Here is a 125,071-nt window from a genome sequence, read left to right on the forward strand (position 1 = left end):
TTCTTTAAAAAAATAATGGTCATGGAATTTTAACATTTAATATTGTTAAGATATCAGATCTAATTAATCTATAGATTCAATGCAATTGCAATCAAAATCCTATCAGACATCTTTGATAAAATTCAAAAACCTGAAATAAGTGATACACTTTTGCAAAGGAACAAATTTGGAGGTTTAGTGCATTTGATTCTAAGGGTTAATATAAAGGTGTAGTAACTGAGGCATTATTGTACTATTGCAGGAGTAAGCATATGGATTTCTGAAATGGAATATAGAATCCAGAAACTGACCCACATGGATGGGTGAATTAATTTTCTACAAAGATATTAAAGTATCTCCATGTAGGAAAGGAGTCTTTTCAACAGTGCAACAACAACTAGATATTCATACGTATGAAATAAGTGAATTTCAACTCTTTTCTCACATACAAATATTAATTTGAAATGGGGATAGATTAAGACTATAAGTTAATATTTAAAAAGAATATGTTAAACTTATACAACTTTTAGAAACAATTATAGGATGAAATTTCTGTGGTTTTTATGTAGTAGGAAAAGATTTTAGAATATAAAAAGCATGAAAAATGATAAATTAGGCTGCAGTAAAAATTTTAAACTTCTGCTTCTTGAAAGACAACATTAGGAAAATGAAGAAGCAAGACACAGAAAATATTCATAATCCATATGTTTTAGTTTTCTTACGCCTGCAACTGAAAGACCTGACCAGCACAATTGTAGAGGAGGAAAGTTTATTTGAGGGCTCATGGTTTCAGAGGTCTCCAACCATAGAAGCCCAGCACCATTCCTCAGGTATCCAGTGAGGCTCAACATTACGGGAAAGAGTATGGTGGAAAGCAGCAGCTCACAGGATGATTAGGAAGCAGAGAGAGAGATCTCCACTTGCCAGATACAAAAATATACTCCAAAGCCATGCCCCCAATTTCCAGTCATACCCTACCAGTCTTCAGTTACCACTCAGTTAATCCCTATCAGGGGATTAATTCACTGATTGGGTTAAGTTTCTCACAACCCAATCATTTTTCCTCTGAACTTTCTTGCATTGTCTCACATGTGAGCTTTTGGGAACACCTCACATCCAAACCATAACAACATACATCTAAGAAAGAACTTCTTTGGATAATTTGAATAAATGATATAAAAAACTTTAAAACACTATAATTTATAGACCCAATTTTTAAAAAGTAAATAAAACATGAAGAGATACTTTACAAAAGAAAATACACAAATGTCTAACAAACACATGAAAAGATGCTCAATATCATTAGTCATTAGAGAAATACAAATTAAAACATCACAATGAAACATCACTACACACATCCCATAATAGCTAAAATTAAGAAGATTGACAATATTGTGTTCAATGATGAAGAGCAAATGGAACACTCATTTGTTGTTACTGGGAAAATAAAATGATATAACCATGGAAAATAACCTAGCAGCTCCTTATAAAATCAAACATGCCCAATAATCAGACAGACTTCTAGGCATTTCTTGAAATAAAAACACATGTCCACACAGAGAGTTACACACAAATGTACAAAGCAATTTTATTCATAGTAGCCAAAAAGTGGAAATACATCAAATTTTTACCAGTGAATGAATAAAAAAATGTGGTTTATCAGTATAATAGAATATTACTTTGTAACTAAAAGAATAAACTACTAATACATGAAAAAGTATGGATTAATTAAAAAAAATGCTGAACAAAAGGAAGTCAATTACAAAGAATACATGAGGCATGAAATTCTAGAATAGCAAAACTAATTTACAGTGGAAGAAAGCATATCACTATTTGCATGCTGCCAGGTGGGTGGTGACAGACAGAAAGAAACTTTTACAGGTGATGGATAGTGTATAAGAGGTGCATATATTTGTTAAAACCCATATTTTTTTGACTTTAAATGGGTGCATTTTATGATATGCACAGTATAACTAAAAAAGTTGATTTTTAAAATGTCAAGTCAAGAAAAAGAAAGACTAAAGAACTGTTTTAGACTGAAAGACACTAAATGACATCACAGCTAAACACACTGCATGATCCTAAATATGGAGGAAAAATACCTATAAATGACATTACTGGGACAACTGATAAAATATGAAATGGATTATAGGTTATATCATAGTACTATATCAATACTAAATTTCCTGATTTTGATCATTGTACTATTATTATATAAGACAAGTTCTGTGTTTAAAAAATATTTAAACAAAAGAACAAGATGGCATCAATTTATTATCAAATGCATCAGCAAGGAGAGAGAGAAAGAGGAAAGGAGAAGAGGGGACAGGAAAAGAGGAAAGAAGAGGAAGGGAGATGAGGGGAGGGGAGAAGAGAAGAGGGAGAATATGAAAAATAAAGTAGGTAGAGCAAAATATAAATAACCACAACTGGTAATTTGGGTGAATGTTATATATGAGAATTCCTCGAACTATCCTTGCAACTATTCAGCATGTTTAAAATTATATTTTATGATAAAATAAAAAAATATTTTAAAGATGAGGTAAGCTTCTAGATGTGAACAAAACACAATTACATTATAGTTCTTAAATGTGTCATAAAAGCAAGAAGACATTGAAATGATTTATCCTATTTATCAGGGTTCTTTAATTGGTTCTAAGGAGAGACAGAGAGAATAATTCCTCAGAGCCATTAAAGAAAAGGGCAACTGCCCTCCAAAGGCAAGCTCTTCTTCATCTCTTTCTACAAAGAAACATGGCATCAGATTTCCCTGTCATGTAATGAACATTTTCTTCCTCTTGCAGCTCATCTCTCTCTGCTTCCATACAGTCAAAAACATTTATTTGTAAGTAATCACAAATTATGACAGTAAACAAACAAAAATGACAACATTTCATGTTTACCTTTTCTTCTCATCACACATTAAAGCAGATGAAATACTATCAAATCTCTTTTCACAGATACAACTGTAGGCATTAGTGCATTCAATATCGTCTTCTCTTATTGCAGTTAAAAACACACAATGTCCTCTTGCAGGCAACGTCATCATAGGAAGACTACTACAAAACAGAAAACAGGGCAACTTTCTAATTCTGAAGTTTATTATGATGTAAATAATGATCTAAAAACTATATTACCTAAATATTCAGAATATGGAAATATTAGTCATAACTTCATCATTAAGAGATTTTCTTTTGCTCTTAGCCCATTAAATAGAATCATGTCTCTCGATTACACTCATAATCCCCCATGTTATTCACACTGATAATTTTTTTGGTTATCAGACAAAATTTAATTTACAATATTGCCATGGGATTACAATATACCAAACATGCTTCCTTATGTCAATCTTTTCAATAAAAGTGAAAGATTAAAAAGAATTTCTGTAACAGATAACCAGATCTTATATGTTTACATTTTAAGAAGAAAAAGGAAAATTAGAATATAGTTAGAGATAAGGTTTCTTTATTCATATTTTTGTTTTGTTTCTTTTTCTCCTCCACTCCATATCTAGCAGTTTTTACTAAAACATGACAATTCATTAACTGTCTTGTCTAAGGCAGGACATTAATTTCAGCAAAATGGTGTACTAAGTACCAGAACTTCCTTCCTGTTGAAAATAATTTAAAATGCTAAATAAAAAAATTTAAAACTTTTTGCATAAATTCATGAAATGGCAAAAAGCAAATTTCTATCCAGGCTGAGGCTTAAGTAAAGATGGAATTGAAAAGGATAACTGAAGCACTGAAACAAGATTTTCCCTTAATGGATACAGTAGGCTGAATAATAAATTTTAAATGATGGGGATTCTAAATAATGAATTCTGCACAAGCTACCTAGTGCTGAGAACTCAAAGGGATATATCCTCAGTAAAAGTCCCTGGAACTATTTTGGACCTTAGATTTAAGCAGAACTAAAAAAAAGAACAACCTCACCTAAGAAGTCAAAATCACAAAGCATCCTTCATGTAATGCATTTTGATAAGATGTGAGGAATGGATAGGTAAATTAGCAATGTATGAGACATGTTAGGTATAGATACAGTAAGTAAATCATATGTGATGAACATGGACAAAAAAGGAAGAAAAGACCAAGTAGACACTAACTATACACAAAATATACATGAAGCACATCCTCAACATTCACATGGTCATTCCATCTCCCAATGGTGATACCCATTCCGGCCCCTACCCAATTAACAACTCATAACTGCTTATAAGTTTAATTGGGGAGGTGAAGTTGTAGCCAATTATATGCCTCTGTGACTCCCCAGTAGAGAAAATATGTGTGCTGGCCTCAGTAATTTTCTCTTTTCAGTCCTCATAACTCAAACTTCAAGTCTGGTCCTATAAACCACACCATCATCAGGAAAGAATTCTGCCACAGAGAGGCATCAGGGCAAATGAAGATTGTTTAACCCAGGATTAAGATGGCCCTCTCCCCATCTTGTACCTTACTCTATCTGTGACAGTCTACCTATAACTTTCCCTTTGCATTATGCTATGGGTTCTAGGTGAATTTGATTTACTGTCTGATCTGAGCATCTTAATTTGGCCTGTGAGTCTTTCTCTTCTGTGACTCTGGAGTAGCTTGACTAAGAATGTACTTGGAAGATATAATTATGTCAAGGTGATTTCCTTCAGGACATCTTTAGCAGGTTTGTAGCCCAGAGCTCCAATACTTGCCCAGCCCAAATGAATAGTGGCCCAGATTCAGTGGTGCAAAGCATCCAACTAAAGCAATGTTTTTCTTGAGGAAGCCACCACCTTCATCTTGGGTCTCAAATAGTTTCCACTGCAGCTTAACAAGGGGAAAAAAATCACTAAACACCACAAAGAAAACTGTGTCATGGTTGGACAAGGTGGCCCATGCCTATAATCCCAGTGACTCGGGAGGCTAAGGAGGAGGATCACAAGTTCAAGGCCAACTTCAGAACTTAGCAAGTCCCTAAGCAACTTCTTTGTCTCAAAATAAAAAATAAAAAGGGCTGGGGTTCTGACTCAGTAGTAGATGCCTGTGGGTTCAATCCCTAGTACCAAAAAAAAAAAAAAAAAAAAATTACAACATGAACAAAAGACAGCAGAAATAACAGAAAAATACAAGACTTATGAGATTCCAAATATGAAATAAGTATGTTTTGCTCTTTTAAGAAACAAAAGACAGCTTGAAAATGAGTGTCTAGAAAGGTTATTTGAAACACAAAAGAGAATTCCTAGAAATAAAAATATAATAGTTAATATTTCTAAATAATGAGCAGTTTTATGGCAGATCAGAACTAAATGTAAATCTAATTGTTTACATAATGCTGCAATTCAAATGAAAGGTATGTATATGCATATGAATGTATGCATGTGTATATATATATATATATGCACATTCTTATATTTATGTCAATAAATAATATAGACTAACATATGTGTAAACTAATTATATAAAGAAGTTTTGAATGAATGTTTGGGATATTTAGTATATTCATTATAGCTAAGCCAGAATGGTCCAATCACTTCATACCACCTTAAAATTTATGATTTATGATCTGAGCCAGGTGTAGTGACTCAAGCACACTGTAATCCTAGCTACTGACCAAAGGATCACAAGTTCAAGGTCAACCTGGGCAATTTAGTAAGATTCTGTCTCAAAATAAACTTTTTTAATAGAGGTCAGGGGGTGAGTATGTAGTTTTTGGTATAGTTCTGGCATTAAAAAAGTTATAATTGTTTCATTTTGTGCACCTCATAACACAATGCTTCTGAGCATCGTACTACTATTATTAATAACTCTGTATGACACCCCTCTTCCTTTACTAACTATACTTTCTCAAACACTTTAAAACTCATCCTTCCTGTTCTCACCAATGACTTCCATTTGAAAATGGGTTAAGCTGTGTGAAATGAGAGAATATTCATTCTAGACATAATCCTTTCAACTCCCACACTAATGGTAGAGTTTGAATGCGTTCCAGAAACTCACATTCCACTAGATGTATCACTGTCAATCCATTTCCATTTCCTTTCCCGTTTATCATATGATAATCCAATCCAGTAAATATTTTTACCGGCCTGTTGTTTAAGGAAGACCTGTAAAGGAAATGAAATACATCATATGACAAGATTCTCATCTATAAGATGAACAAAGAGAATGACAGGTCAAGAGTCTAGGTGTTCCGGTGGCCAGTACTCTGTTATTCTTCTCAATCTCTCTCTCTTCAATTCTTGCATTTTCATTTTCCAAAGTAACTTTCCACTTGCAGATTATTTATTTTAAAAGTATAGATAACTTTAAAATGTAAAATCTAAGTATTTAGCTAGATTTGTTAAATCATTTTTAATACTTTTAAAACTATTCAAATTCCTACTCCAAAAGAATAATTCAGAATGTAGAAAAATGATCTCCACACAATCTTAAATAAAAGGAATCTTCCTCAAAACAAATTTGCTAAAATAAAAGATATATGTTAAAAGGATGCACAGTAAAGCTTCAGTCTCCTGAGAGAAAGCCTTTTTGTAGTTGAGTACATGGAAGTAGTGAAACCGGAAAATATTTGGAAGAATCTACTATCTAAAATGTAATATATCAGAGTGACATAGCACTTAATGTCTGATTAAATGACTAAGTAGATTTTAAATTATAAGTTTAAATTTAACTATATTTTACCATATCAAACAAAATTAAAATTATTTCATGACTTGCTATGAGGAATTCTTTTATGCTGAGATTTAAAATGATATGCAACTTTATATATTCTTACACAGAAATATTAATCAAGCCAATATTACCTACATATGCAATGAAAATCATCATGAGACTAACTGGTAAAACTGTTATCACTTTTATGGTCCTCAAAAATCATCACCATTTTGTAGGTAAGCCCAGAGAGGTTAAGTAATTTACCTAAGGTCACTCAGCTAAGTAAGTGGTAGAGATAAAATTTGACCCCAGGCACTCTGGCATCTGGGTTTCTAATAGTAACTCCCAAACTATGCTGCCTTCTGGTTCTAAGTTGCCATTTTATAGGGATAAATAACTGTTGGTTCAGGTTGCAATTTATCAAAAGGTTGAATGTCATTCAGGGAAGAGAATATTTTTCTGTGATTTCTGCAGACTCCTTTGAAAGAGAAATGACTGCAAAGAACCATCCTTAATAATGTTTATCATAATAGATTATACAAATAAAATGAATACTTAGTAAGTAGCAGGGCCATATGCTTCTTAGCAGGTCGGAATCTCCCAGGAGACCTCAATTATAAGATTTTTGCCCACATAACAGACACAACACAAAGAATAGGTGAAGGTTCCTCCTTCTGAACTCCTGCCTATCCTCAGTATCTTAGACCCAAGGGTGAGGGACAGAGTCCAAGAGAATAAACGTGGATTTGAGCCCATGATACCCGTTCATCTTCATCATTTATCTTCAAAAGGGATAATCCATTGTCTTGGCAAGTTTTCTTACATTCCTCCCAATTTTTTTTGCTCTTGGTAAAATGATAACATTTTACTCCACAACAGATCCAATGGCCTTCACAGAGCATGCCTACAACATGTAAGATGAACCATTAAACTTATTATCTGTTAGTCTGTTAAAGAAATACATTTATCAGCCCTCCATAACTAAATAAAATTTCATTGCTCTCAGTTATGACAATATGAGTATCATCAAAATTCTGAAATGCCAAGAGGTTTCCACACTCATGTTCAATGCAGCACTATTCACAATAGTCAGGATGAAAACAACCTAAGAAAATGTGGTTACATATGAAGAGATACTTTTCAATCTCTAAAAAGAAGTAAATTCTACCTATGAGACAGATGATCCTTAAGGATGTTATGCTGAGTGAAATCAGCCAATCACAGAAGAAAAAATATATTTCATGATTCTACTTATATGAGGTATCTAACAGATAAGAACGATGGTTTTCTGGTGCTGGATTCTGGAATGACTTTAAATATGAGAAACATTTTTTTGGAACTTTTCCTTTTTCTCTTACTTATGTCTTAATGAACAGAGTTTGTAAATAGTATTCATCCTTTAATAATGGAGACTGTAAATCTCACAAGACCAAAGTGAGATCACACATGCAAAAGGTCTTTATAAACTCTAAATCCTAAACAAATATTTAGTACTTGTTGATTAACCACATCAATTTTAGATAACTAGGTCATTATGCAAGGTAATAGTTTACTGTATGAAATTTAACATTTTCATCTCTTGGGTGTTTTGAGGATATTATCACAGAATTACAGAAACATCATCATATGGAAATTCTTGCAGATGTACTTTAGGTAGTATAGTATTTACACTGGGCACAAATAAACCAAATATCTGAAGCCATAGCAAAATGAAAATACATACATATACAAAAATTATTTTTATAATAGCATCCAAATTAAAGCCCTTGAGCCAAATTTTGCTAAATATACTTTTATTGACAGCCTCCATATTCAATGTTAGCAACAAAGTAGAAGTCTTTTTTTTTTTCCTGTAGGAACGAAGCGATTTGAATTTTCAGGGTAACTGATATACTTCCACCTTCTGGAAGCAGTAGAAAGTAAGAATAGCAATTGAATTGGAGAAGCTGTATAGGATCCTACAAATCCAAATATGGCTTCTAGGGTCCCAACTCTATACTTGAAATAAGCAAACCCAAAAAACCACATCATATCTAAGAGGTACAAATCAAAATTGTCCAGTAGATCCAGAGATCACTAGTATCATAATGTTTATTAGACTTCAAAGCTTCTGAAGAAGAAATAATGCTATCTGATAGTTAAGATTTCCTTCATACCTTTACTTTGCAATAATTTTGAAAAGATCTCAATTTTCTTATGACATTTGTTCTCATGATTTGATTCCAGCTGAAGGATTTTATTTTTGAGACTCTCACATTCTAAAGAGGTGTTTGTCAAAAGTTGTTCCTTTAAGTAGTTGTCCTTTTGCATAATGTGGTAATTTTTGCTGAAGTTTCCTAGAATTTCCTGCTGATGATGTTTTTCTTGAATATTCTGAAAAACTAAAATTAACAGCATAGAAATAATACAAAAAGTATTCATAATGAATAAATATTGAAATTTAAGCCAAAAGAAAAAGCTTCACTTTGAAAACCAACTCATATTAGTAATTTGACATTTAGAAAGTAACACCTCAGTGAACTGATCATAGAAATGGAATCATCAAATTTCTCACTATTAGCAACATAAGTGTAAAATAAAAAAATAAGCTAGCGGAATAAAATTTTGATGGTAACACCTTACCTTTCAATTTAGTTCATTTTTAACAAATAAGTACTGAAGTAAAAATCAATCAGTCAACATTTAATACATCCTCTGAGTATAACAATCTGAACTAAGAAACATGAGGAGATGTTATAACTATTACGAAAGCAGATGGAATGTCCACAGGAGAAAAGAAAATAATATTGGGATATGTCATTTTATCTAAGCGTATCAATGATTTTCTCTAAAGATAAGAAAATTTCAAAAATGATAAAGCTTAAATTCAAGATCATTTAACATCTATGTACAGATTTTTTTCACTAAGTTATTTTCTAATTATATTATTAGAAACAAATCAAGAAAAAGCTATAATTTCTTTTGAACAGTTATTTCTCAAAAATGTCTATCTCAGATTCATAATAACCTGAACACAGATGGCAGAATATCACTCAATCCCCTACTAGAAGGAATATGACTATGTATCAGAATAAGTGATATAGCTCACCACAGACTCAGAGTCCATGGAATAGGTAAGTAAAATGAAAATGGCTTTGCAATATGTCCAGGAAAAAAGCCTCACTCAAAGACCTGAGCTACTAGGTCATTCCCTGACTACAGAAAGGAACTAATGGATGAAGCATGTTAACGTCTGCACAATTAGTGTCTAATGCTCAGTACTCAGACAAGAAAGCTGTATTTCAGTTACTCACTCTTGATCACCAACACTATGACTGTTGTCAACAAAAGTAAACAGAAGATTCCAAGAGTCACTGCAATGAATTTCCAGGACACTGAAAACTCTTTAAATTAAAAAAAGAAAGAAAATAAGCATCACAGAAAGAGCCCAGGCCCACTACTAACCGTAACCTTGGGATACCATATGAAAAAAGGAACTAGAAATTTTTCAAAAATATATTATACAAGTTGATTCAAATTCATAATCTAGGAATCACAGTTTTAAAGTTTTAGGTTTCTAGTTGACATATGCCAATTGTAGAAATCCTACATATAGGAACAGTTCTATAGGATTTCAAAAGCACATCCCTTACAAAAAACACTAAAGGCAATAGACAAAATTCATACAAGAGACCCCAAATTGATGTGTATTCCTGGTCTATGTGATCATAAACAATCATGTAGAGGAGAGAAAGATCAGTCAATAGTTTTGATAAATTAGAAGCTAATAGTGAATGCTTGTAAGCTCAAATGTGATAGAGGGTCATACTTAAAAGAGTTTCTAGAAATCAACTTTCTCTTTTCTTTCATTAATTTTAGTTTTTTCTAGACAATACTATATTTATTCTTGTGCTTTTGAAGTCCTTGATATCTGAAGGCTGAATTTCTAATGATCACTAAATCAAGTAAGCTTTCAATTTAGAGTTTAATTTTGACAGTATTTGATGGGAGAATAGAAATATAGAACAGAAAAATTAGAACTCCCCTTTGATTTGAACATTTTTTACCATTAAATTTTGGTAAGTATTTAAGAAACCTAAAATATCTTATGTCTGAACAAAACATTTATTTTTAATATATGCATTTCATTTTTCTAAGACTTTTATTTCTCTAGCAAATTCAGTGTTTCTTCAGACTTCAGTTTGTCCTTTACTTTTAAAGGTCTCACAAATTCTTTTTGGTCAGATTTGAATGAAAACATCCTATTAGTTTATCAAATTCAAAAATATTTACTCATTTCTCCATTGTCACAAATTTTTTTAAAAAACTTCCATTCTATAATTCTACTCCATTTATGGTTCATATTACCAGCTGATAACCAGAAGTGCAAACGGGATCTTTATTCAAATTTCAAAATTTTGGCAATTCATAAGAAACAGGTTAATTTAGATGCTTAAAATATATACCTTTATCAGCGGCTTTTCTAGGACTCCGAGTAACATCACATCTTAATCTATTCTGTGACTCTGAAGGAGACTGAAGAAATCTAAGGGTTGAATAAGTCACCTCCTGATCACTCATCTTTGGAGTAAGAAGAGAAATATGTTTTACATTAAAACCTTGCCATGTGATAACTTCTTTATAAAGAAAAATGAAAATGGCGGCCTATATAAACATATCAGGTTTTGATGTTGAGAGGTATGTGTACATGTATCTGTGGGTGGGTGTTTATTAACTCCTTTAAGTACATAAAATTTATAGACTGAACCTGATTTATGAAAGAAATGAAAAACCTTTCAACATTTCTGTTTAAGTCATTTATACTCCTAGTGAATCACTGTCATGATTACTAGAAAATATGGAGAGAAAAATCTACCACTAGATTATGTTGCTATTGGTCCAGCCAATTTTGCTCAAAATGTTCAACATACATATACAAATGTTAGGCCAAATTGTTTCCAACTCAAACCACTAAAACAGTTTTAAACTGTCAATTCAAATAAAAAATTCAAAGTATTCTGAAAAATTAAAATATCTTTGCTTTTTAAAAATGTATACATGTTCTGGCATACATATTAAAAAATCCTTGAATTCTTTGTAATTACACATTACTATACCAGTGTTTCCCCAAGTATATCACAGACACCCTTCTGCAAAAGAATTGAGGGCTAATATTGCAAACCACTTAACAGTTTCAGAGTCCAGTGCCTGTACAAAACGTGATATATAAAAATCTCTTCAGGCCAGGTGAGGTGGCGCACACCTGTAATCCCAGCAGCTCGGGAGGCTGAGGTAGGAGGATCAGAAGTTCAAAGTCAGCCTCAGCAAAAGCGAGGCGCTAAGCAACTCAGTGAGACCCTGTCTCTAAATAAAATACAAAAAAAAAAAAAAAAATATATATATATATATATATATTATATATATATATATATGATGTGGCTCAGTGGTCAAGTGCTCCTGAGTTCAATCCCTGGTACCCTCCTCCCACCGAAAATAAAAAATAAAAAAAATTCTTCAGTTGGAGCCTGAACACATGCATTTTCAATCTGAAATGATTTAATGTACATGAAGATTTTATAGATAATTTTCTAGTGTTGATGTTGACAGAAAAGCCTATGTGAAAACAAAATTTGTCAATAGGCATTCATTAGTTAACATAAATAAAAGATTCAATCTAGTACTGGGGATCAATACAGAAAGAAATTATTAAGTAGTAAATATTTAAAATTTACCTTTCTTCTTAATCAGTTTGATAAGACTATATCCAAGAAATAGAAAATACAGAAAAAATTATACAGGTACACATGTAATTATTCTTTTCTGTTTTTTTTAATACATAAAATTTTCTAAACTGAATTATTCATGGTTCCTCTAGTTTTCTAAGAAAAATATTTTTTCTATTTTAAATTCTTCAAGATACACAATATGTAAATCATTAGACCCAAGTAAAAAATAATTAACTTCTCAAATCCCTCTCCCTTTATTTTGATAGTAGGAAGGAAAACTCATAGCATATTGAGAAAGAGAAAATGGTGAACTACAATTTTCACATCTTTCAGAGTTAAAGCAATTCTAATGCAATCAATAAACAATGCTTTCCTACCAATCTCAAGCTCAAGAATGTGATAAAGTTGTACAAAGCTCTGAGGAAATAAAAACAGATGTTACCTGTATCTGTGCCATGCAGTGATGCAGACGGAAGAAACTGAACCAAAAATGAATTGACCTTTCCTGTCCTGGATCCCTTAGAGACTGTAAGATGAAAGGCAGAAATAAATTACCTCTGAATGATACTCCGGCTCAAAAATTTCTACCCCTCCTCTTGAACAAAGTGATAAGAGGAAATCATATGTTGAAAGCTGATGTTAACGGAAAAGAAAGGTAGTCATGAGATATATAATCCTCCACTTGAGCTAACCAACCACTTGGTACTCTGCAAAATATTCAAAACATTAAAAATCAATATTTGGGGACCAAAAAGACAAAGGAACACATCTTTGGAAAAAACAAGAAAATATCTTTAACGAAAATCTAACACACTTAAACTAGTAGTTAAAAGAGATGACTAAAAGATCTACGTATGCATATATACGTATATGTGAGAAATATGTCTAAATTCTTTAGCTCTTGATTTAAATAATAGTCTTTCTGTTAAAAACTTTCTCATTATTATTTCTCTTACTAGCTGGGAAAAATATTTTTTCTTTTTTGATTTTATATTTATTGCAGATAAACATATTTTAGAAATTACTTAAAAAAATCCATATTCCCATCATAAAAAGTTTGGTATTCTTGAAACTTTTATCCATGTTATATTCACTATCAAATTTGATATCTTTCCATACACCACATTTTTTTATTATTTACTAATAGACAATAAGCATTTCTTCATTTAAAAATGTTTATCTAAAACATGATTTTTAAAACCATATATAAATATTATTCACATGAATATAAAAATTATTTCAGTAATACATTACTATTGGACATTTAGGTTATCTCAAGTTTTCATTTGTTCATTTTTGGTTTTGTTTTGTTTTTGCTGGTATTAAAAACTATTTAGTTAGTGATTTTGAGGTCAAAGGGTATATACATTTAAAGAACTCCGATTATGTATATATATATATATTAATATATATATATAAATATATATATATATAAAACACAATGCCTTCTAGCCCATTTATACTCAACCAATTGTGTGTGAATGTACACATACTTGATTTTTTTAAGATAAAAAGAATTATTTCCCTACTTGAGTTTTGCCCATGAACTTCACTTGAAAAAATTTACCTCTACAAATTTTCAGCAAGGCCTCCCATTTTCACATACGCAGACTTAAAAACAGTTTGTTAAGGCTGGTAATGTAGCTGTCATAGAGTACTTGCCTAACAACTATAGAGCCCTGAGTTCAATCCCTAGCACCTTGAGAAGAGAACCAAAACAGGAGAGAGGAAAGAAATTCATTTCTATAACTGTTATTATGAGTCAGATCTCTCACTGAAGTTCACTTTCATTTGATTTGGGCTTTTAAAATCTTCTGGCTTCAGTTCTATGAAACCAATTTAAATTATTTTTCAAATCAAATGATCATTGCTAATGGAGTGTGAGGACAGGGAGTGAGGGGGAGAATGGAAGGCAAAATGGATTATGCAGAGACAACCCCCATTCATACTTTGTCTAGTTCTAACCAAATCCTTGGCTTATTCTTTCTTTCACCAACCTCTAGCCTGCACTGAACCATTATTCCTCAGAGGGTCTCCATATTCTTCACTTTGGTCATGGCTTCCACCTTTCCTCCAAACTACTTCACAGATAGTCTACAACATGTTCTAAGCCACCCCTTGGACCTAGTTAGTTGTGCTACCTGTCTTTTGTTTGTTTGTTTCCACCTGCTCTATTTGTGTCCTGAGACAATTCTTGGTCTCTGAATCCACTGAAGTCTTCCACTTGTCATCATGCCCCAGAAGTCAGATACAATACCTGTCAGACTCGTTTAACTCAATAATGTAAGCAAAGTTTCAAGGGTAAAGGATGGATGCCACCAGAATATTGCTGCTTGACATTTTCTTCTTTCTCACTAATCCTGGATTGGTTTTTTTCATCCAGAGAAAGAATGTCCCTAGCCTTCTATCAAAAAAAGTAAAGAAAGAAAACTCTGTTGAGAGAAGATAGGGAGTGAGGGTGGAGGAGGTTATATGGTAACTGAGAAAGTGGCAGAGACACTGTACAAAGCCATATTGAAACCTCCCAACACTGGCAGTTGTATATTATTATCACCATTTACAAATGAAGAAACTATTATTAAAAGGTTACTTGACTTGTCTAAGAACACCTTATTGCTAATTCTTGAACTATGTTTAAATTAAGTCTTGACAATATAAAGCATGGATAGACAATGGATTCAGAATAGACTGCCCACAAAGCATGAATTCAGGAACCTGAAAAAAAGTGGTTTGAATACCAGTTCTAGCTCTCTTGTATGACTTCATTCAAGTCTCTTAGTTCTCTAGGCCTCAGATTCAACACAGTAAAACGGTAGCAATATGTGCTTTCCACGTTTGTTGTCAGAATTAAGGAAAGCATGTAAGTAAAGTGTTTGACCATAACCTAGTATATATAGAAGAGGCTCTCATTGAATGCTAAATATCATTATTTGAATTTCAAGATTCAAATTCTTCCTAGCCATAAAAATTTGAACAAATCACTGAATCTGCAAAACTCAGTTTCTTCACGTTTCATATGAGTATTGCCATTTCATGGGTTTGGGAGAATAAAATGAAATTAGTACTGCAGGTAGGATTTCTTAGACTTCAAAAAAAGTTGGGTTGTTTGTTTGATTTTCCTTCTTTTCTATAAAGTGGAAGTACCAGAACTGCAACTGCAACCCAGAAATGCTAGCATACCACTGTGGCTTGATCGTAGTTTGTCCCCATGAAAACTCACGTTGAAACTTGAACTAGAGTGTTGGGATGTGGGAACCAGCGGGAGGTGTTTGGGTTATGGGGTGGAGCTCTCATGAATGATTCAGGCCTCTCTCATATGCAAGGTGTTGCTCTCACAAGATTAGTTACTGTTATAGCAGGTTGTTTTAAAACAAGTTTACTCCTTGTGTTCTGTTTTTCATGCACTCCAATTGTCCTTCCACTTTCTGCCATGAGTTGAAACATCATGAGGCCCTTACCAGATGAGACCACCTGATCTTAATTTCCCAGCCTCCAGGACTGTGAACCAAAATAAAATTATTTTCTTTATAAATTATCCACTCCCAGGTGTTTTGCTATAGCAACAGAAAATGAACGAAGACACACTGAACTACACTCTTTATCCTACCATATCAAACTTGGAAGGCAGGTATTTGGAAGAAAAAGGTAAGGATGGCACATGGACATAATTTAGGAGCTATAAAACATAGGGCAGCATATCACTACTGCTTCAGAAAAACCATTCTGTGGCCTCGGATCAGGGCATTTATATTGTATTGTCCCATGAAGATATTGGTGACATTGAGGGTTTTTTTTTTTTTTTTTCCTGTTTTAATTTACATCCACATAGCCAGTGAGGGGGTGGATAGTCCTAAGGATGGAGGCTAAATAAGTCAAAGCACTTTTTCTTAAACTTCTTACATATTACCTCTTCTAACATAATGTAAAGTCCATAAAGGTTAGTAACTTTGTCTTACTCAATATTATAGTAACAGAACATATAAGAGGCATGATGCCTACCAGTATGCTTGATGAGCAAAAAGATGTTGAGTAAATGACCATAAAAATCTAGATTTTTCAGTTTTAGAACAGAATGATACAAATGATTGAAAAGCCACATTGTGTAACAGATCCTCTAAAATCTTTTTCTTACTAGGCTCTGAATTTCTGAAAAAGGCAAACTTGTTTAAATAAGACAACTAGTTTTAGAAGTAACTTCAGATAGAATTAATTGAAACTCCTAATGTGGCTCTTTGATCAAAGCAGCACAAAACTGGAAGTACTAAACTTTATTATAACAAAATTAATAAAACAGAAAAATGAGAAATTGGAAGAATGTTCTGAATGCTCTAGAACTTTCTTTCAAATTCACTTTTGTACAAAACACACATACATATAAACATGAATATATAAAGTATTCATTTATTTTCTGACCGCTTTGCTGCAAGTCTTTTTTTTAATTTGGTAAACCACGTATTTTACCCATTCCTTTCTGGTGATACAGTTAGCTAGAAGCTCTGCACACAGCTTCTAATCACACCTTCAGACCTTCCGGTCACACCCTCAAACCTCAATGTTTTTATCATTTCACAGCTCTATGCTATTCTTCCTTTCTCAAGCTGAAGTGACAGATGTCTGGAATAACCACCAGCTCACAGGGAATGATGGTCTGAATCACCTCACGGAGAGGAGTAACCACTCCTGACCAAGGTTCCATTTTGTATACTCATCCTCATGATTAACCTTCATACCACCAAAAAACACTAAGTTCCTGGACTCTTAGAGTAAAAAACAAAGACCTCTATTTTGAGATTTCCTGTTCCTCTAACCACCTGTTTTTCCTTCTTCTATTTATAAAAAAAGATATTTCAATGCTCTAGATTTAAAATACTCTATATTATCCTAATGGGGCCTCAATCAGTAAAAGTAACCAAATAAGGACACCTCAGGAACTAAAGAAAAATAATAAAAGAATGGCAATAAGGATTTCATGTGTCCACTTGGACTCTGTGCCACTAAGGAATAGTTGATGCACAGGTTGACAGAGGAAATAGTTAATAGTTAATCTTAATCCATAATTAAGATTTTGGATTCTTAAATCAGTGTTCAGTGCACTCTTTATCATACAGTTCAGAGAAATGGGACAAGGCAGATAGTAGAGACACTGAGCAGTTCTTCAACTTTACTGTTCATCACTTGAGGAATTTGCCAAGGCAAAATTCGAGCTCACTTCAAATCCCTTTACTTGTGGCATTTTACTATTTTGGGGGGTTCTTTTATTCTAGCTCATTATACATTAAAGCTAGGAATCCAATAATTAAAATAATCATTGGGGATCAGTGGTTGAATTTACAACACACAAGACATATTCAAAAGTCTCACCTATTTTAGGCCAAGATAAAGTAATCTAACAATAGAATATCTAAAATGAGCTCAGCTAACATTTATATTCATATTAAAATGTCCACCTGAATAAACTCATCTCAATCTGTTAGCCAGTTTTTCATAAAAGTGACCAAAATACCTGACAAGAACAACTTAAGAAGACTTAAGATAATTTTGGCTCACCATTTCAGAGGTCTCAGTCCATAGTTAGTCAACTCTATTGCTCTGGGCCCTAGGTGAGGCAGATCATGGTGGAAAAGAAAAGTTGCTGAGCTGTGACAGTCAGGAAGTAGAGAAATCAAGAGGAAGAGGCCAGCTAGAGAGAAGATAAACCCTTCCAAGGCATGTCCCCAGTGACCTATTTCCTCCAAATAGGTCTTACCACCCAGTAGTTCATGAATTAATCCACTGATGAGGTCACAGCCCTCATGATCCAATCACTTTCCTAAAAGCATACCTCTGAACTTTGCTGCACTGAGGACTATGCAGATTGTGACATGAGACTTTGGGGGACATTCCAGAATCAAACTCTATCATTACTCATAAAATGCTTGCCTGTATTCTTATTTTAGAAGCCGAGGCATAGAACATGGAAAGGCAAAATAAAAATCTATATATATAAAACAGAGTATAATAAAACCTGGCAGATCATAAATATTCTCATATCCTCCTTGTGCTGTATATGCTGCTTTCCTTGAGCAAAGTTAGAGCTGTACTCAAGACCATGAGAAATTAGAATCACAGTTATACCACATCCAAAAGACACATCCTTATCTATGTGTTCAAATTTGTAACTCTGTGGTGTTGAGTATGTACATATGCAAAGATTTGTGGTAATCAAAAGGTTTCCACAGCAATAAAAATGAATATCATCTGTCTCAGAGGAAATTACAAAGGCAAATATTCTAAAGGCAGTAAGACTACCAGATGCTGGATACACTAAGGTCTTGGATGCAAAACCAGCAATTGAAAAAGTTTAATTATTGTGAAAAGTATCTTCATTAATGGAGGAGGTAAGGGGAAATATGTGTTGGCTGACATAAGTGCAGAATGTGAATCTAATTTCAAATAAAACTAGCGATGTACAAAACTTTTAAATTTTTTTTTTAGTTTTGATGGATATTTTATTTATATGTGGTACTGAGAACTGAACCCAGGGCCTCACACATGCTAAGCAAGCACTCTACTACTGAGCTACAACTCCAATCCCAAAACTTAACTTTTAAATGAGCATTGTCTATCAGCAGTTTACAATCAAGTAAAAGCCAGTTTGAACACATGAGATATAAGAAAATCATAGATAAAAATACAAACTATTAATCCTAGCGACCTATTCTCTGATCTTGATCTGAGTATGAGAAATCTTCAGAGATAGTGGGGATAGAGCAAAAAAATACTAAAGTTAGAGAATGGTTCAGAGTTCGTTTGTTAAAGACTTTTTAATCTAAAGAATATTTCTCCCTGACCATGCTCAACCTTGAGTAGATCAATTTATTCAACAAGAGGTTTAGACTGCTATTTTGAGAAACAACTAATAACTGTGGGCACACTAGAAGTTCAGAGCATTTGTTCCTCTTTCTCTTTGGATTAACATGTAAGTGAAAGAGAATTATGACATATTTTACACTGTACATTCATCAAAGTCTACAATTTGAATAGGAACATTTATTTCATACAGGAAAACTGAAGATGAGTCTTACCTTGCACAAGTGTTTCAAAACTGACTTTCCCTAAGAAATCTGAAAAGAGCCATGCATTTTTAAAATTTTAATGGTTCTTTTTAGTTATACATGACAGTATTTTGACATACTATACATACCTGGAGTATAACTTCCCATTTTTGTGGTTGTACATAATATGAAGTTACACTGGTTGTATATTCATATATGGACATGGGAAAGTTATGTCCAATTCATTCAAGCCCTGCATTTTTGAGCAGTGAAACCAGCTGGTGTTCCACTGCCAAAAGTGTAGCCACTAAACATTTATTTACTATTTCATCAAAATTAAACAGCATGCACATACACACAGCACATACACACACACACAAACCCAGTCTTTTGACACTAAGTGAAAAAAAATGAGGATTGTAAGATTTACTACAATCGATTGAATGGTCAGTGTTCACTTTAAAGTACATTTGTATGTTTGAAATTTATCATAATAAAATGTAAAAACAAATTAATTACACTATAAATTTAGTTACACCAAGCACATCTCAAAAATCGGTAACTACACATGGCCAGTGGCTACCCTATTGTATTGCACACATACAGAAAATTCCCATTACCGCAGTTTCTTAGAATTGTTCTGCTCCTAGCAGGTTAGGAGCCCTGGCAAGTCTTCAGAAGCTCTGCCACCATAAAGTCCATATTACTGGTTCCTGGAGCAAGTGAATAATAACTACCTTGACAGAACAAATTTTAGATTGGAGTTCAGAGGGAGGAAGGACAGAATACCAGCAACCCGGTTACTAACAGAAATAAGGAAAGATGAAGTCTAATGCAAAGAGGTTGAAGGAAACTGGGAAACATGATTGGAACTTCTGTTCATTAGGAGCTAAAAGATATATATGAATACACACAGATTAAAATATTACACAATTTGTAAAGCTAAAAACTCAGAGTTCTTACATACATATGAATAATAAAAAAGGGTATAATCATATGCGAATGCTAGCACACAGTAGGGAAGAGAGGGAAGAATAGAAGTTCACTGGATTATACAAAAGTGAATGAAGTGAAGGGAGGGCAATGGGAATAGGAAAGAGTAGAATGAATCAGACATAACTTTCCTATGTTCATATATGAACATAATGAACACTGTAATGACACATGATGTTCAACCATCAGAATGGGATCCTAATTAAAATAAGCTATACTCCATGTATATGTCAAAATACATTCTAATGTCATGTGTATCTAAAAAGAACAAATCTAAAAAATGAGCAAAAAAATAAGGGCATAATCAAAGATGTGCCTGGCTACACTTTTTTTTTTAACACTTTAGAAAATCATTGCTTACACCAAAAAGGTTTAAATGTGAATTATCTTGAGGGGTTTGTGATGGATGTAAAAAAATGAAAAAGTTCTATAAGCACCAAAAAATTAAATCCCATCAGGTATGGAAGAGACATGAGAAGATCTGTAATTGCCTTTGGTAGATGGAAATTTAGCTACATATTTCTACCCCTAAGAATTTCTGCCATAAGATATAACCACTAGAACAATTTCTTACTATCTTTAAAGTGAATCAGAGATATAGCCTCCTGAAAATAAAAGCCAAAACAAACAAAAATAAAACCACTAACCAGGCTTTGATGTTTTATTAGAACAAAATTTCAACAAAAAGTGGCTTTTACTTACAGAATTTAATGTCTGTGGGGACATCTAACCCACTTGGTCCCAAGTGAGAAAAACCATTACGCCTATTCATTTATTTTCAATATTCAGTTTACATACAAAAAAAAACAACTTTGTTTCACATTCATAAAAATCCCAATATTAGAAATGGCAAATAAACCCTCCCTTACCTATCCCTTAATTAAATATACAAACATTTTCAAAAACACAATTTAAATTGGTTTAATCTTGAAGTGTAATCCAATGAGACTGAAAACTAAACATTTCAAGTCCTGTACCAAATAGTAAAATACTCGAAGGCCTTCAGGATCCCTAAAATATAAAAAGGTAAAAGTTACTTTTTAGTCCTAATGAAACATAATTTTATAAATTCCTTAAACAAAATAAAAAATTTGTAACAATTCAGTTAATGGAATGGAGAAAGGAAGAATTCTGCTGACAACTAAAATGAGAAACTGAATGACAACTAAAAGGAACAAACATGTCTATCTTTTCTGTAAGAAAAAAATGTAAAGTTTTTTCATTAGTATAATTTTTACCTTTAAAGTATTTATCTCCTTATGGAAAGTAATAGCTATGCATCACAAAAACATGTAAAGCAGAAAAAATAATACTTATAACACTATAATGCTACTACCCTCATGCAATAATGATACTTTGATATTTCTATGTATTTTTTCCATAACTAAAGTCATTCTCTGTGCCCTTTTTTGCATTGTTTCCACAGCATTAAAAAGTTATACATTTCATTTATAATTTTCATTAATTTAACCATTCTCTCTTTGATAAACATTTGGATTATTTACAATTATAAACAATGTTTTGATGAGTATCTTCATGCATAATAAAGCTTTTCCAATATTTGAGAATAGGTCCCAAAACAGACACTCAGAAATGAAATTACTAGAGCAAAGATGAATGAAAAATATTAAGAGTTTCTGAGGCATATTACCAAAATGCCAATGCCATATCCTTACCAACTGCAAGAAAATATATTTTAAAAGAATGTGGTTGTTTTTTGGGAGCACAGCCTTTTGTGTCCAATGGTTATTATACATTCATTCCTTTTTCCTTTCCTCAAATAAATTTTTACATAAAGCACATATTATGTGTCAGGCACTGTAATAACTGAAGATACAAGAATCTCTTGGAGCTTACACTCAAATCAGTAAAGCAGACAAATAAGTTATAGAATGACAGGAAAAAAGTAAAAGCACTTTGAGGATATTTTGAGGGAAACAGGCAGGAAAAAATGGCTTGGATCAGCTGATGCTACAAAAGTCCACAGGAGACACGGAACATAGGAAGGATAGGTAACTAAAAGCATTCTTAAGCTACACTGGAAAATATATTTTCAAGTATTAAACCCATGAAACAGAATAATAGTATATGGGCTAATGATGCTGATATAATGCAATAAGGATTTGTGACATTATATGCAGATTTTTATATAAATAGCTAATAAAATCTTGCCTTTACTGTATAATGTTGGATTCAGATAATATTTTAACAGTGCAATACCCTAACTTCTTTGATAAACAAGATAACAAGTCTTCAATAACATAAAAATCAGAATTACATCTGCATAATAAATTGATAGGCTTCTACTAAAATAATCTTGGCTCGCAAACTGACTGTAGTTGTAAAATAAGCCTCTAATAATTTATTAGATAAATCTAATAATTTGTTAATTTAGCCATAATGTTTTAACATACTCACTTTGACTGATTTACATCAATAAGAGAACCTATTTTTGATGTGGTAAAAGAAATGTGTTCATCTCCAATTACAATTTCAAGTTCCTAAAAAAAAAAAAAGCAGAGAACTATAATTAATATAAAAGATATCTGAATTCTTGCTACAAAGAGATCCCATTTTTAGCTGCAAGTTTTCTAGCATTCAACAGAACAAGAAGGAAAAAAGGAAAATGTTAGGTATCACTCTGTCCTTAAAAATAAAAGCCTCACTGACAAGTCACCCACTGACTAGTCACAAGCACTATCTTCAATTTTAGAACCAAGAATTGGTTATAGAAGATACTATAAAATGAACTGACAGAAATATTTATTATGCTAGTAAAACTAGAGATATAATTGAGCACATTTAGTAAAAAAAATTAGTCATAAACTCATTTTTATATTTCTCACTTTTTTCTCATTTTTTTATTAGTGCATTAGAGTTGTACATAATGGTGGGATCTACTATTACATATTCATAGGTGCACACAACATAACAATATAATTTTGGCCAACTGTCATTCCCCAGGAGGATCCCTTTCCCTTCCTTCTTCAGTCCTCCTGGTCTCTTTTTTCTACTGGTCTCTCTTCTATTTTCAGGAAACACCCCCCACCCACCAGACACAAACATACCTTTCTTGTCTTTTTTCCTCTCTAGCTTCCACAAATGAAAGAGAACATGCAAACTTTGACCTTCTGAGTTTGTCTTATTTTGCTTAACGTAATGGTCTCAAGTCCTATCCATTTTCCTGCAAATATCATATTTTCATTTTTCTTTAACACTGAATAAAACTTTATTGTGTATACATACCACATTTTCTTTATCAATTCATCCACTGATGAACATCTAGGCTGGTTCCATAGTTTGGCTATTGTGCTATAAACATACGCATAAACATACACATCCCTGTAGTATGATGACTAATATTTAAGGAAACTGAGGAGTAATATAGCTGGGTCATATGGTGGTTTCATTCCTAGTCTTTTGAGGAACCTCCATACTGATTTCCATAGCAGTTGTACTAATTTAGAGTCCCATCAACAGGGTAAAAGAATTTCTTTTTGTCTACATCCTCTCTAGAATTTATTATTGCACAAATCTATTTTTAATGTAATAAATACAAATGTATTTTCCCTTTCTACAAGGTTCTACAAATAAAATGCATGACATTAATAATAGGTACCACTTTAGGGTTGGGGCTGTAGCTCGGTGGCAGAGCACTTGCCTAGCACATGTGAGGCACTGGATTCGATCCTTAGCACCACATAAAAATAAACAAAATAAAGGCAGTCTGCCCATCTACAACTACAAAAAAATTTTTTAAAAAATAATAATAGCTACCACTTTAGTACCTATTATGTTTCAGGCCCTGCTGCTTGGACTTTACATTTTCTGTAATCCCTAAAATAATTTTATAAGCAGGTTTTATCAGTCTTATTTTACAAATATGTAATTCAAAATTTATAAAACATAGGAAAGATTTATAGCCACTAATAAATGATACAACTGACTATAAAACTTAAAGACTAATACCCTTTTGAATTCATCAATTAAAATTTAGAACTTGTAAAGCAAATACAATATAGTTATTCCCAGTAGCCATATAATGTATAAATTTTTCTCTAGATTGTTTATCAGCAAATCTCACACTCAAAATTAAGGGGCTTTTCTGTAATTAGTTTTTAAGTTAAATTAACAAACAGATGCTACTAAAGATATTCTACTTATATATGTAATCAGAAAATCTAATTATGCAGAATTTATAGCACATACCAAATGGAGAATTAAAAAATAAAAAAAAAAAATAAAAAAAAATCACAAAATTTTTGACTTAAGGATCCAACAGGTAGTTTCTGCAGCATGTCTGCTCCTCCCCACTAACCAAAACAATGAACACATGGTCAAGTGGGTAGATGAAACACTAGGCTCTTTCCCTGAATTTAAAAGATAAAAAATGTTACTTGCTGCTGTTACTGTTTTGTAGTACACATGTATAAATGTAAAAAACAAACTGAAGTCTAAATTTACCTTTTAAAAGTGATAAAATGGATAAAATAAACTGTTGACTATTATCTTTGCTTTCCTACACATTTCTTTAAATAGAAGAGTTAATTTACTATTACTGAGTATCATCATGTTAAGATTTCTCCACATTGCTCCTCTAGTCAAAGGTGGTGATATAAATTACAATCTTTAGGAATACACAAAAGTGAAACAGAATGTTTCTTCCTTTCAGGGGTAGTATCTTATTTCTCCAAAAGTTGCAAAGATTCAATTGAGAAACCAAACTGTCCTTTTACAGAGTGAAAGTAGCCCTTTAAGAGTTCTTCAGACACCCTTTAGAAACATCAATTATTCTGAAGGGGATATGAGACGCAAATACAATGATTTGTTTGAACAAAGAAACCAATCAAATCATTTTCTGGAGAACAAAGGTGCAAGGAAGAATTCTTAAAGTTATAAATCGGAATAAAGTGAATTATATATAGTTATGAGAACCCCAAGTCTCAAATTTCACAAATAACACTTGTACTTGCTCCTAATAAGTAACATATAATAGAAATCATCATAAAAGTATGAAAGCAGCATAACTGTGGTTTGAGTGGCTATGGAAAATACTATTCAGAAAAATATCTAAATTTAGAGCTGTGTGCTGACTCCTTTACCACTAGGAAATAACAGAGAAAATGAAGCTAAGTGAAATAAAAGTAGAGTATTTACCACATGCCTACTTAAGTAGAAAACAAAAGAATCAACAAGTAAATAAATAAGAAACAATCATTAACAAAATTTAACATTTATGTATATGAAGAATCACTAAATACAAACCTGTCGCCCAACCCTGTCAGGGGGAGGCCACAGGGCATCATCTTCTTTTGTAATTTCACTGTCATCAATAATTCTCTTCAGTTCTTCCATTACACTCTTATGTACATATGCCTGAAAATAAATTATAATAAAATTTCATAATGTCCAACTATATCCTTCCACAACTCAGCAGGAAATGAAAAAAGTTACAAATTCTGAATATTCAAATGGAACACAACGGAAGGATTCAATTCTGATTCCAAAAGAAAAGGATGACCATCATCTACTCTTCTCAAGAATATTATTTTTCTTTACTCTCTTGTCTTTTCCTTTAATATTTTTTTTCTTCTTGCTATTATAAGCCCCTTTAAAATTTTATATTACTCCTTTGTAACATGAGGACTCAAGTATTTGAGTGGTTAAGGGTGACAACACAATATCTATGAGGTGAAGACACAAATCCAAGTACACATCACTGTTAGTACTCTGAATTCTTTTTATCCTAATTTGAGACTTTCATTTAAAAATTATACTATGTCTATATCATGATTGTTAGTTTTAGTGAACAGTGTAAAAAGACAAAGTTAACTATAAAATGAATTAAATGATAAATTTGAATATCTCATTCAGATTACTTTGTTATTGATATTACGATCTTATCTAATTGAAATGGAAACATTTCAAACTATAAATTGGCTTCTTCCTTAAAACATGGCGTTAGATGAACTTCTGTGAATTCGACAGAGGAAAATGAATCAAAAGTTAAAAAATTAAGACATCTGAAAATCTTACCTCTTTCCTGATCATAACATCATTTTTGTAATTGCTGTTGTTGGCATATCTAAGCTTTCCTGTGGGGAGTGGGAAAAAATTCAATGTATAATATCAAACACTTCTAAAAAATAAAAAATAGAAAATAAATGACACTGTAAGCAATTTTGAAGGTAAAGACCATTTTACACTACCAATTTTATTAATATCGCCTTCCACATGGGGTAAGATCAATGCTAGTCATAGTAATACTCACTGGTAGTTGAGCTAGCCAAATTTTAAAATATTCTATGCCTTCAATATATAATGGGTCACTTTTAAGGCTTATTTAAAGTCATGTCATGTTCTATTTTAATTATTTTCCTTCCAATTAAAGTGTACATATTTATATTACTTCTTTTGGAATTGTGAGTACAGGCTGGTGTCATGGCTCACACCTATAATCCCAGCAGCTCTGGAGGCTGAGACAGGAAAATCACAAGTTCAAAGTCAACCTCAGCAACTTAAATGAGTCCCTAGAGAGACCTTGTCTTAAAATAAAAAATAATAAGTGCTGTGGCTCAATGGTTAAGCACCCCCAGGGTTCAATTCCCATAACAAAAATAAAAACAGAACTGAGTAGGAAGAACACAAACTATGTGCTGTTCCTCAAAACTGATCAGTTTATCAGCAGGTTTATATTTAACTCTAATCCATCACAACTTTCTTACTCCCTGGTACACACATTCCCAAATGGCAACCCAGTTGCCCAGACACAGCTATGGTGTGATCCTGATCCTCTACAATGATAGATTAACCTAATGAGGTATACCACTTAGAAACTGCAATTTTCATGACTCATTATCACTAATGTTAAGTAAGTGAAATGTTGGGGTGGAAGATTAAATGAATGAGAACCACTGTTCTAGCATGAAATTACTTGATAATATTGGGTGATTAACTTATGTGCTTAGCTAAAAGTGATGTGGACAAGCTGTATGGTGTCCACAGGCAAAGGCCTGAAAACAGTAACATGAAAGAGGGGGTGGGTGGTGAATTAAAGTAACTTTCACTCCTGAACTGAATTTAGAAGAGACATGGGAAAAACAAAGGCAAGTAAGGGAATTAAGATTCCTAAATAATTGCAGGACTGTAGTTATTTTGAGTTTTGCCTGAAATGCTTGACATTGTCCCATTTCCTGATATATGATCCTCTCCTAATTTTTCTTTCATGCTCTCATAGAATCTTGTCCAAAATATACATACATCACTTAATATCCATATTGCTTTATAGTTACATGGCTATGTCTCCCACCAAGACTTAATTCCTGGAGGAAAATTAAAGTCTTAGTCATTACTATATCTTCAATTTCTGTACTTACATGTTGCAATGCACAAAACATACATTCAAATAATAAAAATCCATGCAGCTGTACTGTCCTATTGCAGGCAGACAGTTCAATATATAGTAACAAAAGAGCAGGCACTGTCAAAGACAGTACTCCTTAAACTACATAGGCAATGGTTTTAATTAACCTTCTGCTTATGCTATTCTCCAAGATTTTTTTTCCTTCCCTCAGAAACCAAGGAAAACTGTTTTATTTCAAAACTCATCTCAAGTGTCTATCATCTAGGAAGCTTTTCCTGACTCCCTCCTGTAGAACTAACCTCTCCCCATCCCACCCCCCCCATCCCCCTTTTTTGGTACTCTTAATGCATGTACATGTTGAAAAACTGTATTTAAGTACCTAAAACAAACTATACTCATTTGTTCACATGTCTGGCTCCTCTACAAATGTCTTAACACACATGAATAAATGTGTGAACGAATAAAATGAATGAATGAGTAGTCCGAAAGTTACTGACTAAAGATTTTATGCATCCTTGGAACAACACTTGATGCCGTGCTAATAATGTTCAAACATTTAGCTGATAACGACGTAGCTTTTAAAGTCCCTTCTAGTGCGCCGACTCTAGGATTCTGACTACTGTAGGTTCAACTTTTCAATGCGTGGCGGGGTCAGCTTTTCCGAGTAAGTTACTGCAATTAATTTTCTTTTATTCACGAAACAACTTAGGCCCTCCTATAGTCTTAAGCTTTTTTTTTTTTTTTTTTTTTTTTTCCTCGCCAGGAGAGGTGGCCACTGTGTCCCACTCAAGCCGCGGCTCGCTCATCCTACCCCGCCTCGCCTCCTCCGCGGCCTCTCCTCCTGATTCCCCTTTCCCACCACTGTCCAAAGTTTCGGCGACGGCGACCCCCTCCACTGCTCACCGTCTGGCCGAAACTCGAACTCTAGAAACTCGTGTCCAAACTTCCCCTTGTGCCCTACGTAGTAGCGCAGGTAGAAATCACTAGCCATAGCCATTTTTGTCTCCCGGATGCCCGCCGACAGCTTGGCCAACGTGCCGCCTGGCGCCAGTTAGTGACGTCAGTCGCTCAGAATAAGTGCGTCACTGCAGCCGCCTCTCTTCCGCCTCCAGAGCTCCAGGAAAAAAGCTTGAAAGAAACCCGTAGTGTGCCAGGCTGAGGAATGCTGGAGGGAGCTTAGCGGCGACTTCGGTTCACTGAGATCGGAAATGCATTATTTTCAAAATGAAGTAGAATTCATTATTTTAACAAAGAAATGTTAAAATGTAATAGCATTTTTTATGGACTTAGAAGCAAGGTTTGTAGAGTCTATTTTACTTTTTGGCCCTCTTAATTCTCAAGGCTTCCTGTGTTATGGGTATGGCTTTTAGGATTTTAAAATAAGCGTTCGCAAGGGCGGTTTACTTTTTCAGTCTCTCATATCTTGTGGCATCCTGCGAAGTGGGTGTGACTTTATTTTTCTATAATTGGTGAGATGAGTGGAAATACATTCCACAAAGTGACAGAACCAGAATGCGACCCGTTTCTTTTGCCCGATTGATTCCTAACAAGGGACTTTGGAAAACGATAACTAGTTATCTGGAAGCCAAACAATAAGAAACAGAAAGAATCCTTCAGATGACAGGTTTGAAATTTAGAAATGCACGTGAAATTGAAAAGCCCTGACATTTGATGTAAATGAGCCTTTTGGGGTTGGGGGTGCACTGGGAATGGAACTCGGAAGCGCTTAACCACTGAGCCACATCCCAGCCTTTTAAAATTTATTTAATTTATTTTGAGACAGGATCTAACTAAGTTGCTTAGGGCCTCGATTACTTGCTAAGACTGGTGTCTAACTGATCTTCCTGCCTCAACCTCACAAGTCGCTGGAATTACAGGTAATTGCGCCTGGCTGTAAATGAACCTTTAACAGAACTGAGATACTTAATTCTTTTTTGGGGGGTATGTTGACTTAGCGTTATTGAAATCTGTTACAGAAGACAATTCAAATAAAAATCACAGTCTTGATTTTAAGGCCTGTAGAATCTTGAGCTTTTTCACCACACAACAATGCAAAATATATTAGTTCAAACTACAGTGTAAAAACATTCTAAAAATGAATAATGTGCCCTGATTAAATGTTTGCAAATGGTTTCTGCCTAAGCACTTAACAACTGTTATAGCTCTTTAAAAAAAATTCAAACGGTTTGGAATTTAACGAGAAAATTCACATTTATTGTAACTTGAAAGCTGTTCATGTTCAGCCCCAACTTTCACAAACTACTGGAAGATACTTTGGAAAGTAATTCACATTTTTTTCATAGCAGGGAAAATTTTACTCACATATGATATTTGAAATCACCTCTTGCAATACAAATGCAAAATAAATTCTCTAGACTCTCCTGGCTTCAACCATAGTAAGCACAATTTGGGAAAAATAAAACAGAGTTCAGTGTGAGAAGTAGCTGAAATAGACACTTTTTTTAGGAAGGCTTCCTCTGTTTTTGTGAAGCATTCTCTCAGTAATCAGGCTCTTTTAAAAAGAACCTATTCTATTCCCAAGACTACAATTAAAAGTGGAAAGAATAAATCTGATGGCCCTTAAAACAAACTTCATCATGTCAAGGCAATCCCTTAACTCATGTCTCCTGATATTTCATTCAATTTCCTACTAATAGCATCATTTCCCCTCCCACTGGAATATGTGAGGTTCTCTGTATTAGAAACACTTGCCTTTTGTTGTTGTTCTTGTTGTTAGCTTTAGGTAAAATGTCTTTTGAAAAATGTGTATAATTCTACATCTAGTTTCCTGGTATGTAAGGAATGGAAGTGGGATATGTCCCTGGGATCATTGTAGATATACTTTACTTCTCTGCCAACTATTTAGGAAGGTCCCTTGACCCTTTAGAGATTAGAATTCAACATAGAAAAAAAATTCAGTTGTCAAACACCTGTTGCCAGTTTAGAACAAAGCTATACCACATAGAAAATTTCCATTTATTAAACCTTATCTCATGCAAACTTAAATTTTAAAAAGTAATCATTTCAGGCACCAGTGTAGATCATGAACCTACTTAAGACACAAACATGGTAAAACAAATGTTTATATTTTCCATCTTCTTTTAAAAAGTATGGCATTTTTGGCTGACAGAATAATCATTATAGATCAAACCTGTTGCTAAGGAACACTGTGTTTGTGGGGAGGGTGCAATTCTGGGGATCAAAACAGGGCCTTGCACATGTGAAGCACACACTGTACTACTGAGCCACATCCCAGCCCCAGAGAACACAGTTTTAGACCTGGTAACAGAAAATCATCTGGTAGCTAGACACTTGGCCAATATTCTAAGACTAGAATTAAAGGCATTCTTTTGTATTCTGTCCTTTAATAATTTTCAGAGGAAACCAAGGCTTCCAGCTCAGTAGAGACTTTAATCAGACTGTGGGTAATGTTCTTCAACAAATTCAATAGATCAGGGGAGGGAGTTCTGCACTGATGGGGCTCTCACCACTCACTGCTTTTGTATCAGTTTTCCATAGCTGCCTCTCCCAGCATCATAGTCTTCTATGATTGTGCAGAGATACTTCTGCCCTCCTTAAAGCCTGCATCCCAGTCTGTGGGAATGATCTGGTCATCCAGATGTGTTCCATTTATGTACCACATGGCATTTTCTGCATCAGCTCTTGAATACTGTTCCACAAAACAGAATCCACATGCTGGTTTTTTTAAAATTTATCCAGACGCAGAATGATCTTTGTGTCACCACTTTTGCTAAAGAGTTCAAAAATCTGATTTTCAGTTGTGTAAAAGAAAAGATTTCCAATGTACAATGTAGCAACTTTTCTTCAGTAATTTTTCTTGTTCTTCATTGTCACCCTGAAGTGCTGGTCCTGGTAGGTACTGGCTCATCTCCACATTGGAGTCACTGCACAGCCCCTTCAGGAGGCCACCAGATATAGTATAGTGCAGAGACGTTAACGGGGATGCAGCAACTCAGGGAACAACCTGAGATACTTAATTCTTTTTTTTTATTCGTTTTTATTGTAAACAAATGGGATACATCTTGTTTCTCTGTTTGTACATGAAGTAGAGGCATACCATTTGTGTAATCATACATTTATTTACCCAGAGGAATAGTTTTTGATACATTGTTATTTTTTTCCTCCCGCCACCCCTCCCACTCCTCTTATTCCTCTATAGAGTACCTCCATCCTCCATTCTTGCCCCCTTCACACCCTCTATATGTGTCATCATCCACTTATCAGTGAGATCATTCGTCCTTTGGTTTTTTGAGATTGGCTTATCTCACTTACCATGATATTCTCCAACTGCATCCATTTGCCTGCAAATGCCATAATTTTATTATCCTTTATGGCTGAGTAATATTCCATGGTATATATATACCACAGTTTCTTTATCCATTCATCAATTGAGGGGCATCTAGGTTGGTTCCAAAATCGGCTATTGTGAAGTGAGCAACGATGAACATTGTTGTGGCTGTATCTCTGTGGCTGTAGTATGCTAATTTTAAGTCCTTTGGGCATAGGCCGAGGAGTGGGATAGCTGGGTCAAATGGTGGTTCCATTCCAAGTTTTCTAAGGAATCTTTGCACTGTTTTCCAGAGTGGCTGCACTAATTTGCAGCCCTACCAGCAATGTATGAGTGTACCTTTTCCCCCACATCCTCGCCAACACCTGTTGTTGCTTGTATTCTTGATAATCCCCATTCTAATTGGGGTGAGATGAAATCTTAGGGTAGTTTTTATTTGCATTTCTCTTATTATTAGAGATGTTGAACATTTTTTCATATGTTTATTGATTGCTTGTAGATCTTCTATCAAGTGTCTGTTCATATCCTTAGCCCATTTGTTGATTGGGTTATTTGTATTCTTTGTGTAGACTTTTTTTTTTTTTTTTTTTTTTTTTGGAATGCTGGGGATCGAACCCAGGGCCTTGTGCTTACAAGGCAAGCATTCTACCGACTGAGCTATCTCCCCAGCCCCCTCGTGTAAAGTTTTTTGAGTTCTTTATATATATTCTGGAAATTAGTGCTATATCTGAAGTATGAGTGGAAAAGATTTTCTCCCACTCTGTAGGCTCTCTTCACATTGCTGATAGTTTCCTTTGCTGAGAGAAAGCTATTTAGTTTGAATCTGTCCCAGTTATTGATTCTTGCTTTTATTTCTTGAGCTATTGGACTCCTGTTAAGGAAGTCCGATCCTAAGCCAACAAGGTGAAGATTTGGACCTACTTTTTCTTCTATAAGATGCAGGGTCTCTGGTCTAATTTCAAGGTCCTTAATCCATTGTGAGTTGATTTTTGTGCAGGGTGAGAGATAGGGGCTTAGTTTCATTCTGTTGCATATGGATTTCCAGTTTTCCCAGCACCATTTGTTGAAGAGGCTATCTTTTCTCCATTGCATATTTTTGGCCCCTTTGTCTAGTATGAGAAAATTGTATTTATTTGGGTTTGTGTCCGTGTCCTCTATTCTGTACCATTGATCTACCTGTCTATTTTGGTGCCAATACCATGCCGTTTTTGTTACTATTGCTTTGTAGTAGAGTTGAAGTTCTGGTATTGCAATACTCCCTGCTTCACTCTTCCTACTAAGGATTGCTTTAGCTATTCTGGTTTTCTTATTCTTCCAGATTAATTTCATGATTGCTTGCTCTATTTCTGTGTGGTACCTGATTGAGATTTCAATTGGAATTGCATTGAATCTGTATAGCACTTTAGGTAGTATAATCATTTTGACAATATTAATTCTGCCTATCCAAGAACATGGGAGATCTTTCCATCTTCTAAGGTTTTCTTTAATTTCTTTCTTTAGTGTTCTGTAGTTCTCATTGTAGAGGTCTTTCACCTGTTTTGTGAGATTGATTCCCAAGTATTTTATTTTTTCAAAGCTATTGTGAATGGGGTAGTTTTCCTAACTTCTCTTTCTGAAGATTCATCACTTATGTATAAAAATGCATTGGATTTATGAGCATTGATCTTGTAACCTGCTACTATACTGAATTCACTTATGAATTCTAAAAGTTTTCTGGTGAAATTTCCTGGTACCTCTGAATATATATCATGTCATCAGCAAATAGGGATAGTTTGAGTTCTTCTTTTCCTATTCATATCCCTTTAATTTCCTTGGTCTGTCTAATTGCTCTGACTAGAGTTTCAAGGACAGTGTTGAATAGAATTGGTGAAATAGGGCATCCCTGCCTTGTTCCAGTTTTTAGGGGGAATGCTTTCAGTTTTTCACCATTTAGAATGATATTGTCCATGGGCTTAGCAAGATGACCTTTACAATGTTAAGGAATGTTCCCACTATCCCTATTTTTTCTAGTGTTTTGAGCATGAAGGGATGCTGTATTTTATCAAATGCTTTTTCTGCATCTGTTGAAATAATCATGTGATTCTTGACTGTAAGTCTATTGATATGGTGAATTACATTTATTGATTTCTGGTTGTTGAACCAACCTTGCATCCCTGGGATAAAACCCACTTGATCGTGGTGTACAATCTTTTTAATATATTTTTGAATGTGATTTTCTAAAATTTTGTTGAGAATTTTTGTGTTGATGTTCATTAAGAATATTGGTCTGAAATTTTCTTTCCTTGATGTGTCTCTGTCTGGTTTAGGTATCAGGGTGATATTGGCATTATAGAAAGAGTTTGGGAGGGTTCCCTCCTCTTCTATTTCATGAAATACTTTGAGAAGTATTGGAATGAGCTCTTCTTTAAAGGTTTTGTAGAACTTGGCTGAGAACCCATCCGGTCCCGGACTTTTCTTTGTTGGTAGGCTTTTGATGACTTCTTCTATTTCATTACTTGAAAATTGATCTGTTTAAATTGTGTATGCCCTCCTCTTTCTGTTTAGGTAATTCATATGTCTCTAGAAATCTGTTGATGTCTTTGAGATTTTCTATTTTATTGGAGTATAGATTTTCAAAATAGCTTGTAATTATGTTTTGTATTTCATTCGTGATATTTCCTTGTTCATTCCGAATTTTAGTAATTTGGGTTTTCTCTCTTCCTCTCTTTGTTAGTGTGGCTAAGGGTTTATCAATTTTGTTTATTTTTTCAAGGAACCAACTATTTATTTTGTCAATTTTTTCTATTGTTTCTTTTGTTTCAATTTCATTGATTTCAGCTCTGATTTTAACTATTTCCTGTCTTCTACTACTTTTGGTGTTGCTCTGTTCTTCTTTTTCTAGGACTTTGAGCCATAGTGCCAGGTCGTTTATTTGTTGATTTTTTTCTTCTTTTATTGAATGCACTCCATGAAATAAATTTTCCTCTAAGAACTGCTTTCATAGTGTCCCAGAGATTTTGATATGTTGTTTCTTTGTTCTCATTTACCTCTAAGAATTTTTAAATTTCCTTCCTGATATCTTCTGTTATCCATTCATCATACAATTGCATATTATTTAAACTCCAGGTGTTGGAGTAGTTGCTGTTTTTTTCTCTGTCATTTATTTCTAATTTCAGTCCATTATGATCTGATAGAATACAAGGTATTATCTCTGTCTTCTCGTATTTGCTAACAGTAGCTTTGTGGCATAATATATGGTCTATTTTAGAGAAGGATCCATGTGCTGCTGAAAAGAAAGTGTATTCACTCTTTGTTGGATGGTATATTCTATAAATGTCCATTAAGTCTAAATTGCTGATTGTGTTTTTGAGATCTATGGTTTCTTTGTTCAATTTTTGTTTGGAGGATCTGTCCAGTGGTGAGAGAGGTGTTTTAAAATCACCTAGTATTATTGTGTTGTGGTCTATTTGATTTCTGGCATTGAGAAGGATTTGTTCGACGTATATGGATGAGCCACTGTTTGGGGCATAGATATTTATGATTGTTATGTCTTGCTGACTTATGCTTCCCTTAAGCAGTATGAAATGTCCTTCTTTAACCCTTCTGACTAACTTTGGCTTGAAGTTCACATTATCTGATATGAGGAGGAATACTCCAACTTTTTTGCTGAGTCCATGTGCATGGTATGTTTTTTCCCATCCTTTCACCTTTAGTCTATGGGTATCTCTTTCTATGAGATGAGTCTCTTGCAGGCAGCAAATTGTTGGATTTTTCTTTTTAATCCAATCTGCCAGTCTATGTCTTTTTATTGGTGAGTTCAGACCATTAACATTCAGGGTTATTATTGAGATATGATTTGTATTCCCAGTCATTTGACTCATTTTTTTTTTGACACGAATTGGTTTCTCCTTTATTTGGCTGTTCCTTTAGGGTAGTTCCTCCCTTTGCTGATTTACATCATTGTTTTTCATCTCTTCCTCATGGAATATTTTGCTGAGAATGTTCTGTAAATCCGGCTTTCTTTTTGTAAATCCTTTTAACTTTTGTTTATCATGAAAGGATCTTATTTCGTCATCAAATCTGAAAGTAAGTTTTGCTGGGTATAAGATTCTTGGTTGGCATCCATTTTCTTTCAGAGCTTGGAAAATGTTGTTCCAGGCCGTTCTAGCTTTTAGTGTCTGGATTGAAAAATCTGCTGATATCCTTATTGGTTTCCCCCTGAATGTAATTTGGTTCTTTTCTCTCACAGCCTTTAAAATTCTGTCTTTATTTTGTATGTTAGGTATTTTCATAATAATGTGCCTTGGTGTGGGTCTATTTTAATTTTGTGTATTTGGAGTCCTATAAACCTCTTGTACTTGATTTTCCATTTCATTCTTCAGATTTGGGAAATTTTCTGATATTATTTCATTGAATAGATTGTTCATTCCTTTGGTTTGTTTCTCTGTGCCTTCCTCAATCCCAATAATTCTTAAATTTGGCCTTTTCATGATATCCCATAGTTCTTGTAGATTCTGCTCATGTTTTATTACCGTCTTCTCTTTTTGGTCAACTTGGTTTTCAAGATTAAATATTTTGTCTTCGATATCTGAGGTTCTGTCTTCTAGATGTTCTATCCTATTGGTTATGCTTTCTATGGAGTTTTTAACTTGGTTTATTGTTTTCTTCATTTCAAGGATTTCTGTTTGTTTTTTTTTTTTCAATATCTCTCTTTATTGAAATGATCTTTTGCTTCTGTATTTTCTCTTTTAACTGTCGATTGGTGCGATCATTCAATGCCTGCATTTGCCCTTTCATCTCATCCTTCAATGCCTGTATTTGCTCTTTCATCTCCTCATTTGCTTCCCTGATCGTTTTGATTATGTACATTCTGAACTCCCTTTCTGATATTTCTTCTACCATGCAGTCATTGGATATTATTGCTATACCATCTAGGTTTGTTTGGGACATATTCTTCCCTTGTTTTCTCATATTGCTCAGGTATCTACTCCTCTAGTAGTGAAACTCTGGGATATTGCAGATTTCCATCATTGACTAATATTATCTGTGTAGATTTCCAATAACTCACCTCTTAGCCTTCAATAGCCTGAAGTCTTGGAGGAACTTCATAATGCGGTGCTCCACTAGGAAGATGGTCTTCTTGGGGTGGTGGTCTTCAGGTGGGGTAATTTCCCCAGTGGCTCTGAGTTGATCCTGAGTTTCTCAATACCTCCTCTTCTTGGCTTCTAGGTCTTGTCAAAGGTCCTCTAGCCTCCTGTAGGTGTCTCAGGAAGGGAGTTGCCCTTCCAATGATGATGGTCACATCCTCAGGAGTAATTCAAAATGCCTGAACTAGCCTATAAAGAAGCCTCTGGCTACGTCTGGTGGCAACAAACCTTGGTGTGGTGGTTGGGCAGGGTTGTTCAGTGGTGTCGTCTGTTTTTGGCCTGGTGGTTGGGCAGGTTGGCTACCCACCGCCCAGCTCCGGAAGGCAGGCGGGTTGGTGCCTACCTGCTACCTCTGCTATGCAAGCGGCCTAACTCGCCCGTCAGCTTGCTCCGAGATTACGACCAACCAGTGATGGCACTGACCTAGGTGCAGGGGTCAGGCGGGGTCTCTCAGTTATGATGTCTGTCCTTGGCCTGCTGGCTGGGCGGGTTATCTGCCCGCTGCTTACCTCTGCGATGTAGGTGGCCAGACTCAGCCGCCAGCTAGCTCCGCGACTGGGACCAACCAGTGATGGCACCGACCTAGGTGCAGGGCTTAGATACTTAATTCTTTCAGTAAGATTTAACTTGTAGTGGCCTGTGAAATTTTGGCAGACCAAAATAATGGTTTTGCCCACACTTCTTGTCAGATGTAGTTAAATTGGGGGAAATGAAAGAATACTCCATTAGGGAATGGTTTTGAGGAATAGGAAAAGACAGTGAATTTTTACACCTAATCTGCTCTTCAGATATTATTGATCACCCTTCTCTTACCAACATGGAGAGTAATCCTGCCTGGTGTCTGACAGTCTTCAGTAGAATTTAGTAGAAAGTGGTAGTCAGAGGATGTAGAATTCAGTCCCAAACTACCACTACCGACCTTGGACAAATCACTATCTCTAAGCTTATTTGATTATTAACTAAATAAATAGACAGCAATCAGCTTTGCTAAGCTCACAGAACTGTTGAGGAGATCAAAGGAGATACTGGACAAAGTAAACTTTGAACTTTGTATAGTTTTAGCAAGTATTCTTTATGTGCCAGAAGCGGATGCTAGTAATAAAAAAGGTAGAGGCTTTTGCACCTACCTGCAAGAAAGCAAACATGTAAGGCAAACAGCACAAAGGAGAAATTGCTGTTATGAAGAATATGTATAAAGCATGCTGGTATTTTACAACAGGAGGAAAGTTACGTTATTATATGGATGGAGTTTGGAGTTTATAAAATAGGAAGTTATCAAAAAAGGCTTCTGTAGGGAGGTATTATTTGAATCAGGCCTTGATAAATCATATGTATGTTCAGTCATCTGGAAAAGTATTTCAGGTCTGGCCTAAGCAAAGGCACAGTACTATATAAGTACATGTTTAGAGAAAGCTAAGAAATGAAATATAGTTAAGGAACTAATTCGAAAGATAGGTTGGGGAAGATTATGTAAGTGTATTAATATAAGAAAGTTTTCAGTCCCTAATATAGGCCATCATTTTGGAATATACATAAGAAAAATAAAGCATATGCCTTACCACCAGGTTGACTAGCCATTCCAGTTTTCCCAGGACTGAGGATTGCCCTGAGATGTGGGATTTTTGGTTTTCAAAACATGGGATAAGTTGAACTATATTTACTACAAAAATAATTCACAGAAAATTAAGCATAATATTCTATAGTATCTTTGAAAATATCAGTTATAATTCATTTGGTTGAATTCTATAAGAAGCCTCATTCAATATCTTTAGATTTTCTAATGTATTTCCTTCAGGTTTTGGCATGTGTGCCCAGGTTAATTTTCATGTCTACCTAAATAGGTCTATAAACACCAGAATTTGAGGCTATGAAATAGAGGTTAGAAGTTAAATAAAGTTTTTTTTTATTGTAAACAAATAGGATACATGTTGTTTCTCTGTACATGGAGTCAAGGCATACCATTTGTGTAATCATAAATTTACATAGGGTAATGTTGTTTGATTAATTCTGTTATTTTTTCCTTCCCCCCACCCCTCCCACCCCTCTTTTCCCTCTATACAGTCCTTCAGTTCTCCATTCTTACCACCCTCCTTAACCCTAATTCTAAACCTAACCCTAACCCTAATGCTAACCCCTCCCACCCCCCATTATATATCCTCATCCGCTTATCAGCAAGATCATTCGTCCTTTAGTTTTTTGAGCTTGGCTTATCTCACTTAGCATGATATTCTCCAATTTCATCCATTTGCCTACAAATGCCATAATTTTATCATTCTTGATGGCAGAGTAATATTCCATTGTATATATATGCCACAGTTTCTTTATCCACTCATCAATTGACGGACATCTAGGTATTCCACAATCTGGCTATGGTAAATTGAGCAGCAATGAACATTGATGTGGCTGTATCTCTGTAGTATGCTGATTTTAAGTCCTTTGGGTATAGGCCAAGGAGTGGGATAGCTGGGTCAAATGGTGGTTCATTTCCAAGCTTTCTGAGGAATCTCCATACTGCTTTCCAGAGTGGCTGCACTAATTTGCAACCCCACCAATGTTTGAGTGTACCTTTTTCCCCACATCCTTGCCAACACCTATTGTTGCTTGTATTCTTGATAATTGCCATTCTAATTGGGGTGAGATGGAATCTTAGGGTAGTTTTGATTTGCATTTCTCTTATTACTAGAGATGTTGAACATTTTTTCATATGTTTGTTGCATTTCTCTTATTACTAGAGATGTTGAACATTTTTTCATATGTTTGTTGATCGCTTGTAGCTCTTCTGTCAAGTGTCTGTTCATATCCTTAGCCCATTTATTGATTGGGTTATTTGTATTCTTTGTGTAGAGGTTTTTTTTTTTGTTGTTGTTGTTGTTTTTTTTTTTGGATGCTGGGGATTGAACCCAGGGCCTTGTGCTTACAAGGCAAGCATTCTACCGACTGAGCTATCTGCCCAGCTCCCTCGTGTAGAGTTTTTTGAGTTCTTTATATATATTCTGGAAATTAGTGCTCTATCTGAAGTGATTGCTTGTACATCTTCTTCTGTGAAGTGTGTGTTCATTTCCTTAGCCCATTTGTTGATTGGATTATTTGTATTCTTGGTGTAGAGCTTTTTGAGTTCTTTATATATTCTGGAAATTAGCGCTCTATCTGAAGTATGAGTGGCAAAGATATTCTCCCACTCTGTAGGCTCTCTCTTCACATTACTGATAGTTTCCTTTGCTGAGAGAAAGCTTTTTAGTTTGAATCTATCCCAGTTGTTGATTCTTGCTTTTATTTCTTGTGCTATGGGAGTCCTGTTAAGGAAGTCTGATCCAAAGCCAACAAGTTGAAGATTTGGACCTACTTTTTCTTCTATAAGATGCAGGGTCTCTGGTCTGATTCTGAGGTCCTTGATCCATTTTGAGTTGAGTTTTGTGTAGGGTGAGAGATAGGGGTTTAGTTTCATTCTGTTGCATATGGATTTCCAGTTTTCCCAACACCATTTGTTGAAGAGGCTATCTTTTCTCCATTGCATATTTTTGGCCCCTTTGTCTAGTATGAGAAAATTGTATTTATTTGGGTTTGTGTCCATGTCCTCTATTCTGTACCATTGATCTACCTGTCTATTTTGGTACCAATACCATGCCGTTTTTGTTACTATTGCTTTGTAATAGAGTTGAAGATCTGGTATTGCAATACCCCCTGCTTCGCTCTTGCTACTGAGGATTGCTTTAGCTATTCTGGATTTTTTATTCTTCCAGATGAATTTCATAATTGCTTGCTCTATTTCTACAAGGTACATCATTGGGATTTTAATTGGAATTGCATTGAATCTGTATAGCACTGTAGGTAGTATGGCCATTTTGACAATATTAATTCTTCCTATCCAAGAACATGGGAGATCTTTCCATCTTCTAAGGTTTTCTTTAATTTCTTTCTTTAGTGTTCTGTAGTTCTCATTGTAGAGGTCTTTCACCTCTTTTGTGAGATTGATTCCCAAGTATTTTATTTTTTTCGATGCTATTGTGAATGGGGTAGTTTTCCTAATTTCTCTGAAGATTCATCACTTATGTATAAAAAAGCATTGGATTTATGAACATTGATCTTGTAACCAACTACGTTACTGAATTCACTTATGAGTTCTAAAAGTTTTCTGGTGAAATTTCCAGGTTCCTCTAAATATATAATCATGTCATCAGCAAACAGGGATCGTTTGAGTTCTTCTTTTCCAATTCGTATCCCTTTAATTTCTTTGGTTTGTCTAATTACTCTGGCTAGAATTTCAAGGACAATGTTTAATAGAAGTGGTGAAAGAGGGCATCCCTGCCTTGTTCCAGTTTTTAGGGGGAATGCTTTCAGTTTTTCACCACTTAGAATGATATTGGCCATGGGCTTAGCTTACATGGCCTTTACAATGTTAAGGAATGTTCCCACTATCCCGATTTTTTCTAGTGTTTTGAGCATGAAGGGATGCTGTATTTTATCAAATGCTTCTTCTGCACCTATTGAAATAATCATGTGATTCTTTAAGTCTGTTGATATGGTGAATGACATTTATTGATTTCTGGATGTTGAACCAACCTTGCATCCCTGGGACAAAACGCACTTGATCGTGGTGTACAATCTTTTTAATATATTTTTGTATGCGATTTGCTAAAATTTTGTTGAGAATTTTTGCGTCAATGTTCATTAAGGATATTGGTCTGAAATTTTCTTTCCTCGATGTGTCTCTGTCTGGTTTAGGTATCAGGGTGATATTGGCATTATAGAATGAGTTTGGGAGGGTTCTCTCCTCTTCTATTTCATGAAATACTTTGAGGAGTGTTGGAATGAGCTCTTGTTTAAAGGTTTTGTAGAACTCGACTGAGAACCCATCTGGTCCTGGACTTTTCTTTGTTGGTAGGCTTTTGATGACCTCTTCTATTTCATTGCTTGAAATTGATTTATTTAAGTTGTGTATATCCTCCTCTTTCTATTTAGGTAATTCATATGTCTCTAGAAACTTGTTGATGTCTTCGAGGTTTTCTGTTTTGTTGGGGTATAGATTTTCAAAATAGCTTCTAATTATGTTTTGTATTTCATTCGTGTCTGCTGTGATATTTCCTTGTTCATTCCGAATTTTAGTAATTTGAGTTTTCTCCCTCTTTCTCTTTGTTAGTGTGGCTAAGGGTTTATCAATTTTGTTTATTTTTTCAAAGAACCAATTATTTATTTTGTTAATTTTTCCGATTGTTTCTTTTGTTTCAATTTCATTGATTTTGGCTCTGATTTTAACTATTTCCTGTCTTCTACTACTTTTGGTGTTGGTCTGCTCTTCTTTTTCTAGGGCTTTGAGCTGTAGTGTTAAGTCGTTTATTTGTTGATTTCTCCTTCTTTTGTTGAATGCACCCCCTGAAATAAATCTTCCTCTAGGCACTGCTTTCATAGTGTCCCAGAGATTTTGATATGATGTGTCCTTATTCTTGTTTACTTATAAGAAGTTTTTTATTTCCCTCCTGATGTCTTCTGTTATCCATTCATCATATAGTAGTGTATTATTTAATCTCCAGGTATTGGAGAAGTTTCTGTTTTTTATTTTGTCATTTATTTCTAATTTCAGTCCATTATGAGTACAAGGTAGTATCTCTGTCTTCTCGTATTTGCTAACAGTAGCTTTGTGGCATAAAATATGGTCTATTTCAGAGAAGGATCCATGTGCTGCTGAGAAGAAAGTGTATTCGTTCTTTGTTGGATGGTATATTCTATATATGTCCATTAAATCTAAATTGTTGATTGTGTTATTGAGATCTATGGTTTATTTGTTTAATTTTTGTTTGGATGATCTATCCAATGGTGAGAGAGGTGTGTTAAAATCGCCTAGTATTATTGTGTTGTGGTCTATTTGATTTCTGGAATTAAGAAGGATTTGTTTGACGTACGTGGATGAGCCAATGTTCAGGGCGTAGATATTTATGATTCTTATGTCTTGCTGATTTATGCTTCCCTGAAGCAGAATGTAATGTCTAGTTTTGGCTTGAAGTTCACATTATCTGAAATGAGGATGTATACTCCAGCTTTTTTGCTGTGTCCATGCACATGGTATGTTTTTTCCCATCCTTTCACCTTTAGTCTGTGAGTATCTCTTTCTATAAGATGAGTCTCTTGCAGGCAGCAAATTGTTGGATTTTTCTTTTTAATCCAATCTGCCAGTCTGTGTCTTTTGATTGATGAGTTCAGGCCATTAACATTCAGGGTTATTATTGTGATATGATTTGTATTCCCAGTCATTTGACTCATTTTTGTTTTTTGACATGATTTGGTTTCTCCTTTATTTGGCTATTCCTTTAGGCTAGTTCCTCCCGTTGCTGATTTGCATCGTTGTTTTTCATCTCTTCCTCATGGAATATTTTGCTGAGATTGTTCTGTAAATCCGGCTTTCTTTTTGTAAATTCCTTTAGCTTTTGTTTATCATGGAAGGATCTTATTTCGTCATCAAATCTGAAAGTAAGTTTTGCTGGGTATAAGATTCTTGGTTGGCATCCGTTTTCTTTCAGGACTTGGAAAATGTTATTCCAGGCCGTTCTAACTTTTAGGGTCTGGATTGAAAAATCTGCTGATATTCTTATTGGTTTCCCCCTGAATGTAATTTCGTTCTTTTCTCTCACAGCCTTTAAAATTCTGTCTTTATTTTGTATGTTAGGTATTTTCATAATAATGTGCCTTGGTGTGGGTTTGTTGTAATTTTGTATATTTGGAGTCCTGTAAGCCTCTTGTACTTGGTTTTCCATTTCATTCTTCAGATTTGGGAAATTTTCTGATATTATTTCATTGAATAGATTGTTCATTCCTTTGGTTTGTTTCTCTAAGCCTTCCTCAATCCCAATAATCTTAAATTTGGCCTTTTCATGATATCCCATAATTCTTGGAGATTCTGTTCATGATTTTTTACCATCTTCTCTGTTTGGTCAACTTTGTTTTCAAGATTAAATATTTTTTCTTCAATGTCTGAGGTTCTGTCTTCCAGGTGTTCTATCCTATTGGTTATACTTTCTATGGAGTTTTTAACTTGGTTTATTGTTTCCTTCGTTTCAAGGATTTCTGTTTTTTTTTTTTTTTTTCAGTATCTCTAACTCTTTATTGAAATGATCTCTTGCTTCCCGTATTTGGTCTTTTAACTGTTGATTGGTGCGATCATTTAATGCCTGCATTTGCTCTTTCATCTCCTCCTTCAATGCCTGCATTTGCTCTTTCATCTCCTCGTTTGCTTCCCTGAATGTTTTAATTATGTACATTCTGAACTCCCTTTCTGACATTTCTTCTGCTGTGCTATCATTGGGTTTTATTGATGTAGTATCTAGGTTTGTTTGGGACATTTTCTTCCCTTGTTTTCTCATATTGGTCAGATGTCAGTGGGACTCTGAGATATTGCAGATTTCCTCTATTGGTTTATACTGTCCCTGTAGATTTCCAGTATATTACCTCCCAGCCTTCAGTAGCCTGAAGTCTTGGAGGAACTTGATAATGCAGTGCTTCCAAAGAAAGCTGCCCCTAGCCTGCTACTGGTTCCAGGGCTTGGAGCTGGCTCTGTGCGGAAAGGCTCTCACTGGGCAGTCTGCTCCAAGAAGCTAGCCTTGAAAGGCGCCTGCTGTCAGAGGGAGCAGGGCTGCTTGGGGAAGTCCCTGGCTGCCCTGTCCTGGTCCCTTAAGCTGCCTGTGGGCCGGAACTCACCACTGGCTCCGGGACTCAGAGCTGGTTCTGTGCTGAAAGTCTCTCACTGGGGAGCCTGCTCTGAGAAGCTGGCCGTGTAGGAGGAGCCCACCGCCGGAGGGAGCAGGGCTACCTGGGGAAGACTCTAGCTGCCCTGCCCTGCTCTGAGAAGCCGCCCTGCTGCCCAGGCCGAGCTTCACCCAGTGGGGGAGACTCACTCCGTGGCTCTATTTTAGTCTGAGTCTCTCATTGCCTCCCCTTCTTGAATCCTGGGTTCTGGAGCGACAGGAGATGCAGTCACCCTCTAGTCCGCCATCTTGGATCATCCCATGGAAAGAGCCAGCCAAATAAGGTTTTAAGATCTTTTTAAGTGGCCCAGTTGTTGTCTTGATCCCCTAAAAGTTTAGTTCTTTTATAACCCTACCTGTTTTTAAGATGAAGTAAAACTACGTTAACTCTTCATATGATAAGCCTAAAATATGCTAAAATAGGTACCTCTTGTGATTAAGTATTACAAAGCAATAAAGCATTTGGGGGGAGGATCTTCTCAGATGGCATACAACAGTGATGTAGAAGTATTCTGTATAGCACCTGAGCACTTAAAATGTAGTTAGTGTGACTAAGGAACTGAATTTTTAACTTTGATAATTTACATTAACATTTTTGAATAACTACAGATGGCTAGTGACTACTATGTTGGTTAGTGCAATTACATAAAGAGTTCTTTACATGCCTTTAGTTGGCCTCGAAATAGTTAAACAATTTCATGAGCCTTTTTCAATCAAAGTTACTAATGACTCCAAATTAGAGTACAGGTATTCATATCACCAAAGTTTATAAAAATAAATGTTGAAGCTGCTTATTTGAAACCAAAATCCTATTTCTGCCTTTGGTAACACAAACAGTGGCCAATTCCAAAGCACTTTGTGAAATAGTTTTGAAGTAGATAAGATATATTCCCAATTCCAGCTGAAATTGAGGCTCAATGTTTTATTCAAATATTCAGTACCTCTTGATAAGATAATGATTTCCCACCAGAGTTTTTATTCCTTCCAACTTTGTGGTAATGAATCAAGTGAAGGGGTTATGGTCAGAGATATTTGTTTCTTACAGTTGTTAATTTAATCTTTAAAATGTTCTGTTAATTTTTTCCTACATCTAAAATTCTCTCTTCTTTGATCTCCCTTATGTCCCCTCTGACCTGCTTCTTTTTTCCTGGTTTGCCTCTCTATTTAAAATGATCAAACCAGTCCAAATTCCAATTTTCAAAACATGTTCTAACTGTATTGAGATAAACACTAGAGATTAGAGTCTCATGTTTTTTGTGTGGGTTTTTTTTTTTTTCAGTAACTTTTGATTCTTTAAGTATTTACAGAACAAGAGTTGTCAGGGTTATCTCATTCAGTTAAATAGATCAGAGTACTAAATCAAGAACAAGAGGGCTGGGATTACAGCTGAGTGGTAGAGCACTCTCCTAACTTGCTTGAGGTCCTGAGTTCCATCCACAGTACCACAATAGAAAAACACTAAAAGTAGAATGTGGCCTTAAAGAATCTATGAGAGTGTTTTATAAAGAAAGGCTGTAGTGAGGTATTCTGTATTGGTCCTTAATTCTATCCATTCACCTTTCTCTTCTCTTTTCTGTAATAGACTTCCATATGGATTTTAGCCATATCTGTCTTTTTACCATTTAAGTATATTACTTTTTAAATAAGAGAATCACCATCATGCAGAAATGCAGAACTTTTCATACCATTGTTTATCAAACATGTTCATGTTAAGCACTAGGTGCTATTTCTAAATTATCATGATATATTGATGTATATTTAATTCCATAATTGAATCTAGGAATTTTTGGTAGACTATGACAATATTATATGCTCAAACAAGCATGCCAATTCATGCCCAAAACAAATAAAAACAGTCCATTAAGTTAAGAATAATGGACTATCCTCTGGGCCTTCCATTGTATTTGCTACTTGCTTTTACTTAAATGAGCATGGTAAAGCAAAAAGAAAAAAAGAAACCTTTTTAAAATTATTACAACAAGATTAAAAAATTTGGTTAACTTACTTTTTCTCTTAAGTTGGATAAAAATACCACTATTAGTCAATTTGAATAGGATACCTAAATGTAGCATGAAAACCACTACTGTTCTGCATGAGCGTGATATGAGAACTCCTGGTTCAGAGTATTCTACGTTAAATACTATTGTTAAGTTTCCATTAGACAGTTTATCTAGGTATATGTTTGCTCAGTTCCTAACTGTTGGAATTTTTTCTAATCATAAAGCATAGGTTCGAAAAAGGAGACTGTAGGAGGGGCAATCAAGATGATAAAAATCTATATGTGGATTCAACTTAATTATATGGTAAATATTTAATTCCATGATTAGTTTGGCTGACAGTTCAAAGATACCAAAAATATATTTCTCAGAAGTATAATAGTTGTTTTGAAAAAAAAAAAAAAAACCCAAACAAGTGAGAGAAATAGCCAGTTTTCTTGGAGCCCAAATCACTCTAGCCTGTTTTCCAGACCTGTATCCAGAAAAACAAATTAATTTGGAGGTCAACATTTAAAATGCCAATTGTCTGCTTCTTTTCCTTCAACCAAAACAAATACCAAAACCATAAGAAATAAGCAATGCCATAAGAAAGAGCAATCCTTTTTATTACATGCCACTTCCCTTTAACACACATGCTACAACCCCTTGTATATCCTTGCAGTTCCTCAAACTACATTTTTTTTTTTTTGCCTCAGAATTTTCACATGTATAATTCCACTCCTGAAAAGTTCTCTTTTTCTGGCTTTCCTACCCAAACCTAAGGTCTTAATTTAAATGCCATTTCTTCAAAGGAGATCTTTACTTTTTACTTCCTTCTACTGTCCCATACTTTTCTTCATAGCACCTAATTTATAATTATCAGATACCCACTTAAATAAATATATCATGTCTCTTACTGTGTAAACTATAACCAAAAGTTGTTTCTTTCTTCTAACACCTAGCTCACTCACTGTCTAGTACAGCAAGGTTTAGCAAATTTTAATATTAGAATAAATAATTTTGTCAATTTGATTTAAATGAACAGCTAAAAATCAACAACAGAATTCCACATGATGTTACCACTGGGTGTGAAGCCCTCCACCTCCTTTCTCCCTACTGCCATTTACAACCTACTTAAATCCTTGCTACTCCTTGTGGTATTCCAACAGGGTCAACAGTCATTCTTCATTTAGATGACTCATTACAGCTCCATCAGGAATCCATTTTCTACAATATTTTCAAATGCCAATTATCTTTCCTATATCAGTCTTAAGATTTCCTTTCTAGGGTACTCATATTTTAAAATCACAGATCACCCTGTTCAACAGAATTGCCTTCATTGTGATATTTTCAGTACACTGAATTAGTAGAGGATTACTATCATCGCCCAAAAGCTCACATAAAAGTGATGACTTCTTAATTAGAAGTTCATTGGACTAGACAAAGGGGAAATAAGGGAAGGGAAGGGGGATGGAAATAGAAAGACAGAATGAATCAGACATATCTTTCCTATCTGCATATATGAATACACAACCAATTTTAACTCCACATCATGTACAACCACAATAATGAGATTATAATTGGAACAAGTTAGATTTATTCTATGTATGTATACTATTTCAAAATATACTGTCATGCAAAAAAACAAAAATAAAATAAAATTTATGACTTCTTGGTTTTAGTCATGTGGTGTACATAATACAAGTGTATCGTGGCATCATCTTTAGGCATTCTATAGGCATGTCCTGCTCCACAGTGTTACAGATTGAGGTTCTCTTCTTGGCCACAGTAGGTTTTGAATAAAAAATTATGAAAAGTCCTAGGTTAGGAAAGGCAAAAGAAAGGAAGCTAACCTTTATTGAGCACATAGTATGTATCATATACTGTACAAATACTCATTAGTCTTCTCCACAAACCAGTGAGATACCAATCTTTCCATTTTACACATAAAGAATTCTTTTTCTGTCTTTGTAGGTTGTCACTTGAATTTTTCTACTAACATGAATTTCTGGTTATTTGCTTCTACCTTCTCTATTTTAGAGAATTTGGTAGCTGTATACTAGAAAAACCTATTTCCACTCAATAAATACTAATTTAATGAAATAAGATTCACAGTAAATCAATGGATGCTTGAAAATTATAAGTTAATCATCCTGTGTCAGATTACATTCTTGTCGAGACCTTGTTAATGGCCATCTGAGCTACTAAGACTTCTTGCTTGGTTTCCACATTTGTTATTACACACACACACACACACACACACACACACACACACACATACCATTTTCATCATTCATCTTACTTTGATTTTCTAGGCTTGCTGTCCTTAGTCTTGTAGGGATGGAAAATAAACCTGATGAACAATACTTGTTGAATATTCTTAATCCTCCAGCTTCTTATCAAATGTAGTACCCAAACAGGGTTGACTTGACTCAAAATTAGATAAAAGGGGACTATCTTTCTTATATCTATACCCAAGGAGAAATTCTGAAGCTTTCCTTCAAAGTTCTTCAACCTTGCATGTAAGGACCAGGACTGGAAAATTTTATGCCCCCCCTCAAGCTCCTCTTTGAAGGAGATTTTGGTCCACATCTATACTCTTGAGCAAATAAAATCTTAACTCTTCTCTTCAACTCCTTTATTAGATTTCTATTTCTTCATTCCATTCCAGTTTCTTTAAACTTTGTAATAGTCTAGATAAAAATATTGTTAAGGAGTAAACTAGCCTGAGAAGGACTAGTCTATTTGTGCTATACCTCAACAAACACTGCAGATTTTTTTAAAACTGCAAACTTTCAAAACCTCCTTTGCATTGACACATCTACCACTTCTACCCAGGGTTTTTAGGATTGGGACAGAAAAATTAGACTGACAGTATTTCTCAGGTCCAGGGTATGTGGCATGGAGAGCAGCAACCAGCATCACTTCACATTTCTAGGGAAATACATAGGGAAAGATCCAGGATCTATGTCCTTTTTATCCTTTTGTGTCCCACTAGAAAGTCCATTCTGTGTTCTTGGAGGAATTGGTTCCAAGAGACTAGGATTGCATATAAATGTATCTCAGCTGGGAGTCTTCAAAGGATGCTGTAGCTGTAGGAAAGGCTTTCTACACTGATGCCAGCCACAGAAGCATATAGTTCAGGCACCACCAACTCTGGTACTTGCAGCACAGCCTTGTCATCAGCAGTTCTAGCAGCACCTTCTAAGCGAAAGCGCAGGTCTCTGGGTAAGGGACGACTGTCCTCATTCCAACGCCAACAGGACTTCATAATATTGTACCTGAGGGGGGACGAGAGAAACAGGCAAATGTATAAGAAACATATCTCCTCTCTCAAGAATTATTTACACACACACACACACACACACACACACACACATAAACAAACTCTGCTATTCTTTAATCTTTGTCCTGTCTCATTCCCAGAGACTAATAATTCTTCTCATCCTCTTTATATCAAGTCTGTTAATATCCTCTTCTTATTGGGACTTCTTTTTTTTTCTTTCCATGTTTTTCAATTGGTACATGGGACTTCTTTTATAATAGAAAAGACTGAAGATTTTTCAAACTACAGAGTATGATAGGGTAGTTTTTTTTCATTATGCATTGTTCATTGTATGTTGTAAACAATGCACACTAAGGGCAGGGCTAGAACTAAACTTTTTTTTTTTTACTCTGACATGGGCTGGAAGTTTTAAGTATTCTACTGTATTGCTGCACACTTTATGTTGATCTTTTTGTTATTTCAGATATTCATCAAAATCTTATGTTTAAAGTAAGGTATTTTGTCAGTTATGTGGCTCCACCGGTATCAGGGACAAACTTTTATGCACTGAAACCTACAGGAATTTTGGCAGCAGTTTCATTATAGATAACCAGTTAGCCTTATTTACTGTTCATATGTGCATATACATGCATAAAGTTAAGATATTTACACTTTATAATCTGCTTGATATAGTAATTATTTATTATAGAGAAAAACAAGTACTAGAAATTTACCTTTCAGGGCTTAAAAATTTTACAAATAGTAATCTACTAGAAATGTTCACTAACATGTTATCTCTGCTGTCTTTTTAACATAGTTTAACTTTTTCTTATGTTCCACAATAGTACCTTTTTGAACTTTATTAATCAAAATATTCTGCATGTAATTTTCAATTTTCTTATTCTACTCCTTCAGATTGGTTTGCCAGTGGTTCCTTTCTGTTGAGAATATTGAATCCTCCTCCTGCCTTTGTAATTTCTCCTATTGCCCCCCAACCCACCGTGTCTTTTTCAGGTTACTTCTTTCATGCTGAGAGCTGAGAAAACAGCAGTAGTTTTAAAAGTTAAATAATGAAAAAGAGCCAGTATACTCTGAATGAAAAAGTCTAGTACAAGTGATTTTATGAGCGCTGTCTTTGAACTGAGGCTGGCAGAGGACTGGCATTTAGACAAAGCAATACTGTACTTCCATTGCATTTGATCCATTTCCTGCCTACTTTAGAAGATCCCTATAGAATTAAACTAACTTTATCAAATTAGATTCCTAATATAGTTCTCATTTTGTGTATGATAATGTGAGTGTATACACACACATATATGATATATGTGCATAAATTATATATAAGCAAATGTGTTTTACTTCATGGATTTGGTCTAAGTCCATGCATTAGCACATAAGGACAACTAAGGATCATCTGAGTCACTTTGAAAAGGGAGTGATTGATAGGGAGCAAAACGTATTTGTAATCAGAGAAAAGTAAACCTTCAAAATCCACTTACATGGTGTGTGTGCAGCTACTGGGTCTCTTCATGACTTTTCTTCTCTGAAGATACTGTAGAATGCTGGTAGGAGGGACTTCAGGATATGGTGGTGCCCCTGTCAATATGGAAAGAATTAGAGTAGCAAAAGAAATTTAGGGTCTTGTAAAATATGAACTTCAAATAACATTACTCTCCATCCACTTGAGCTAATTGTTAGCAAAAGAATAGAGAAACTACTAGATAAAAGAGAATTGTCCCCTGCTGTTTAAGTAAGGATGTAGCATAGTGAATTTAGGGAAAGGAGAATCTTGAGTCTTTAGGAAAGTAATAAAATAATGCAAAGTAAGAAACATGACCTTTCCTACACTCTTCACAACATGGGAAGGTGCTATAATTTCTTAGTTCATTCAATTAATAAGCCTGAAGAAAACATGTTTACACAAGATCAATCTAGGAATTATTCTTTAGATGAGAAAAAAATTCCTTGGAATTATATTGCTGGGTGGAAACAAAGAAAGGAAGAGAATAAAAGAAAGTTAAGAGAAGGGAAGGGAAGGGAAGGGAGGGAAGGAACAGAGTAAAGAGGGATCATAACTTTACAAGACTTCTCAGGAATCAGGCTTGGAAGTCATGTCAACCCACTTCATCTTTGGGCCTGTTCTGAAACACTTTCTCAATAAAGAAATCAACCCCCAAATAAACATACTTTATATTTGCAGCCAGACACACACTACTGGGGATCATCCTTACCTAGAGTTACCATCTCATAGAGCAGGATCCCAAAGGACCAGCTGTAAAAGAAACAAAACCATCTACTTAACTTCAATTTTTTCTTTCCTAGAGAACCCGCTTAAATATAGAAGCCTTCAGTAACAGTACCATAAAGAAGGTAATAAAGGAGAATAAAGGGGTATCTGATAAAATAAGCAAAGTAATAATGCATTTCTGGCCAGGTGCAGTGGCTCATACCTGTAATCCCAGAGGTAGAATGATTGCATGTTCAAGGCCAGCCTGGGCAATTTAGCAAGACCTTGTCTCAAAATAAAAAACAGAAAGGCTGGGGATGTAGCTCAGTCATAGAGTGCCCTGGGTGCCACGGAAAAAGGAAGAAAGAGAAAGCCTTTCTCTACAATTCCCTTAGATTCTAATTTCTTTGAGGACTGAATCTATATCTCTTCTATATTTAACAAGAAAAGACGTTTACTATTATTTGTATGTATGTGTGCATGCAATCACATAAATCTATTCACCCATAATTACTTCTGCATCTTTTTCATTCTTTCCACCCCTCTCTGATAAAATTTTAGTTTTTGTTCTTAGCACAAGCCCAAACAAGGTTATTACTTATCCACCATTTTCTCAGTAAATCTAATTGCCCAAAACTAGAAAAAATATTAACAAACCAAGCTTTATATATTTTTGGAATAGGTATTTGCCTAAGCAATATGATTCGAAAGTGTGTATAACACTATAATAAAAATCATTAAATGAGTAATATTTTATGACTAAGCTTATTACCAACAGGTAACTGTTGAAAAGTAGATATCAGTAAAACATCGATGGAAGTTTTTAACTAATATCATTTTTTTTTCTTTTTTGGCGGCACTGGGGATTGAACCCAGGGCCTTGTACTTGCAAGGCAAGCACTCTACCAACTGAGCTATCTCCCCAGCCCTTAACTAACATCATATTAACTAATGTTCTAAATTTCCTCTGCCACTTATGACACTCATGGTTAATAGGATACTCTACATTGCATCTCTGTGTTTCTTCAAGCACTTGAGTTATATGGTTAGCAAATATAGTCAGTTGTGATTCTTTACAATTCTGTTTACACCATTTGTACATATAACTGTAATTGTATATTATTATGTAAGCAAATAAATATTATAAAGGATTATTAAATATAAATGTTGTCTCCCTGAAAAGTAAGTTGAATGCCTTGCTAAAAAAAATTAAAAATAAAATAAAATAAAGTGTGGTGTTGAGAATAGGTTTGTGCAAAGTTGTGGTCAATGAGAAGCAATAACCCCCCATTGTTGGATCCTGTCCCTGCCCTAACTTTGCAAGAGGGAGTCCAGCTCAGGTACATGTGACCTTCCGGCATTTCCTGGAATTTGTCTTATCCAAATCCCTAATGAAATGACTTGTACAACAATCTGTCTGTGCCTTATGAAAGTATCTATGTAAGCCAGGTGCAGTGGTGCACTTCTATAATCCCAGCAATTTGGGAGGCTGAGGCAGGAGGATTTCGAGTTCAAAGCCAGCCTCAGCAACTTAGTAAGGCTCTAAGCAACTTAGCAAGATCCTGTCTCTAAATAACATATAAAAAAGGAGGATGTGGATCAGTGGTTAAGCACCCCTGGGTTCAACCCATGGTACCACACACATACAAAAAAAAGTGTCTGTGTACTTTTTATTCTTTTTTAAAGTAACTTTTAAAAGTGGACAGGAGACTAGCAGACATGGTAGGATTCTAGAAACCTGTGACTGATCACTGAGACCCTTTTGCATTGTTCTTGATATTGAAATGATAGAGCATACATCCCACCCCCACTCACTCCCCATATCTGTGTACATACCTTTTGAAAAGTGTTTCTTATCTTACTGATTCAATATTGTGACTTCTCAATACAGTGTAATCTTTGGGAAACTGTAGTAAAGGCTTTAAAACTTGGGGAGCAGGTTGGGAAGGGTTTGCCCTGATTTTTGTACGTTGATTGTTCTATTTTTGTGTTTTTATGTTTTACATTAACATAATTTTCTTGTTTGAAAAACAAATACAGCCTGGTGTGGTAGGCATGCCTTTAATCCCAGCACCTCAGGAGGCTGAGGCAGGAGTTCTTGAGTTCAAAGTCAGTTTCAGCAAAAGCAAGGTGTTAAGCAACTCAGTAAGGCCCTGTCTCTAAATAAAATACAAAATAGGGCCAGGGATGTGGCTCAGTGGTTGAGTGCCCCTGAGTTCAATCCCTGGTACCCTTTTGGGTAATCCTTTTGAAAAACAAAACAACTTTAGCTTGTTTAGGTTTCATAAAATTGTGTGGGTGAGAACAGTAGAAAATTTAAAAAAAAATTATAACCAGTGTGCAAATTGTGCAAATGTTTTCAAGTTTCTCACTGCACTTAGAACCATCCCAAATGGTTATAGCGGTGCTATTTAGACAGGAAACACAACATATGACTTCATTTAGAAGCCCCATCCTCCCAAAATGCAGCTGTTCCCCATCTTCAAATGATTGATAAATAAATACACATCTGTATATTTTAAGTTAAAGTTAAGTATTTATGGTATGAATATTTTTACTTTGGGGATTCTTTATTTAACTGGCCTTCTGGTTAAGTTGGTTTACACTCTCTAGGTAAAAGCAAAACTACTAGATTAAGTCCTCAGAACTGGTGTAAATAATCTTTTCAATTTTTTTCTTTCCTAATGTAAACTTCTAATCTAATTCAGAAGGAATGCTTGAAAAAGCACTAAAAGGAGATTGCAAGCAGAGGCCAAACATGTACTCTGTACCATAACATTTTTTTCTTGAGTGTATGTCTAACTTCTAAGTATAGATCTCATTTGTAGACATAACTGACAATACACTCAATAATAATCAAGGAGAATACCCAGGTTGTGAAGAGAAGAAATCCAAAGGGCAGGAACAAACCATACATGTCTCCTCTGATGCCAGCAGGTCTCAGGAGAAGCCGTTCAGGGGCAAGCCACTTGAGAGGGATGGTCCGAGCAGAGGAGATGGCCCCGAGGGCATGAACTTCATAAGCCAGGCCCAATCCACAGAGTTTAGCAGTCAGATCACTTTGGATCAGGATATTCCTGGCTGCCACATCCCCATGGAACAGATGCTTATCCTGCAGAAATTCCTGACAGCAAAGGATCAAAGATAATCAGCTGTCTGAAGGTCACTGCTCAGCTCACAGATAAGAGAGACAGTTCTAGGAAGACTCAAAAAGACAAGGGCACTTTCTACTCTAAACAAGTCTCCTTATAATGACATCACTTCCAAAGCATGCTAATGGATCAGACATTTTTACCTTATGTTTAAGATGACCAAACTGAGCTAATAATCCAAATGACATTAATGCTAGATTTATTTACTTATTTATTTTTGTAGTGCTAAGAATCAGACCCAGAGGCTCATGCATGCATGGTTAGTGGTGCTCTACCACTAAGCTACACCCCTATCCTTAATACAGGATTTCAAAAGTACTATCATAAAATTTGATACTTCTCTTTTTACAAATTCCAAACTCCATCTGCAATAAAATGACTCCTTTTCTATTATAATATTCCAACATGTTTTATATGTATTCTTTATTATAGCAATTGCTCCTTTGTGCTGATATTTGACTTACATGTTTGCTTTCTTTTTTAGAGTATGGGTGCAAATGCCTTTATCTTTTTATTACTACTGTTCAACTGTTTCTGGCACATAAGAAATGTACGTTAAAACCCATGTCATATCAAATTCAAAACTTACTTTATATACTGTGGGAAGCTGTCCTTATTCAGCAGAATCAGACTAGGTTGAGCCATGTGACGCAGAGGCCTGGCTTCTAGGAACTGCAGGAAAGTGTGTGGTGCATGGAGTCGTTCCCTGTCTCCTTCTGGAATTTTCCCCCTAAGAGAATGGCTCCCTTAACTCCACCCTATCCTGTTCATCAGAAGAAGCTCCTCCCAGTCCTTGCCCCATTTTATCTGCATATTATAAATAAAGGAGAGTTGGGTGACTTGGTTGTTGTAAAGAGGCCAGAGCTGGTATGACTGGACGCATCACACCCCGCTCTCTCATAAGTAGAGTATTGGCTCTCGCGTGTTTAGTGAGTAGTTAAGTTTTTTTGGGTAATAGATAGAAAAATCACCAACATCCTCCTCCGGCAGTTAACCCTTTCTTCCTCCACACAAGATGTGGCAGAGAGGACCCTGACAATATACATTATCTCGATTGATCGTCCCAACAGTTTTATAAGCTTAGCAAACCTGATTGCTCTTTATCTATTTGGTTGATGAACATACAGGCTGAGAGATAGTGATGTGTCCAAGGTTAGGTAGTGATAGTGCTGGGATTGAGTTCAACATCGTCTGACTACCACTTTCTAGTAAATTCCACTGAAGATTAGTTATCATCCACCAGTTAGATATTGGAAGAGGTAGTAGATTTCATGGAAAATTTGTATATTATCTTATTTTCTCCCTAACATAACTGGATGAAATGAGGTAATAATATTTTGGATCTTAGGGAGTGTCTTTTGGATAAATTTCAATGATTACACAAGGCCAAAAAGTTACTAAGTGGTAGTGACCAGATCAAGGTATTCTAATTCATAGAAAATACAACAAAAACTCTACTAATAATTCTATTTTTTATTTAATAATCCATTTTATTTTGTATTCTACTAATAGTTCTTGAGTCAAGCTCCAAATTTAAATTGCCTAAAAACTTTTTTAAAACATAGGATCTTCACCCTGAATTCACTAAACCATAATCTAGGAAGAGACACTTGGTAATCTATATTATACAGAAGTATCAAAATGATTCTAGTGCAGACCTCAAAGCATTTGAGACCCACAGTGACTAATGGCTTATAGGCTATTTCTCTTCCGGCACAAATATATTCAAGGTTGATGGAGAAACTGAGAAGCTGTGTGTGACTAAAGAGATAAAGATTGCAAGTTATGATTGCTAACCAAGGACAGTATAAAAATTTAAAAGATTGAACTGTAATTTCCAGTTGTTGATGAAGAAGGAAACAGTTGACTACTAGTTTTCTCTCATGAGGTTTTAGAACAAAGAAATTATATGGTAATGAGAAGAATTAAGGAAAGTATTGACTTTGAGGTTGTTAAAAATAACAAATTGTGTGGTATTGCCTGTTGTAGGTAACACAGGGCCCTGATGAATGCATCAGTTTCATCAATTTAGCTCTATTAGGCACCTCAGCAATTAAGGTTCAGAAGCAAGGTAGGCTGCAATCTGACATCCTAACTTTACCAAGGGATCATACCAGCTAAGCACTCCAAATGCTGTAGGTAATATTCATCCATACGATGTGTGCCCCCACCCCCTTATCCCATGGGAGCTTCAGATACAACAATTGCTCTTTTCTCACTTCACTACTTTTTTTTCTTTTTTTTTTTTTTTTTTACTTTTTCCTGATTCTGCTTAGATCACTGGTATACTTCACACATTAGGGTGTCCAAATATATCAAAGACTTAAAAAGAGTAGCTTCACAGAGCCTTGATTTTTTTCTAACAAATGCTAATTTTAAACACAATTATCTGAGTGATTTCATAGAGTCATCTAACTCTCCTGAGTGATTGATTCTAGTAAAGGTAAATATTTTCTTTTAAACTCAGAGTTCTATAACCTCTTCATTTAGGTTGTTTTAAAATAAAAGAGTGATTCTACTGTCTCCCTTCACATTCTTCCTCTTTCACTTGTTTCTTATTCTTTTTTAAGTATGCACACTCCCTATCACATTCATTATCAAATCATGTCTCCAGCCAAAAATGTTCCAAACCAGTTTGTCTTGTTTTCCAGATACAAATTTGTATTCTAGTTCTGTGGCCTTTCATCCATTCAGTTTCTCTTCCCATATCTTCTCCCAACTTGCTTCCCAAATTTCCCCTTTCCCATCAGTTCTTAAAAGAATACATGGATAAATAAGAGTATAAAGTAAATGGGCATATAGCTCTCGGCACTGGCTTTTGAAATTTTAAGATTTAGTAAACTTAAAATTCTTCCTGTTCCTTCCAGAAATCCTAAATTGATCACCTTTTTCCTGGAAATACTAATCCTGTAGTAGATTATCTAAATAATTTCATAGAGAAGGGACTAAAAGTAATTATGAGTGTATGACTATCTGACCCCTAATCTCTTTCTAATTTAAAATATATGCCCCATCTGGGAATCTGAACATGGGAACAATGGCACCAAATATTAGGCTAATAAGAAAATATCCACCCTCTGTTTTTATTTTTCCTGGTCTTACCAGAGCCAAAAGGACCTGCTTTCCAATGTGATAGACTTGTTTTTCTGTGAGATCATAAAGAAGACCATCCATGGTCATCACATCCTGAAGAGATAGAGAAAAAACATTATTTCAAAGTGGCATTAATGTATTTGATTTTTTTAGTACAATAAATATACTCTGAAATGCAGATATATGAAAGCTACAGAAAACACAAAAACAAAGGGATGAAGAGTCTGATATGAGAGATTTTCTGATAGGCAGAAAAGCATAGTGATTCATTGGACTGGAAGCATAACGAAGAATAGAGATGAACAGTGGGTAAGAATGACAAGCATGTGTAAGATTATCCACTGAATAAAGCAATAATTTTTCTGGAGTACTGTATCTATGTCCATGTGATTAACAACACACCTCAATGCATTTTGGTTTTTATAGAAGACCTGTAAAACCCCAGTTTCCTTGGAATACAGAGTGAGCAAAATAAACATAGTTGCTACTTTTCTGCCACTTATTTTGTATAGCTGTGTGAATTAGAAGCAAATAATCATAAGTAAATGGTTATAGATGTTTAAGTGCCATGAAGGAACTGCACAGAGTGTTAAGAGAGGATCTGAGCATGGGATGAAGAGAACTGATTCAGTTGGAGAGGAGGAAACAGGTTCTGATGAGATGTGAAGAATAAATGGATATTAAATGCAAAGAAGAGAAGTTTAGTGTAAAAAGAAAAATATATGAGAAGGACATTAGAAACCCTTTTTCATATACATTTGGTTGTACAGTATGATCAGCACATTGTAAAGGTTTGATAATATTGAACTTACATGTTAGCAAGTGAGGAACTAGGGAAGCAGTGGCGCTTCAGAAAAAGGACTATGTAGAGAAGTAGGAAATTGTAAGGAAGAGGAATGCCATGTAAGTCTGGAAAATTATGAATATTTTATGTTTTTTATTTATGAGTTTGAAGTACAAAAGCTTACAAGTTGAATTCTTCCCCTCTCAGTCCTGAAACACCAACATGATGTTACAGAAAATACACTTAAATAATAACAACAGATTTGTAATCATAGCAACAATAATTGTTATATAATTATCATTATAACAGTTAGCATTTGAGTGCTTATTAAGTGCCAATTACTGCTATGTTTTTACATGCCTGTCTTTGGCTTTTTGTAATAATTTATTATTATTATTATTTTACAGATTTAGAAACTCAGATTCAGAGACATAACTTCCCAAAAGTTATGAGCTAGTAAGTGGGACCAAGAGTCCCTACTGTAAACTCACACTGCTCAATATATTATCCATTAACCAGATGTGTCTGTTTAAACTTATACTAGTCAAAATTAAATAAAATTTAAAACTCAGTTTCTCAGTCATACCCACTATATTTCAGGTGTTCAATAGCCACATGTGACTCGGGGCTACCAGTGGACAGAGCAAATATGGAATACTTCAATTACTGCAAAGAGTTCTCTTGGACACTGACATTCAGTTACGGTTATGTTATTATATTGTCCCATATTTTGTCATTTGTTACATTAATTGATATGTGAACAGCTAATCAACCAGGTCAAGCTTGGCCTCCTAACACCTTTACTCTCTATTGCTCACCCGGCGACAGGTCCAGAGAAAGCTGAGCAGGTCCCCTTGGGCCACATCCTCTAACACCATATAGAGTGGCAATCTTTCTGTGCAGCAACCTTCCAGTTGTACCAAGTTCTTGTGTTTCCCCAGGTACTGAAAGAATTGGATTCGTCCTACAAAATCCTGCACCTCATGGAGCCCAGCAGGTTCTGCAGAGGATAGAAGAGCCAGGGCAGTGAGCAGTAAGAGCAAAATAGATGAAATAGGAGACAAGGAGCAAGAAACAACTTCAGATGGTAATTCTCAAGACCCCTCAGGGGAGTAAGTGCAGACAAAAAGTAAATAGATGACCAATTAGAAGAGAATAATGCTCAGTGTCACTGACACTTTATCAAAGATATCATAGAATCACATATCTTAGAAATGGATAGGCTTTCATCTTCCTAAATAGGCAAATTTCTGCTCTTATTGAAACACTTGAACTCTCTGGGCCTTTTGATTAATATTCTTGTTTATCCTTTCCATTTTCTATTATTATATACTCACTATTACTGGTCCATATCATGAGTATTAGCAAAAGAGAGAAGAGAGAAGGAGAAATACAGTATCAGGAAAGGATACAAACAGGAAAGAAAATTTTAAAAAACAACCTCAGAATCCTATCCAAGAAACATCTAATATGGAAAAGTCTGTTCTAACAACTCCAGTAGGTAAAGATGAGCTAGGGATACAAAGACCCCCAAGAATATCATTTCTGTCTCAAGCTTCCTTCTTTACATAGTTGTGATCACAATATTTGTTGATAAATATCTTAGTGTTTGCTAAGCTGCTGATACTTACTGTTAGGGGTTCACAATGGAAAAGTAAAAAGTGAAGGGAAGTCTTAACATTTCTCCTTTTACCTTTTAAAGTCTTGAGGACAATATTTTTGGGCTTAGCAGCATCCCCAGTACACATCTTGGCTCGATAGATGATCCCATAACTGCCATTATGGATCTGCTCCAAAACTTCTGAGAGTTGTTCCCGGGGCACCTGTAGCTTAGCCAGGGCAGGTGTGGTAGCTCGCAGAAAACTTTCCACTGATGTCTCCTTAAGTGGCACAAGCACTTTTCCTCCATGTCCTGTTGCCTCCCAGCTTGGATTCCTAGATGGAGGCACAGCAGCACTGCCTAGAATAAAGAGATGATATCAACCTCCAGTTCCTTGTTCTGAGAACTCCAGAAAAGCCCAGCCTAGAATGAACTAGTCAAGAAGTTCTTTTAGCAGTTTTCTCTCTGGTCAATGTAGGGATATCTTCCAATACCTCTGTATTAATGAGTAACAACACCAAGTTTGTTGAACCTTTATAATAATCCCCTTTACTTCTAGGAAAACTTAAGATGTACCCTTGGAAAGTAGTCATGACATTTTCTTCCTGTCTTTCTCAGGACTATAATTCAGTTCAGGAGACAAGGGAGTCAAAATCACAGATGCTTAAAGGCAGTGGTAACTGGCAATGGAGACTATCATTTAAGTCAGTCAGGTGGTTTCCAAATTTGGAATAAATGTATAGATAACTACTTTACCATAGCTGTGGCTTTTGCTTCCTTCCTCAAGTTATCTTAAAAGTCAAATTATTCCATATTTCCTTGAGTATTGGTTTAAAAAGTCTTCTGATACTTTCTCCCTTAGATGGCATGAACTTTCTTCCATTTGGAAAAGTAAGGTTCATTGTTTTCATTAAATTTCTCATCACTCATTAACTCATCCATTTATTCAACAAATATCACCAGTCATATATAAGATATTTTTCTAGATGTTGGGAATAAGTGAAATTCTGATTCAACTGAAGATTACTTTCTAGTGATCAGGTAGATAATAATGAGTCAGTAAATATTATAGAGAAAATGACGAAAGAAGAAACATCAGTGGATGCTATTTAATCTACAAAGATCAAGAAAGGTCTTTCTGGTACAATGACATTTCAGAAAGATATGGAAGCGATTAGGGAGCAAACCACACTGATGTCAGAAAAAATACTGTAGCAAAGGGAACAAGATGTGCAAAGACACAGAGAAAAGATCATACTTAATGTATTGGAGGAATAGCAAGGAACCTGGTGCAGCACAGCCAAGTAGGATCATTGGAGAGTTGTAGGACATAAGGCAAGAGAGACTCAGACTATTTAAGACCATAGAAAGAGTTTTGACTTTTTTCTTTCTGAGCAAGATAGAAAGATATTGGGTATCTCAAGGAGAGAATTGACAGACTGATGAATGCCTTAAAAGAATCATTCTGGTTTCTCTGAGGAGACAGGGGCAGGGCCAAAAGTAGGTAAAGCAGTTAGGAGTATCTTACTACAGTCTATGAGAGATGAGATTGGCTTGGGTTAACTTTAATGATAGAGTTGAGAGAGTATTTGCGTATGGGTTGGATATGTGATAGAAAGAGGGAGTCATGGATACCTACAAGGTTTTAGATGAAAATATGGACAGCTGGACTTGCCATTTACTAAGCTAGGGAGGATGGTTGGAAGGGAACACATGTAAGGTAACTTCAGACCTTGGTTTTGGACATATTTCATACAAGATGTGCATTATATTGAAACTTCAAAGTAGTTGATTTAATGTAAGAATATGGAGTTCCAGGAATCAGAATAGAAAAAATATTTGAATATATAAGAATGAAAATGATATCATTTGGAAATTTACTTTAATTTTTTTTTCCTGAAAAAGTGTTTTAAGAAAGAGGAAGTACAGGTCCAAGATGGCGGCCTAGAGGGTGACTGCACCCCCAGTCGCTCCAGAACCCAGGAGTTAAGAAGGGGAGGCATTGAGAGACTTGGATGGAAATAGAGCCACGGGTGAGTCTGCCCACTGGATAAAGCTCGGCCTGGGTGGCAGGCCCAGATAGAGGTGGCTTATCGGAGCAGGGCAGGGCAGCTAGAGTCTTCCACAGGCAGCCCTGCGCACTCTGGTGGTGGGCCCCGCCCACGCAGCCAGCTTCTCCAGGTTTTCGGAGCAGTTCCCCTAGTGAGAGCCTTTCTGACCAGAACAAGCTCCAAGTCCCAGAGCCAGCGCAGCGTACTCCCAGCATACTCCGGCACGCAAGCAGCTTCAGGGACCAGGATAGGGCAGCCAGAGACTTCCCCAAGCAGCCTGGACCCCTGTGGTGGGAGTTGCCTTTCAAGGCTAGCTTCTCGGAGTAGACCGCCCAGTGAGAGGCTTTCTACATAGAACCAGCCACAAGTCCCCGAACCAACGGAGAGCTTCGATCTGCAAGCAGCCTCTGGGATCAGGGCAGGGTAGCCAGAGACCTCTTCAGGCGGCTCTGCCCACTCCGGCCGCAGGTTCTTTCCACGGGGCGGTCCAAGATGGCGGCCTAGAGGGTGACTGCACCCCCAGTCGCTCCAGAACCCAGGAGTTAAGAAGGGGAGGCATTGAGAGACTCGGACTGAAATAGAGCCACGGGTGAGTCTGCCCACTGGGTAAAGCTCGGCCCGGGTGGCAGGCCCAGATAGAGGTGGCTTATCGGAGCAGGGCAGGGCAGCTAGAGTCTTCCACAGGCAGCCCTGCGCACTCTGGTGGTGGGCCCCGCCCACGCAGCCAGCTTCTCCAGGTTTTCGGAGCAGTTCCCCTAGTGAGAGCCTTTCTGACCAGAACAAGCTCCAAGTCCCAGAGCCAGCGCAGCGTACTCCCAGCGTACTCCGGCACGCAAGCAGCTTCAGGGACCAGGATAGGGCAGCCAGAGACTTCCCCAAGCAGCCTGGACCCCTGCGGTGGGAGGTGCCTTTCAAGGCTAGCTTCTCGGAGCAGACCGCCCTGTGAGAGGCTTTCTACATAGAATCAGCCACAAGTCCCCGAACCAACGGAGAGCTTCGATCTGCAAGCAGCCTCTGGGATCAGGGCAGGGCAGCCAGAGACCTCTTCAGGCGGCTCTGCCCACTCCGGCCGCAGGTTCTTTCCACAGGGCGATCCAAGATGGCGGCCTAGAGGGTGACTGCATCCCCAGTCGCTCCAGAACCCAGGAGTTAAGAAGGGGAGGCATTGAGAGACTCGAACTGAAATAGAGCCACGGGTGAGTCTGCCCACTGGGTAAAAGGCCCGGGTGGCAGGCACAGACAGAGGTGGCTTATCAGAGCAGGGCAGGGCAGCTAGAGTCTTCCCCAGGTAGCCTTCCACACTCCGGCAGTGGGCTCCTCCCACACGGCCAGCTGCACGGTGCAGGCCCCCAATGAAAGCCTTTCTGCACAGAGCCAGCTCCAAACCCTGGAACCAGTAGGGGGCTAGGGGCAGCTTTCTTCGGATGCACTGCATTATCAAATTCCTCCAAGACATCAGGCTACTGAAGGCTGGGAGGTGATACACTGGAAATCTACCGGGACACTATAAGCCAATAGCGGAAATCTGCAATATCTCAGGGTCCCACTGACAGCTGACCAATATGAGAAAACAAGGGAAGAAAATGTCCCAAACAAACCTAGATACTACATCAATAAAACCCAATGACAGCACAGCAGAAGAAATGTCAGAAAGGGAGTTCAGAATGTACATAATTAAAACATTCAGGGAAGCAAATGAGGAGATGAAAAAGCAAATGCAGGCATTGAGGGAGGAGATGAAAGAGCAAATGCAGGCATTAAATGATCGCACCAATCAACAGTTAAAAGACCAAATACGGGAAGCAAGAGATCATTTCAATAAAGAGTTAGAGATACTGAAAAAAAAAACAAACTGAAATACTTGAAATGAAGGAAACAATAAACCAAGTTAAAAACTCCATAGAAAGCATAACCAATAGGATAGAACACCTGGAAGACAGAACCTCAGACATTGAAGACAAATTATTTAATCTTGAAAACAAAGTTGGCCAAACAGAGAAGATGGTAAGAAATCATGAACAGAATCTACAAGAATTATGCAATATTATGAAAAGGCCAAATTTAAGAATTATTGGGATTGAGGAAGGCACAGAGAAACAAACCAAAGGAATGAACAATCTATTCAATGAAATAATATCAGAAAATTTCCCAAATCTGAAGAATGAAATGGAAAACCAAGTACAAGAGGCTTATAGAACTCCAAATGTACAAAATTACAACAGACCCACACCAAGGCACATTATTATGAAAATACCTAACATACAAAATAAAGACAGAATTTTAAAGGCCACAAGAGAAAAGAATCAAATTACATTCAGAGGGAAACCAATAAGAATATCAGCAGATTTTTCAATCCAGACCCTAAAAGCTAGAAGGGCCTGGAACAACATATACCAAGCCCTGAAAGAAAATGGATGCCAACCAAGAATCTTATACCCAGCAAAACTTACCTTCAAATTTGACGATGAAATAAGATCCTTCCATGATAAACAAAAGCTAAAGGAATTTACAAAAAGAAAGCCAGCATTACAGAACATTCTCAGCAAAATATTCCATGAGGAAGAAATGAAAAACAACGATGCAAATCAGCAACAGGAGGAGCTAGCCTAAAGGAATAGCCAAATAAAGGAGAAACCAAATCATGTCAAAAACAAATATGAGTCAATTGTCTGGGAATACAAATCATATCACAATAATAACCCTGAATGTTAATGGCCTGAACTCATCAATCAAAAGACATAGACTGGCAGATTGGATTAAAAAGAAAAATCCAACAATATGCTGCCTGCAAGAGACTCATCTCATAGAAAGAGACACCCATAGGGGATGGGGAAAAACATACCATGCACACAGACACAGCAAAAAAGCTGGAGTATCCATGCTCATTTCAGATAATGTGGACTTCAAACCAAAACTAGTCAGAAGGGATAAAGAAGGACATTACATGCTGCTTAAGGGAAGCATAAATCAGCAAGACATAAGAATCATAAATATCTATGCCCTGAACATTGGCTCATCCACGTACGTCAAACAAATCCTTCTCAATTCCAGAAATCAAATAGACCACAACACAATAATACTAGGCGATTTTAACACACCTCTCTCACACACTGGACAGATCGTCCAAACAAAAATTGAATAAAGAAACTATAGATCTCAACAACACAATCAGCAATTTAGACTTAACGGACATATATAGAATATACCATCCAACAAAGAACGAATACACTTTCTTCTCAGCAGCACATGGATCCTTCTCTAAAATAGACCATATTTTATGCCACAAAGCTACTGTTAGCAAATACAAGAAGATAGAGATACTACCTTGTACTCTATCAGATCATAATGGATTGAAATTAGAAATAAATGACAGAATAAAAAACAGAAACTTCTCCAATACCTGGAGATTAAATAATACACTATTATATGATGAATGGATAACAGAAGACATCAGGAGGGAAATAAAAAAATTCTTAGAAGTAAACGAGAACAAAGACACATCATATCAAAATCTCTGGGGCACTATGAAAGCAGTACTTAGAGGAAGATTTATTTCATGGGGCGCATTCAAAAAAAGAAGTAGAAATCAACAAATAAACGACTTAACACTACAGCTCAAAGCGCTAGAAAAAGAAGAGCAGACCAATACCAAAAGTAGTAGAAGACAGGAAATAGTTAAAATCAGAGCCGAAATCAACAAAATTGAAACAAAAGAAACAATTGGAAAAATTAACAAAATAAATAGTTGGTTCTTTGAAAAAATAAATAAAATTGATAAACCCTTAGCCACACTAACAAAGAGAAAGAGGGAGAAAACTCAAATTACTAAAATTCGGAATGAACAAGGAAACATCACAATAGACACGAGTGAAATACAAAACATAATTAGAAGCTATTTCGAAAATCTATACTCCAACAAAACAGAAAACCTCGAAGACATCAACAAATTTCTAGAGACATATGAATTACCTAACCTGAACGAGGAGGACATACACAACGTAAATAAACCAATCTCAAGGAATGAAATAGAAGAGGTCATCAAAAGCCTACCAACAAAGAAAAGTCCGGGACCAGATGGGTTCTCAGCCGAGTTCTACAAAACCTTTAAAGAAGAGCTCATTCCAATACTCCTCAAACTATTCCATGAAATAGAAGAGGAGGGAACCCTCCCAAACTCGTTCTATGAAGCCAATATCACCCTGATACCTAAACCAGACAGAGACACGAGGAAAGAAAATTTCAGACCAATATCCTTAATGAACATCGACGCAAAAATTCTCAACAAAATTTTAGCAAATCACATACAAATATATATTAAAAAGATAGTGCACCACGATCAAGTGGGTTTTATCCCAGGGATGCAAGATTGGTTCAACATTCGGAAATCAATAAATGTCATTCACAGACATCAATAAATGTCATATCAACAGACTTAAAGTTAAGAATCACATGATTATTTCAATAGATGCAGAAAAAGCATTCGATAAAATACAGCATCCTTTCATGCTCAAAACACTAGAAAAAATTGGGATAGTGGGAACATTCCTTAACATTATAAAGGCCATCTATGCTAAGCCCATGGCCAATATCATTCTAAATGGTGAAAAACTGAAAGCGTTCCCCCTAAAAACTGGAACAAGGCAGGGATGCCCTCTTTCATCACTTCTATTCAACATTGTCCTTGAGACTCTAGCCAGAGCAATTAGACAAACCAAAGAAATTAAAGGGATACAAATAGGAAAAGAAGAACTCAAACTATCCCTGTTCGCTGATGACATGATTATATATTTAGAGGAACCTGGAAATTCCACCAGAAAACTTTTAGAACTCATAAGTGATTTCAGTAAAGTAGCAGGTTACAAGATCAATGCTCATAAATCCAATGCATTTTTATACATAAGCTATGAATCTTCAGAAAGAGAAATTAGGAAAACTACCCCATTCACAATAGCATCGAAAAAAATAAAATACTTGGGAATCAATCTCACAAAAGAGGTGAAAGACCTCTACAATGAGAACTACAGAACACTAAAGAAAGAAATTAAAGAAAACCTTAGAAGATGGAAAGATCTCCCATGTTCCTGGATAGGCAGAATTAATATTGTCAAAATGGCTATACTACCTACAGTGCTATACAGATTCAATGCAATTCCAATTAAAATCCCAATGATGTACCTTGCAGAAATAGAGCAAGCAATTATGAAATTCATCTGGAAGAATAAAAAACCTAGAATAGCTAAAGCAATCCTCAGTAGCAAGAGCGAAGCAGGGGGTATTGCAATACCAGATCTTCAACTCTATTACAAAGCAATAGTAACAAAAACGGCATGGTATTGGTACCAAAATAGACAGTAGATCAATGGTACAGAATAGAGGACATGGACACAAACCCAAATAAATACAATTTTCTCATTCTAGACAAAGGGGCCAAAAATATGCAATGGAGAAAAGATAGCCTCTTCAACAAATGGTGCTGGGAAAACTGGAAAACCATATGCAACAGAATGAAATTAAACCCCTATCTCTCACCCTACACAAAACTCAACTCAAAATGGATCAAGGACCTCAGAATCAGACCAGAGACCCTGCATCTTATAGAAGAAAAAGTAGGTCCAAATCTTCAACTTGTTGGCTTTGGATCAGACTTCCTTAACAGTACAAGAAATAAAAGCAAGAATCAACAACTGGATAGATTCAAACTTAAAAGCTTTCTCTCAGCAAAGGAAACTATCAGTAATGTGAAGAGAGAGCCTACAGAGTGGGAGAATATCTTTGCCACTCATACTTCAGATAGAGCGCTAATTTCCAGAATCTATAAAGAACTCAAAAAACTCTACACCAAGAATACAAATAATCCAATCAACAAATGGGCTAAGGAAATGAACACACACTTCACAGAAGAAGATGTACAAGTAATCAACAGATATATGAAAAAATGTTCAACATCCCTAGTAATAAGGGAAATGCAAATCAAAACTACCCTAAGATTTCATCTCACCCCAATTAGAATGGCGATTATCAAGAACACAAGCAACAACAGGTGTTGGCGAGGATGTGGTGAAAAAGGAACACTCATACATTGCTGGTGGGGTTGCAAATTAGTGCAGCCACTCTGGAAAGCAGTGTGGAGATTCCTCAGAAAGCTTGGAATGGAAACACCATTTGACCCAGCTATCCCACTCCTTGGCCTATACCCAAAGGACTTAAAATCAGCATACTACAGAGATACAGCCACATCAATGTTCATTGTTGCTCAATTCACCATAGCCAGATTGTGGAACCAACCTAGATGCCCTTCAGTTGATGAATGGATAAAGAAACTGTGGCATATATATACAATGGAATATTACTCCTCAATGAAGAATGATAAAATTATGGCATTTGCAGGCAAATGGATGAAATTGGAGAATATCATGCTAAGTGAGATAAGCCAATCTCAAAAAACTAAAGGACGAATGATCTCGCTGATAAGCGGATGAGGACATATAATGGGGGGTGGGAGGGGTTAGCATTAGGTTTAGGGTTAGGTTTAGGGTTAGGGATAAGGAGAGCGGTAAGAATGAAGGAAAGAAGGACTGTATAGAGGGAAAAGAGGGGTGGGAGGGGTGGGGGGGAAGGGAAAAAAATAATCAAACATCATTGCCCTATGTAAACGTATGATTGCACAAATGGTATGCCTTGACTCTGTACAAATAGAGAAACAACATGTATTCCATTTGTATACAATAATAAAAAAAAAAAAGAAAGAGGAAGTACAAATGTGTTTCAGATGCTTTTGTTTGTTTGTTTGTGGTGCCAGGGATTTGAACCCAGGGCCTTGTGCTTACGAGGCAAGCACTGTACCAACTGAGCTATATCCCCAGCCCTCAAATGCTTTTGACAGGTCAAGCAAGATGAACTCGTCAAATTAGCTATCATTAATGAGCTTGGAAAGAGTTGTTTTGGATAATGATAGATATAACAAAAAGCCTTGTTTTGTGGGTTACAAAGAGGATGTGAAGAATGTAATCCCATAGACTTGGGAGGCTAAGGCAAGAGGATTGTGAATTCAAAGCCAGCTTCAGATGGGAAGGATAGTAGACTGAGACAGACATTATTACCCTATATACATATATGAAAAAAATTTTAAATTAAAAAGCCAGCCAGCCTCAAAGGAGGGACTGTATAGAGGGAAAAGAGGGGTGGGAGAGGTGGGGGGAAAGGAAAAAATAACAGAATGAATCAAACATCATTACCCTATGTAAATGTATGATTACGCAAATGGTATGCTATTACTCCATGTACAAACAGAAACAACATGTATCCCATTTGTTTACAATAAAAATAAATTAAAAGAAAAACAAAACAAAACAAAAAGCCAGCCTCAGCAAAAGTGAGGAACTAAGCAATTCAGTGAGATCCTGTCTCTAAATAAAATACAAAATAGGGCTGAGGATGTGGCTCAGTGGTCGAGTGCCCCTGAGTTCAATCTCTGGTACCCCCACCCAAAAAAAGAGAATGTGACAAGTAGAAGTGGTGAGTTTATACAACTCCTTTGAAATGTTTTCAATAAAAATGAACTTATAAAACAATTGACATAAAATTTGGAGGAAGACTAAGGATCAGCCACTGTATTTTATATCACTGTCAGGAAATTTTCTCCTCTTTACTCTTAGCTTCCTGTATGAGCTGATTCTTTCCTTGTATGCTCAATGGTAGTCCGGAACAATCTGGAAGCCTTTCCCACCCAGCACTTCAAAGACTAGAAGGAAGGCCGTCCTTTTTCATTATATATTTTGGAGGCAAAGAGTAGGGATAAAATGGATCATAAGAGTAGAATATTATCCTTCAAGGATGTTAATAAAGCCCTGAGTTTTATCTTTTGGATTTTCTTCCTTAATTTTTAGACATTCACATAGTCAAAGGTTGGATAGTGCAATAGGACAAAGAGAACAGAAACAGGTCTCATGAAGCCTCTCTTGCCACTTCACTTTCAGTCAACAGGCACCTGTGGAGTTCCAACTCCTGACTTCCTAGAGAAGAGGTTGCCCCTCTCCACTCCAAATAGGCAGCCCTTGTCTCTGCCATTGAAGGTACCTAGATTCCTGGACTTGAATCTGTTGAAATGAGGCTCACATTTTTCCTAATATCCATCTTCCCTGAGCCCCTGTTAGCCCCAAAGATTGAGTTTTACCTTGAAGTCCAGGACGCTGCTGTTGGGATCTTTGTTCTCTCATAAAAAGCCACAAGATGACTGCAAGAAGGATGAGAAAGAGGCCAACCAGGAGAGTCGGGACAACGATCACTTCATACTGCTGCTCCTGGACAACTGGGCAGGCAATTAACAGGAAGGTAAAAAGATTAAGAAGTCTGACCTGATGCCACACAACTTTCCTTACCCCCTCAGCCCATCATTGGTGAAATTGTCGGCTTTTCTGCCTTTCCCTGCAGTGACATTTAATGTATATAATAATGGGAGCAATTCTAATCAAAAACCCCAGTGTTCCTGTTTCTTAACCCATAAGTGTGTACTATGCTTTTTCTCAGCATTTTTTCCTGCCGAGATAGAGGATGCCACATCTGAATCTCTGACCAGCACTGTCCCTGCCCTACCCTGGAAAGACAATGACATCTCTCCCCATTCTTTAATACCACTATATTCATTTCTACTAGAAATCAAATCATCTTCCTTCTAGAATCTATTTGGACCTTAGTCTCCATAATCCTAAAATCAAAGGACAGGCATTTGTGGCATCTGAACTTACCACACAATTTGTCACTGAGACTGCATTCCAGTAGCACCCGTGCCATGCCCCTCTTCTCGCCCATTGCTACAGGGCTGCTACTTCTCTGCTAGACCCACAGAAAATGCCCAGAGCACAACCACATCTGTGAGTAATTTCCAAAGACTGAATGATTCTGAGGAGAAAAAAATGAAGCACACATAGGAATTCTAAATGTTTCTATGGATCACTAATTAAGTACATAGCTACCTCTCTGAGCCATCCACTTATATCAGTTCATCTGCCTGATATTCAGACTGGGAAGAATCCTTTATTTCCCCCTCTGGCATTTTCTCTATTATACAGCTTTACAGCCCTGATCTAATCTTATTCTTCCATCCCATTGTTACTGAAATTATTGTAAAGGCTCCCTTCCCACCAAACACTTCTGCTACTATGCTCAAGTACAGATTCATAGCACCTGTTTGAACAACTGTTTCTCATGGGTTATGTAGGCAAAATCAACATCCCCTATAGTCTTTAAGCATGTCATGTTTTCTTTAGCTTTTCATCACATTTTGCTTTCAGTGTAAGAGTAGAATTTATTCAACTGCAAATAGAAATAACTCCCACAAGGCCAGAGGGGACCCAATAGGGGTTGCCCTGTGCATCACATTTTTAAACAAAAAATTTCATTTTTATACAAAATTAATTCAGGTAATGAATAAACAGGGTCAGATGTCAAGAGAGATGAGTTACGTGTTTGCTTTCTTTCTCTGAAACATCTGCACCCTCACAATCAATAAACAAATCACATACATTAATAAGCCTCAAAGGTAAGAAGAAAGGTTATTGAGAGAGTTTCCACAGTTAATGGGACCTTAATAGAAGGAAAGGAACCAGAAAAAGCACAAGCAGTGCCTGGAGAGGGAAGAGCAAAGGAGAGAAAGTCTTAAAATTAAACATTAGCTCAGTAGGGTGAATTCAGAAGCTAATTGAAAATTTCTCACTGCCATTGTCATTTTTATTTTCTTGTCCTCTTACTTCCTTTTCAGGATATTATCAGATGTAATTATTTCCATTCAGGGAGCAGCCAGTTTAGCAAGTTTGGCTCTCAGGGGAGTAAGTACTATGAGCATAACCTCAATACCATGGTATAAATGGAAAAAAAGGGTCAGTCAGAAGCCAACTCAGACCTGTGAGCTCTGCCCAGAAACCAAACTACACACCCACTAATATACACTGAAGGAAGTAATGTGAAGCCCTGTGAGCACAGTACCCCCACTCTGGACTGCTCATGATTGTACCCCACAGAACTATAGGTGCCTAGCCAAACACACCTTCCTCCAGTGACTCAAACCCATGCTTATCCCCTCATGCCTGGATATCACAATTAATACAGAGCACCCACCTTTAGGTGCAGTATGGCCTTCTACTGTACTTCCTAGACCCGTTTCTCAACATCACCTTTATTGCCTATAGGGAGTTTAAAGAAGCCAGGCTTGTTAACACCTAGCAGCCCAATGAAAATGGGTGCTTGAGCAAGGAGATAAATGTTCAGGGTGATGAGGTACACTCCATGACGTTGCTTTCCAGATATTTGTACAATAAGTTCTTCCTAATGCTTGCAGTTTGGGTAAAGGAATGTAGAATATACCAAAGAAATCCAGAATTTTTAAAATAAGCACACCAGACATACACACAGACCACAAAAGCCTATATGGGAAACTCACCACACAGAGCCCACCAAGCTCATAGATCACAAGATGCTCACATTCACCACCACCTTTCTCTCTGTAATTCCTATTCAGTTACCACATGGCATTGTCTGCCTGCTCAGTGTCAAGCTGAGGAAAGGTATGCCTTTATGCCAAAATTTATGCAACATTTCCCATGGACCAGAATCTAGCCCATCTGGGGCGAAAGATGCAATTCAGTAGTAGAGTACTTTCTTAGCATGTGTAATTCTCTAGGTTCAACCCCTGACCACTGGGAAGAAAAGGAAGGAAGGAAGCAGGGAAGGAGAGTAAGAAAGAGGGAAGGAAGGAGAAAGGGAAAAGAAGAAAGACAATAGAAGACTAATACATCTAATTATTAAAAGAAAAGAATGTAATGCTTCTAGCCAACACTTCTGTACCATCTGATACTCTATCCCCCTTAATTATATCTAGTCAGTTTCCCAATGTGCTAAAAAGAATAGTATGTATGTTGGCTACTACTTCTCTTAGCTGAACTATAAAATACTTAAGTATATGAAGCATTATCCCACAGTTAGTGTAATGTATAATAAAATTCAGGGTATTGGAATCAAGGGTCTAGGTAAGTTGTGAAATTGTTTATTCTGATAATCATTTGAACATTGCAAAATATGTATATAGCTTGTGGATAGTTTACCTTCACCTCTATCTACAGTGCCAAATCTAACTAAAACAATATTATTGCCCTGCTTGTGCCCCATTTATTCCTTAGCTTTTTTTCTTCCTAATTGCTTCAGGTTTCTCTTAACATTTTCTCTTAGGTTTATCTCCCCTCTTGAACTAAGAATTCAATAAGGACAGAGATACATATAGGAAGAGAATGAGAGTGAAATGGGGAATGAAAGTCACCTGAAATAAAAAAGGCTATAGTCTGGAGTCCATAGATGTTAACGATTTCAACTAGAATGGAACTAAATATTAATATTAACTCTCCAGACTTTTACAAGTGTTCACAATACAAGCATAATGCCACACTGCATTTCTGTTCTGTTTTAATGCACACAAAGAGTTCTATCTGTGACAGTAACAGGACCCTTACTAGACACATTTCTGTTCAGTTAGCACAATATCATTTCCCAGACACCAATTTTCCTGTGAGTTTCCAGATGAAACTTATGTTCCCCAAATATATCTACATATCTCACTTTAAAAATCAAATTAATTCTCCTGAACTCTGCTGTGAAAAATTCCCTGACTGACCTCAGAATGACATCTGGCCCTGTTCTCATAAAAGGAGATTCAAACTGTTCTGCCAGCCTCACCCCAGTCTCACCACCTGCTTGTCAACTCAAGTAGATCTGCCAACCATGATTTCTCTAGACAGACAAGCAACCCACACTCCCAGGTGGATGCCACACTGGGTTCAGGGAGCTATTAATGGTTATGGGATCTGGGGCAGAGGACTGCAGACTCAGAGTGAGGAGGGTAAAACATGGTAGCCCCCTGTCAGCCTTCTTGCAAAACCATTCAACCTCTTCTTCTCTCCATTTCATCCTTATCCTTGAGCCACCTAGTATTGTTGACTGGAGATAGAGAACTCAGATCTAGAGTACTCTAGGATTATTTATCTATAACATCCTACAAAAGCAAGATTGAGAAGAACTCAGATCTAGAGCATTTCAGAATTACTTATCTCCAACATCCTATAAAACAAGTTGTACTTCCACTGTTTTCGGATCTCACATGCATATATTGAGCATCTGCACTGTGACTGGTATTATGTTGGAAAATATCATGCATAGGATACAAGGTAGAAACCGAGGGATTTGATTATGTGTGATTAAGTTATGGATTAGCCAATGAGAAAAATTAATAAAGGCAAATGAGTGGCAGAGCAAGCATACTCAGGTCCAGGTCTTTTATTTACAAACTCAATGTTCCTTAAACTACTCTCTTATACATATGTATTGTCATTCAAATGAACAAAACCAACAATGTCAAGAAAGAATTACATCAGAATCCATAAGAATCATGAAAACCAAATTTTATCAACAAATACACCATAATTTAGAAAGAACACATGAATAAAATCTTCCTGTATGTGTGTTCTTTAAAGTTCTTAAAAGACACAGATGAAAACTGCATTATCTGTCTTAAAGGCATATTTCTTTTAAAAAAAAGGATAATCAGAATTTTTTCAGTACTCATAAAAATATGGAATCTTGGATTGTTTTCTTCATTCATTTTCCTGGGTCTGACCCTCATTCCTATTTCTATCTTCTGCTTTTTTAGTGAAAAAAAAAAAAATTCCCAGCAGGACTGGCACTCTTTCACTATAAGCAAAAAAAAAAAAATCAGGAATGGCCCTAAAATCCCAAGGGACACGGGATTCTTGGCTCCATCCCTTAGTGCCCTGTGCTTCACCTTTCTACTGAAACAAACCTGTGAGGGGAGAAAGAGTGAATGGAATGGTCACTGAAGTGGTGATCCTTCTAAATCTAGACAAGCAGATTTGTATAGATAACCTGCATTATGCCTGAGGTGTCTTCCAGTGTGAAAGAGATGGAGAGGAGAGAAGGTTACCTTATTCTCCAGCTCTGCTCAGGCATTGAGAGATGGTGATTGTTCCTGATCTTCACCCTCTCTCACCTTCCTAGAGATCCAGGCCTTGAAATGAATTTTGAAATTCTAAGAGAAGGGGTTCAGCAGTGGTGCCAAGGATTCCTAAATCTGTTGAAATTGAGGTCTTTTGACAATAAGACTGAATGTTATCAACATTTCTTGCTCCTTCTTTTCTTCTCTCTACAGGAATTTCTGAACCCCATGTGATATGCAGACGAGATAAGGAAACCTAATTTGTGTCCTGGCACCTCGCAAAAGTTCACTTGGTAGAGAAGCAAAGTAATAATAAAGCAGACAGGTTACATAACATCTAGATAGAATGAGACCAGTGCTCACAGATACCACAAACAGTGTCAGAATTTAAATATAAAGACATAGATGAATGCATTTCATTCTCTCAGAGGTGTTACAAAAGGTTATTTTTATTCAAAAATTTATTTTTATTATAATCATCATTCCATTTTTTGTTTCCTACCACTTTTAAACCTTAAAAGCTCATAAATGCTAAATCTTAAATTAGGTATTCTCATGCCAATTATTTTCTTTTCCTGTGATGACTAATCAACAACAATTTCCCCAGGTTCCCAATTTTCTCAGCCCAAAATAAGAGCCTCCAATAAGGGAAAAACCTAGAACACACAATCATTGCCTGCCCTAAACACAATCCCTCCCTCCATCTCTCACCTTTTTCCTACCTGATAAACACACTGCACATGCTGCCTAGGGCTTCTTTTAAACACCTTTTCCTTGCTGCTGTGAGTTGAATCATATTTCCAAGGATTGGCTCCCCACTTTGGGATTCATTCTGGTAGTTTCCTTCTAAGGGGGCATTTCTGGTTCTTTAAAAATTTCTTGGTGGTTTTCCCCATAAGTGAGGAGATCTATCTTGTTTTCTGGCCACTCTTCCAGTCTGTTCTAGCACACTTCCTTCCTGCCGAGAAGAAGTCGCAAGCTGAGGGCAGGAGGACAGTCTACAAAAGATTGTAAAAGCACACATGCATGCACACACACACACACACACACACACACACACTTTCTTCTTCTCTCGTAAATAAGTCCCAGACCAAAAAGGCAGAGACAGAAGGACAGGAGATTTCACAATCAGAAAATCAACTCAGCTGCCCTTTACGTCAGTGTTGTTTCATATAAGGTGTGTCCCAGTAAAGGTTCTATATATAGAATATAATCCCAGGTAAACAATAACAAATGCCTGGCCAGATGATAAGGACACCTCTGTGAACACATACCACCTCATGCAACACAGTCAGGAGCCAAAGTTCCCCCTCTTTGGAGAACTATTTGAGACAGGTGATTCTGGGTGAACAGTCCAGAAGCTAGGGGAGGTGGGACCAGCACTAACTTGGTGCTGTGATAACAAAGTGTTTGAAGTTCTAGGTCTGGTTTGGTAGGTGATTTGTTGAGCATCTAGAGGCATAATACCTGACCTTGACACTCCTTTTCCTCCTACTTTAAGGTACAGGAAACCTGAATCTCTCTGAGGGCAATAAAGAAGTACAAAGAGCAGCAGGAAATGGATCATGCCACAAAAGGATCAGACCAATCAATCAGCTCCCTCAGCCAGTCGTTCCACCTCACCTTTTCCCTCCAAGGGCTTTTGAACTTGGGAGGCTTCCTTTTCCAGCATTTTCCGACCCATGTCATGGCAGTCCCAGAATCTCAGCAGTATCTATTTCTACCCTTACCCTGCCTACAATTTCCTTTGGTGTTGTAAGAAGAGGGATTTAGAGTTTGACTTCTAATCAAAACTCACTTCTACCATTCATTCTGATTTTGTATAAGGTGGTTTAACTTTTTGGGCCTCTGTTTTCCCATCTGTAAAATGGCAATGATGCTAGCTACCTTCCAGCCCTTCCAGGGCTATTGAGAGTTATATGGCATAATTAATGTAAAATACCTAGTGCCTTGCCAGGACCACTGCTGACGATCTATGTTATTCTTTCTTTTCCTCTTCCTTCTCCATCTGCTTTGCAGGTTGGGAGGTAGTTACATAACTGCAGCAATCAAATAAATATATATAACAAAAAAAATAACAAAAAAACCCAAAAAACTCATCTAAATATTTATAATATTTGTGGATCTAAGTATATGCATTTCTGCATGTGGAGAGGGAGGTCAGGTATTAATACAATTAACAAGGGTTTTAAAACTTCTCATACTTCACCTTGTGTCGTTTGACAATTTAAGTTTTATAGTTGCTACTTAGTCTCTAAACTGGACAATCATGTTGAGTAAGAGATTTACACAGATAGTTCAAATAGCATAACACTGTAAAGAAAGGTATAAGAATGGAAAGAATCCTGTAAAGTGGCATATTAACCAGGGAACAACTAACAACACCTGCCCCATTTCTTCTGTGCTTAAATCTCTCAGCTCCTTGTAGCTAGTTCCACTGATAACATATATATGTTGGATAATCTCCACATAGTTCCTAATCTAATCCTGAGGGTGAAAATAAGAACCAAGTGTCTCATTCCCTTTCTTCCCATTTTTCTTACCATACTCCCCAGTTTGGAAAGGTATAACCTAGATCCACTTTCACAAAATCTGCCAATTATTCTTGCTTCCCCTCAAATTTGGAGTTCTGTCCTGAATGCTATACAGGTAGGCCTTATCTTCTCTTTGCCTAAATCTATCCTCCTAAATAAGACTGGAATTGTGTTGTATACTTCCATTACTAAACTCCTGCTATTAATGGAAAGATCTCCAGATAAATACAGCTCTGCTGGCCTCATGTCTGATGAATGACCATCATCCTGCTCTGACTTCACCTTGCTCCCACCAGCACACTCTACATCATTGACCCTGTGTTCTGCCAACCACACCCAAAACACTAGTTGCTAATTTCTCCCTAAATTTTACTCTATAACTGCACTGTTCTCCTCTGCTTAGAGTCTACATGTACAGTCTAGTTTATCTTACACCATTCACTCTCAGGAGTCAAGTCTCATTCTAAGTTACTCATCTAGAGGTTAAAAAAAATCACAAGAATTCTTAAAAAATATTTTGCTATGAATGAGAAATGTTTTGCTATAAAAGGTGAAAAGAGAAGAATGTCAAGAGAAGTTTTCCTAAGTAAGTGGTAAACTGGGGCAAAAGACAAGTAGGAACTAACTAGATAAGGATGGCAAGGCACAAAGGAAGAGGAGAGATGACACCCAGGTCTTGAATCAGCGCAGAACTTATATGTTCTCAGGTGGAAAGTCAGTGTACCTGGACAGCAACAAGAAAGGGAAAACAAGAAGAGAGGACATTGTCCACATAGGCTAGGTGCAGATAAGGAGACTTTTAGGCCATGCTAAGATTTGCTTATTTTATTCTAAGTGCCACTAAAGAATCTTAAGTAGAGAGTGACAAAATCTTTTTTAATAGTTTAAAAAGACATTACTTGGGATTATACTTAGCAAGAAGAAGGATCAAATTACATACACCTATTGGAAGGAACTTGAGGGCATGTTGCTGAGTAAGAAAAGCCAATCTCAAAGGCTCCAGATTGTATTTCACATATTCAACATTTTCAAAAATAACAAAAGTAGGGAGACAGAATAGATCAGTGGTTGCCAGAGGAAGTGAGAAGATGTGACTATAGAAGGATCACATGAGAGACTTTCTTTATGGTGACAGATGATTCTGTTTCTTGATTGTGGTGGTGGGTATATTGAATCTATATGTGCAATAAAATGTCACAGAACTATACCTAGAAAGGTCCAAAATACTGAACACATGCAACAACCGAAATCTGAGAAAGGTGTGTAGCCCAGTCAATGATGCTGTGCCACTGTAAGTTTCCTGGTTTTGATAAGACACTGATGTCATAGAGATGTTACCACCAGGGGAAGCTGAGTGATGGGCCCAATCACCTCTGTATACTCAATTTGGCAACTCTCATGAGTCTATAGTTATTTCAAAATTAAAAGTAAAAAAAAATGACTTCAGCAACCATTGAGTAATAAATTGAAGGTGATAAAAATGAATATAATAATACCAATTATGAAACTCATCATTTCATAGATTATAATATTGACAGCAAAAACAAATAAGAAAGTGATTAGAGCTCTGAAGGAGATTGAACCTACAGAACATGGTGTTTATAGGAGGTGGAAGGGAAAAAGAGAACTCAAAAAGGAAGATTCATAAGGATCATGTGTTGTTCTTAACATTTCAATTTGAGATATCAGTGTGGCTTTCTAGTATTAGAAATAATAATTTGGGGAACTAGGGATGTAAGTCAGTGATAGAGTTTGTCTAACATATGTGAGGCTGTGGGTTTAATCCCCAGCATAGGAGGAAGGAAAGAAGCCAGAAAGTTGATGGTATAGTTTTTAAGATTCATTGGAAAAGTGTACTGGAGATAAATACTTAGGAGTCATTAGATGATACTTAAAAGTCATAGCAGTGAAAAAGCTGACTGAAACAAATTGTGAAACCCATCAAACATGACTTCACATATCACCATTCAATAACATAAAAGCTTCCTAGGAGACACAAACATACAACTGGTGTTGAAAACTTCTAAAATAAATTATTCATTATATTCATTAAATGGAGTTTAGGCAATGGATTATTTATTTGCTCAAAAATAATTTAGATTCTAGCTTCATCACCATGCAAAATAAGTTTTAGGTGGAAAAACTAGATGTTTTTAGAAAACTAAAATTTTAATTTTATAAATAATATGGAAATGCTAGTGACTTCTTAAGCTTATAAGAAGGATAGAAAAATCACTATGATTGCAATTGATAGACAAATAAAAAGTGATTTTAAATGGAAGATATACCTGAATGCATAAAAAAATCATTACATTTATTTTCTTTTTTTTTTTTTCTTTGTTAACGTACAGATTTCCTTCAAAATGATCCAAGAACTAAGGGGAGGAGAAGTAGGTGGAGATATTAACGAAACAAGATTGAGTGCAGGTGTGTGTGGGTGTGTATTTGCCTAAGTTGAAGTTTGTTATTGTATTACAGCTGGCTTGCTACCTTAATACATCACTCTGGAGCACAGCACCAGGACCAACCTCTGTCACCTGCCTTTGTCCTGTACCTCCCGGGTCTGAACTTGTATGCGTGCAAAAGGTACTGTTTTCCAACACTTCTTTCCTTATGGTCTTTTATATCTATCATGACAAACACATTTATCATTCATATTCCTAGTCTTCAGCCCCCTTTCAACTTTGTTACAGGTTTCAGAAACATAGCATAGCCCATTTCTGGAAGGCAATATACTCATTTCTAATACTAATTAACTGTGTACTCTATTTTTTTTTTTTTTTTTTTTTTTTGCGGTGCTGGGGGTTGAACCCAGGGACTTGTGCTTGCGAGGCGAGCACTCTACCAACTGAACTATCTCCGCAGCCCTTAGCTGTATGCTCTTAGGCAGATTTCTTAATCTCTCCTAATCCTTAGTTTTCCCATTTGTTAAACATGATTTGCAATATTATCTAATTCAAAGAGTCATTTAAAGAATTAAATAATTTCACACATGTAAAGAATTTGGAATAATACCTGGCATGTAGTAAATACAAGTTGTTACTAATTATTCCTATAATAATTATAAAAATAAAAAATAGATGTCAATCCAAGATGGTGGACTAGAGGGAGGCTGCATTTCTTGTCGCTCCGTAACTCAAGTTTCAAGCAGAGGATATCTGTTTCTCAGTGAGGCAGATTTTGCTGCTTACCAATTCCCTACTGTTTACCCTATTTGTCTACTGTGATCACCTTCAGTCTGCCAGCATATCGACTACTTTTTGAGTGCAGATTGCTTACTGTCTGGCACCTGCCATTCACCATTTGCCTGCCTTTTGCCTGTTCATTGCCTGCCTTTCACCTACCCATCACCCAATGCACGAGGTTCACCTCCTGATCATCCGGCAGCAGTCAACCGACTGACCACAGACCGCCAGTGGAGTACCAGCTGCCTGTTGTTGCCTGGAAGCTCACTGTCACAGTACCTGCAGGTTTGGTTACATGTGGCTGCAGCCATTTTTAGACAACAGCCAGGGCTTGTAGGACCTCTGGCTGGACTGACTGAGCCCCATCTCCAGGATCCCTCAGCCCAACTCATCACTCCCTGCCTCCGGAGCCCTCACATTGACTGCTCCCCGCCACAAGGACCCCCACACCGACAGACTGCGCCCTACCACCAGGACCTCCAGACCAACTAATTGCACCCCGCCTCCAGGATCCCCCAACCAGACTGACAACACCCCACCTCCAGGACCTCCACTCAACCAGCCCACACCCTGTGCTGCAGCTCCCCATTTGCCAACACATTTGGAAACCAGAGCGGCCATCTTGGATAATCCTGGAAGTTGTAACTCCCATCTTTAGGTGGGGCAAATCCCATCCTGAGATGCCTGCTGGAGACTTGAAGCTCATTGTCAGGTACCTCTCATACATCAGGCTACTGAAGACTGGGAGGTTTGAATATTATATGACTGTTATAGTGTAGATTTTCTTTTTTCTCATTATTGAAAATTTTTAAGTTTTTATTTCTTTACTTTTTTTGCTTTCTTTTCCTTTTGTTTACCTGTTCCCTCAGAGTTTCTTTCTCCCTTTTTGCATGCTAATGACCAATTACTCTCACCCTTTCTATTATCTAGAACTTCTGTATATTCTTTTCTTATCCCATTAACAGCTATGGGCTGGGGATATAGCTCAGTTGGTAGAGTGCTTACCTTGCAAACACAAGGCCCTGGGTTCAATCCCCAGCACCACACACACAAAAAAAAAAAAACAAAAAACAAAAAACCATTAACAGTTACATCCTAAACCCCTCTGCATCCTCTTTGTCCTCCATTAGAAACTGTAGACCTTATTGCAAATCTGTTTGTTACACTGAAGATAATAATTGAACTCATCCTGTTTACTATGACAATATTGTTAATGTCCTCATAGGAGTTATTTGGTCTAGGATTGCATAGTGTCTGAACTGGGCACTGCTAATATTGATATCCCCCTTAAAGAGAAGGTTTAGGAAACCTATAAAGCCACTATAAGCCTATGGGGGGAATATGCAATACCCCAAATCTACACTGCTAGAGGGGAAGATACATGAACAACATGAAAAAACAAGGGAAGAAAATGATCCAAACAAATCTAGATTCTATATTAATAGAGTCCAGTGACAGTACGGTAGAAGAAATGTCATAAAAGGACTTCAGATTATACATGATTAAGATGATTGATGAAGCAAAGGATGAGATAAGAGAGCAAATGCAGGCAATGAATGATCACTCCAATAAGCAGTTGAAAGAGCAACTGCAGGAAGCAAAAGATCGTTTCAACAAAGAGATAGAAATTCTCAATAAAAACCAAACAGAAATCCTTGAAATGAAGGAAAAAATAAACCAAATAAAAAACTCAATGGAAAGCATCAACAACAGACTAGATTACTTGGAAGACAGAACCTCAGACAATGAAGACAAAATACTTAATCTTGAAAATAAAGTTGCCCAAATAGAGAAGATGGTAAGAAGTCATGAACAGAATCTCTAAGAACTATGGGACATCATGAAAAGACCAAATTTAAGAGTTTTTGGGATTGCGGAAGGCACAGAAATACAAACCAAAGGAATGAACAACCTATTCAATGAAATAATATCAGAAAATTTCCCAAGCCTGAAGAATGAAATGGAAAATCAAATACAAGAGGCTTACAGAACACCAAATGCACAAAATCACAACAGATCCACATGAAAGCACATTATAATGAAAATGCCTATCATACAAAATAAAGATAGGATTTTGAAGACTGTGGGAAAAAAGCATCAGATTACATATGGGGGAAACCAATATGGATATCAGCAGATTTCTTAGTCCAGACCCTAAAAGCTAGAAGGGCCTGGAACAACATATTTCAAGCTCTGAAAGAACATGGTTGCCAACCAAGAATCCTATACCCAGCAAAACTAACCTTCAGATTTGAAGACAAAATAAAATCCTTCCATGATAAATAAAAGTTAAAAGAATTTACAAACAGAAAGCTTGTGCTATAGAATATTCTCAGCAAAATTTTCCATGAGGTGGAAATGAAAAACAACAATGTAGGTCAGCAAAGGAAGGAACTACCTTAAAGGAAAAACCAACCGAAGGAAAAACCAAGTCAAGTTAAAAACCAAAAATAAGCCCAAATGACTAGGAATACAAATCACATCTCAATAATAACCCTGAACATTAATGGCCTAAACTCATCAATCAAAAGACATAGACTGGCAGATTGGATTAAAAAGAAAGACCTAACAATATGCTGCCTTCAAGAGACTCATCTCATAGATAAGGACATTCACAGACTAAAGGTGAAAGGATGGGAAAGAACCTACCATGCACATGGACTCAGTAAAAAAGCAGGGCTTTCCTTCCTTATTTCAGATAAAGTGGACTTCAAGCCAAAGTTTGTCAAAAGAGATAGAGAAGAACATTTCATACTGCTTAAGGGAACCATAAATCAGGAAGATGATCATAAGTATTTATGCCCCAAACAATGGTGCATTCATGTACATCAAACAAATCCTTCTCAATTCCAGGAATTGAATAGACCACAACACAATAATTCTGGGTGACTTTAACACACTGCTGTCACCACTGGATAGATCTTTCAACCAAAAACTAAACAAAGAAACTGTTGAACTCAATAACACAATCAATAACTTAGACTTAACAGACATACATAGAATATTCCATCCATCAACAAGAGAATACACTTTCTTCTCAGCAACACATGGAACCTTCTCTAAAATAGACCATATGTTATGCCACAAAGCAACCCTTAGTAAATGCAAAAAAATAGAGATACTACCTAGTGTTCTATCAGATCATAATGGAATGAAATTAGAAATCAATGACAAAATAAAAAACAGAAATTATGCCAACACCTGGAAACTAAATAATATGCCATTGAATGAAGCATGGATAACAGGAGACATCAGGGAGGAGATAAAAAAAATTCTTAGAGGTAAATGAGAATGTCAATACAACATATCAAAATCTCTGGGATACTATGAAAGCAGTACTAAGAGGCAAATTCATTGCATGGAGTACATTCAAGAAAAGAATAAAAAGTCAACAACTAAATGACCTAACATTACAACTCAAAGCCCTAGAAAAAGAACATATCAACACCAAAAGTAGTATAAGACAGGAAATAGTTAAAATCAGAGTGAAAGCCAATGAAATTGAAACAAAAGAAACAATTGAAAAAATTGACAAAATAAAAAGTTGGTTCTTTGAAAAAGTAAACAAAACAGACAAACCCTTAGCCACACTAACAAAGAAAGGAGAGTGAAAACTCAAATTACTAAAATTCGTGATGAAAAAGGAAATATCACGACCAACTCCACTGAAATACATAACAAAAAGCTACTTTGAAAATCTAAACTCCAACAAAATAGAAAATATCACAGACATCAACAAATTTCTAGAGACATATGATCCTCCCAAACTGAACCAGGAGGACATACACAATTTAAACAGATCAATTTCAAGCAATGAAATAGAAGAAGCCATCAAAAGTCTACCAACCAAGCAAAACCCAGGACCAGATGAATTCTAAGGTGAGTTCTACAAAGACCTTCAAAGAAGAAATCATTTCAATACTTTTCAAAGTATTCCAGGAAATAGAAAAGGAGGGAACCCTTCCAAACTCATTCTATGAAGTTAGTATCACCCTCATACCCAAACCAGACAAAGACACATCGAGGAAAGAAATTTTAGACCGATATCTCTGATGAATATAGATGCAAAAATCCTTAACAAAATTCTGTCAAATCGCATACAAAAGCATATTAAGAAGACAGTGCATCATGATCAAGTGGGGTTCATCCTGGGAATGCAAGGTTGATTTAACATCCAGAAATCAATAAATGTAATTCATCACATCAATAACTTAAGGTTAAGAGTCATATGATTATTTCAATTGATGCAGAGAACGCAATCGACAAAATACAATACCGCTTCAAGCTTGAAACACTAGAAAAAATAGGGATAGTAGGAACATACCTGAACATTGTAAAGGCTATTTATGCTAACCCCACGGCCAACATCATTCTTAATGGAGAAAAACTGAAAGCATTCCCTTTGAAAACTGCAACAAGATAGGGATGCCCTCTTTCACCACTTCTATTCAACATCATCCTTGAAATACTAGCCAGAGCAATTAGACAGACTAAAGAAATTAAAGAGATACAAATAGGAAAAGAGGAACTCAAACTGTCACTATTTACTGATGACATGATTCCCTATTTCGGGAATCAAAAAAACTCCACTGGAAAATTTCTAGACCTCATAAATGAATTCAGCAAAATAGCAAGATATAAAATCAACATGCATAAATCTAAAGCACCTTTATTCGTAAGTGAGGAAGCATCTGAAAGAGAAATTAGGAAAACAACTCTGTTCACAATAGCCTCAAAAAAATAAAATAAAATAAAATACTTGGGAATCAATCTAATCAAAGAGGTGAAAGATCTCTACAATGAAAACTACAGAACATTAAAGAAAGAAATTGAAGAAGACCTTAGAAAATGGAAAGATCGCCTGTGTTCTTGGATAGGCAGAATTAATCTTATCAAAATGGCCATACTTCCAAAGGTGCTATACAGATTTAACGCATTCCAATTAAAATCCCAATGACATTTCTCATAGAAATAGAAAAAGCAATCATGAAATTCATCTGGAAGAACAAAAGACCCAGAATAGCCAAAGCAATCCTGATGCAGGAAGTATCACAATACCAGAACTTAAACTCTACTATAGAGCAATAGTAACAAAAATGGCATGGTATTAGCACCAAAATAGACAGGTAGACCAATGGTCTGGGATAGAAGACATGGAGACATACCCACATAATTACAGTTATCTCATACTAGACAAAGGTGCCAAAAACTTACAATGGAGAAAAGATAGTCTCTTCAACAAATGGTGCTGGCAAAACTGGAAATTCATATTCAGTAAAATGAAATTAAACCCATATCTCTCACTCTGTACAAAACTCAACTCAAAATGGATCAAGGACCTAGGAATTAGGTCTGAGACCCTTCACCAAATAGAAGAAAAAGTAGGCCCAAATCTCCATCACATTGACTTAGGACCAGACTTCCTTAACAAGATTCCCATAGCACAAAAAATAAAAGCAAGAATCAATAAATGGGATAGATTGAAACTAAAAAGCTTTTTCTTAGCAAAGGAAAAAATCAATAATGTGAAAAGAGAGTCTACAGAGTGGGAGAAAATCTTTTCCACACACTCTTCAGACAGAGCACTAATCTCCAAAGTTTATAAAGAACTTAAAAAACTTTACACCAAAAATACAAAGAACCCAATCAATAAATGGGCGAAGGAACTGGGCAGACATTTCACAGAAGAAGATATACAGGTGATCAACAAATATATGAAAAAGTGCGCATCATCCCTAGTAATTAGAGAAATGTGCAAATTAAAACCACCCTAAGATTTCAGCTAACTCCAATTAGAATGACTATTATCAAAAAAACAGGCAATAGTAAGTGTTGGTGTGGATGTGAGGGAAAAGGCACACTCATACCTTGCTGGTGTAGCTGCATATTGGTGCAGCCACTCTGGAAATTGGCATGGAAATTCCTCAGAAAACTTAGAATGGACCTACCATTTGACCCAGCTACCCCACTTCTCAGATTATACCCAAAGGACTTAAAATCGGCATACTACAGTGATGCAACCACATCAATGTTTATAGCAGCTCAATTCACAATAGCTAAGCTATGGAACCAACCTAGCTTCCCTTTAACAGATGAATGGATAAAGAAACTGTAGTATATATATACACAATGGAATATTACTCGGCCATAAAGAAAATAAAATTATCTCATTTGCTGGTAAATGGATGAAGCTAGAAAATATCATGCTAAGTGAAATAGTCAAACCCAAAAAACCAAAGGCCGAATGTTTTCTCTGATAAGTGGATGATGACATATAGCCAGGAGGAGTGGCCAGGGAAGAGAAGAATGAAGGAACTTTGGATGGTGTAGAGGAAATAGGGGTAGGAAGGGGTGAGGAACAGAAAGACAGTAGAATGAAACAGACAGTATTACTCTATGTATATTTATGATTACATGAATGGTGTGAATCTACATTGTGTACAACCATAGAAATGAAGAGTTGTACCTCATTTGTGTACAATGAATCAAAATGCAGTCTGTCAAAATTAAAAAATTTTAATAAAAAAATAAAAAATAATTTTGTAAATAATTAACATTTTCATTACTACTATTCCTCAAGTCATGTATCTCAAAATGACCTCTCCTTTGGGTAAGACCCTCATTCTCTGCAATATCAATATCATAACATAATATCACAACTAGAATACTCATATTTCCATGTTTGACACAGGTATTAAGAAAACTATTTCCTGATGTCTAAGTTTAATATATTCTTGCAATAAATCTTAACTAAGCTTCTAGTATAATTTTTTCACCCTCCTTGGACTAAGCATCTGCTTTTTTAATCTTAAGTTTTTACCTGTCATGTTCATTTCTGTAAATAGCTTCATAGGTTTTGAATTTGAAAAATTCTATGGTTCTATGGTTTAAAGTCAATAAGTAGATTTTAGGTTTCTTTTTCTAGACACTAACCTCCAAAACTTAAACCAGTGGTTCTGCTTAAGGAGTTTTTGTTTGCTTGTTGTTCTGGTACTGGGATTAGATCTAGGGGTACTCTACCACTAAGCTATATCCCCAACCCTTTCCCCATCCCACCCAAAACAGGGTCTTGCTAAATTGCTGAGGCTGGCCATGAACTTGTGATCCTCCTACTTCAGTTGCTGGAGTCACTGGGATTACAAGCATATACCATCACACCTGGCTTGAGAAGTTGTTGTTTTTGTTTTTTAATTCCATTGTCTAGGATATATCTCAAATAAATTAAATCAGGGTCAAATTTTCTGGGACTGAGAACCAAATAGTAACATTTATTTAAAGCCCCCAATGTAATTTCAATGTGCAACCAAATTTGGGAATGCTGCTTTAAACCCTAGTTACCCTTTCTTAATTAATGAAGAAAAAATGCATGAGAATCTAATTTAATGGATAAGATTTTATATTGGCAACCAATACTCTAGTGTATTCTCTTTCCCTCTCCCTGTCACCCCCTCTCTCATGCCTTCCCTCTCATTGTTCTATGTAATTTTGGCAAAACTTCCTCTCTTCTGGATTTTTATTTCTAAACTATAAAATAATAAATCATAATCCTGCAGAACATAATACAGGCATTCTGACTACACAAATGAGGGAATACATGAAAATACTTTAAAGTTTTAGAACAAAAGTATTTCAGAAATCCAAGGTAGAATTATCTTCTTCCTTTCCCTATTCCTGCCCCTCCACATATGCATATACCATGCCTATGTTTTCTGAAGAACTCTACTTTCAGAAGTTAAAGTTTTTCTGTAGTATATGATTTGTGGTTTTATTAAATAGTCAAAGCTTTGGATTTTAGAGCATGTCAAACCACTATACTCATCACTATTTGTCGACCACACTTTTTCTCCTCTTTTACATTATCACTTATAATTTTTAGGAAGATAAAGATGAATGCATCTAAATAAAGGTGATATAAGATGCACTTTGGAAAATATCTGAGTGCAAATGAACTTTAAATAATGCTATATTTGTAACTGTGTGGTCTCCAATATGACAAGGCCCTGGCATTAACTTTCACTTTGGCTTCAACTGTCTTCTGCCCTATAATTCATGATGTTTTCCTCATCAAAATTATTTCTCAATAGAAAGTTCTAAGAAAGATGTAGGATGAAAGAGAAGACCTCTCTCCTGAAATAGACAAAGAAGTCATGAAGCCTCAGCAATGGCCCTGATTCCACGGCATCCTGTGTGACCTTAACCAAGACAATACCTTTGTCAGAGGGTTGTATGTAATGCCTTATGAAAAATATAAAAAGAAATGAAAATTGAAGACATTATCATTATTTATTGATATTTCATGGAAGTACCCAAGAAACCAGAAAGAAACATGCAAAAATCGATAGCTTTCCTGTATACAAATGATAAATATACTGACAAAAAAATCAGGAAAACAATCCCATTCACAATAGTCTCAAAAAATAAAGTATCTACGAATAAATCTAACCAAAGGGGTGAAAGAACTTTACAATGAAAAATAGAGAACATTGAAGAAATATCTTAAAGAAGACACAAGAAGATGGAAAGATGTCCCATGTTCATGAATAGACTTAATTAATATTGCTAAAGAGGCCATACTACCAAAAGAAAAATATAGATTCAAGGCAATCCCCATAAAAATACCAATGGCATTCTTCACACAACTAGAAAAAAAAGTCTTAAAGTTCATTTGGAAGAATAAAAGACCCAGAAAAACCAAAGTAATTATAAACCCAAAAAGTAATGCTGAAGGTATCACAATACCTGACTTCAAATTATACTAACAGAGCTATAGGAACAAAAACTGTATGGTAATAGTATAATACAATCATATAGACCAATGGTACAGAATAGAAGACACAGAGAAAAACCCACACAGACACAGTCATCTGATCCTTGATAAAGCTGCTAAAAACATATGTTGGAGAAAGGATAGTCTTTTTAAAAAATGGTGCTGGAAAAACTGGTTTTCCATATATAAAACGACTCTAGATTCTTATCTCTCACCCTGCACAAAAATCAACTCAACAGCAGCTCGAGAGGCTGAGACAGGAGGATGGTGAGTTCAAGGCCAGCCTCAGCAACTTAGCAAAGCAATAAGCAACTCAGGAAGACCCTCTCTAAATAAAATATGAAAAAGGTTTGGGGTTGTGACTTAGTGGTTAAGTATCCCTGGGTTTAATCCTTGGTATCAAAAAAAATAATAATAAAGTCAACTCAAAGTATATCAAAAACCTAGAATTTAGACCAGAAACTATGCAATTTCGAGAAGAAAACATAGGGTCAATATTCCAGCATATAGGCACAGGTAAAAACACAAAGGAATCTCTAAAGCTCAGGAAATAATGCCAAGAATTAATAATTGGGATGGCATCAAATTAAAAAGCTTCTGTACAGCAAAGAAAACAATTAGGAATATGAAGAGATAATCTATAGAATGGAATAAAATCTTTGCTAGCTACTCTTCTGACAGAGGATTAATATTGAGAATATATAATGAGCTCAGAAAAGTTATTCAACATCATTAGCAATTAGGGAAATGCAAATAAAAACTACACTGGGATTTCATCTCACACTGGTCAGAAAGACAATCATCAAGAATACAAATAATAAATGCAGGAGAGGATGTGAAAAAAATAAACTTCTACACTGTTGGTGGTATTTGTAAATTAGTACAAACCCTATGGAAATAAGTATGGAGGTTCCTCAAAAGATTAGCTATACCAGTAGTTGGTATTTATCTAAAACAATGAAAGTCATCATACTACAGCGATATATGCATACCCATAGCAGCACAATTCACAATGGTCAAAGTATGGAACCAGCCTAGGTGTCCATCAGTGGAGGAATGGATAAAGAAAATGTGGTATATATATACACAATGGAGTTTTATTCAGTGATTAAAAAATGAAATGATGTCATTTGCAATAAAATGGGTGAAACTTGAGACCATTATGTTAAGAGAAATAAGTCAAACTCAGAAGGTTGGGGGTCATATGTTTTCTCTCATACATGGAATCTAGAGAGGAAAAAGAAAAAGTAAGGGGACAGGATCTCATGAAAAGCAACGGGTGATCAGTAGAGGAAAGGGATCTAGGGGGTGGGAGGCAAAGATGGAGGGGAAAAGTGCTGGGCAGTGATATTGGCCAAATCATATTCTTAAATTGTGTATATGTTCAAATATGTAACAACAAATCCCATCATTATGTACAACTGTAATGCCCTAATAAAAAATGTGGAAAGAGAAAAATAAATAAACCCCCCCCCAAAAAAAAGATGAATTCAACCTTACATTTTGGAATGAAAGACTAACCAACATCTCAATAAAAAAGACAACTTCATATCACTACAAGAGTACAGAGAGCAACAAGTAAACTGCCTAAATTCCACAGAAAACCCATCAAAAGTTTTTGCATAATGTGTATTTACAATGAATAACAAAGATTCATTAAGTGCTATTCACCACACCTGGCATTGCCTGTATATGACTCACCTAACATGTTTTTGGACCTTTCTCCAGGACCCAGGCAAGAAGGCTAAATTTAGGTATTGTAACCTTCCCAGGTCACCTCTCTCTTGTTCCACTAAGCCCAGGCTCTTTCCATTTATTAGCATGGAGAAGATTCAGACAATCAAGCGAAGCAATCTGCTTTGGACTCTAACCTGCTCTGCTCATCTTTAACTGACATTTGTGTTCAGTCCAAGTTTTCTTGATACTGTTTTTGCTTCCTACTGTAGCCAAGTACAGTATTTTGCATGTGGTTATAATGGAATCATTTATATAGTGCTAACCACAGGTCAGATTGTTTTAAGCACTTAACTTTTGATGTCATTTATTTCTCACAAATGAAGAAACTGTAGCACAGGGAGGTTAAGTACTTCGCTCCAGATAACACCATTTTTAATCAGTGAAGATGGGATTATAAACCAGGTCATTTGGCCCTAGAGTCCATATACATAAAATTTGTACTATATTGAACTATCTAGTAGATCCTCAAAATCACTTCCATTTCTTTCTTTCTTTCTATTTTGGTAAAATTAGAATAACATTTAATATGCCTTTGTTTATTAAATTGAGATATAATTCACATACCATGAAAGTCACCATTTTAAAGTATACAATGTAATAGTCTTTATTATATTCACAAAGGTATGCAACAATCCCTACTATCTCATTTTAGAATCTTTTCATCACCCAAAAAAGAAATTCCTACCACCAAGTAGCAATCACTCCCTATTACTGTTTCTTTTCTTTTCTCTCTCTTTTTTTTTTTAATACTGGGATTGAACCCAGGGGTGTTTTAGCATGGAGCATCATCCTCCAACCTATTTATTTATTTATTTGTTTGTCTATTTATTTATGTATTTTGAGGCAGGATCTAAGTTGCTTAGGGTCTTGTTAAGTTGCTGAGGCTAGCCTCAAACTTGCAATCCTTCAGCCTCAGTCTCCCCAGTAGCTGTGATTACTGATGTGCACCACCATGCCCAGCTAAAACTTCTTTTCTTTCTGAGGCTGAATAATATTGCATTGTGTGAATACATTGGATTTTGTTTTTCCATTTATCAGTTGATACATGAATAGTTTTCACTTTTCACCACTATGAGCAGCATTGCTATGAACATTCACATACAAGTTTTATATGAATGTAAGTTCTCATTTCTGTTTGGAATTATAATTCCACATAGGAGTGGAATTACTGATGTGATAACTCTATGTTTAAATTTGAGGAACTACCAGTAATTTTCCAAAGTGACAGCATCATTTCACATTCCTAACAGCAATTCATAATGGGTCTAGTTTCTCCACACCCTCAACACACTTACTATATTGTCTTTTTTTTTTTTTATAGCCCCAGTAGCTAGTGTAAAATGGTATCCCATTGTGGTTCTGATTTGTTGATTTGCATGTCCCTGATGATTAATAATGCTGAGCATCATTTCATGTGTTCATTAGTGATTTGTATATCTTCTTTGGAGTAATGTCCTTTCAAATCATTTGCTCATTTTTTAATCTGGCTAAGATTTTTATTGTTGAGTTGTAAGTGGCCTTTACATATTCTATGTCCTCTAGCCTTATTAGACATATTATTTGATTTTTCTGTTTGTTGTTTGTTTGTTTGTTTTTCGATACTGAGGATAGAACCCAGGGGTGCTTTAGCACTGAACCATTTCCCCAGACCTTTTTATTTTTTTATTTTAAGACAGAGTTTTGCTAATTTGCTTAGGACCCCGCTAAATTGCTGAGGCTTTGAGCTTGTGATCCTCCTTCCTCAGCCTCCCAAGTCACTATGCTCAGCTAGACATATTATTTGCAATATTTTATTCTATTATTCATTTGGTCTTTTAACTTTTTTTGATAATATCCTTCAAAATTTTGACAATTTTGTCTTGAGTTGCTTGTGCTTTTGATGTCATATCTAAAACATCAATATCATGAAGATTTATACCTATTTTCTTCTAAGAACTTTGTAATTTCAGTTGTTACATTCAAGTCTTTGATCCATTTCGTATTAATTTTTGCAGAGAGTGTGAGGAAGAGGTTCATATTCACTTTTTTGCATTTAGATATCCAGCACATTTGTTAAAAGATTCTTCTTTCCCTAATGAGTTGCTTTTGGCACCAAAACAATCGGTCATAAATGACAGGGTGTCCAAAGTATCCACATCCATAACTTGCACAATAAGAACACCTCTGCTTATCTATTCCCCTGCAGAGACCAGTGTTTCCAAGGCACCCAAAGTATGTTTAAGTTTAAATAAAAGCTCACAAAGATGTTGTCCCAATATTGCTGCTAAACCTCTACCTCATGTATGAAAATACACCAAATCTAGCATAGAGAATTCTATCCCAGGGTTCAAAGAATTTATTTATTTTGGGGAATGATTTGCCTAGCACACTATCTAAATACCTATAAACCCATAACCTGTCAACAGTTATAGCCTTGCTGATACTATCAAATATGTTGCCTACCTATAAGTAGATAACCTAAGAGCCTACTTTCATTTTTAAGTTAGCCTCTTCTATTTTCTAATCATTATTAACTCAGTGTATTTAAAACAATCCATTTTAACACTGGCCCAAGCAAAAAGATGAGTGTGATGAGTGTGTTGATAAAGAAGGGAATATGTAGACAATTATAAATCACAATTGATTTATCTCTATTTCTTCCTCCCAATCCTACAAAATTGGAATATTCTTCAAAATTATCTTCACTTTTGTTGTAGAAAAATCATTCAGAATAACACATGACTGTTTAGTCAACCTCATATTGCCTGTGGAAACTAAAGTTTAAGTGAAAAGGTGATTTGCCTGAAGACAGAAAATAAATCAGAGATCTCATCAGGAGATGTGAGACTCCCTGATAGCATTAGACCATCCTTAAGTATGAAGCATGGGTGAGGAAAAGATATACAATGAAGTCAAGATCACTTGGGGTCATGGGAGCTACTTGGGCTTCAAGAAGTGATGCAAACACATCAAGCTCAACTCTCAGTGTGGGAAAGCCATTCCATTTATACACTGCAAATGTAACAACCACCTCATATATTCTACACCCTATAGTCACACCTCCTTCAAAGAAACAAACAAGAAAAAAAACAGTAACCTTGCTATCCATTTCTTAATATTCCTTGTAAAGGAAGATTTCACATTATGAAAGGCAGCACATGTTTCAAAAATGCCACATAATTCTAAATATGTGCAACAGTTAGAGCCCTTTGGAGCTGGGCATGGAGGCACATGCCTGTAACCCCAGCAATGTGGGAGGCTGAGGCAGGAGGATTGCAAGTTGAAGACCAGCCTGAGCAACTTACTGAGACCCTGTTTCAAAATAATAAATAAAAGGGGCTGGGGGTGTAGCCCAATGGTAGTGTTACCAAAAGCTCAGTCCTTGTCTCCAGTGCCAATCCAATAACAAGGACACAATTTTGAGAAAAAGGAAAAAGGTTTATTGCTTTGCTAGCAAAGGAGAAACCCAGAGGACGCCTGTCCCAAAGACTGTGATTTTGCTCATCAGCAGGAACAGGGGGCTTTTATAGAGGTAATTCAGAGAAAATGAGATTACAGAGGAGAAATAAGGAAGGAGAAGATTGGGGAAAAGAAGATCAGGGAGGAAAAAATTAGAAAAAAGAAGATCAGAGAATATCAGGGGAAAGTTTAGGGAAAGGAAGATCAGGAAGGAGAAGATCAGGGAGGAGAAGGTCAAGGAGGAGAAGGTCAGGGAGAAGGTTGGAAAAAAAAAAATGTAAGTTTCAAAGCCAAGCCACAAGGGATATAGTCATAGCATCAAGTGAACCCCTGTTACAGTAGAGGGCCCCTGGGTTTAACCCCCAGTACTGAAAACAAACAAACAAACAACCACAAAAAAAAAAAAATCCCTTTCAAACCAAACCAAGAAACCTAACTTCCAATTACTAATGAGGGCACTGAGGCACACAGCTTTCATTCCATCAGACAGTTGATGAGCACTTAAGCTGAGACTAGCATTCTATGTTCTCATTCTCCATATGGTGCTATTTCTGCTGCAATTTCCCACCATTCATAAGGCCAACTAGATATTTAGTCTTTTGTATATTCAGGCAAATTTTATAGGAATGAGAATGAGGAGGAAGATCCTGGTTCTTGTAGTTCATCCTGTGCATGTACTTTTACAGTCTTCTGCCTACTGGAACTTTGGGATGTGCATGTGTCTGAACTATCCTCTGCAAACTTCTGTCCCACATATCAAATTTATGTCCTGGTTGTGTTTTCATTGCTGGATCTTTAAGAATACTCTAATGAATACTCTGCTCCTTTCTTCATTTACTGTGACTCATTTTAACTCATACCAAGATATCAGCCCCAAGCCCATTGAGACCTGTGGGGCAAGATGCAAGGGCGGAGGCAGGGCAGTCATTTGACCTCAGACCAGACTGACTGGATTTGTGGAATCTGACTGTGAATCTGATAAAAATAGGATAATCAAAACAGATTTTCAGCATTCCCTTGGCCCCCTTCCTAAAGGAATGACAAGCCAAGCATGCCACATCTATTCAAATAAATGTTGTCCTGTTGCTTTAGCCAGAGGCAGCACTAAATTTGGGCCCAGGCTGAAGAGGACTCAGAGCATTTAGGTTAAGGTCAGCTGGGAGCTTTCCCTGTCTGGACTGAGTCAGCCCAATGTGACTTAAGAGGGACTTTGGAAAAATGAATCCTAAGCCCATTTTGCTGATATAAACTAGGGGGCAGCTTTGATACACGATGGATGCTGATAGCTTATGATTGTCTGAAAAAAAGAAAAGTGTTTGAGATTACCTTCTCTAAACCCCAAATTGTCACCCCTGGCAAATGATTTTCAATTAAGTTAGTAGGACAATATGAATATAACAATGCCGCCTTCTGCACTTATTCAATATAACACCCTACATTTACCCAACAACACAGTACGTCTGGGTAAATCATTCAAGATCTGAGTACACAGCTAAAGCTAAGAATTTCAGTTTTCACAGAAAAGTACTTGATTTCGAATGTGAATATTATGCATTTTTGTTGTTGTTCTTGTTCTTGTTTTCTGTACCGGGGATTGGACCCAAGAACACTCTACCACTGAACTACATCCCCAGCCCTTCTTATTTTTTATTTTGAGAGACAAGGTCTCACTAAGTTGCCCAGGCTAGCTGTGAACTTGGGAATTCTCTTGCCTCAGACTCCCAAGTCACTGAGATTATAGGTGAGTGACTCCATGCCTGGTTTATATGTGTTTTATTGTGATTTTCCTGTATACACTCCAAAATATTTTTTCCCTTAAACCTTTAGCATTTACTAATATGTGTCTGCTATGGTTTGAATATAATTTGTCCCTTCTGAAACACCTATTAAAATTTGGTTCCCAGTGTAATGGTATTGAGTAGTGTTGGGAACTTTAAGAAGGAATTAAGTCTTTTAAAGGGAGAAATGCCTTTCTCACAGGACCAGATTAGCTAACACAAACACAGGTTATTGTAAAGAGAAGCTACCCATCACTTTTTACCTTCTGCATATACCAATTTACCCTACCACGGCTCAAGGTTCTCACCAAATGCATCTATCTGATCTTGGACTTAAAACCTCCAGAACCATGAGTTTTTATAAACAAATGTTTTTGTATAAATTACCCAGTCTCAGGTATTCCATTATAGCAACAGAAAGAAGACGAAGTGCTCTTACTAGAATTCTCTTTAACCTAGAATTACATATATATAATAATTTGGATTTAGACCAGAGTTTTATAAATAGAACCTCCAGAAGATTGGGAGGATGAGGCAGGAGGATCACAGGTTCAAAGCCAGCCTCAGCAACTTTTCAAGGCTGTGAGCAATCTAGTGAGATCTTGTCTCAAAAAAATAAATAAAATAAATAAAAAGGGTTGGGGATGTGGCCAAGTGAGAAATAGATCAAGTTTCAGGGACAACAATGCTCAGAATTTGGAATACAAAAGAGACTAATGGTGGCTAAGGAGAGTGTGTTCCTGGAACTCTTTCTATTCCCTGAAGATTTCCCCTTAGAAAGTGGCATTGACATCATGATATAGCCAGATTCCATACAACCCAAGACAGTTGGCTTTTTAAGGAGGGAAAACAGCTGGAGAAGAGTTCTTTGATCTGAGAGAGTAATGAGGCTACTTCAGGGAATGAGGTTACAAGCCAGGGAGTGGATAAGAACCCCTTGCTCATTCTGTTTTCCTTTCCTTATCCAGAGGTGACTGTCCCCCTCTAAACTCTAACTCATCTCCTCATTATTATGAAATTCTACATTGTAAATAATAAGACTCCTTTTATTCAAACCTGAAAGGATCCCTGGATATTTTGCAGTACTTCTACCTTCATTTTCTAAAGGGAAAAATAATAAAACAACCAAAGACCACTGAGTCAAATGCCCTATTCTCTGGTCATAACTATAGTGCCAGAACTTAAAAACAGATTTCAGGGCCTTGAATTCAGGACAGAACTCTATCTACTCAATACTGATGTCTGTGTAATTAGCAACTTTACCTTTGTGCAAATTCATTCACTTTTACTTTCTTTTTTTTTCCAACTGGAAACTTTCCAAGACATGATCTACTAATATAGAACATTTAATTCCCAATTTATTTATTTAATACTTAATACTAAATTTACCTATTATCATCTGTTTCTTTCCTACCAGATAGTAATTTTTTCTTTTTTTTTTTAGTTTTTAATAATTTTTGAATTATTATACAATGCTATATATTCACCATATACTCACTAATCATTTACAAGTCTATATATTCACTAACAATTTCCCTCTTACTCTGGACACACAAGAAGACTATGATTACAGTTGTCCCTTGAGGTGTGACCATATGACCTATTCTGCCCGTTGAAATATGAGTACAGTAGTCTCTACTTAAAACCACTTTCTGTAGTTTGGGGTGGAAGAAGACTCCCACCAATTTGGACACACTCACTTAGGAATTGCTCTAGAGGAAATAGATACATATCTACCTTATTTAAGCCACTATGTTTTGCATCACTGATATAGCAGCAAAGTAATTAACAAAAAATATATTATACATAAAGCAGGGGCAGTATTTTATTTGTTTTTGTAACCCCACTATGACAGCCCAGTGGTTAGTAACTTTTTCTTTAGGTCCCTTATTAGTCACCTTCTTTAGGTTCTCCATTAGCACAGCCCAGAAGTAGACACAGAGCAGTGGCCATGTCTAAATTCAGAAAACATGTAGGGGGAACAGACAAGCTAAACCTAGGCTGCTGGGGAAGATAAAAATGAAGTGTTAAAGTTAGGAAAAAAAAACTTTTGTGAGAAGAGTTTAGGGGCTTTACCTATTTTTTTCATTACCATCTTCCCAGCACCTAAAATAGTGTCTGGCACATATCAGAATTCATATGCCTGTTGAATAAAAAACTAAATTCACTTACAAAAGCATGTAATTTATTAAGTTGATTTCTTGTATGACTTTATAAAGGTATTATTCATCATTCCCTTCAGCAATAAAATGTTTAAGTGCTGTAACTTTGAAGCAAATAAACAGAATGACAATCTGAAAAACAAAAGTAGCACTGGATCTGAAAGAAGTTTTATAGAAAAATAATCTATAGAAATTAACTGGGAAGAAAGAATCAAACTGCAGTGACAAATATAGAAAGAGCAGCTTTTAATGTGTTACCCAGAAAGTATTAGGGTACCCTGCTTCTGCCTGATAAAGACATATTTTTCACTCTGTCTTTAGGCTGAATGCTATTTTTCTACATAAAAGGGAGCAGCACAGCAGTAGGTAAAATATCCCCCAGAGTAAAACTCCATAAAGGACAATGCTTCAGAGATAGGACAGGTGCAGCAGGCAGAATAATGCCACTCTCAAGATGTCTGTGTCTTCATTTCTGGAACCTATGAAAGCATTAGTTGTTTTATTTTCTCTCTCTCTCTCTCACTGCATTTTTTTTATTGGTGCATTATAGCTGTACATAAAGATGGGATTTGTTGTTACATATTCATACATGCATACAGTATAACAATATAATTTGACCAATATCATTTCCCATTACTCTCCTCTCCTACCCTTCCTCCCACCCCCAGGAAATCATTTGTTTTTAATAGACTTAAAATAACAATGGAATATTAAAGTCGTAGATGAAATTTAATAGACTAACCTTAATATATGAGGTTATCTTGGATAACCCAGTGATTACCAAAGTAATTACAAGGACCTTTACAAGTACAAGAGGAAGGAAAAAGGGTCAGTGTGAAGGGATGTGGAAGTCAGCAGGCCATTCCTGGCTTTGAAGATGGAGGAAGGGAGCAGGAGCCAAGAAATGCCAGAAGCCTCTGGACACCAGCGAGGCCAGGAAACTGGTTCTCCCCTGGAGCCTCCAGAAGAAACATAGACCTGCCTACCTGCCTGACCTCTGGCCTCCGTACAAAATGGGTAAATTCAGAGATAGATAAATATGCTTGTCAGCACCAGTAGTGATCGGCTGGGGCAAGCGTCTGCAGCAGACAATGAAAATAGCCTGACTACCTTTGAACATGTGCATACTTAAAAGACCTGGTCCCTGTTATGGGTTGAATTGTGCCCCCCCCCCATTCCTGCATTGAAGTTCTAATACCCAGGACCCCAAAATATGACCTTATGTGAAGATAGGGTCTTTAAAAAGATAATCAAGATAAAATAAGGTAAGTATGTTGGACTCTAATCCCATATTACAGATGTTCGTACAAAATGGGTAAATTCAGAGACAGATAAATACAGCGGGAGAACACAGAACATGGAGACCAATTCTACAAACCAAAGAAAGAGGCCTAGAATAAATCCTTCCTGCACGTTCCTCAGAAGGAACTAATCCTGCCACTACCTTAATTTTGAACTTCTAGCTTCCAAAACTTGAAACATTAATTACAGTTGTTCAAACCACCCAGTTTTGTAGTCCTTTGCTGCAGCAATCCTAACAAACTCATATGGTAATTGAGGTGCTGAAGAAAAAGTGCAATGAAACAAACTCTTCAGGATGCCTCACTGAAACAGATGATCCCTAGCTGGCTGTGAGTGGAGATTCTGGTGTAGGGACTCCAACAAATCAGGTAGTCAGCACAAAGCTGTGCTTGCCCCTGCTTATCAGTTTGTGGGCTACACATTATGAGAGTCAAACTGCTTTATTTCCACAGCTACAGGTGGCTCTCACTAAACGGTGGGAAGAAAGTGTGGTCTCAAATCTATGAAAAACTCAGATGGGGAGAGGATTCGTTAGAGAAGGAAGTAAAAACCACACAAATGAACCAGAAACAAAGGAGACAAAATGGGAAAGAGGTTGAGGGACCGGTAGGGGAAAAGGAGAAAGAGGGAAAAGACAGTTTAAGAAGCAAACAGATTTGGTTAACGAGAACAGCAGATCACACTGTACACTTTGTAAACATGGTTACAGATATTATCTCATTTAAATATCACCGCTGCCCTGTGAGGTCATTCCAGTATAAAGTACGTTTCACAGAGGAGGACGCTGAAGCCTAGGCACTCATCTGAACAACTCTGCAGTCCTTGGACAAGGAATTTCTGTACCCTCATTCCTTTCACGTCCCTGACTGGGAAGAGAGAGAGGCCCCATGTCCCAGGGTTTACTTCCTGCTGCTCGCTTCACAAAAAGTGCTAACACAGGTTTAGTCTTATAAAAACACAGAAGCCAAAAGCCAAAAGATGCTTGTTCTGAAGAAATACAGGTTAATTCAGCTGATGATTATCGTTTGTTCCCATAAAACACAAACAGCCGATCACGGCCATTCCACTGCAGCTTCCTCCCCTTGTTTCTTTCCCAACTTCAATCCACCCCTACTGCAACATTGTGTCCCTCTTCCTCCCGCAAACCCCAAACACCCCGTGCGCTACCGTGTCCCTCCTCCGGTCACTCCGGTTTCAGATGGAACTGGCCCAGTCATGGGGGTGAACAATGACCGGTTTGGGCAGAGCAAGGTGTGCCAGCCTCAAGGAAATGCTTTCCAGTTTCTCCTTCCCACTGTGGGGCGTGGCTGTCAGCAAAGGATGGAGTTTGGGCGGGCTCCCCACAAAGGGAAGTCTGAGGGCGCTGAGGTTTCCGACACTCACCACACACCAACCAGCAGGAAACCTCTGGTGAAACTGTATAAGCTGGACTTGTTGCCGAGTTACCTTCTCATTTCCTACTCTAGCGAGTGTTAGATGGGCAGGTGCAATGGAGACTCCAGCCCAGGTGAAACACGAGTCACCATAAAGCACAACAGCGCCACCTCGCGTCCCAGCCCATAGCAGCTGTCCTCGGTGGTGCAAAAGATTGTCAGCGCCCCAACTCTTTACTAATCGTTAGGAGAGAGTATTGACTACTGCTGCAACAATGAAAAACATGTAAGAAATGAAAGAAAATAAAAATCGCAGGAGGAGGGAATCGATAAAGTCTTTGAAAGACATACTGATCATAAGTAACTTGAATAGATGACCAATTTGTTCAGCACTGATAGCGTACCAAAGAAACGAACTTGGGTGAAATGCAGTATGGGGTATTTAGAGATTAAAGTACTTCAGTTCTCTACAGTTTTTTGTTTTGAAATTTTTATTTCCTCTGGAGCTCTTTTCAGGCAAGATGAGGAGTTGGAGGTGTAGATCAGTGGTCGAGGGCTTGCCTAGCCCATGAAAGGTCCAGGGATCCCCATTTCTCTTTAAAATAAATCAAACAAGCCAAGCGTGGTGACGCACGCCTGTAATCCTAGCGACTCAAGAGGCAGAGGCAGAAGGGTCTCAGGTTCAAGACCAGCCTCAGTAATTTAGCCAGACCTAGAATAAAAAGGTCCCAGCGGCTCTGGAGGCTGAGGCAGGATGAGACTGGTTTGAAGCCAGTCTCAGCAATTTAGGGAGACTGTAAGCAACCTAGTGAGACCCTATCTCAAAATTTAAAAAAAAAAAAAAAGGATTGGGGATGTGGCTCAGTGGTTAATCACCCCTGGGTTCAACCCCTAGTACCAAAAATTGGGAGAGGGCTGGGGATGTGGTTCAGTGGTAAAGGACCCCGGGGTTCAGTTCTCCGTGTGTGTGTGTGTGTGTGTGTGTGTGTGTGTATATACAAAAATAAATAAAAATTTTTTAAAAACTGTATAAATTGTACTGAATTTATGTTTTGTGATATTACCTCAGCTTTTTTTAAAGAGGGTAAAGTTATGCATCAATCGTTCTTTTCATCCTTTCAGCCATAGAAAATAAAAGCAAAATAATTGATTTGAACCTCACGACATGTGATCTATTCTACCCCCTATTCTCCTTGAGACTGGTTTCCTCATATTTGTAACTCCGGCAGCATATTGCTAGACACTCATTTGATGTACAGAATTTTTATTAAAAATCTAGCTATTGTCAAGGAGTGGTAGAAGTTATAACTTCTAATACTAAAAAAGTAGGAGGCAATATTTTACTCTCAAGCCTTATTCAGCAATTCAAACACAGTATAAATTTTAAGAATTTTTGACAGAAAACATTGAGAACAGAAATGCCTAGACACAAGAACACCTAGGTACATACAAGATAAGAAAGTCCTACTTATACAGCAGATATAAATAGGAGATATATATTTGTGGCTTGTCCCACACATTATACTCATAAATAAAATGATTAGAATATCCATTATTTCTCATTTCTTTCCATGTAGTCACTTCCCTATAATTTCAAATATTAACTTCATCTCAAATTTATATCCCTTGGACTCATTTTCAGCAATGTTTCAGTCCCTGTATCCCTTCCAGATGGTTATTTCTGTCTTGAAATTAATTCAAAAGACATTTGTTCAGTGTCTATTCTGCTTACATTAAATACTGAACAGCAGGAAGTCACACTAAAATATACACTGGCAACCTCTTCATTCTCTGGTTTACAAGAAACTAGACTACCAGATCATATTCTCCTCTAACTCCTATATAGCTGCTCATTCACACGACTTAGTATTTTCCTTCTTATGTGACTTCCCAACTGTGAAGAAGGACACCAGCTTGCAGATGTTGGGATGGACACTCCTGGAATGTATTTACATGAGGAATTCCTGGAAAATAATTTATTAGAGGGAAAAAGAAAGCCAAAGCATGAAGACACTGTCCATTAACAGAATAGTTTATGCTGAGCACGGTGGTGCACACCTGTAATCCCAACTTCTGGGGAGGCTGAGGCAAGGAATCACAAGTTGAAGGTCAATCTGGGCAATTTAGGGACCTCCGTCCCAAAATAAAATTTAAAAGGGGTTGGGGTGCTGAGGATGTAGCTCATTGGTAAAGAGCCCAGGATTCAATCCCCAGTACCTAAAACGAAAGAAAGAAAGAAAAAGAGAGAGAGAGAGAGAGAGAGAGAGAGAGAGAGAGAGAGAGAGAGAAAGAGAAAGAGAAAGAAAGAAAGAAAGAAAGAAAGAAAGAAAGAAAGAAAGAAAGAAAGAAAGAAAGAAAGAAAGAATAGCTTGGAGCTCAACATTGAGTCTGTCTCAATGTCCTTTTGCCAAGTCCTCACAATTTGTATCTGAATCCTAGGGAGAGGAGATTATAAGTACGACTGTAGAGGTTTTTCACACATGCACACAAATGGGTATACTGAGTAGTACTCCTATGAAACTGTTTCAAAGAAACACAAAGTGAGGCAGATGGAGTCATCAGACTTTACCTGCAAATACAGCGCTACTTCACCACAAGAGGGCAAGCGGTGGCTGTCAGTGAATGACAGCTCCACAGGATCTTGAGGCTTTCCTGTAAAGGCTTACAAGGGCAACAGAGGATCCGGACAACTCTGATGGAAGCTGTAAATAGTCAGCAGTAGAGACACTGCTGCCTGCTCGGCACCTTACATGAGATTTCCAAGCCCCTGAGAGAAACACAAACGTCACCAAAAGGAATTTAAGCAAGACAAGGGAAATGGTGGGTTCTGTGAAGTAGATAGAGATTAGGCTGGTGATAATTTGTGAGGTCCCCTAGTACCTAGAGGACTCCCAGGACAGTTGGGGAAAGAATCTTAGAAAAGCCAGAGATTCTGCAACAAACTGAAGGAAATGTGGGATATTATTCTCAGTATGACCTTATGCTCACCCGAGACAGGTATATTCTAGGGAATGGTTGATCATGGGTAAACTTCCATGTATATACTGTTGCTTTTCACTGAATACCAGTCTTACATTCTATGTTAGTTTACACTGTATATTAGTTTCTCATTGTCAATGTGACAAATTACACAATCTGATGGCTTAAACAATACAAATTTATAATTTTATAGCTCTGGAAGCCAGAAGTCCAACAAAGATCTCCCTGGGTAAAATCAAGATATTGGCTGGGCTATATTTCTTTTGGTGAGATCTTGGACAGAGTGTGTATCCTTCCCTTTTCTGGCATCTAAGACATCTCCCTCATTCTTTGATTTGGTCCAAACACCTGCCCTCTAGAGCCATTAGGCATGGTGGAATATCTCTGAAGGGTAACAACTAGCTCTCTCTAAGCTTTCTCAGGGCTGAGGACCTGCTACCAGGCAGTCCACCCCATAGCTCTTGATTCCATCTTTCAAAAATGGCAGTGGCTGACAGCATTCTCTCACATCATGTGTAAAGACCCTTCTTTCATTTCTGTATGTATGTCTCTCTCTCACCACAGCTGGGAAAGTTACTCCACTTTTAAGAGTTTATGTGATAATTGGATTGTGTCCACAGGATAATCTTCCCCTTTAAAACTCCAATATCTTATTCTCATCTATATTGTCCCTTTTGCTCCCTAAGGTAACTTAATGACAGATTCTGAGCATTAGGGTGTGTATATCTTTGGGGTGAGGGCTTAGTTCTGCCTACCACAGTTTGCTTAGAAGAGCTCGTAGTATAAAGTCCATTTCTCAGAGCCTGTGTTTCCTACAAATAAACACTGTTGACCATAAAAGAAGGATCCCCCTTGCCAACTACTTTTATTCTGGACAATTACATACATATTCCCCAGGGGGAAAAATGTGATGATTTGAGGCATTATGCCAAACATCTGATTCCATTCAGTTTCTTTTTCCTTTTCCCCTTGTTTTCCCATGATTTTCACAGAACATTCAGTGCAGTTAGAGATCACTGACCTACAGCTAGGTTCCACACTTACATCAGTTTGAACAGATTTCTGATCCTCAATTTTCTCCCTTGTAAATGAAAAGTTTAGGCAAGATCAGCTGGGTTTGGTGGAGCATGCCTGTAATGTGAGGGCTGAGGTAGGATTGTGAGTTCAAAGTCAGCCTCAGCAACTTAGCAAGGCCCTAAGCACTTCAGAGAGACCCCATCTCTAAATAAAATATAAAAAAAAAAAAAAATGGCTGGGGATGTGGCTAAGTGGTTAAGTGCTCCTGGGTTCAATCCCCAGCACCAAAACAAACAAACAAACAAACAAAGACAAAATGGTTAGGCAAGCTCAACCTCCCTCAGGTCCTTGTCAAGTTTCATATTCCATGATTCTCTAATCCTTAAAGACAACCCTCCCAAAACAAACAAACAAACAAAACAAAAAAAAAAAAAAAAACAAAACAAAACAAAAAAAACCTCACTAGTCCAAATTCCTGCCTCCTGGAGCCATTGCTCAGTACAACATCTCTGGCAGGTAGACATCCAGTCCTGTAAAAACTGTCAAAGTTGTGGGTCGGCCAGGAGGCAGCTCATTCCATTCATGATAGCTGATCAGCAGAACACTAAGTAGAAAATGTGACTTGACCTCTAACTCCCAACTTCTTTATGTGTAAGATGAAGCTGAGCATAGCAATGCATACCTGTAGTCTTAGGAGGCTGAGGCAGGAGGATTGCAAGTTTGAGGTCAACCTCAGCAAATTAGTGGAACTCTTTTTCAAAATAAAAAATAAAAAAGGACTTGGGATGGGGTTGTGGCTCAGTGGCAGAGCACTTGCCTAGCACAAGTGAGGCACTGGGTTTCATTCTCAGCACCACATATTAAAAAATAAATGAATAAAATAAAGGTCTATCAACATCTATAAAAAATTAAAAATAAATAAAATATAAAGGACTAAGGGATGTAGCTCAGTGGTAAAGCACCCCAGAGTTCAATCCCCAGTAACCCCAAGTTTTTTAATTAAAAAATTAAATGGAGATGAAAAATATCTTGTTCACAGAGTTCTTGAGAAATTCAAATAAAAAATATTCAAAGTACTTTTTAAAACTTGAAGACACTACTAAGTGTTATTTTCAGAGTACTGAATGTTAGTAAGAATATCTAGGTTTCTACTCATCTATACTTGTGCAACCTGTACTGGGTTGTACATTTGTCTTGTTTTTTTGCGGGGGGAGTGGTACCAGGAATTGAACTCAGGAGCACTCAGCCACTGAGTCAAATCCCCAGTCCTATTTTGTATTTTATTTAGAGACAGAGTCTCACTGCCTTGCTGTTGCTGAGACTGGCTTTGAAATCAAAATCCTTCTGTTTCAGCCTCCTGGGCCACTGGGATTACAGGCGTGGGCCACCAGTCCTGGCTGTGCATTTGTCTATTAAATATTTTTTTCTTATCCATTTCTGTTCTCTTTAGGTAAAGCATTAAAAATTACCCTGAATAAAACTCTGACATATAGATTTCTGGTTATATTATTGAAGTCTGTTCAACCTCAAGTTGACTTAAAACAGAAACACGTGTGTGTGTGTGTGTGTGTGTGTGTGTGTGTGTGTACACGCATTGGGGTTTGAACTCATGGACTCATTACCACTGACTTATATTCCAGCAGCCCTTTTTATTTTTTATTTTGAGATGGGGTCTCACTAGGTTGCACACACTGGCCTTGAACTTGCAACACTCCTGCCTTAGTCTCCCAAGTTATGGAGATTACAGGCATGTGCCACCGCACCCAACTAGAAACATTCTTTTGTATGATTTCCACCTACTTCATTAATAATGGTGAAAAGAATAGGGTTTTTTATGCATAAACAATTCTATAGAAGTTGATACTAATTATTTCATAAACACTGTTTAAATATGAATTTTTGCTAGTTATTTGCCTCCCTGAGGGGCTATAAGCTTCAAATTAAGAATGCACATCCAGGGTTGGGGTTGTGGCTCAGTGGTAGAGCACTTGCCTCACATGTGTGAGGCACTGGGTTCAATTCTCAACACCACATATAAATAAATGAGTAAAATAAAGGTCCACAAATAATTAAAAAAAAAAAAAAAGAATGCACATCCACTTAGCTGTGCACATCAGAAAGCTGGGAAATGCCTGTAGATGTTTTTCATTTTTTTCTGCCTCCATTTCACCCTATAAAATGTTCAGTACAGTCTACTTTCTAAATCTCTCTTTATCTTGTATGCTTTCTTTTATTCACTGTCTAAATACACCCCTCTTCTTTTCTTGTCCGGATTTCTGTAAGGGTCTTCTAACTGGCTTCCATTCATCATTCTTATTCCCCCTCTAATTTTTTTATTCCAACAAGCAAAACCTTACTATGTAAAATCTGTAATGATTTTTACATCATTACAGAATGAATTTCTAATGATTGCAAATCTCCATAAAAACTTATCTCCACATTGCAATATCTTTTGGTCATAGTAATTATTCATAATCCCTAAAACAACAACAAAACTCCAAGAAGTACTAAGTCCTTTCACTCCACAAGGGAACTTGCATACTCTGTCCACTATGCTTGTAACCCTTCCCCTCCTAACTTACTTACTAATTCCTTATATTTCTTTAGGATCCAGCTCACCTCTGAGAAGTGTATCTTCTCTGAGTTTCATTTTGAATCCTCTCCAATGTAGATAGACTGTTCTTCTTTTTTCTGAGCACCCAGAGTGTTTTTCATTTGTAATGGTTCCTTGTGAGTTTCTTTGATAAGCTGTTTTCCTTGATGGCAGACACCCCAATTTATATATATAATAGATGCAGACTCCAGTAAAGCACTGGCAAGTGTTTGTTAAATGTGAGAAGATTAGAAAAAGTGATGATCTTAAACTGAATTCTCAAATATTTTCAGGCTCATCATCTTCTTTGATCCCTCTAACAGCTTTGTGAGATAGAGAAAACATTTGGAAGAGTATACTTATTTTTTACTGTACTATAAGGAAATTGAGGCTCTGGTTGCAACTTGTCCACTGTTACACAAAAAGTAAGCTTGAAGGCTAAGATTTGAATTAATATTTTCTCTTTCCAAGTTAAGTGCATTGTTAAATACATATTTGTACCCAAATATGCAAACATTGCTAATAAAAATCAAGTATAAAAATATAACTGTGTAATAAATTCTCTAAGAAGTGATCAAGAAATGTGTTAAGATCAGGAAATCCAAATCCCACTAAGGATTCATTTATGATATATTATTAACAGTGCAGAGGGCTGAATAGAGTTCAGAAAAAGAAAAGCCAGCACGTAGTTTGTCATGTGTGTTCTACAATAACCAGGGGAAAGTGTGCTTTTGCCAGATGATGTGAACACTTCGTATAGCATAAAACTGCCCTTAATGCATCAAACAAAATCCTTGGTGTTTTCCTACCGACATCACCTTGGCTTCCCAGTGTCTTTCACAAACTTTAAACATGTTCCCAGACCAATGCCCTTGTGACTTGCTATCTATGGAATGCTCCAGATTTCTGCACAGCTAACCCCTGTGCTTCCTTCTGCTCAAATGTTATCTTATCAGCAAAGCCTTTCCTGAACACCCCACCCAACTCCATCTTGGCACATCCATCACCCCTACTTTCTTTTTTTTCCCCTTTAGGACCTATCCCCAGACATACTATACAATTACTTGTTTATTTATCATCTCTCTTCCCTAACTCCATAAGTACAGGATCTTGTTTTGTTCACAAATGTATACCCAGACCCTAAAACAATATCTGGCACATAATAACCTCTCAATAAATATTTGTGAAATGGATGAATGAATCACTGATCAGAGGGTTGTATTTCCTTCTCGTTGAAGTATGACATGTGGTTGTACATGTTTTGTAAGCAAATGGTTTGACTTTTTTTATAGATGCACTGAACCATATTGCTATTTGTTTCTCTTAGAACTAAATTTGTTGCACATCTCAGAAACAAATTCTTGGCCAAATTCTTGGAGACCATGGCACCTGGGGCAGCCTGCAGGCATAAATTTTGGACAGTAGGTATTTCTTCTCAACCCCAGCTCTGCTTACTTCTTGAATCATGCCATCGAAACTCTGAAACAGAGTCACATTCAACAAACTTATTGACAGAAACTAGGTATTTAAGTCCAATCAACAGTGAAAAATGTCTCCAGAATCTATAAAGAACTCAAAAAACTCTACACCAAGAATGTAAATAATCCAACTGACAAATGGGCTAAGGAAATGAATAGACACTTCACAGAAGAAGATATACAAGCAATCAACAAACATATGGAAAAATGTTCAATATCTCTAGTAATAAGAGAAATGCAAATCAAAACCACCCTAAGATTCCATCTCACCCCAATTAGAATGGCAATTATCAAGAATACAAGCAACAACAGGTGTTGGCGAGGATGTGGGGAGAAAGGTACACTCTTACATTGCTGGTGGGGCTGCAAATTAGTGCAGCCACTCTGGAAAGCAGTGTGGAGATTCCTTAGAAAACTTGGAATGGAAACACCATTTGACCCAGCTATCCCACTCCTTGGCCTATACCCAAAGGACTTAAAATCAGCATATTACAGAGATACAGCCACATCAATGTTCATAGCTGCTCAGTTCACAATAGCCAGATTGTGGAACCAACCTAGATGCCCTTCAATTGATGAATGGATAAAGAAAATGTGGTATATATATACAATGGAATATTACTCAGCCATAAAGAACGATAAAATTATGGCATTTGCAGGCAAATGGAGGAAACTGGAGAATATCATGCTATGTGAGATAAGCCAATCTCAAAAAACCAAAGGAAGAATGATATCGCTAATAAGTGGATGATGACACATAATGGGGGGTGGGAAGGGTTAGTGTTGGGGTTGGAGTTGGGTTTAGGGAGGGGGGCAGGAATGGAGGAAGGAAGGACTGTATAGATGGAGGGGAAGGGTGGGAGGGGAGGGGGGGAAGGGAAAAAATGGCAGAATGAATCAAACAACATTACCCTATGTAAATTTATGATTACACAAATGGTATGCCTTTACGCCATGTACAGACAGAGAAAAAACATGTATCCCATTTGTTTACAATAAAAAAAAAAAGAAGCTTAAAAAAAAAAAAACAGTGAAAAATGTAAGAGAGTTATAGCTCACTTTAAATACTATCTTCTTGACTGGAAATAGAGACAAATATTGGGAAAGACCTTATGAAACTGACAGATCCCAATGAGCTGAGGTTCTTTTAGGTCAGATAGCTAGTTCTTGGATTTGTTCTACTATTATGTAAGGGTTGTGTGTGTGTGTGTGTGTGTGTGTGTGTGTGTGTGTTTTCAGGCATGCTAAAACCCATGCCTCTTTTTTGACAAATATATAAGGGATCATGAAGGCTTCCACCAAGATTTCAAGGGAAGACCTGGAGGCCAGGCAAAGAGATGCCAAGTGCAAGTCCCTGTGGGCCGTCCCTGATTGTAAAGGTGAAGCCGAAGCTGGGATGGAGACCTCAGGAGTTAAGAGATGCCAGTAACATGGACTGTCAGCTGAGCCAAGCTGGGGGCTGCAGAGACCGTCAGGCTAAAAGAGCCCATGTGCACTGCAACCAAACCCTTAGGAAATAATATTCCACAGTCAAGTGTCCTGGTCACTGGAGGTGGACTCAGGGGGACTCTTAGACCATCGGGGTTTTGGTCTTATTTTGGCTCCAGTCTTTCTTCTGTGCGCTAGTCCTTCATTTTCAAACGGGAATGATTATTCTGTGCAACTGTATTTTGAATATGTGAAACTTGTTTTTGATTTTTACAGCGGATCGCAACCAAGAGTTTGTCTTGAGTCTTGGAGGAGACTTGGACTTGGACTGGACTTTTGGACAGTGCCAGAGCTGTTGAGAACATGAGACTCGTGGAGATACAATGAATGCATCTTGCTCTGTGAGAAGGATATGAGCTATTTAGAAGACAGGAGCAGAATGTTGAGTTGGATGTGAGCTGTCCAGAAGCTCCGGTTAATGCAAGAATAGTCAGAGGTCAAAGGAGTAGATTGTGAGAACTGAAACCTCATGAGTCCATCCTAGTTTGAATGAACTGACGGGGTGGTAACTATAGGAAGGTGGGACATGTTTGGAGGAGGTGGGTCACTGGGGCCTGTCCCTGGAAGTGTTCTTCCTGTGGCCCCTTCCTGTCTCTGCTTCCTGACTCCCATCTGTTGTCATCTTTCCCCCTCTGGGTCCTTCCCCCATGATGTGCTGCCATACCTTGGACCCAGAGCCAGGGAGTCACTTATTTATGACCTCTGAAAACGTGAGCCCCAAATATACTTTCCCTTCTCTAAGCTGTTTTGTCATATACTTTGGTCACAGTGACACAAAAACAAAACAAACAAACAACAACAAAAAAAAAAACGACTAAAGCAAGGTCCTTCGGTTTTCTATCCCCTTTTTCTCCTTCCACACTTTTGGTTCTAATGTGGTCCTCTGTTGCCATGGTAGCCAACAGTCTCAGAACACAGACTTCTGACAGTTGCACTTCTTAGTTACTGGATTCAGGAGCTGAAAGACTTCAGCTCTCCCATTTATGCCTCAGGAGTTGGCAGCATCTCTATCCCACAGGCAGTCACAAGAGCCAGGAGTGCCAGAGTTTGCAATATACGTGAGTGTGTGTGTAAGAGAGAGATAGAAGGAGAAAGCCATTGTGAGTGTATCATCTTCCCCAGTGACTTGCTAGAGCATCACGGGAAATGCTGGACTGAAGATGCCATCAGATGGTGGGAGGATGACCACTTAAATAGCTGTGTTCTTTCTAGAAAGTGACTTAGTACCAATGATCATAACATATATATTTGTGATCTTCAATCCAATTGTCCAACTTATAGTGCTATGAAATGAGAGGCAGAAATTTGTGGATAAGAGGGTTTACTATCATTAATAAGACTAAGGTTAATGGTTTTAATAATCTAAGGGCCATTGATCACCTAAATTAATGATCACCAAAAAGTCAATGAGAAAGTGGTTAAGAATTAGAGGATAGCCATATACCTGCTTCCTGCAGATTGTGCCATGAAGTTTAAGGATCTCACTTTCTTTGATGTGACATCCACATATATATGATGTGTGCATATAGGTACAATCCATACACATGTGTAGATATGAAGAAAAATAAGAGTATAAAGAAATGTACAAAGTCTTTTTCTGATGGTTATTATTCCCCCTGGATGGTGGGATATGGGTATTTATTTTCATCTTCCTACTTTTCTATATTAGGAAAAGTAGGCGTGCTTAAACCCATGGCTCTTTTTTGACAAATATATAAGGGGTCATGAAGGCTTCCACCAAGATTTCAAGGGAAGACCTGGAGGCCAGGCAGAGTGTTGCCAGGCGCAAGTCCCTGTGGGCTGCACCTGAGAAACAATGCAAGCTGGCTGGCATAAGTGGCTCACTGAGGAGGAAGGTGGGGGCTGGGAATACTGTTAAACCACCCTAAACCTGGCTTTCTTCATTCATAAGATGAGGGAGATGGTACTGCAGACCTCAGAGGGATGTTCCAGAATGAATGAGATAAAGCAAGCACTGGATAAATACTGTGGCTGGTGGTGCTGGTCATGTTCCTGCGGATAGTCCTGAACACTTCATTCAAGTGATATCCAAGAGAGTTGGAGTCAACTCTCATTGAGCTATTAGCCACAATGAAATCATTTTACCAAAATGTAAGGTTTTCAACAGATCTTGATTTAACTAAGTCCTCTCTCAACCCACTGCACTGTGCTCTCTGAAATTCCTTTGCAAGTGTCATTAAAATTGTCCCTACTGGTCAACTTCTTTAAGGATGGCTGGACTTATCCTTCTTCTGACTCTTCTTGTGTTGCCAGTTTACCTTCCATGGCCACCATCATCTTCCTCACTTGTCCACAGGTTCCCTCAATTGTCTCCTCCTCCAGCTTTTACTACCACCCCATGTGACCTTCATTGTTTACATTGTGAAAAGCCTGTCAGTGTTTAGTCTTAAAGGACTTCCCTTCCTCATTTTCACCCTCCTTATCTCCTTCCTCCCTTCCACAGACATTGAGCACACAGAAAACTCACTAGCTTAACATACCAAAAAAAAGATGTCTGGATCTTTGGGGTCCAGGGGTTCCTAATTCAAGAGTTAAAGCCACATAAATACATGACCATGAGGAGTTGTGGGTGAGAGTAGTCTGTGATAGGTATATTAAGGGTAGCAGGAAAGATTAATTCAGCATGAGAGGGTTGAATTTGAAGGTTTTCATGAAAAGAATCACATAAAGTCCATGTACACTGGTATTTTTCCCTGCAATTTTTATTGTTAAAATACTTATGAAGTTTACCACTTTAACCATTATGATGTGTACAATTCAGATGTATTGAGTATATTCCTAACTCCATGTTTTATCCCTAAAGTGATATATTAGTATGAAATAGCATTAAAGCATGCATAAAGTAAACATCAAGATGAGACTTGTGCTTGTGAGGGAAGTGGGAAACAGAACAGCAAAGAGGGAGATCAGAGGCCTACATTTTATCTATAATATATTCTTATTAAAAAATCATCAGAACTGGGGTTATGGCTCAGTAGTAGAGCGCTTGCCTGGCATGTGTGAGGTCCTGGGTTCGATCCTCAGTACCACATATAAATAAACAAAAAATAAAGGTCCATTGACAACTAAAAACAAACAAACAGAAATTAGTCAAATACGGTGAAATGTTAAAGCCTGACAAACTGAGTTGTAATAGATGAGTGTTTGTTATATATAATTTTCCATACTTTGGTGTATTTTTCTTTTACCTTTTTATCTTGGCCTCAATTTACACTCCCAGAGAAGCTGCAAGCACACTGATGGGCATCCATATGTGCCTCAGCTCACTGCTCCAATGTTGGCAGCTTACACAACCAGCGTGATGAGCAGACAAGGATGTTAGCTTTGGTACCATTAGCTAACACAAAGACTCTGGCCACAGCCTGCCCGGGAGGGTATAAATAACCCTCCGAGGTGTGGGTTGGCTGGAAATAAAAAGTCTAAAAAGTAGTATTGAGAAATCAAGCAAAAGATGTAAGAAAATATTTTTTGAAGCAGGGGTGTGACAAGTAGAAGAGACCTGATGGGTCTGATCCTTACAAAGGGAAAAGTCTGAGAATGTTTTATTTATAGTGTAACACACACCAAAGGGATTTGATGAGGGCTTCTTCAGGAAAACAGAATGAAAATGGGGAAAAAATGTTGTTTGGGGCTTGGCAGGTTATGCTCATCTCCAGGCAGCTGAACTTAGGGCTGTGAGCTAAGGCAGGACGCCAGCACAATGTGGGCTTTCTCAAGCCCAGGGAATTTCACCGAGGAGTTCCTGAAAAGCAATCTTCCTGCCTTATGATGGCTCAAACCAACCCATAATTCATACACAACTTCCAACAAAAGACAGTATTGGAATGGCCCCAGTTCTTCCACTAATGTCCTTTTGCTACTCTATGATCTCATTAGAAACACAAGTTGCACTGAATTATTCCTTCCCCTTAGTCACCTGCAGTCTGTGACAGGGCCTCAGTCTTCCCTTCTCTTTCATGACCTGACAATGATCAGATATTTGGTCAAATGTCCCACAGTTGTCTGTCATTTTACCATAACTGAAGTAAGGTTATGCATGTTGGCAAGAGTCCTCTGAATCTTTGTTGAGCCTTCTGTGCATCAAATGACAGGTTCAGTATGTCTCTTTTTATATTTTTAAACTATATCATAATTTCAAAAATGGAAGCCAGGTGCAGTGGTGCACCACAACTACTCAGGTGACCAAAGTGGAAAGATCACAAGTTCAAGGTCAGCCTGGGCAACCTGGCAAGACCCTGTCTCAAACTAAAATTAAAAAAGGGCTGGGGTTAAAAAAGGGCTACGTTAGGGTAGAGTGGTTGTTTAGTGTGTGTAAGATCCTAGATTTGATCCCTGGCACTGCAAAGAAAGGAAGGACAAAAGGAAGAAAGAAAGGCATAAAGGAACGAAGGGTATAGTATGTAATCTGGAAGCTCTAGAGAAGCAGAATAGTAGGAGATTGTAGGCTAGGTATAGTGGTGCATGCCTGTAATCCCAGCAGCTCAGGAGACTGAGGCAGGAGGACTGTAAACTCAAAGCCAGCATCAGCAACTTAGCAAGGTCCTAAGCAACTTAGTGAGACCCTGTCTCAGAATAAAAAACAAAAAGGGCAGGGGATATACCTCAGTGGTAAAGTACTGGTGAGTTAAATCTCCAGTACTGTAAGTAAGTAAGTAAGTAAATAAATAAGATTAAATAAAGAAAGAAAAGGGCGGGGGATGTTGCTCAATGGTTAAGCACCCCTGGGTTCAAAACAAACAAAAAAAGAAGCAACTGTTTTGAAAAAAATTTGCTATGAGGGTTTGTAAATGTATTTATGGAAATGTGACCATAATCTTGATTTGTTACTGAAATGATCTTTCTCACCAATGATTTTTTTCATATTTCCATATTTAATGAAACTTAAAATACTTCTCTAAGTGCTTTAAAAAATAACTTTTTTTAAAATTTACATAATTGATGAAATTGAATGCTATATCTATATCCATATCACCTATATATGTTCATATTATAAATACTTGTTTATATTTATATATAAATGTTACATATTCATATATATTTAAATACATGTACACATATATATAATACATGTATAAAACAAAATGATTTTCTTCCACTTGGTCCTGTTCCTTAAGCTATTATAATCATTGAAATCAAATATCAAATCAAACTCAACAGACTTTAAAATCACATATCCCAAACTATTGACAATGCTTTTATAAATAATGGAACATTTTAAATCACATTTAAGATAATTATTAAAATCTTAGAGATTTATTACACTAATAAACATTTTCTGAAAACTATTTGGTCTTTACTTTCTTCTTGTATGTTTTATAACATATGCTATGAATGCAGTCATATATGTTTATATATCAAAAAAAATAAGCTGGACACATAGTGGTGCATGCCTCTAATCCTAGTTACTTGGGAGGTTGAGGCAGGAGTGTCTTGAGTTTGAAGTCAGAAATTTAGTAAGACCCTGTCTCAAAATAAAAAATAAAAAGGACTGGAGATACAGCCTGGTGGTTAAGTACCCCCAGATTCAATTTCCAGCACTGTCAAAAATAAATATTTATATTTATTTATATACATATACATATACATAATATATATGAATGAGGGGGCATGCCCCTCTTTTTAAAATTGACTTAGAACAAATGATTAAAAGGACAGATGACTACTTTGAATGGTAACTATATCATCTGACATTTAAATACTTTATTTAAAAGTACTAAGATCACTAGTATCATGAGAAAAATTGTGTAACTGACTCTTCTCTCTTTATTAATTTCAGAGAATTTATCTCTGAGATTTGTGATGGGAAAAAACAAGAAACAAAAAACCTCCTTGACCAGTCTAAACTACAAATGCACAAACTAGCATGGTGAAAAGTGAGATTAGGAAGGAAAGTACAAAACAAAATCAAAACACAGGAAACTGGGTTTATCTAAAACTTTCCTATTAGTCAAGTTTCTCCAGAGAAACAGACCAGAGGATATAGCTATAGATATAAATATAGACATACATACACAATTTCTCAGTATCCATGAGGGATTGGTTGCAGGACCTTTGCAGATACCAAAATTTGTGAATACTAAAGTCTCTTCTATAAAATGGCATAGTATTTGTATATAACTCATGCATATCCTCCTGAATACTTTATCTCTAGACTACTCATGACATGCAATGTAATGTTAGATGCCAATTGTTATACTGCATTAGTTAGCAAACTAATAGGAAAAAATCTGTACATGCCTTCCAATACAGATACAACTTTTAAAAATAATTTTAATCTGAAGTTAGTTAAGTTCATGATGTGTGTGTACAGAGAGAGGCTTGCTGTAAAGAATTGGCTCACATGATTACAGAGGCTGAGAAATCCCACAAACTGCCGTCTGCAAGCTGGAGACCCAGGAAAGGCAGTGGTTTAATTGTCAGAGTCCAAGGATTTAAATAAAAAGGGAGCTGACAGTGTAACTGTAGCATCCAATTGGATAATTTACTGAGGGCAATTTACTGAGTCCACTGGTTCAAATTTAATCATTCAGAAACCTTCTCCCAAACACACCCCAAAATAATGTTTAATCTAGACACCCCATGGCTAACAATTTGACTCAAAATTAACCATCACTACCTTTTAACTACAGTCACATTCATAAAAGATGATATTGACATAATAACCATTATCCCAATGCTGACCAGTTGCTACTTGTTGGGAATGACAGAAATGATTAAAAATTGCACATAGCAGCAGCAGTCATTTAAACTTAAAATGAAACACAACCCAGAAAAGTAATAAGAGGAGGAAAAGAAATTAGCAAAGGAAAAGTAGGGGGAAATGACCTGGAAATTTCAGTCTGTGAAGAAAATTTCTTAAGGAATTCTTAGTTATCGGTCAACTTGATTTACTTTCAACTTTGGGGTTGTCTCAAGTCCTACCTAACAGAAATGATCTAATATCACAGCTTTTTCTAAACAGAAACTAAATGAACTCAATGACCATGGTGTTTGACCCTTGTTCAGCTTCTCTATCTATTTTGGTTGGTTGTACTTACCACACAAAGTTTTTGCACCACAAACACGGACTACCCAACACATTGGCTATTTTCTCCACTAATGTTTGCATTACAATTATGTTCAGGTATATATTAGACATTTCAGTCGGTGCAATAAATATAATTTCCTGGTGCCATCCATAGGTGTGACCACAACAGAGACATACACAAAAAGAGGATGACATTAGAGTTGAAAGAGGATTGGGGATGATTCTGAGATGTCTGCATCTTGACCTCCAGTTGAAAACCAGTGGTGCATACCTCTTGCTACTCAGGTACAGAAGTTGAAAACCTGATCTTCAGTGAGTGATCTGAGGTAGAAGATTGTTGAGAGCTGTAGACTTGAGCCTAGATCTTGTGATTCCTAGGCTTTTTTTTCCATCTAGCCTCCTTGCTATAGATTTGAGTCTCATAATGGAACTGTGTGACCAGCAGTTACAACACTATTTCAGAAATGGCAAAAGAAGTGACTAGCCAATATTGTTGTGACAATCTAAAACAACACTGAGATCATGGGTACACAATGCATTTTTCTTTTATGAAAAAAAAAAAACTTCATAGATTAAAAAGTTCATAAATTAGTAACAAAATCAACTGTTTTCACAAAGTTTTTATAATCTTTCATTTCGTTCCATTTTATTAAACTTTTCAAATAATTAAAGATAGATTTAGATTAGATCTATATGAGTATACAAGGCAAGTTTCAAAGTAAGGTAGGTGCTAAGATCTTGCCCTTCCTTTACATGGGATAGCTCAAACTATGTCTCTTAACTGAGTCAGCATATGGCCCAACTTTCTTTAGTCTTCCCCTAAAACCAACAGTATTGAGATCATGGAGCAGCCAGACACAGTGGTGCAAACCTGTAAACCCAACAACTCAGGAGGCTGAGGCAGGAGAATTGCCAAGTTCAGTGCAGCCTCTGCAACATACTGGGACCCTCAGCAACTCAAGACTCTGTCTCAAAATAAAAAACTAAAATGATCTGGGGATGTAGCTTGGTGGTAAATCATAATCCTTAGTAAGAAAGAAGGGGAAAAAAGGAAGGAAGGAGCGAGCAAGTGGGCTTATCATGGAGCAGAAACCACTCAACTTAGTTGGTTACGTGGGCTTTTCACAGAACCAAAAAAGGCAATCAACCAACATCTGACACTCATAGGATACTCCACCCTTCAATGATGGAATTATTTTTAAGGAACTAATGGAATAGCCACTAAGATAAACCATATCCTAGACCACAAGTTCAAACAAAACTCAACAAATTGAAAGAACTAAAACCACAGTGTTTTCTGACTATAAAGGAAAACTATTAGAAATGCCAGAACAATAGAAAAACCACCAAATGCTTGGAAATTCAACAGCACACTTCCAAATGGATCAATGAGAAAGTCTTAAGGGAAATTTTAAAATACATTAAACTATATGAAATTGTAAATGTAACATTTGAAATTTGTGAGACAGCTAAAGCAATGCTGAGAAGGAAATTCATATTCTTAATAGCCTATTTTGAATAGGAAAAAAAAGTCTGAAATAAACACCCTAAGTTTCTATCTTAATAGAAGAGCAAAATATACCCAAAGCAGGCAGAAGGAAATAATGAGGAGCAGATATCAATGAAATGAAAAGTAAACCAGAGAAAAATGAGGGAAACCAACAATGGTTCTTTGAAATCATTGATTAAATTGATGAACTCAGAAAAGACAAAGAAAAAAGATACAGATAAATACCTTGGTATAGTCTAATAAAATGTGTACAGGCTTACTGAAAACAAATGCTGCTGAAAGAAATCAAAGATCTGCATAAATGTAACGGTGTTTTTTTATGGACCGGAAGATTGTCAACTCTCTCCAAATTGAACATGTGTTTATTAACACATTTCCTATCAAAGTGATGGGAAGTTTCATGTTTTTTCATTTTGTTTTGTTTTTTAGATAGACAAGCCTATTTAAAATGTACATGGAAAGGGCAAAGAACAAGAGTAGCTAAGGTAATTTTAAAAATGAATAAAGTGGCTATGTAAATATATGAATATGCAAATGGTATGCTGTTACTCCATGTACAAACAGAAACAACATGTATCCCATTTGTTTACAATAAAAATAAATTTTAAAAAAAATGAATAAAGTGGGAGAAGTCATTCTACCTGATGTTAGATTTACAGTAAGCATAAAAATGTGAATTGGCAGATGGATATACAAATTCTATCAATGGAACATAATACTGACTCCAGCAAGGCTTTCATAAGTATGGCCAACTCAAGCTTGGCAACGGCATAAAAGCAATAAAGGCATAAAAGCAACTAAGACAGTACTTGCAAAAAATGGTGCTGGAACAATTGGACATCCATAGGTAAAAAAAATGGAAGCTCAACCCAAATTTCATCTTTCAAAAAAATTATCTCAGGAATAAAGAAAATCTTTAAGACAGACTACATAAATAGTTACTAGCCATGACACCAAAAACAATCCACAAAAGAAAAAAAGAATCATTAGACGTCAATAAAACCAAAAACTTGCTTTGCAAAGACACTGTTAAAAGGGTGGAGATAAGGTGCCAAATGAGGAGAAAAATATTTACAAACACATATTTAACAGAGGACTCCATCCAGATTACATGAAGAATTCTCATAATAGAAACAAGTCAGAAAATTGATAGAGATTTGAATGGACATCTCACCAGATGGCAAATAAGTGCACGAAAATATATTCAACATCATTAGCCACTGGGGAAATGAAAATGAAAATCATGGTAAGTATCACCACAGAAATATGAGTTAAAATTTAGAAAATTTAAAGTGACAATGTCAAATGCTGACAGGAATGTGAAGCAACTGTCCTTTATATGTTGCTGCTGTGAATATAAAAAAATACATCCACTGTTCTAGCACTTCATAACACAACGCCACATACTGGGTGGCTTAAAACAGTGGAAAATTCTCAGTTCTGGAGGATGGAAGTTCAAGAGCAAGGAGTTGGCAGTTTTCATTTCCTGAGGTTCCTCACCCTGGCCTGCAATGGGCCACCCTCTTACTCTCTTGACAAGGTCATCTTTATGCTTCTGTGCTATGTTTCTTCTTCTAAAGACACCAATCATATAGGATTAGGTCCCACCCTAATGGCCTCATTTTAACTTTATTACATTCTCGAAGAATATAATCTTATTTCCATATATAGTTACAACCTGAGGTATTGGGGGTCAGGACTCCAAAATTTTGTGGGATACAACTTAGTCCATAAAAGCTGCTCTGGAAAATTTTAGGAATTTCTCAGTGATACACACACATGAATTATTCCTAATGTTTCTGTTGTTCAAGAAATCTTGCTTTTGGAGGATGGGGGAGAAGTGCTGGGGAGTGATATTGGTCAAATTATATTTTTATATTGTGTGCATGTATGAATATGTAACAACAAATTCCATCATTAGGTACAACTAGGTACCAGTAAAAAAAGGAAGAGGAAAAAAAAAAATGCTAATCTTAACTGATGGGGGACTTTTTACCAGGGGTGCCTAGTCTAGGAGTCAGCACAAAAGTTGCCAGGAACCCTGTATGTGTTGGGACTTCATGAATTAAAAGATCAATGCATGAAAGGATGACACTATGGTAATAAAAGTGGTGGTGTCTAGTCTTTTATATCACATGCTTTCACTCAACATCCTTTTAAATAGGATTTCTCCTTTAGAGGGTTAGGGGGCAATGTGCTAACTAAGCTCCCTGTGTCATGGGACCAGCATGGATCTCAGTTCCATTATAGCCTCCAATCTCTATTCTGGAAATCTGGATGGTTCTGGAACTAGCTTATCAGAGAAAATAAAATGCTTTCACCAAGCATTTTAGGGAAATCACAAAGCTGATCATCATTGTTACTAACAAGATCATCTAATTTTCGGATTTATAGCAGCACTTGTTTCTAGAGTTTACTAAACATGTATGCTACAGTACACATATTTCTCTGAAGGCAAGAGATTTTTATTTTCCTTTTCAACTGAAACCAGCTGCTAGCTCTCTGAAGCTTCGATGTCAGCTATTTGTTCAAAATTGCAAGCAGAGTATTAGCCTTTATTTATCCTAAAGACCACTAAGAGCAAAAGAACTATCAATAATGGCTTCTTTGAAATCAATGTAACAACTCCTATAAAACCATTATGACTGAGATCCTTGTGGCATGAAAGCAACCAGCATCATTCTTAGCACATGGTGGGTTCTCAAATAGTTTGACAGGTGTTGTGACAAGCAAGCCTAACTTGCTGGCTTCAAAACGCCGACTACAGCTGAGGTATGACAGGCTCTAGTTGATGTCTGGCTATGCTGCCACACAGGTAGTCTGTATTTATTGATAAAGCAATTCAAATCCCTGGTTCACTACTCTAACTTACTGTAGGCCCATGCTTATATCACATTGTTTGTGTTTAAGAACTATACTGGTATTCAGTTCATTGTCTAAGTTTAGATTCTTTTCCCCAAACTTATCACATTCATTGTTTCATTTTCTCTAGAAACAGAATAGCTCTGACACTGAAATGGATGGAAAAGTGAGGATATTGAATTATGAAAAGTTTGCATTTGCAATTTTAAAACCTTCAATATTCAATAGATTAGCACAATTATTAAGAGCTGTATAAAGGAATATTATATAGCAAATACAAGTGATGAGAGGACTGTACACCTGCTAACAATAAAAAAGATGTTTGGTGAGAAAACAAACACATCTCTAGTGCCAGGAAGTTGTATGGTACATTTATATTTTAAATATTCTATACTAAAATTGCTTTAAAATGAGCAGAAACAGAAATTTAGTAAACTAGCTGGACCACACACAATTATTGTACAGAATGTTAAAAACAGATATCTAATGATTGTTTTTAAGTCAGGGTAAGTACAATTTAAATGCATTCTGTCTTCCAAAACTTGTACTAGTTTGCAAACAGACACACAAAGACTCACGCACATGAGATAGCTATGTTAAGTTGAAAAACATATGAGCTGGTTGCCTTGAGGGAATTGGAACTCAGAGGGTATACTTCTCTCACAGAAGTATACCTTTGCGTTTTTTGCCTTGTGTGTACTACCAATTTTCAAGGAATACACCTTTTTAAACTTGGACAATAATACATGGTTCTTAAATACACTTCACCAGTTGCCATTTCTTAAACATGCCATTTCTGAAGCATGCTCACTCTGTCTAGAAAGTTCTTTACTCCAGACAATACAAAAAGGGCAAATTTACCAATTTAGCCCTCGGCTCAGAAGTCCATTTATAAATTGTATCATCATATATAGAGATCATCCCTCACTAAAATAAATATATCCTGTTATTAAGCCACTCTATTCCCCTTATCATTTTATTTTTCTTACTAGTACATATTGCCAGCTTTCCTTATTATCTCAAAGTACTGGTCATCTTAGGCTTAACATGTACCTAAGGAGAAAAGAAACTGAAGGTATGGCAGGTCTGAGAAGTAACCACACAGCCCAACACACACTGTAGTGTTTCTCAACCTGAGGTCATTATCCCTAGGGGTCAGAAATTTGTAGTGCAGTTGAAAAGGGCTCCCACTATCTCTTCTTGGAAAGATATATACACATTGGCCCTCTATCATCAGGTTCTGGATCTGTAGTTTCAACCAACCACAGATCAAAAGTAACTTTTTTGTCATCATCTAAACAGTGTAACAGCTATTTACATACCACCCACAATGTCTTAGGTATTATAAGCAATCTACATAGGACTTAAAGAATATAGGTATCCTGGAATCAATTCTCAGTATATACCTAGAGATGACTATATACACATACAACACAGCAGTTTGATGCTATAACCCTCAGACTGGAAATTTAAGATGTTAAAAACATTTACTACATCATTCATCTAAAAGAAATTAACAGTGTATCTGAAGCTGTTAACCTAAAGGTCATCAAACTGCCTCAATGAAGATTACACATGTGATACAGAGCCAGGCATGGCACACCTGTAACTGCAGCAACTGGGAGGCTGAGGCAGGAGGCTCAAAGTTCGTGGTCAGTCTCAGCAACTTAGAGACCCTGTCTCAAAATAAAAAATAAAAAGGACTAGGGATATGGTTCAGTGGTTAAGTGCCCCTGGGTTCAATCCCTAGTACCAAAAAAAAAGAGATATACAGCACTAGATGATTCATGCCTACTACCCACCCTGAACA

At 36.6% G+C, this 125,071-nt stretch overlaps 3 protein-coding genes across 8 annotated transcripts; all 3 read right to left on the reverse strand.

Annotated features, from left to right (window-relative positions):
• Window positions 1-1,635: 1,635 nt before the first annotated feature.
• LOC124981967 (killer cell lectin-like receptor 2) lies at window positions 1,636-17,967 on the reverse strand. 4 transcript variants are annotated; one of them, XM_047548062.1, is made up of 9 exons: window positions 17,858-17,967; window positions 12,753-12,836; window positions 12,317-12,342; window positions 11,051-11,165; window positions 9,899-9,988; window positions 8,762-8,986; window positions 7,367-7,509; window positions 5,949-6,055; window positions 1,636-3,038 (listed from the first exon to the last, which is right to left on the reverse strand). In XM_047548062.1, the coding sequence occupies exons 4-9, from the start codon at window positions 11,163-11,165 to the stop codon at window positions 2,879-2,881; spliced, it is 840 nt and encodes a 279-aa protein (XP_047404018.1). In that variant the 5' UTR covers window positions 12,317-12,342; window positions 12,753-12,836; window positions 17,858-17,967; the 3' UTR covers window positions 1,636-2,878. The 4 variants fall into 4 exon arrangements, with proteins under 4 accessions (XP_047404018.1, XP_047404015.1, XP_047404017.1 ...); XM_047548059.1 differs by lacking the exon at window positions 12,317-12,342; XM_047548061.1 differs by lacking the exon at window positions 17,858-17,967 and having other exon boundaries at window positions 12,753-13,653.
• Window positions 17,968-20,984: 3,017 nt separating this feature from the next.
• On the reverse strand, window positions 20,985-28,741 carry Magohb (mago homolog B, exon junction complex subunit). Its single transcript, XM_047547954.1, has 5 exons — window positions 28,604-28,741; window positions 26,374-26,432; window positions 25,603-25,713; window positions 22,756-22,838; window positions 20,985-21,348 (listed from the first exon to the last, which is right to left on the reverse strand). Exons 1-5 carry the CDS (start codon window positions 28,695-28,697, stop codon window positions 21,249-21,251), a joined length of 447 nt encoding a protein of 148 aa, XP_047403910.1. The 5' UTR covers window positions 28,698-28,741; the 3' UTR covers window positions 20,985-21,248.
• Window positions 28,742-48,430: 19,689 nt separating this feature from the next.
• Styk1 (serine/threonine/tyrosine kinase 1) lies at window positions 48,431-102,360 on the reverse strand. 3 transcript variants are annotated; one of them, XM_047548090.1, is made up of 10 exons: window positions 102,297-102,360; window positions 71,761-71,914; window positions 71,190-71,324; window positions 61,059-61,325; window positions 60,184-60,365; window positions 58,591-58,674; window positions 55,252-55,460; window positions 52,341-52,381; window positions 51,609-51,705; window positions 48,431-50,125 (listed from the first exon to the last, which is right to left on the reverse strand). In XM_047548090.1, exons 2-10 carry the CDS (start codon window positions 71,822-71,824, stop codon window positions 49,921-49,923), a joined length of 1,284 nt encoding a protein of 427 aa, XP_047404046.1. In that variant the 5' UTR covers window positions 71,825-71,914; window positions 102,297-102,360; the 3' UTR covers window positions 48,431-49,920. The 3 variants fall into 3 exon arrangements, with proteins under 3 accessions (XP_047404046.1, XP_047404045.1, XP_047404044.1); XM_047548089.1 differs by lacking the exon at window positions 102,297-102,360 and adding an exon at window positions 102,081-102,194; XM_047548088.1 differs by lacking the exon at window positions 102,297-102,360 and adding an exon at window positions 76,733-77,064.
• Window positions 102,361-125,071: the final 22,711 nt, after the last annotated feature.

This window comes from Sciurus carolinensis, chromosome 4 (genome assembly GCF_902686445.1).
Source record: "Sciurus carolinensis chromosome 4, mSciCar1.2, whole genome shotgun sequence".
NCBI lineage: Eukaryota > Metazoa > Chordata > Mammalia > Rodentia > Sciuridae > Sciurus > Sciurus carolinensis.

Bases quoted from the DNA above. Each gene is read 5' to 3' on its own strand.
- LOC124981967 (XM_047548059.1), bottom strand. The intron at 6,056-7,366 runs GTATCATGGGCT...TTTCCTTTACAG, and splicing joins TAAATGATGAAGATGAACGG to GTCTTCCTTAAACAACAGGC. The intron at 3,039-5,948 runs GTGAGTTTCTGG...TCTGTTTTGTAG, and splicing joins AGTGATACATCTAGTGGAAT to TAGTCTTCCTATGATGACGT.
- Styk1 (XM_047548090.1), bottom strand. From the start codon at position 71,824: ATGGGCGAGAAGAGGGGCATGGCACGGGTGCTACTGGAATGCAGTCTC. The intron at 71,325-71,760 runs GTAAGTTCAGAT...TTGCCTGCCCAG, and splicing joins TCTCAGTGACAAATTGTGTG to TTGTCCAGGAGCAGCAGTAT. The intron at 55,461-58,590 runs GTAAGACCAGGA...CTTTGCTGTCAG, and splicing joins AGCAGGTCCTTTTGGCTCTG to GAATTTCTGCAGGATAAGCA.
- Magohb (XM_047547954.1), bottom strand. From the start codon at position 28,697: ATGGCTATGGCTAGTGATTTCTACCTGCGCTACTACGTAGGGCACAAG. The intron at 25,714-26,373 runs GTAAGATTTTCA...ATTTATTTTCAG, and splicing joins ATGTTATGATCAGGAAAGAG to GCATATGTACATAAGAGTGT. The intron at 22,839-25,602 runs GTTTGTATTTAG...TTTTTTTTTTAG, and splicing joins CTGACAGGGTTGGGCGACAG to GAACTTGAAATTGTAATTGG.